This window comes from Monodelphis domestica, chromosome 2, assembly GCF_027887165.1.
Source record: "Monodelphis domestica isolate mMonDom1 chromosome 2, mMonDom1.pri, whole genome shotgun sequence".
Classification (NCBI taxonomy): Eukaryota; Metazoa; Chordata; class Mammalia; order Didelphimorphia; family Didelphidae; genus Monodelphis; species Monodelphis domestica.
The window spans coordinates 260,509,041-260,653,219 of NC_077228.1; the positions used below are offsets into that span (position 1 = coordinate 260,509,041).

At 39.8% G+C, this 144,179-nt stretch overlaps 2 protein-coding genes across 2 annotated transcripts in view; both read right to left on the bottom strand.

The window, feature by feature from the left end:
- Window positions 1-2,138, bottom strand: part of SERPINE1 (serpin family E member 1) — a 13,108-nt gene extending 10,970 nt beyond the window's left edge. Inside the window, exons 1-3 of the mRNA XM_001371290.5 lie at window positions 1,982-2,138; window positions 781-1,046; window positions 3-236 (exon numbers count right to left, since the gene is read on the bottom strand). Coding sequence (XP_001371327.2) covers window positions 3-236; window positions 781-1,045 — 499 coding nt within the window. The 5' untranslated portion in view covers window position 1,046; window positions 1,982-2,138. The remainder of the gene's footprint in view (window positions 1-2; window positions 237-780; window positions 1,047-1,981) is intronic.
- Window positions 2,139-41,628: 39,490 nt separating this feature from the next.
- Window positions 41,629-112,117, bottom strand: LOC103104304 (mucin-2-like). The gene is made up of 14 exons (XM_007483275.3): window positions 112,100-112,117; window positions 75,673-75,796; window positions 68,454-68,555; window positions 60,641-66,091; window positions 59,771-59,959; window positions 59,447-59,577; window positions 49,235-49,293; window positions 48,029-48,183; window positions 46,148-46,210; window positions 45,865-46,030; window positions 43,537-43,698; window positions 43,198-43,295; window positions 42,857-42,936; window positions 41,629-42,014 (listed from the first exon to the last, which is right to left on the bottom strand). Exons 1-14 carry the CDS (start codon window positions 112,115-112,117, stop codon window positions 41,973-41,975), a joined length of 6,840 nt encoding a protein of 2,279 aa, XP_007483337.2. The 3' UTR covers window positions 41,629-41,972.
- Between the last annotated feature and the right edge of the window lie 32,062 nt (window positions 112,118-144,179).

Below are 144,179 nucleotides of genomic sequence, written 5' to 3' on the forward strand. Positions count from 1 at the left end.
ACCTTTTGTATGCCTCTGTACCCAATCATTCATGATGAACCGGGCCCTCTCCCCTTCAGTGAAGTCTACCTGCTTGATCATGCTTCGGAATACTTTGAAGAAGTAGGGCATGAAGCCCTGGACAAGCTCCATATCACGCTGGATGAAGATGGCGTTGGCTGTACTGAATTCATCTTTGTTCCAAGGTGCCATGAGCTCTTTATAGAGCTTTCGGAGTGCAGGGGCCAGACCTTTCTCTATACAGTAGCAGAAAAGAGAAGACACATCAAGCTTATAGAATCAGAGGCTCTTAGGATGGCTGGATCCTGCCACAGACAGACTGACCTCCAACCCCTTTCAGATCAAACATATCTCTTCTCATACATCTCCAGGGAAGAGAATTCTCTATCTTCCCTTTCTCCCTGCCTTGCTTCATCAAACCCTTTTGTAATTTCCATGGTTGGCCTCGGGATCTCATGGGGTTCTTTTTCTTTTTGTTTATGTTGTAAAGCCTCAAATTTGCCCTGAAACTCATCAAAGTTCAAGTTCTGGTAGATGTGGTCAGAAAAACTCCCTGTATCTTAGCAACATGTGAGTTTATCCTGGTCAGCTGAGTCTTCCCTCAGCCTAGGTGAATAATAGTATATAATAGCATCCAGGACACTTTTTTTCCCTAATTCAGCCACATCATTTTACCAATGAGGAGATGGAGGTTCCGTTAATTTAAATCACTTGCTCAAAGACACAAAGCTCACCTTCCCCCTCCTTTCCCTCCCACTCCTTCCCAGGAAGGTCTCCTACCTTCAATGCTGTATTCCATTGCAGCTTGGATCTGCTCCCTGGTGTTCCCTCCAGTTGTCAGTTGCAGCATGGCCAACACTGAGGCTATTCCATAGGGTGAAAAGACCACATTGCCATCCCCAGAGGTCTGGACCACTTCCCGAAACACCTTCATCCCAAAGTCTGTGACCATTTGGGATACCTGAGGGTTGTGCTGAGGTAATGAATCCCCTACACCAATTATAAGGAGCAAGGAGAGACAGGCAAAAACCCTGGAGAGCTTCATCCTAGAGCAGGAAAAGGGACAAGATGAAAAATCTCAGGAAATCTCTGCAAAAAAAGAAGAGACTTGACAGAACTATGTATGTCACTGAGGTCAGGGATGGGGGAGAGAAAGAGACCCTTTTCTCTGTTTTTGGAGAAGGGCAGCAAGGAGAGTGGTAATCTGAACAGAATAAGATAGCCAGAGCTGTGTGGAAAATTGAAGGAATAGACATCTAGCCACTTCTCTTACTCTGATTCTTTTTTTTCTTTCTTTTAAAACCTTACCTTCTGTCTTAGTTTCAATTCTGAGATAGAAGAGTGGCAAGATTAGACAATTGAACTGAAGTGACTTGCCTAAGGTAACATAACTAGGAAGTATCTGAGACCAGTTGGGAATTGAGGTCTTTCCAATTCCAAGCCTTTCTATATCCACTGTGCTACCTAGCTGCCCTTCTCTTGCTGATTCTTGATCCTTCTAAGATCCAAGTTGCTCCTTACTTTACCCTTCTTGACTGACCTTGGTTCTTTGAAAAACTTGGAGAAGAACTTCCATTCCCTCCTCCTTCCCACCTACAGAATAAATTATAGGAGTATCTCTTCATAGTGAATTTCACTTTCTCAAAGTAATTTTCATGAAAAGAAGACTCTTTTTTTCCTTCTTTTGGCCAAGGGAGAGAACAAGCCTTTGAGGACGGTGATAGGGAACTCAGAAAGTGGGAAGGGATCCGCTCATATAGTTTAATGTTTGTCGCTTTGTTCCAGATTCTGGCCACTAATCCTTTCTTCCTCATCAATACTATCCAGGTCATTCTACTGAATGATGTTTTCTACATTTCAGTCCATAAAGCCAAAGGAGAAAATAGCTAACAGTTTTGGTGCCTGGGCCAAGGAGACAGGGATTGTAGTTTCTATCCTGGCTAAAGCAAAGGGAAATGAGAGCACATGGACTCTCCCTTACCTGGTAGTTTTCAAAAATCTCTTCAAGAAATGGATGGTGGCTGCTGTCACTGACTCCCTCAACTTCTTGTTCAGCTGTGGCTGTGGAACCCTGCTAGAACAGGAGCTGATGTGAAGCTCTGGATGGAGCAGCTGTTCAGGAGATGTAGTTGTTCTCCTCAGGCCTGTGGACTCCTCTTTTTATAACCCCTCCAGGCAGGAAGTCTGATGAACTCATTCAAGGGCTTCCCCACCCACTTTCCTAAGGTTCTGGAAATCTGCCCAGACACCAAGAGTCTGGCACTTCCCCACTCCAGACTGAGAGGGAGTATATGTGTAAGTCTGCATGCTTGTAAGCACATGTATGTCTCAGGCTATGTGCACGTTCACATGTGTCTATGAGGTTATAAGAAGGAAATGCTCCCTAGCTTAATAGAACTTCAGTAACCCCCACCCCAACCCCTCACACAGACACATTTTGTCTCTCAGTTCTCTCTCCTTTGGCCCCTTGCCACTCTGTCCCTAGCAGTGCCAACACTAATAGTTAGGGATGACTGACATTCTTGGTAATCTTATTAAGTTAAACATGGAAAAGGCAATTCAGGCTTTTTCTTTTTTTCCAAGGAGGAGAGGGCTGGCAATGAATTTGGGGAAAAAAAAAAAAGCTAGGGTCATTGACCCATAGATTTGGAGTTGGAAGGTCATCTGCCCAATTCCCTGATTTTATAAGTGAGAAAATGGGACAAATTTTTCTGTTTTGAATTCCAAATTCTCTCCCTTCTTCTGACCTTCCCTTCTTCCTTTCTTACCCTCCTCCTTCCCCCCAAACACTAATTATTCTAATATAGATTTTACATCATATCATTCTTTATGAATGTAATTAATCTGGGATGTCACTGATGTGGATAATCCCTTCAGTAGTACAGATCACAGCCAATTCATGTCTTTTCATACTGGGCCCATATTCATTCTCTTCCCCTCCTTCCCCTTCACCAAAGTCTTTCCACTATAATTGGAAGCCCTGGTATATTCCAACTACCTTCTTCCCCACTCAGCCTTCAGAGAAGGCATTCATCTTCTCTACCTTTGGAGGGCCTTACTTGTGCTTTAGAAATATCACTACCACCAAAGGGTTTATAGAATGTCCTATATAGTCAGTGGAGGTGCCTAAAAGCCTTTCATAGAGTCCTTCAGGTCAAAACTATTTTCATAATGCTAATATATCATTTGTTTAATTTTTTCCAACTACATATCTATATGAGGTCAGATTTCTTTCATATACTTCAACCTAAACAACATAACACAACAGATTAAATACAGGAACTGATATGAAACTCTGTTGCCTCTTATTAAGCCAGACAAATAGAAGTTTAGAAAAATATGTGAAACAGTGCCAGTCTTCACACTAATTTTTTGGGGGGGAATATAGTTATTTTTCATTTATTTATGTTCATATATAATAAATTTATTATGTAAAATTAATGAATATTTTTAATTTATTAGTTTTAATTTATTATGTGGTAGTTATGAATAAATATGTCATACTCCAAATAAACAAAAGCTCTTTAGGGTCCTCACTAATTTTAAAGAATTTATAATGGTCCTGAAACCATAAGGGAAGGAAATAGAGCTGGCAGCAGTTTTCCCACTAACCTCTATTTCTCTCTCTTTTGCTTGCCTGTCTGCCCATTTGCCAGTCCTCGATGATGCAGGGGTGACTCCTCTGCCCTCCAGGAACCCATTCTCAGAAAGCTGGTGTGTTCAGACTTTGGCGGGGCCCTTTCAGGCTTGGTCTTGTGTCAGCAGCTTTGTCTGGCTAGGGCTTTAGGTGTGTTGCTTGGGGAGGTAAAGTCTGAAAGGGTCTAGAGATTACCATGGTGAATTCCTGGAATGGGACCAAGAATCAAACCCCAAACTTCATTCTTATTTGACTGACTTGCCATTATAATCTGTAGAGAAATAATGTCTCCCTCCAGGGGAGGGAGATAAAGTAGCAGATAGAGAGAGATGGAGAGATGGTTAATTGTGCACTTTAGTAGATTTGTGGAGTATGTATTAGGATTTGGGGAGAAAGGATGATAGATCTGATTCTAAATGTGTGTGTTTGGTATATGTATGTGTCTGTGTGTATAGTAGAGAAGCCTTAAGTCTAATGCTTAGAGAATGGGTATAGGTTGTTTATAGGTTGTAATGCTGATATCTCTTTTTAAAAGTATCCCAAGGTAAGGAGCTCTTGGCTCTTCCAGCTTATATAATAATAGTTGATAGTGTAATAAAATGAACAGAACACCCTGGCTCTTGAATGAGAGGAAATTGGGCTGAAATTAAGCCTTTGATATTTACAACCTATGTGATAATGAGCAACTCACTCCCCACCCCACATACACCCAAGGCCTTAGTTTTCATTTATGGAAAATGAAATGGTTAGACGATATGACTCTAGGTCCATGATACTGTGACATCAACAGAGCACTTTTCACACATTTTCTTTTTTCTTTTTTTTTTTAACTTTTAACAGAACTCTATGAGATGTTATTATCCCTATTTTACAGCCTGAGGAAACTGAGGTTTTGATTGATGAAATGATCTGTGTCTAAGACCCTGGGCAGAGGAGCTGGGACACAAACCCAGGTAAGTGTAGTCATCTTTCTACTGCATGGCAATTGCCTCCAAGTATGTTGTGGAAGGGGCAGCTAGGTGGCATAGTGAATAGGGCACCAGGCCTGGAATTGGTTTTAATTCTTGGGTTCAAACTTGGTTTCAGATAGTTCCTAGTTGTTTGATCCTGGGCATGTCACTTAACCCTGTTTGCCTAGTCCTTGTCCTTCTGTCTTAGAATTGTTACTGAGAAGGAAAGAAGGGATTAAAAAAGATTCAGTCAGACATGGTAGGAAAGGAGCAGAGTGGGGAGGAGGAATCTATGAGAAAGGATGCATCTTTTGGGTATGGGGGGGGGGAGTCTAGATAGCATCTTCCTTGCTTTGTGTAGGTCATGATGTCTTAATTAGGAGTGTCCATAGAGCAGCCAGAAACAAGACAGGAAGTGTCTGGGTGTTTGTGAACAGCTGGTTGTTTGTTTTGGATTTTCTCAGTAAATAGATACCAAGTTCAAACTAACTTCATCCTCAAACTTTCCCCTTTCCATGTTGTCTTACCCATTGTTCTTTCTATAGCCACTGGAGAGAGGTGGAGGAAGGAAACTGGGGGTGTGGGTGGGGAGGGCAAGTTAGGATTACAGACATGTTATGTAACTGCTTTATAGCAGTTACTTTCCATTTTTCAAATCATACATTTCGAGCTGGAAGAGACATTAGCTATCTTCTGAGACCCAGGGTAAGTGGCTTGCTCACAGTTACCTGGGTACTGATTCTATTCAATAAATATGTATCAAATACCTCCTGTGCTCTAGGTTAAAGGCAGCATAGCCTAGTGGGTAGCCTTAAAGCCAGGACGCCTTTAACACCTAGAGGTGTTGTGACTTTGGGCAAGACACAGAGTGCCACTGTGAACTCTCTAAATATAAATCAAGGCATTAATATAATACCTGGGGCCTATGGGATATTCAGAGAGGGCTAGAACCTCTGGTGTGAGGGCTTGCTGAGCCCTTATCTTAGGGCTGCTCATCCATCCACCTTTGGTGTCTACCTTTCACTCAGCTCTTACCTGTGTCTCCAAGAAGTTGTATGTGCACGCCAGCAAACCATCTTGGCAGGCTGACTAAACCAGGTTGAGAGTAACTAATAGGCATCAGACCTCTTGGTGAGTTAGTCAACCCCAGCATGTGAAGACTTCCTCTGGTTAAATGGGCAGATGGGAACAATTTGTTCCAGTGGTTATGAAAGCAATTGAAACAAAGTCTGTGGACACTTAGAGCTTGGGGAGACATGGAAGAAGCCAAAGTTATCTACTGCACCCCAGGCCATTGCCAATTCTCCTGACTTTTGTCTTGACACAGACATTTATTGACCCTAAAAAAGAGAGCAAGGTTGACAACTTTGTGCAACGCTGCCTCACTTAACTTCAGTTCATGCTTGCAGAGATGCCATTGGTCTTCCTCAAAACAAAGGATGAACAACAACACTGTACTGATTTAGGCCAGTGACTTTCATTGTTAGATGTATGTGATATATAATTTGAGATGAGCTGGTAACATTCTAGCAAAATTGGTAAAGTTTTTATAAAGCCAAGTGGATTTGTGTGGTTGCATGTAATTTCTCCTACATGTTAAATTAATGCTATTTTAAAACCTAGAAGATATTTTTGGTATGTCTAGGTTTTGTAAATTCTGTATGGTTACTGAATAGGAGTTAGGACACCTAGCTTTTAGTTCCCAATTTGCCTCTGGAAATATGTACCAGGATTTGGATCCAGGTTTCCTAACTCTTATTCAGTGTACCTCTTCTACTCCATCTTCTACATTTTCTTAATTGTGGTTTGTGTACCCTGCAGGAATGACAGGCATGGTCAGGGAATACAAATCAAAACAGAAAATGAAGGTGAAGGTGAAGGAGGGAAAAAAAGAAGTGTCAGATTATTATGAAGCTTTCTTTTTTCCCTTTCCTATGAGGAAGCAATCAATGTGGCAAAGTCTTGGAAACATGGGCCAGCCAGAACTATAGTTCCCAATCCCAAGTCTCATTCATCTCAGGAGATATTCCGACACCTTACCCTTCAATTCTTCAGCCAGAGCCCCTGATGTCCATGCAGGCCTGACTTAGTCAAATCCTTAAATCCTTACCTAAAAAAACTTCCAGTTTAAAACTGGTTACAAAGTACTCTGGTATTGCCTTCGGGCATTGTGGGGCTGGTCAGGGTAATGACATGAATTCATTATGAGTTCATCATTCTTTGTAATTATATCCCCAGCACTTAGCACATAGGAGGAAATGAAAAAATGTTTGTTGATTAATTGATTATGCTTCTAAGTAGGTATTTATTACTATTATCAATAAGGACAGGAACATGGACTTCTAGGGAATAGAAATAATTACATATATAATAGTATATTTAGAATATAATAGTATAGTATATGTAATACTATGTGATATAATATATACTGACATAATATATACTATAAGTATATTATAAAATAATAGCTATAATATATTATAATAAAAATAACACATTTTGAAAGCAATTAGTGGCAGTTATATAATAAAGTAGATCGAATTCTAGGCCTAGAATCAAGAAGATAAGCTCAAATCTAGTCTTGAGCATTTACCAGCTGTGTGACCATGGGCATGTCATTTAACTTCAGCCTGCTTCAGTTTCTTCAACTGTAAAAATGCAGATAATAGCACCTTGGTTGTTGTGAGTATTTAAGTGACATAATATTTGTAAAGCACTTAGTGTAGCACCTGTTTGTTTCCTTCCTATTCTTCAATAGAAAATTTAGATAAGACATGGTCTCTGATTTTTAAAAGGTGAAAATAGGTAGGAAAAGGCATCAAGGAATAGAAGAGTAGAAAAAATATGATCTGAGGCATTAAAGGAATAAGATCTCAGAGAGTATTGGGGATGGTCAAATTGAAGCATGGAGGAGAATAAAATGCGATAAAGACTGGAAAGTGAATGAGAGAAACTTTGCAGAACTCTGAAGGCTTTTTTCTTGACTAGGGGCTCTGACCCTTTGCTTTGGTGTCATCCTCACAAAGAGGGAGGAAGCCCACTAAGGTTTGTTGTATAGGCAGGAAGTATTAGGAGTGGAGGCTAAAGAGCAGTGCTTAACTGAGGGCTCAGAGCTGGGGTCATTGACTTTTCATTTTACCACCTAGTGAGATGGGACATCCAAAATCCATATCCTAGAGTTTTTTTTTTCCCCTCCCCTATTCTTCTGTGGCCTTGATACCCTTTGTCCCCTTTCCCTATAGCACATGTCTTTTTCATAAATCACTAGGATGTCCAGAGGTATGGGACCTTCGTAGTCCCAGGAAGGTTACTCAATACAGCCTCTCATTGGTCTCCAGTAGGATCACTGCAACAGCCCTTCTTAGAAGTCAGGCCCTGACTCAAGGGACTGTGTCACTGATTTCCCCCCTTTTGTCTTATCCTCTCACCTTAGCAAAGGGTCAGTGGAGGGGGAAAGAAAAAGGCCCATTTGTTGAAATCTTGGTGTCTGGCTCACAGAGTACAGAAGATAAGAGAACCAATTATAGAGACTAGCTTTCTGGGGAACTTCCAGACTCAGCCAACCAGGAAAGGCCTTTCCATTAGGCCCCCTACACAAGTGGCATGTAATGATGCCATTGACTGGTCTAAAAGTCTGCCTTTCCATGACCCCTTCCTCACCCTTACCCATCAAGAAGGAGCCAGTGAATTTCCTTTGACCCTTTCACCTTCATCCCTCAAGTTCCCCTTATGTTCCTTCTGAGCTGTTCCTCTTTTTTCTCTTTCTTCTAATTATTTTTCTGCTCTATTTCCCTCTCTTTCTAAGAGGTCTTACATTCCTTTATACAACTCTCTGATTCTGCCCATTTATGGTCCACTATGATCACACTTTCCTTCCCAGCTTTCTCCCTTTTTGTATTGAAATTCTTTTGCCTCTAATCACTTTCTCTGTACTTTCACTTCTGGCTGCATTCTCTTCTCTCCTCTCCTCTTCCCCTAATCCCTTCATCTCCCTTTTCCAGTCAAAATGTACTCCAATTCTATTCCCTACACGCTCCCATCTCCCTAGGGAGAAAAGAGAGATCTGAAGCCTCTAGCCTATTACATAGCCTCTGGGGAATGTTGGGAAAGACCTCTGGATTTCCAGTGATTTCATTTCACTCCAACTGGGGGTGGAGGAGGAGAGTGTCCTAACAACTCAGTGGATCTATTTCTGGCCTGGTTACTTTCCAAACTACACATCACCCAAAATAGACCCTGTTATGATTTTTCTTTCCCTCTCTTCAGAAGAAGCCTAATAAGAGAACAGTCCTCTCTTTGACCCCAGCTTCTTTCATTCAGTCTCTTGGGCTTGGATCACCCCTGCAAACGGAAGATCTACTAGAAATAACCTCCCAATGATGCCTCACCACCCCCACCCCCCACGCCTGAGTGACCTTTTTCAGTGTCCTAAAATCTTCTCTAACCACTTCCAGGGAGCCTCTGGTTTTGCTTTAACTCCTTAATAGAGTCTGTACTATATAATGTAGTACTTACTTGATGATAGGCTGTCATTTTTTTTCCCTTTAGCATCACAGACTCATAGGAGGTTAGAGAGCTAGAAGGGACCTGAAATATCACCTTGAAGTACTTGTAAGGGAAATTCTTTGTTTTTCTCTGACCCTTCTGGTCTCAATTTTCTTTTTATTAGATTCTAAGTTCTTTGAAAGCAGGATCCATGTCCTCTATATTTGTATCCCCAGTAGTTAATGGGAGGAAACAAACTTGCCCAAGTGGCAGATCTAGGAGTCAAACTCAGATCTTCTGTCCCCCAGACCAGATATCTTTGCACCTTGTACACTGGCATTTTCATAAAACACATCAGATTGCTAAGAAATACTGGTTGAAAGTATGAGTGGAAGGAAGAGATAGAAGACACTCCTACTCCACCCTTTTGCATAGGTGGGAAGACCACAAGTATTAAATGTTGCACATATTTTCAGACTTTTTAAAAACTCTTACCTTTTGTCTTAGCATTGATAATAAGTATCAATTCCAAAGCAGAAGAGTGGTAAGGGTTAGGCAATGGGAATTAAGTGATTTGCTCAGAGTCACACAGTGGGGAAGAGTCTGAGGTCACACTTGAACCTGGAACCTCCCATCTCTAGATCTGGCTCTCAGTCTAGTGAGCTACCTAGTTGCCCTCTGTTTTCAGGCTTTTGGTGAATTGATCAGTTATACTGATTCCCTCCCTCCACCTTTTTTTTTTTCCTTTTGGTCTTTAAAAAAAATACTATTGGGGGCAATTAGGTGACTCAGTGGCTAAAGAATCAGTTCTAGAGGAGTCCTGGGTTCAAATGTGGCCTCAGACACTTCCTAACTGTGTGAACCTGGGCAAGTCACTTAACCCCAATTGCCTTACCCTAGTTTATTCTGTCATCCTAATCTCAGTTCTTATTTTCTTTTTCCCTTCTCTGTCATTCTTTCTGCTTCTGTTATGGTAAATCTCCATTTTTGTTATATTTGTAATTATGACTGGTTTTTATCCAAAGAGTGTAATCTTCAGAAATGATTCCAGTCAAATCTTTCATTTTATAGATCAGATGAGGTATAGAAATGTTCAATGTACGCTCAAGGTCACTGCTCTCCTTCTACTTGAATTGTAAGTTTCTTGAAGGGGAAGACAGAGTACTCCAATAGAGTATAAGATCCTGAGGGAAGGGGTCCATTTCATTTTTGTCTTTGTATCCCCAATGCCAATGTAATGGTATACATTAGGCCATTGATAAATGCTTATTGATTGACTATACTTCTTTTAGATTCCCATAAAACTTTTATGGGCAGCTAGGGGCACAGTGGGTAGAGTACCTGACCTGGAATCAGGAAGACTCAGCTCTCTAAATTCAAATCTGGCTTCAGACACCTATTAACTACATGACTCTGGGCAAGTCACTTAACCCTGTTTGTTTCAATTTTCTCATCTGTCAAATGAGGTGGGGAAGGAAATGATAAATCACACAATATCTTTGCTAAGAAAACCCCAAACGGAGTCATGAAATGAACAACAACAAATAACCAGGATAGTGAACCCTGTGTGATATCAGTTTTGTCATTTTTTTAAAAGTCTTTACTTTCTGTCTTAGAATCAATATTGTGTAAGGTCTAGGCAATGTGCCGTAAAGGCTAGGCAATGGGGTTTAAGTGGTTTGCTCAGGGTCACACATCTGGAAAGTGCTCAATACCAACCAGATTTGAAACCAGAATCTCCCGCCTCTATGCCTGGCTCTCAATCCACTGAGCCACCTAATTGTCCTGATGATGTCTGTTTTAACAAAAAAGTCATAGAGAGTTCTCTGAGGTAAATTACGTTTAAGTGAATTGCCCAGGACCACATATCTAGTAAGTTTCAGAGGTAGAATTTGAATCCAGGTCTTTTTGACTCTAAGTCCAGAACTCTAGTCACTGTGAAAGGCTGCCTCCTTAAGCAGAAAGTAAATGCTAATAAATAATCCCAGGGCACAGGTCTGAGCATGCTTGTACTTAACATGATTGAAAATCTTGTGGTTCCCTATTACCCCTGGGTTAAAGTACATCTAATCCTCAGCCCAGCATTTATGGCTTTTTACAGGCGGTCTTCAAGCTACTTTTTCATCTTTATTTCATATTACTCACCTTTACATACATGTCATTCCACTCAGACTGGATGTTCCCTGAACTTGGTGCTCTCTAAACACACACACACTCACACAATGGCGTTATGGTTGAAATGTACTCTATTCTAATCTTGGTCTATCAGAATTCTTATCTCCTGTAAAAGAAGACTCATTTTACATAAGAAAATAATCTCCTAGAAGCCTTCTTCCCCTAATTGTTATTGTTTTCATTGTTTTCTTTCTATTCAATTTACCACAGTGAGGGGAGGTAGAAAGAGGGCTGACTTTGACAGGAAGAATGACACTAAAGTCTTTTCCCTAGACACATCCTAGCTTTGTGATTTGGGACCAGTCACTTAACTTTCCAGTGTTATAGGCAACTCTCTAAAGACAATATGTAAGTTATGGATGAGTTGTATTTATATCCACAATGGGAATTTCCACTCTGGGAAATTGCTACACTGATGAAATTATAGCTCCAGACCAAAATACTGATCTGTGCACATCTTGTTAGAAAGGCCTGAGTTCAATTCTGACCTCAGATGCTTACTAGCTGTGTGAACTAGGGTTGTTGTGAAGTTTGAATAAGATAATAATGTGAAAAGTCCTTTGCCAACTTTAAATCTCTGTAGAAATGTTAGGTGCTATCATTATTGTTGTTGTCATAGTCCCCCACTCCTAGAAAGCATTTTTTGTAAACTTGGCACCCAGCACATGCCTTAAGGAGTGGATTGTAGACCTTTCCAACTTAGTGTTTTTGGAAAAAAGGCATACAGAGGCAGAGAACCAAAATCTGAAACCAGACATAGGTTTTCTTGATCTATCTCCAGCTTCCAAAAGCCTCAAGCATGCATACACATATGCTACTTCTTTGCATGAATGATAATTTATGCCTCAACTTTTAGAAGAAAGAGAAAGACATATATGCAAGAGTGGCCAGAGAGGGAAAATCCTATGTGTGAGAAAAGGGCTGTGTTGCCTAGTACTAGGGGACAAAATCTGGGAGTTCAGTGCGTGAAGGACTCTCAAGACCATCCAACATTATTTAAACTTCTTTATCTCATCCAATCTCTCTTACTCTACAGATGAGGAAATTGAGGTAAATGGGGTTAAGTGGCTTGCCCATGGTCACATAGCTAGTAAATATGTAAGGCCAAATTTGAACTCAGGAAGATGAATCTTCCTGACTCCAGACTATCCACCACGTCACCTAACAATTCCAAATGAATTGTAGTCCCTGCCCTCTCGGTAAGATAAGATTAACATCCATGAACCAATAATATGATCTTACAAGATAGTCTCTAATTGAGCCTCAGACTGTGGTTTTGAGGTCATAACCATACTGATGCCAGACAGTGCAGATATCTGATCATCTTTAGCCCTACTGCACCTCAGAACTCCTGAACTCAGCCCCTCTCTCTCCCAGCAACAAGGACTAAAGCCTATAATACCACTATGCCAGGGTAGGCTGGAATTTTCTTTCTTTTTAAAAAACCTTTACCTACCAGCAAGATTTTTGAGTAAGTTTCTAGGCATGCTTAGACCTGTGCCTTAAGAGAGTTATTTATCTTTGTATTTATTTTATTTTGATGTTAAATCAATTCCAAGGCAGAAGAGTGATAAGAACTAGGCAAATGAGGTAAAGGGATTTACCTAGAGTTAGGAAGGGTTAGAGGTCACATTTGAACCCAGAACCTCCCATCTCCAGGCTTGGCTTTCTATCCATTGAGCCTTATCTCTTTTCTTCTAAATGCCCTTATGGGCTGGAATTTTCAAGGATGGCTTTCTTACAGAGGCCATAATTGAACCTCAGCAGACAGTAAAATTCAGTAAAACTGCTATGTGCCAAGGCTCTGTATGTTACACTTTCAGAGATACAGCACATTGCTGCCATCCTTGTGGAATTTATAATCTAGTAGAATTCTAAATTCACTTCTCCCTCCCCAGCTCTGAAGCAATGCTTTCTGTTGCCTCTTCATTGCTTATTTTGTAGACTTCTGCCCTTTTTGGCTCCCATGAGCCAGCTCACTGAAATACTGTATTTTCATTTCAGTCCAGAGCCTAGACCTAGGGCTTAGATCTGTGCTTAATTATGTTACTGAGATCCCACAGAGCTGGATAGAGAGACAGGTGGGCTTTGAGCCCAGTCAGTGAGGGAGGTGTAAGGAAGCTGCAAGGCAGATCTTAGATCCAAATGCCAGAGCCTGAGCTAATACAAATGGAATTTGCCAGTGGGATAAGAGACTTTACAGGCCTACTGACCATCTTCTCCATCCCATAGAAGAAAAATAGCCTCAGTAGCTATACTTCTTCCCCTTGGCATATGTTGGGAAGGCTGCTGTCATTAGTCAGACTCCACTCAACTTGTTAAGCAGTCCTGGAGGCCAAGCAGTCAGACAGCTGACTGTACAGTGGTGATGAGGGGACAGGGAGTAGAAGGGACCTCATACTGACTTTGTCCACGTTCCATTGCTACTTCTCACTCTCCTTCTTGGCTTCCTAGAGCCTTGACTTCATTCTTCTTAGTTAATCTGCAAATATGTATTTGATATGATATGCCTAGCACTGGTGCTGGATATTGTAGGGATCACAGAAAAAATGCAAACTGTCAACCCTAAAGAAGCTTGAAATTTATTTGTTCCTTGCAAATAATCCATTACCACCAACTCAAGGCTTGATGGAAAGAATTTCCTGATGTTCTGTCCATCTGACTCAGCCTTTCTGGCTTCCATGTAGCCTGAGCTCACTTCCTTTTCTAAAGAAGATGACTTCCATTGACCCATCACCCTTATATTGTATTCTTTGGTCCTGCTCTTTGTTCCTCAGTGCCTGATCAGTACCCTAACTCCTCTTCCATATCTACGACGTTCTCAATTTTCTCCATAGTCTATTTCTTTCATGAAGTTACTTTGAGGCAATTAGGTAGTAGTGGATAGATTCAGGAAGCCCTGAGTTCAAATCCAACCTTAGATCCTCACTAGCTAGCTATGTTACACTGGTCAAGTCACTTCTGTTTACTTCAGTTTCCTCAACTGAAAAATAAGGTCATAATAACACTTACCCCCACAGTTGTGGTGAGGATCAAATGAAATAATATTTGTAATATGCTTAGCACAGTGCCTGACACATAGTAGGTACTTAGTAAAGACTTATTTTCTTCCTTCCTAACTAAGTAAGATGGCTAGAGGAGTCTAGCACCCAATTAAAGACAGTGAAAGTACAGTGAAAAGATTGTTGGATTTGAAGACAGAGGACCTGAATCTGAATCTCATTTCTGACTCCTTGGGTAAGTCACTTAACCTTGCTCAACTTCAGTTAACCTATCTGTAAAATGAGGGGACTTAGTCTAGATGGTCTTTAAGACCCCTTCTAGTTCCAAATCTATGAGTCTCTGACACCCCTTCCTCTCTCACACCATTAGTACTACTAAAGATTATTGTTACACCTGTAATTTGCATTTAATATAATTTTTAAGTGGAAAAAATCCCAACCTATTCACTGAGTCATATTCATGAATAGATAATTTCCAGTTGTGTGGGCAACAGCAATGGCTCCCAACATATTATAATGCAAAGTACTGGGGAGTCAGGAGAAGCTGGCTCTGGTAATTATCTGTTTGCTGTGGACAAATCATTTCCCTCCTCTGACCTTACTTTGATCTCTTCCCTGTAAAATGAAGGAGTTGGATTTTATCAAGAGGTGCTTAACCTAGAGTCCATATATTCCCCAAGGGTCCTGTGACTAGATTTCAGAGGGCCCATGAATTTGGAAAGAAAAAAATCACATCTATTTATTTAATAAATAAAGTTCTTAATTTCTCAGTGTTGTTTCTAAGACAGAAGAGCAGCAAGAGCTAGGTATTCAGTGTTAAGTGACTTGCCCAGGGTTATATAGCTAGGAAGTATATATGAGATCAAATTTGAACTCAGGTCTTCCCAATGCCAGGCCTGGCACTCTATCCACTGTGCTATCTAGCTGCCCCTTAATTATTTTATTTTATACATTTAAAAATGTTATTCTAAGAAAGGGTTTCTGGTTTTCAGCAGACTAGCTGTATCCAGAATACAAAAAAATCAAGCAGTCTTGAACTAGATGACCTTGAAGGTATTTTTCAGATATAAAAATCTTTATTTTTAGATCTCTTGAGTTTCTTGGCTCCCTGAAGGTAGGGATGTCATAAGAGAGTTTAGCATAGAGGGTAGACTACTGAATTTGGCAAGAGGAAGACTTGGGTTTAAATGCTCTCTCATCACTTACTAGCTATGTGATCCTAGGCAGGAATTCTATGACTTGTGGTTCCTGGCTAAGAGTACTTAGCAGTGTCCAGGGGAGGATGAGTGCTCAGATCAATAGAAAATCTTTGCAGACTTCTAAATAAGGAAAAATGGGAGCCTAGAAGGTGGTGGCAAGCTAAACTCCATAGAGTTTGAGAGTTAGAAGAGACCTCATTGGCCATCAAGTTCAACCCATACTGAAAGGACAACAAACTCGACAAATGATGATCTATCTACTGCTTGAAGACCTCCAGTGAAGAGAAACTACCCTCCCTAAAACAATCTGTTCCACTTTGGGATAGCTAGGTGGTACAGTGGGTAGATCACTGGACCCAGGGTTAGGAAGACCCAAGTTCAATCCACCTTCAGACACTTATAAGATGTGTGACCCGAAACTTAACCTCATTAGTCACTTAGCCTCTATCTGCCTCAATTTCCTAATCTGTAAAATGGAACTGATAACAAGACCTGCCCCCCAGGCTGTTGTGAGGATCATATCAGATAATTGTAAAGGGCTTAGCCAGCACATAGTAAATGCTATATAAATGTTAGATGATGATGATTAGCTATAATTGTTAGGAAGATTTTCCTGATATCAAACTTAAGGCTGTTTCTTTGCAGCTCTTACCTACAGAAACTAGATCTGCCCTCTGGGGCCAAACAAATATAATCTCTCTCTCTCTCTCTCTCTCTCTCTCTCTCTCTCTCTCTCTCTCTCTCTCTCTCTCTCTCTCTCTCTCTCTCTCCATTCCTTCCTCCCTTCTTTTCTTCTTTCCTATCTTAGAAACGATACTTTGTATTGGTTCCAAGGCAGAAGAGCAGCAAGAGCTAGGTAATGGGGGCTAAATGACTTGCCCAGGGTCATATAGCTAGGAAGTATCCGAGGCCAGATTTGAACCCAAAATTTCCCATCTCTAGACCTGGCTCTCAATCCATTTAACCACTTAGCTATCTCCTCTAATCCCTCTTTCTGTATGATAGTCCTTACAAATACTTAAAGAAAGCCATCATGTCCTCCTTGAATCTTCTCTTCTCCATGCTTAACACCCCTTGTTCTCTTAAGTTGTCTTCTTTTGACATGGGCTTAAGGCCCTTCACCATTCTAGTTATTCTTCTGTGGACTCTCTCCACATTATCAGCATCCTACCTATGCTGTGTTACTTACACTGTGGCACCCTAAATACATGAGTCTACATGTATTTAGGTATTTAGTCTACATGTATTACATGTAAATACAGGCCTAAATACATGAGTCCAGATGGACTGTGTATGACTAGGACAAGATATGAGAGGACTATTACTTCTTTATTCCTGGAAATTATGTCTTTCTTAATGTGTTCTAAGATCACATTCGTTCCTTTGGCTGCCACATCCCATTACTGCCCTATTAATTTTATAGTGTGCTAAAACCCTATATCTTTTTCAGAAAAAAAAAAGAAACCCTACTTTCTAGCCACACCTCCCTCATCCTATATTTGTGAAGTTCCTTTTTTTTTTTTTAACTTAAGCTCAAGACTTTTCATTCCTATTAAATGGAATTGTGTCTTATTAGGTTCAGTCTAATAAAGTCATGCTGGCTCTTTGTCGTCACTGACTGCTTCTTTTGCTAGATGTTCACTAATCATCTCTTTAAAGACATTTTATACTTTCCCAGGAAATGAAAGGCAAACTCCCTGGCATATAGTTCACAGATTCTATTCTAGGCCTCCCCCGCCCCCTCAAATTGGAGCATTTATTCTCCTCCAGGCGTGTGGTACCTCTCCCATTTTCCATAATCATTCACTCATCACTGACAGTATAGATTAACAATCACACCTGCTGCTTCTTTGTCCTATTAAGTAGAAACAGGAGTTGCTGATGGTACTGTTGCATCTTTCCCAGAGAGAACCATTCAGTATCTTTGGTTATTATCTTGATGGAAGCTGTGTAGGTGGAACAGGAGGAGAAAGAACATCACTGTCATATCAAAAGTAAAAATCTAAAGCAGATGCTTGTGACTAGGAATCTCAGCCACTCTGTAGGCAGGAGTCCCTTTGGGGGAAATCAGACCCTTCATCCCTCATCCCCTTTACTCATGCCTCATGTTGAGGATGGTGGTTCTCTCTCAGAGGACCTATTGGTGAGAAAGCATCTCTCACCCTAAGGGCCTTGGGGGCATACTTTCTCTCCCCTCTTCCTACTCAGTTGTTTTGTATAAGTCACTGAAAGGAATGGATGAGTCAGGGCTGACACAGAGATTGGGTAACTTATTCATACAGCAACAGCATCCTGTCTGTGGAGGGGCTGGGATGCAGAGGTGGCTGAGAAGAGATAATACAGCCAACAAGACTCTCCATGGGTCCTTTTGCCTTGTGGTTGGATGGTCATGCAGATCCTGAGTCTCAACCCAGAAAGGAGATGAAAGGGATGGTGTTAGGGGGTCTTTTGGGAGGCTTAGGGAGAAAATGATGCTTGAGTGACCAGAGAGTTGGGACGTGGATATATGGCCATGATATTTGCTTCTTCCCAGTCCCGTGTGTATGTATATGTGTGTGTGTGAGAGAGTTATTGGGAAATGGAATGAATTTTCATTTATTTCCATTTCTTCCCTATGATTAAAAAAAAACTTGGATTTATGAAATATGTTAGTTCTAAGTCCTTTTCTGACTTATCTTATTCTATTTATACTGCTTGCCTCCAAAACCTAGAAGGGCTAGGATCATACATATGGAATAATGGAGGTCCAGAGGTGGGGAGGGACTCTTTCAAGACCATGCAGACTCTAGTCAGAATCTATACTTCCTCATTCTTATCCCTTACCTCACCTCAAAGCAACAGGATTGTCTGACCTAAGGAACGGCTGCCATCTGTCCCTGTTGGAGGGAGTCCTGGTGGCTCTGGGAATTCCCTGATCAAGGAATTCCTGGATTTTCCTCTTTCTGTTTCCATACATGGCTGTCCTTAGCCACAGCTGCCTTTTCCTAGACTAGAGGTGGTAAAACAAGAGGAAACCAGGAATGTCAGGGACTTCAGGGAAGCCCAAAACATTTAAGTCATAAAGACCAAAAATAACACTAACCATGGTGGTACTAGTGGTGGAAGGGTACTGTCAGTCCCTCAGGGAGTGGGTAAGGGAAGAAACAGGCATTCACTAAGACATAAATAGTCCAAACAACAGATGGGTTTCCTTGATGTAAACAGCCTTGGAAGGGACATTTCTTCCCCATCAGCAGAAACCTTCAAAAGGTTCTTCCCACTCAAACATCCTTCCTAGGCATAAGCAGTGCCCATATAGAGGTAGGGAGGCCTTGAGGGCCTGATTCCTCCTCTCATCTGTTTGTTATGTTGACTAACTGAAAGGGAATGGCTCTCTTCTAGAAACTGTTATGTGCTGCTATTAGAGTTAGAACTTCCCTGCCTGGCATTCAAAGGCCTTCCACAACCTGGTGTTGCCTATTGTATTCTTTCCCAGAACATTCTTCTTCTTTTTTAAATTTTATAATTTATTTATTTATTTAGAATATTTTTTTCTAGGGTTACTTGATTCATGTTCTTTCCCTCCCTTCTTCCCTTCCTGCTCCCAGAGCTGACAAACAATTCCACTGGATTATACATGTATGTTTGTTCAAAACCCATTTCCATATTGTTCATATTTTCATTAGAGTGATCTTTTAACACCCAAACCCCAATCATATCACCATTGAAACATGTGATTGATGATGTTTTTCTTCAGCATTTCTACTCCCACAGTTCTTCTCTGGATGTGGAGAATGTTCTTTCTCATAAGTCCCTCAGAATTGTCCTGGATCATTGCATTGCTACTAGTAGAAAAGTCTGTTACATTTGATTGTGCCACAAAGTCTCTGTGTACAATGTTCTCCTGGGTCTGTTTCTTTCACTCTGCATCAATTCCTGGAGGTTGTGATGAGGGGATCTTATCCCCTTCCCCTCCTGAGTAGCTTAACTGGTCCTTCAACATTTTTCAGATACTAGAGTTATTTCTATGAACGTGCTGTATGTCAATATAAGAGAGGGGGCAGGTCTTGTCTGGGCCTTTTTGGATGGACATGGTTCTGGAGAGACAGGTAAAGGGAGCAAAAGGTTAATAGAGACTAGGAAAAAACGTGGTCTGATACCTGAGTAAGGAAAGAGATTTAAATCTGTGCTGATCTACCCACTCTATTAATAAACTTTATGAAAAATAATAACTGTTAGATATATTAATTTTAGATATAAGTGTTGTTCCAGTTCACATAAAAATCCTCCAGTTCATTATTCTTTTCAGCACAATAGTATTCCACCACCATCAGATACCACAATTTGTTCAGCCATTCCCCAATCAATGGATACCCCCTTATTTTCCAGGTTTTTGCCACCACAAAGAGTGTGACTATAAATATTTTTGAACAAGTATTTTTCCTTATTATCTCTTTGGGCTACAAATCCAGCAGTGGAATGGCTAGATCAAAGGGCAGGCAATTTTTAAAAGCCATTTGTACACAGTTCCAGATTGCCCTCCAGAATGGTTGGATTAATAATTCACAACTCCACCAGGAGTGGCCCAATTTTGCCACATCCCCTCCAACATTTATCACTTTCCTTTGCTGCCATATTGTCCAGTCTTTTAGGTGTGAGATGGTACCTCAGAGTTGTTTTTATTTGCATTTCTCTTATCAGGAGGGATTTAGAACACTTTTTTATGTGATTATTGATAGTTTTGATTTCTTCATCTGAGAACTACCTATTCACATCTCTTGACCATTTGTTGATTGGAGAATGACTTGATTTTTTTGTTGTTGTAAATTTGACTTAGTTCCTTATAAATTTGGGGGGAAAGAGAGTTTTGTTATAAAGATTTTCCCTCCAGTTTGTTGCTTTCCTTCTAATTTTGGTTACAATAGTTCCCCCGGAACATTCTTGTACCTCACCCAACATAGTCCTCACCAGGAATACTAACTCTATCCAAACTAAACTGCTTACCTACCCTTCTGTCCCTGAAGCAAGAAGATAGCTAATAGCAATAAGTAACCCACTACTACCCTGTTTTTCCCCTCCTTTAGTTTCTGCAGAGTTAGTCAAGACCCCCTTAGGTGTCAATGGTGGGTCTTTGGACCAGATTCATCTACATTCCAAAGGAATTCTCAGATTCATATATTTTCTATAAGTCTAACTACAAGTGTTAGGGTAGGGAATCTGGAGTAAAGATCAAGAGGGGGCCTTTGGAAAGGAAGAGGGAGTGGCAAGTAGATGGGAGAGAGATTGAGCATGCTTCCCACGAAAACCATGGTGCTAGGGGAATATCACTGGCTGGGGAGAATGGAGGAGCAATGGGGGTTTAATCCCAGATAAACTTGAGGTAACACTGACCCCTTCTTCCCCTTCCCTCTTACCATCTTCTACCATAAACCCTACCTTAGAGATGAGGACTAGGAAGAGGTGAAAAACAAGGATCAAGGTTGGAGCAAGGAGAGTAGTACTGTCTGCAACAATAAGGTGGGAGAAAGGGGAAGGGAACAAGCTGGGGAAATCCTAAGCAGTGGTAACTAAGAGGGAATGAGTTCCTGTGACTCTCTGGCTGGAGTGAATGAATGTTTCTGGGTTTTTAAAAAACCCTTACTTTATGTCTTAGTAACAACTCTAAGACAGAAAGAAGGTCAAGGACTAGACACATGGGGTTAAGTGACTTGCTCAGGGACACACAGCTTGGAAGTGTTTGAGGCCAGATTGTAACCTAGGTCCTCCTGACTCCAGGCCTGGTGCTCTATCCACTGTGCCACTTAACTGCCCCTGCCCATTTTTAATGTAACGAAGTGTGATGAAGTGGAGAAAGTGCTGGACTTGGTAACTAGAGAACCCAGGTTTGAATACTGCCTCAAGAGACTGGCTTAATCTCTTAAAAGGGTTCTAATAATAGAATTTACCTTAAAGGTATCTGTGGGTCTGAGGATTAAACAAGATAATTATGTAAATTGCTTTGAAAAGCTTAAAGCACATGTAAATGTCAGCTATTAATATCATAAATCAAGGACTTGGTGATTAGAAACAGATTCTGAGATAGGCTGAGAATTCTGATATGTCAAACCAAATAACAATAAATAATATTTATGTAGCATAATGCTTTAAGGCTTGCAAACATCTCATTTAATCCTCACAACAATGCTGTAGAGTAACTGCTATTATTGTTCTCATTTTACAGATGAAGAAATTGAGGTAGAAGAGGTTAAGTGGTTTGCTGAAGATCACATGGACACACAGTAAATGTCTGAGGCCCTTTCATTACCAAGTAAATCACTATTGCACTGAAGTGGGCTGGGTAACAATAGAATCCCAGAATAATGAGTCCAATCTGAACCCAAAGAAGATTCTCTCTACCACTCTCCCAGCAAGTGACTATTCAGCCTCCATTCAAAGAACTCTACCATCCAGAGCAGCCTCTTCCACTCTTGGACAACTCTAATCATTAGGAGGTTTTACTTTATATACAGCTTAGAGACACAGTTTAAAGCATTCCTCTCCTATTTCTGCCTTTTGGGGACTAGAATAGCAACAATAGTTCCCCTTTATAGAAGCAAAGCTTTAACTGCTTTCCTTCTAAAGCACTATGAGGTAAGCAGGGCAAACGTCACCCACATTTTATAGATGAAGAAATCAAGACTTATCAAAGTCAAGAGCCTTGCCCAGAGGCAAACTAGATGGCAGAGTGGATGGAGAACTTGGCCTGAAGTTGTTGGGAAGACTCATTTTCCTGAGTTAAGATCCAGTCTCAGACACTAGCTGCAAGTCACTTCAACTGTTTGCCTCAGTTTCCTCAACTATAAAATGAACTAGAGAAGGAAACAGCAAATCATTTCTGTATCTGTGCCAAGAAAACCCCAAATAGGGTCACAGAGAATCAGACACAACTGAAAACCAATAGTTATACCATATTATTAAATTAAATTCAAGTCAGAAGAAAATTCAGGTCAGAAGACCTGAAGGCCAGAACTCTTTCCACTTTACCATACTGCCTCTTGTGGTTAGTTAAATATCAAACCCAGATAGAGTTAGGTAAGGAAAATGAACTAGATTTGTATGGAATGTGATAGCTAAATCAATAAGGTAGGATTTAAAAAAAAAAATCTGTGTTCTGAAAATGTACCTGTGCCTATATTTTTTAGTTTGTTTTCTTTTCCTTTGGTATTTCAACAAAACATTTAATAAGTGCTTTCCATGTGCCAAACTTTGTTTTTTTGTTTTGTTTTTAATCCGTATTAAAGGGGGAAAGGAATTTGTGTGCTACCAAGACAGGATGGCTGAAAGGATCTGAATAACCTCAAAGGCTAAAGCGACAACTCTTGATCCAGCCCAGTTCCCAGGTAGAGGGCCTGGGTAGCCAGAGCTGAGGAAGAGGTAAAAATGCTGGAGGGGTTCAGTCATGACTTTTGAAGACTAATGATGAAGCATGTCTCTTGCCTTTTGGCAGAGAAGTGATGATCTAGAGGTGTGGAATGAGACATACATTTTCATACTTGGCCATTCTATTTTCTATCTCACATATGTTTTATTCCCTCCTTGCTACATAAACATTTTTAAAGTACATAGAAGAAATAAAAAAGAAACTAATAAGGAGGCATGAAGAAACAAGACAATCGTATTACTATCATATTACATTTAATAGACATTTACAGCCAAACCAAGTAAAAGAAATTCACAGGTGCAGCTATAATCTTTTTGTTCTTTGAATATTGAAATCATGTTTGTTATTGTTTATTAAGTTCATAATGAAAAGATATCATTTTAAACAATACTGTAGAAGCAAAATTGGGGAAAGAAGGCAGAGGTGTCTCATTGCTCCCAGGCTAAAACTGAGCCAAATTGTGCATCATAGAAGAGAAATTGGCATAGATGATGCAGCACTTTGCTTTTCACATATCTTGATTACTCAATGTGCTGAACACTTTCTTACCTAAGCAGGATTTCTTTACCTTTTTTGTGTCATAGACTCCTTTGGTAGTCTGGTGAAGCTCGGTGTTTGTTGTTTATATTCATAATTGAAGGAAATGCTAAATTTTAGTTAGAAGTTAGTGAAAATTAATATGTAGGGTTCCCCAACCCCTCCACCAACCTCAAGGTTAAAAACCCTGTACATCCTTTTCTAGAGTCTTTGGGGCTTGGGCTGGCCCTAGGCAAATCTATGAATTGTTAGGTTAGGACATGAAACTTTCAAAGCAAGACAAGATAGATACCTTCAAGTTTTGGAATGGCTGCCTTGGGTAAGAGAATTAGATATGTTTTGCCTGGTCCTGGAAGTCCAAACAAGGAACAATAGGAAAAACTTTCTTAGAGCTATCCAAAACTGGAATGGGCTGTAGAAGTAGTGAAGGTTGTGCATTGCCCCTCACTGGAAATATTTAAGAGGAGTCTTAATGGCTACTGCTTGGCAGGATTCAATCAGTCTTCAATTCAATTCAATCTATTTTGTTCTTGTTATTATTCAGTCATTAACAATACTCTTTATGATCCCATTTGGTTTGTTTGTTTGTTTTGTGTGTGGGTGTTTTGTTTTTTTGTGTGCAAAGATATTAGAATAGTTTGCCATTTCCTTCTCCAGCTCATTTGACAGATGAGGAAACTGAGGCAGACAGGGTTAAATGACTTGTCATATAGCTAGTTGGTGTCTGAGGGCATGCCTGAATTCAAGAAAATAAGTCTTTCTGACTGCAGGCCAGCCCTCTATTCACTGTGCCACCTACCTGCCAAGCATGTATTAAACACCTATTGTATTCTAGGTACTGTCCTAGGGGCTGGGAATGAAGGAAAGTGAGATAGTCCCTTCCCTAAAGGAGCTTTCATTCTACCATAGAGAGTTTTTAAGCTGGGGTGCATGAATTTGCCTAAAAAAATACATATATATTATAGATAGATAGATAGATATTTATAACTATATTCCAATGTAATTGGTTTCCTTTGTAATTCTTTGCTTTATTCTAATACATTTTATTTAATTTTATTTATTTATTAAAACCCTTATCTTAGATAATCAATACTGTGTATTGGTTCCAAGGCAGAAGAGTGGTAAGGGCTAGGCAATGGGGGTTAAGTGACTTGACCAGGGTCACACAACTAGGAAGTGTCTGAGGTCAAATTTGAACCCAGGACTTCCCATCTCTAGGCTTGGTTTTCAATCCAATGAGCTACCCAGCTGCCCCCTATTCTAATACATTAAAAAAAAACAACCCTTACTTTCTGTTTTAGAATCAATACTAAGTGTCCGTGCCTAGGCAGAAGAGCAATAAGGACTAGGCAATGGGGGTTAAGTGACTTGCCTAAATTATACTGTTAGGAAGTATCTGAGATCAGATTTAAACCCAGGACCTCCCATCTCCAGACTTGGCTTTCAATTCACTGAGCCACCTAGCTGCCCCTAGACTATACATTTTAAGACATTATTCTCAGAAGAGATTCATAGGCTTTACTGAACTTGCAAAGGGGTGCAGGTCCCTTCCTAACATGAGATTTTGTGATTCTTAATTTGCTTTCAACATTCTTATATATCCCTTCTGTACTATATTTGTTTTTTCATTGAATCCTGCCATTGGCAGGATCCAGTGCCCTCAGGTCATCCCTGGCTACTTAAGAACTCTCTCCTTCATCTTGAATTGCTGAGACCTGTCTTTTCTTTCACCTGGACTGTGTTCAGTCCTTTCAGGATCCTATTCTCCACTAATCTGGTAGAATAGTCCTCATTCAAATGTTAATTCTGTTATTCTTTTTAGATTATATTCACATTTTAACCTGGGCTTTGAATTCCTTAGGCCAGAAGAGTTTGTGAGAATTTCAAGAACCTTGGCTGAAGAAATTTATGGAGAAAGGATCCCTTAAGTCACATTGCTCTATCCAGCTTGTGACCTATTTCAGGGGAATGAGTGGACAGACTCTTGCCCTTGACTTTCTGATTTGGGTTGTGGTCTTCCCATTTTATACTGTATCCCATTACTGGGCATCCATCTTTATATTTTGAGCTCCCATAGGGCACCTGGCTTTGCTAGTGAAGAAAGGCTATATAGCAAATAAGTTAGTACTGTTGGTCTGGGAGGTCCAAGAAAAGGAGAGTCTCCTCACCCTCAAGCATTTCGCATAATTCAATTTATTAAATGTGGAAGATGGAAGACTAGTGTGAAAGAGTTTGGGCTGGGGCAGCTAAGTAGCACAGTGGATAGAGCACCACCTCTGGAGTCAGGAGGACTCGGGTTCAAATTTGGCCTCAGACACTTCCTTAGTGGGCACATCACTTAAATCCATTTGCCTACCCTTGCCAGGCTTCTGTCTTGGAACCAAACCTAAGACAGTAGATGAGAGTTTAAAAAAAAAAAAGTTTGGGCTTGTGAGTTTGATGATGTAACCTGATTATTTGATAGACTTTACTTCAGGTAAAGTTATGTAATATGTACTATGTTTGATTCTGACACAAAGACCTCTCCTCCCTAACTCTGACTTTCAGTGTCCCTCTAGAGACTATTCTGAGTCTTATTTCCACAGAGCATTGCTCATGACTGTCCATTAATCTCCTCTAAGTTATTCATTGATAAAGTTGTAGGTATCACACTTATATGGCCAGTTCTGTCTCCTGATGTTATCCTATCCCAGTTTCTGTGTTCAGACCCACCAGCATTTTTCCTAACCAATTCAGGCAAGGGCTTTCTTGTGCCAAAACATTTCAAGAAGAAATCTCATCTTTCTTCATTTCTCCATTCTGAATGTGTCTAATTCTGAACTCCCAATTTCCCTTCAAGAAACCCAAACACCATAATCTTCATTACCATTGACAAGAATATCTTGATTGCCTACTCTAGAAAAGGTATTATCTTAATTAAATACTGTGAAAAGATTATAATCTAATTGTAGACATAGGACCTGTACTAAAATGGTTGCTGAATGAACAAGGGAGGGAGTGGCATCTAGTGGAAAGAGCCTTGGACTTGGAGTCAGATGGACTCCATCTGGGCTCCATACTTGATTTTAATCATTCCCTCCTCTCATTATCTTTGTACCCTCTCCCCCCCCCCAAAAAAAGAAGCTCTCTCAATTTCTAAACTTCTGTCGAAGGCACTGGCATCCTTCCAGTCACCCATTCACGACCTTGGTGTTACCTCTATTCATTCCACATATTCAGTCTGATGCCAGCCAGGTCTTGTCATTTATACCTTCACAACATCTTTCCACTCCCACAATCCACACAATTATAGCCATTCTTCAGGCCCTCATCATCTTTTGCCTAGTCTCTCTTCTTTCTAATCCTTTCTCTTCTCAGCTGCCAAAGTGACTTTTCTAAAGTATAGCCTGCCAGTCCTAGAGACAGGAGGTCCTGAGTTCACATGTGATCCCAGACACTTCCTAGCTGTGTGACCCTGGGCAAGTCACTTAACCCTAATTGCTAGCCCTGATTGCTCTTCTGCCTTGAAATGGATACTTAATATTGATTCTAAGACAGAAGATACTGGTTTTAATATATGAATGAGTGAATGAATAAATAAGTATAGGTTTGACCCCACTTTCCCCATGCCGGTGCCTGAATCATGAGGTCCAATAGCTGGTTAACTCCAGAATCAAATGCAAACTCCTCTGCTTGGCATTTCAAGGTATTCATAACCTGGACCATTTGTAATTTTCTAGGATCTTACACTTGACTCCCTTCTGTGATCCAGGTTCCCAGGCTTACTTGTAGTTCCTTGAACAGGACCATCTGTCTTTTCACTGGCTGTTTCCCCCCACCCCAACACACACACACACACACACACACACACCTAGAATGTTCTATCTCTTCACTTTCACTTTTTTGGTTTCCATGGCTTACAAAGACTTCAAGACTCAGTTCAAGTCCCTTCTATAGGTATATGTTGTTGTTTAGCCAGTTTTTTCAGTCAGGTCTGATTCTTTGTGACCCCATTTGGGGTTTTCTTAGCAAAGATACTGGAGTGGTTTGCCATTTCCTTCTCCAGCTCATTTGATTGATGAGAAAACTGAGGCAAACTGGTTTAAGCAACTTGCCTAGAGTCACAGAGCTAGTAAATATCTGAGGCTAGGGTTGAACTCAAGAAAATGAATCTTCCTGATTTTAGGTCCCAACTCTGCCCTGTGCCACTTAGCTGCCCTAATAGGCACATAGTAGATGCTTAATAAAGCATGGTTGATTGACTGAGGAACAATTAGTATATGGATAACATTAATCTTAATAACAGGCAAGGGTCGAAGTGGCAAGAGTGGGGAGAGACATAAAGCATTTTAGTTGGGACAGGATCAAATTTCTCTGGAAGCAATCAGGTTCAAGTGTTGAGATTATGGCTCACTCAGAGACAAAATTTCCATGCCCTAAACTTGTCAACCTAGTTATTTTGCTTTATTGTGGACTTTTCCCTTAGGTATTAGTAAAATCTCTTTTGAAAAGCCTTGCCTTAGCAGGAGCTAAGGAGTTGAAGGACATATTCTTAAGCCTAAGCCTATTATATCTATTGATCATATCTATTGATCTGGCAAGAGCAAAGAGCTAACTAGGACTTGGGGAACAGTTGCAGGGGAATATTACCCTGTTTAAAATATGGGTCCATTAGAAAGAAAGAAAAGTTTTGATGAGGAAGTTGACCTGGGGTTCATCTGCCAGGACTGTCCTTCTTTTTGCCTGGGGCATTTTTTAAAAGAGGAGAAAAAACAAGAGAGGCAAAGAACAAACAAAAAGATTAGAGGTGGGAATGTGCATGGTGGGGACAGTGAGGAAGTCAGACTATATTCTCTAGCTCAGTGCTTCAGTGATTTGAGGATGACGAAGCCCCTGGCTGCTTCCAACTGGCCACGTATGACTCAGAGGCTTGTGGGCTTTGGGTATGATGAAGCAATACCTTTATTGGTCACTGAACAGAAATATCTAGTGACTCGTAGATAACGAGAGATAAAACATTTTTAATGCTTACTTATGTCTGAGGCACTGGGCTAAGCTGGAAATATAACTGCAAGCACAAAACAGTTCTACCCTTGAGGAGTTTATATTCTAATAATACTTGAGAGGGAACTTGAGAAGGGAGGGAACATGTTGTGGAGATGGCCAAAGAATGACATGGAGTCCTGGTGAAAGGTCATCTTTTAGATTCCCAAGACACTTAGAAGGTGATTCTGGTCTTTGCTCTTCTCCTCCCTTTGTGATAAGTAGTATATGAGGGGTGTAAAGAGGTGCCACATTTCTCACTCCAGCAAAAATAGATATGGATATGCATATGGCAACTAGAACACATGTCCTATCTAGGGAAGCCTGAACCTGGGTTCTAGGCTGCCTCTTCTGTATTTCTTCTCTCCAGAGTACAGGTTACTGAACAGTGATCCTAAGACATATATTGAAGTCTTGGAGGCAGCCTCATAAGTTCAAGGGGTTGAAAATCCAGAGTCCAGTGGTCAGAATTGACTGGTGGCAAGCAGAGTGTCAAGCTGGGACAGCAAGATGGTACAGTGGACAGAGTACTGGACTTGCAATCAGGAAGACTCATGTTCAGGAGTTCAAATTTGTCCTTAGAAACTTACTAGATGTATGACCCTGGGCAAGTCACTTACCTCAGTTAGTCTCAGTTTCCTCATCTATAAAATGAGCTGGAGAAGGAAATGGCAAACCACTCCAGTATCTTTGCCAAGAAAACCCCAAAAGGGATTACAAAGGTTTGGACATGACTGAAATGAATGAACGACAAGCAGTCACTCCCTCCTTCAAGGTCCATAGAGTTACTTGTTTTTCTTGCTTTGGGGACTCTAAAAAATTGTTTTGTCACCCCAAAGTGATTAGAAGCAAGCAAGACCACTCTGGAATATAGTTCACATTGACGAGTAGAATAGAGGCAGCTAAAGATCAGAAGATATTTTGAAAATAGATTGTGGGGATCTTTGAATGTCAGGGTTAGGAGTCTGAACCTATTTCTGTGGGCAGAGGGAAGCCACCCTTTTTCCTGCTTAGCTTTTCCTCTTCAGACCTGTTCCTTTAGTCATTACTGGCTCTTCTTCCTCATCTCTCTTAGCACTCTGGAGTGAGTGATGAGATCTCCATGAATACATAGCTACTCCTCTTCTTACTTTGTCCTATTCCTAGGACACAGTCTGGCTGCCAGCTCACCACCCTTAGGGGGTTCTGGCTCCAAATCCAGACAGTTTTAACCCTGTTAGAGATTTCAGGAGCCATGTACCCCAGGATATGGAGGGGCTCCTTTCTCCCTGAACATGTGAACAGTTCGGGGTTTGAATAATGGACTACTCTTTTATTTTTTTTAAAAAACATTATTTTATTTGGTCATTTCCAAACATTATTCATTGGAGACAAAGATAATTTTCTTTTCCTCTCCCCCCCCCCCACCTCTCCCATAGCCGATGCATGATTCCACTGGGTATCACATGTGTTCTTGATTCGAACCCATTTCCATGTTGTTGGTATTTTCATTAGAGTGTTCATTTAGAGTCTTTCCTCAGACATGTCCCCTCAACCCCTGTAGTCAAGCAGTTGCCAATTCTATCCAGAACATACAAAAGATGCCTTACTTTCCTCCCTGCCCCTTTCTCCAACTCCTGCAATCTTTAATCTCTTCTCCAACATGGTTCCTGTAGATTCTACTTCCCAGCCTCTCCGATTGGTGCTGCTGTTCCTCCCAATCCTTATCCAAACTGTGTCTTTGAGTCTGTGCCAAGGGAGCAAGGAAGTGTTTAGAGTATATGTTGTTGGGGTTCAGTTGAAATAGAAAGCCCCTGACTTGGGAATTCCCTAACTATTCTGAGAATTCCGAGGGGAGTATGAAGCATAGGGGTGAGGGGAAGAAGGGTCATTTTGTGTCTAGGAAGCTTATCTAGTTTCCAGACTGAATCAAGGATAACTCTGTGTCATCTGTTCCTGAAGTAGGTTCAGGAGCAGAGAATCCAACATGCTTCCTCTCCTATCCCCTTTTGGTCCAGACCTGGGAGATATCATTTCCTGCCCTATCCTGACAGGATAGGTTTCTGATAGCTAGCTAGATAGGAGAGTATGTTTGTGTATGTGGAGTTGAGGGGAGGGGTGGAGCCTCTGTAGCTCATAAACAGAGGCACTCTGGGGCCAAAGGTTCTGATTGTACAAGGTAGATAAGACTATTCCAGCTCACACCATGTTCTCAGTTCTCTGAATCACCATGGTGCCTACACATAACTGACTAAAGTTTAACACTTAATTGTTTCATGTATATTTTGTTTCATAACTGAGATGTAAGTGCATTAAGGGCAGGAATTATACTTTATTAATTATACACCAAAGGAGTTCATGAAATAATTGGGGAAACCTCCACTTTTCCTATTGTATATAATGCTAGCTTTTGGTTTTAGATATATACTTCTTATCATATTAATATGGCCCTTGTATACATTGTAGGTTTATTTTTTTTTTTTAGCATGAATAAATATTGTATTTTGTGAAAGGATTTTTGTGCATCTGTTGATATAATTGTGTGGTTTGGGATTTGTTTATATTTTTAATACGATTGGTTAACTTGTTTTCCTAAAGTTGAAATATCCTTGTTATAAAGTCAACTTGAATATTTTACTGTAGTCTCCAAGAAACAATTAAAATTTCTGGACTATTAAAGATAGAAGGGATAGCACCATTGAGGTAGCTAGGTGACCTATGATTGAAAGCCACTACAGATGGGAGGTTGTAGGTTCAAATTCAGACACGGATACTTTCTAGCTGTGTGACCCTGAGCAAATTACTAAACTGCTATTGCTTATCCCTTATTGCTCTTCTGCCTTGGAACCAATACACAGTATGGATTCTAAAATGGAAGATAAGGATTTTAAAAGGGGGTGGGGGGGGACCCTAGAACTCAACCTCTTTAATTTGGCACACTAGGAAAAAGCTCCATATGGTAACATAAAACTAGTTTAATGGCACAGTCAGAACTAGAATGCAAGACTTCAGATTCCCAGGCAAATAACGTTCTTTCCAACACAGCATGGCTTCTGATTTATTGATTGGTGAAAAGGACAATAGAAAAGAGTTGGGGAAAAAATAAAAGACTTGTGTTTGTGCAGAATACAAAGCAAGGCAACCCAGACTAGTTGGTTCTCACTTGGGAAATGAGGGGAGATGGTAAGAATTTGACACAAATTCCAAGGGATGAAGGGAGGAAAAAGCTGGGAACCTTAGCTAGGAATTTGGGGCTAATTCTGCTCCTAGGGAAGTTTCCTAAAGCCTAGTTGGTAGTGAAAGACAACCTTCTATATTCCTCAAGACTCTTCCTTAGCTTTAATCCTCAGGGTCAAAATGGTAGTGGTAAAAAGAGTGGGGACAGGATTTATAGGGAGAAGGAGAAGTAACTAAGTTTCCTCATCTCTCTTCTGACTGCAGATCCCCACCTCATGGGGAATTTGATTGTATTGTTGAAGAGTACTAGATGGGAAGCTGTCTGCTATCCATCAGAGCCTGAAAAGAGCATATGGAGGGTTAAGGAGATTGGAAGCCAGAGATAAAATCCCCAGTTGAGGATTAAACATAGGAAATGAGCTTTGGGGAAATTCCAGTCTTGGGTTGACTAGCTGCCTGAGCACACTCTCCAACAAACTCCCCCCCTCTCACTCTCCCTGCTACTCCCCCCCCACACACACACACAAATAAACATACTCCATTCTCATACATAAATACCCTCTGATGTCTCTCTCCCTAGCTACATGCAGAGACATATAGAGCTCTCTTCTCTACAAACTCACTGCCTGTTCATACACTCCCCCACACTTAACAACGGTCAAATAAACATACCCTTTGCTTACACATAGACACAGACACAACTGTCTCTCTTCTGCTACAAAGAGAACTTTCCATTACCCACTGCCTCTGCAAACACTTAGATTGCTGTACTGGAACACATATGTCTGGTTGCAAACATTCACAGCTACCCCCTGTCCCACCCCCTCTTGTGTCCTGTACTCTTTTCTAGATTCAGGCATGCTATTCAAATATATACAACAGCTTTCCCCTGCTATCAGACTGACTTAAACACATTATCTTGCTTTCCCTTTATGTAGTCAGACATAACAGCTCCTGCTTTTCCCCTCATTATTCTCATTTTTTTGGCTGACCTAATATTTGTTCCCTTTTCTTGTATGAGGATGAGGGAGGTCAGCATCTTCACTCTGTGACTATTGGGTTTAGAGCTTGCTTTTTTACAGTCCCTGCCTGTTCCTTAGCACATCTGGAAGAATCCCACAGACAAAGTCTTAAAATGCCAGCTCCCTAACAGTGGGAACTATTTTAGTCCAGTCTTTTTCTTCCTATAAAATAGATTGTCTAAAATATTTCAGAACTTTATAGCAGTTCCTCTGGGTTCATTTTCCCAATTCCCAATTAATTGGCAAAGGGGAGAATACTCTTCTGGCTTAGTGTTTCAACTTCAGAATTTAGTTCAAAGGCACAAAGCCTTTCTCTGTCATTTCAGCTACTAGCACTTTCCCCTACCCTTCAAATGACTTTGCATTATTTTGTATGTGTGTGTGTATGTTGTTGTTGTTTAGTCCTGTCTGACTCTTTGTGAGCCCATTTGGGGTTTTCTTAGCAAAAATTCTAGGGTGGTTTGCCATTTTCTTCTCCAGCTCATTTGACAGGTAAGGGTTAAGGTGACTTGCCTAGGGTCAGTCACATAGCTAGGGGTTGAGCTTGGATTTGAACCCATGTTTTATGTGTGTGTGCATGTATGTATATATGCATGAATTTTCATATGTATGTATATATATATGTATAAGTTGTCTCCCCAGATAAAATATAAGCTCTCTGAGGACAGGAATTTTTTTCCCCTTTATATTTCTTTTATTTCACTGTTTTTGTTCCCTTGGCCCAGTTCCTGACACATTAGTAGGAACTTAAAACATTATTGTTGTATTGATTGATTGATTGATTGGTTCTTGAATTGGCCTCCAGAGCAGCTTTCTTTTCCTTTCCTGCCCCTGGAAGCTTGTGCTACTTGGCTAATGTCCTTGGAAGCTAGCTTGTCTTAGACATAAGGGTGTGAGACTTACTGGGCCCCATAGCTCTAGGCTATTTTGAATAGTCTTATTCAGCCCTTTCCTGACTCATTGACTCCTTTCCTTGGCTCCATCTTCTTCTCTGGTCTCCTCAATTTCCTGGCTTCCCTCTAAGAAAACTTACTAGGAAACTCTACCCAGCCTTGGAGCAGAATGGAATGGGCAGGAGAGGGAAACAGAGTGCCTCAGGAGGGAAATTCAAATCCATTGGCAAGGCCCAAGGAGTATATTCTTGAGGGAATGTATTCCCTGGGCCACAAAATTCTGTTAGCTCTTCCTGATCTTTTCTGCAAGGAAAAGAGCCAAACTCTACTGTTCAAACTCTGGCCCCCAACCCCAATAAAATTGCCTTCTTCCAACTATGTTCTCATCCAATGGGAAGATTTAATATTTATTATATTTTTTAGCCATTGTATCATAGACTGTACATTCAGGTCCTACTCTGCCAATGAGACCTTGAAGGTAGCCTCCTCTCCATTTTCTCCTTAGCTCTCATGATGCCTTCTTTGAGGCCAAAAAGCCAAGAGATCCTAGTCACTTAACAGATTTTTCCAGCATTTTTCTAGTCTATGCCAAGCTAGTATAGGGTAAAGAAACAGATACTGATTTGGAAAAATGTGGAAGATTCAGGACACTAGGGTTCAATAAAATAATGACAATTTTCTCCTTCCTTTTTTTAGTCCCAGGAGAAGCAAGAAAGGATGACTTTGTCTATTCTATAATCTGTCTGTCTGCTAGGAGGATTCTGCCCAGTAGGTTTTTTGCTTGCCCCCTCTTTCTCATTTGGTACACAGTATATTTTTCTGGAGGAAGAGAGGACCTAGGTGGGGGAACAGGGGACACATTTAGGGGGCAAGAAGGATGAAAGGGAAATCTTTGCCAATGATAAAGTCTGTAGGGAATGGAGGTAGGTGTGGCTTTTGGAACCATGATGCTAGGGAAATTTGAAGGCCCAGACCTTTCATGCGGCCACATGGCTGGGAACCTGATGGTATCACATGTATCAGACCACAAAAACCATAAGTGCACCCTGGGGTTCTAGGATTGAGAACAACCCGTTCTCACCATAACAACACCTCACATGGACTGAGTGCAGCAGTCTTATAACCACTCCCTCCCTCAGCTTCTGAGTCATGCTTCCTCAAGCCTGGGATCCTGAACAAAAACAGCAGGGCTGTTGAGTCATAGCACCATCTAGAAATGGACACATTCTTGTCCAGTCTGTCAGTGAAGCTGAGGAGGCCATAGAAAGTCCCCCCACGCTGTTCCCTCAGTTATTCAGAATATCTCCACCACCTTAACTTCTCACAACCATCCACTCCTTCCTCTGGATCATTAGCCACTTCAGAGGTAGGATTGGAGACTGGGAGTATGTGGTCTTTGACCTTTACACCTTCTGATGGTTCTTAACTTTTTTTGTGCCATAGACCCTTTTGTGAATCCAGGGAAACTTGTGGTTCCTTTCTCAGAATATTTTCAACAGCACAAAACATAATACATAGGAAACGGATTATGTGAAACAATTATTAAAATATTGTTTAAAAATAAGTTCCTAATTCAATGTGAACTAGAACGACCTCCAGGAATTGATGCAGAGTGAAAGGAGCAGAACCAGGAGAACATTTTACACAGAGACTGATACATTGTGGTACAACTAAATGTAATGGACTTCTCTATTAGCAGCAATGCAATGATCCAGGACAATTCTGAGAGATTTATAAGAACACTATCCACATTCATAGAAAGAACTGTGGGAGTAGAAACACAGAAGAAAAACAACTGCTTGATCACATGGGTTGATGGGAATATATGATTGGGGATCTAGACTCTAAATGATCACCCTAGTGTAAATATCAATAATATGGAAATAGGTCTTGATCACTGTCAAGGTAGGAATTGCTTGTTGGCTACTGGAGGGGGTGGAAGGAGGAGAGGGAAAGAACATTAGTCATGAAACCAGGAACAATTTTCTTAATTAATTAATTAAAATTTTAAAAAATAAATAAAAACAAGTTCCTAGGGCTCAGGTAAAGAACCCCTGCTATAGGTCTTATATTAGAATTGGTGGAGGCAAGAGACCTAAATGCCAAGAAAGGAGAGATTTATAAACTCCTTGAAAACAGCAAATATCTTTTCCTTTTTTTGTGTGTGTCCCCAGCCTCTATAGGGCCTGGCACATAGTAGGCACTTAATATGTGTTGATTGATAAGCCTTGAACCAGAAATAAAGTCCCTAAAAGCAGTTCCCCTTTTCTCTTCAAGTTTAAATATGGATCAAAGAGATCTTCATAGGAGACTTTAGAAGAATAGTTTTGTGAGGGAATTCCTCTAAGAAGGAATCAACAACTAAATCAGGTCATTTCTTCTTCCTAGCCTGAGTTATTTTATTTTATTATTTTTTTTTTAAATGTTACATCTATTCTAGAGACTCTCATTCCAACTGTAAGATCTGGCCTCTAGGCGGGGCTGCTGAGCCAAAGGTAGATTGTTTTTTTCCCTCCCAAAAAATGGAATGTAAAATGAAGGAAATAAAATTTTTTAAAGAAGCATGAAAATCAAGAAGCTCCAAAAGCACATAAGTTTTAATTTAATTTAGCTAAAATTTAGCAGTCAAAGGCTTGAGAGATTAAGTGGTATGTTGTCCTGGTCTGAAGAAGACTGGTGGGGAATAGTACTTCATTGTCTGAGATCCCGACATTCTTATCCTGAAGTCACAACCATCTTCCCTCCCCAGGGGGTCTCAGTAGCTACTGCCCCTCCAGGAGTCCTAATTTCAACACAACTCACTTCATGTTGTCTAGATAATTTTGCTTAAAGCATATTCATTTGCTCTTTCATGAAGCTTAACTGCGTTTTCCTCTATCTCTTGTTCTAAGTTAACATCTAATTCTAGCATCATGAGTCTTCAGATGAAGATATGTAGCTTCAGTAGTAAGTTGCTAGCATTCCCTGGAGATTCTTTCCTTCACACCCAGTGAAGGCAGGCTTCCTTTTCTGTTCAAAACCATGTTCCCCGTTATACTGTTAGCTAACAAAATATATTTATAGAGCACTTAAAGGGCTGCAAAGTGCTTCATAAATGTTATCTCATCTTTTCCCCACAACAACTCTGGGAGGCAGATCTTATTCTTATCCATATTTTTAGAGATGAAGAAACTGAGGTAGACAGAGGCTAAATGATTTGTCCAAGGTCCCACAGCTCCATTTCATTGGTTATGATTCTGGCCTAACCAGTGAACTGATTTAATCAATTAACTGACATTATTCAATCTCTTGAAATCATTTAAACTGTAAAAGTGTGCACAACCACACAAGTTGGATTATAGGACAAAATCTTGGCTAGGGGAAAGATCCTACAAAGGCAGACAGACCTCTTTGAGGGGTCAGGAGCCTATGACCTGGGACAAAAATGGCATCATAAAGAAAGCTATCCTTTCCCCTCCTTATTAAAAGGGTTAACAGCAGAAGAAGGTAAACCCCAGGCTACTCTCCATGAGGTTGTGCATATTTTAGAGCTATTGGAGGAAGGATATGTCACTTGTCCTGGCATGACTTAGGACAATAGAACATTGTTAACTCTAGATCTTTTGACCCAGATATGGGCAGATATTTATTCTTGAGTTTACAGAGGTAGGGTTTTTCAAAAAAGACTTGGACAACAACTAATAGGAAAAGAATAAACTATAGAAAACAGAATTGCTGAGTTTACTTTGCATGGAAGTCTTCTATTAAGATCTTCATAATGTATTTATAGAAGACATTATAGCTGTCAGGGCTACTTTTCTCTATACAGAACTAGTCCCTATCTAGTCTTTCTCATCCTTTCTTCACAGCCGATCATTTTTCCTGTTAGAGAGGCCTAATGCCAGCATTCTCTTAGTTCAGATTCATTGTTAGGACAAAATAAATTCAATGAATCACAAGTTATTAAACAATTAACAAAGGGGGAGGAAGTTATTTTGCTCAAAGACAGCAAAAATATACAGCAGGGATACAATGGTACTTAGCATTCATGGACATGTTATGTATATGGAAATGGATCTGGTCAACAAGGTTGTTTCATACTCAGAGAACAAGAAAGTGATGTCAACAGCCTGAGCCTTTGGACGTTAGCCCCTATGTGACCTTGGGTATTTACTAGCCATTCTGAGCCTTATTTTCTCCATCTATAAAATGAGGTTGAAATAGTTGACTTATAACCATAAGGTGAACCTATGGCACATGTGCTAGAGTGTGCCAGAGAGGGCTGCTCCCTTCCCCCTTTCTAGGTGCATCTGAGGACATTTCTTATGTCACCTGCCCCTCTGCCCAGCAACCCAATGTGGTGCTTCCTTCCTCTCCTGTCTGGGGTAAGGTGGGAGTCTCATATGTGATGTGAGGGTTGCAGTTTGGTCATTCAGTCTCTAAAAAGTTCACCATCACTGACCTATATAGTCTTTTTTAAATCTATGAGTCCTGTTGAATAAGATCCCAGAATAAAAGGAGGCAGTTGCTATAGCTCCCTTCTAGGTCATGCCAAGATAGTGGTTTTCAATGCTAGGAATTCCTAAGGGTTCCCTTTGTCTTGTCTCTGCTGCCTCTTCACCAAGAATATATTCTTGCACCTGAGCTCTTCAGTCTTGAAAAAGGAAGAGAAAATGATAGTGTTTGTCTCATTTGGTGAATTACTGAGTTTATCAGTTTCTCTAAGGTTGAAGAGAGGCAAGACTGGTGTAAAACAAGAAGATCCTGTAGTCTTAATGCATTTTCAGACTTGTGTTAGTACTTGGTCTTGGGGCTATTGTTTTTCCAGTAAGGGAAAAGGAGAGAATTATATTGGAGTCTACATTTTTCCACACACCTACGTCATAAGGTTGTTGTGAGGATCAAATGAGGTAATATTTGTAAAGAGCTTAGTATAGTGCCTGGTACATAGTAGACATTTATGTTTATTACCTTCCAACCCATCCATGTTCAGTAGATGTTTCCGGCCATTACTTCTTGCTTCTCCACAAAGAGAAAAGAGGCACTGATTGAGATAAGAGCTGACTCTTTGCAAGTAATCTTGATCTATGGATCTTCCCCAGAACACAAAGTAACTGGTGATAAAAAGCCTTTTACTTGTTATAAATGTGATTATGTAGAGTGAGTATAAATAAAGCTGGAAACTCTGAGACTCACTGCTTTATTTAAAGAGTAACATCATGTCTAGCCCGAAAGACTCAGAGTCCAGGTCATGACAGCAGGTGATGAGGTAGGGGTAGGTAAATGGAAAGAAGGAAGGAGAAGAAGATAGTATTGAGGGGTTAATATGGTTGAAGAGAGAATTGTTAATAAATAGTAATGAATCCTGCTGGGTCTCAGTAACTCCCTTAGAACTGGCCCAATATCATATATTCCTAGCTTCCCAGTTTAGCCTTTGGAATAGAGGAAAGTAGACGTCACCATGGACTTGGCCCAATTCTAGAAGCTGAAGGTTTGGGAGGCAAATGAAATAATGAATGGGAATGAAGCCAAAAGGGATCTTTGGGGCTGGAGACCTAGTAGGGGCCCCAGAGGAACTATACAGGGAGCTGTCCAAGAGAACCGGGCCATCTGAGATGGGCAGGGTGAATGTTCTTTGTGTGTGTGTGATGATTCCAAGGAGACCACTGGGGAGCAGCAGAGTAAAGTTTTGGTTTGGTTTGGTTTTGAAGTTAAGGTTTCAGTGGGAGTGTTCTGTGAGGGAGAAACTTGGGAAATGGATCTATCTGTTAGCATGGTGTGTGGTAAAACGTGACTGACATATCCATTGTAAGAGAAGTAATAGTATATAATAGTTGAGAAGAAAAACATTAGCCCTGAAGTTAGAAGACAACTAGCTTGAGTCCTGTCTCTGCCTCTGATGAACTATGTAACTTTAGATTTTATTTCTCTAGATAAACTGAAATATGTCCTCACAAGGGTATTATATAACTCAATCTATATTAACAGTTGTGAAAGAACTTTGTAACCATAAACACCAATTACTGTTTTGATGATTCAATAAATCCCTTGACACCAATTCTATTAGAAATGATAAGAATGGGAAAGCAATAACAAAAATAACGTAGAAACCTCAGGGCACCATTGGGTCTCTCTCAAAGAGCAAAGATTGTATTCTCCAGTGGTCTGGAGTCTCTAAGTATATTTGTGAGGAGAGTCAAGGGAATATGTGTGCTTTGGTTCCTAAGGAATTCTTGGTGGCCAGAATATTTTGAATGGAAAAGTTCAATGAGTGGGGCTGTTCTTTAAAATATTAGGCTTATTTTCTAGTCCCCAAATCCTATAATGCAGAGGTGGTTCCTAAGGAATTCTTGGTGGCCAGAATATTTTGAATGGAAAAGTTCAATGAGTGGGGCTGTTCTTTAAAATATTAGGCTTATTTTCTAGTCCCCAAATCCTATAATGCAGAGGTGGAGAGGGAGGAGAACCTAGCAGATAAGCTGTCACCTGAGAGAAGATAGGAGGGGAGGAGAACCACAGATGGGTCTGTTTCACTGGAATATGGGAGGTGATGATGAGCATATTGATCATGGAAGTAAGGGGGCTACAATGTCCTATAAAGGGGAGACCAGATATCTAGCTCTGGGACTGCTTTGACTGTGACTTAGCAGAAGGAAGTAAGTTGCTCTAATCCTAAGGTAAGGACATCTTTTCCCCAGTTTTTAGGAGGCATCAAGAAGTCAGGAGGGTGAAGTTTGAATTTTGGTCTTGCCATTCTATGTGGTTTTGGGCAGATGGTCCTGGGTTCTAGAAGAGATACTAGTGTAAACCTTAAAATTTCTTAGACTTAAGAATGTTGGAAATTTCCCCATTGGGAAATTTCATACTTTCCTACAATAGTAAGAACTCTATTAGAATGTGAAACTCCTTGGCATGGGAGGATCCTTCTCCTCCCTACTTAAGACTACTTTAAGACAGAAACCTTTTGCTAAACAATGGAAAGGGCTTTGACCTATGCTTAAGCATAGAACAGGAAGTTCTTTGAGTCATGATTGATTTTAGAATTGATACAATAGAGATACTTGGAATGACAGAACCAGGTCTTGGAAACTACAATCTCCACCCTACTCAGAGTAACAGGATTTAGGAAGGGCTGCAGCAAAGGATCAAGATTTAATTATTTGAGAAAATGACCTTCAACAGACATGTGCAAAGGAAACAGACATCTGGGCGGTCCTGGGTTAAGCTAGAGCCACCATTGGCACAGGGGAGACATCGACAGTGATTGGTAGATGTGAGAACTGAGGGGAGGGGACTTAGATGGTTTCCTTAAAGATAGCGGGGTCTGAGGAGAGGGGGAGGAGGTTTTGCTCTGAGAGGTTTTGCTCTGAAGGAGTCTGAGAGGAGAGAGGTCCTGGAGGGAGAGCTCTTGGAGAGGTCTGAGAGGAGGGCTTGCTCTGAAGGAGGCTGGAGGTGGAGGCCCCTGAGACTGTTTCTCCATTTTGGTCACGTGAGTTATAGGGACTGATCTCTTTTCTTTGCCTCAGCCATCTAAGGGCTTGGAACTTTGGCCCAGCCTAAGCAGAGGGGGTATTTAAGCCCTATTCCCTTCTCTCCCCTTTCTCTCTCACTCTCTCTCTCTCTTTCTCTCTCTAATACCTTTCTTCCTCCTGTTTGTAATTAAAAACTCCATAAAAGGTTGACTGCTGACTTGAGTTTTCATTTAGGAATTACATAGCTGAATTCCTTGGCAACCTTAAATTAATATATATCAGTCTTTTAAAGTGATTTCCATGTCACACTAGATTCTGTCATTACTGACCAGACTGATTCTGTATCAACTTTACTTCCAAGGCCCCTACCTGAAAGATAAGAACTCAAGCAGTTATTTAGCCAGCTGCCTAATGTACTCCATGTTTCCAAGGGGTCTTGGGTCAAACCAAAAGAAATGGGGTCCCCTTTTGTAGTCAAATGCTTCCTATAGTTCAGGACTATCTTATAGCATTAATCCCCCGATCCTGTGTATAGTGTATATGCTTGTTCATATGTAGAGAAAGATTTAAGTACATGTCTGATTTATGTGTGTTAGTTTATGTGAATTGTCTGTTTTGCTAAAACTGGGTAGGTAAGAAAAGCTTCACCCTGTGAGAACCAGCCCCTTAGTGTCAGAAGTCAGCCATGAGTATAATGATGTCTTTACTTCAGAGCTTTCTCCTCTGTATGCCATCGGAGGCTCCTGTCATCATTGGAGGTCAAGAATACCATAATAATAACAAACAATAATAACAGTAGTAGTAGTAATAATAATAATAACAACAGATCAAATTTCTATAGCACTTGTGATTTACAAAGCAATTTGCATACAAAATCTCACATCAGCAAAGCCTAGGCCTCTGTTTCTCCACTTGCTAACTGAGAATTTGGCACTTCTGGTTTCCTTGGCAGTTACAGCTGAAGCCACTCTTGTCTCCATGCAGGGTTGCACCTTCAGGTATTCTTCAGCTTTAGCTTTCCTCCCTGTGCTGACGTGTTATTGCTCAGACTGAGGTCATTACAACCTGTGGCCTTTGGATATGGATCTAGAAAAAGAAGGTATCTATGTGGGTGCAAAGCTACTGGAAGATGTTGAGAGTAGAGAGAAGTGAGGGCAATAGAAATGCTAGAAATTAGGGGTGACCCTTCTCATAGACTCTAGGGTGGAAATTTAAGTAGTGGTAAGATCTGAACCAGTGAACTAATCAGATCTGCCTTAAAATAACTAGGCATTTTTGGCCCATCCACCTAGCTGAATATCAGAATTTCTTTGTCAAAATATCAGAATTTCTTTTTTATTTAACCTTAACCCAGGGGCCTACCTTAGGAGAATGGGAAGCATATCATATGCTTTCTTTCCTATGTTCTCCACTATCATCCTCCCTCCATTTTTTCCTCCTCTCTCCCAGAAACTTCCCTCAACTTCTTATGCTAGTCCTTCCAGTGACTTGCCTCCTATCTGGTGCCTTTTTAAGGAAAGATGTGACCAGGGGTGTTGTGAGGCTCAGATGAGTTAATAGGTTAAATATCATAACAATAATGACAAAAGCAACCTTGAAGGGACAGATACCTAAAGATAGGCCAAGATGCAATCTGAGTAAATTTGTACATTGGGGTGGGAATGGGGAAAAGGCAGTCCTTCCTCTTAATCTTGGTGATATGAGGGTATCATGAGATAATGGTGTATGTCAGATCTTGGGGTTCCTGAGGGCCACCTTCTCTCCAAAATCCACCTTTTCTGAGTAATTGTCAAATGCCAGAAGCATGGGGGTCCCTTAGTGATCAGGGTCTAGAGTTGCTGCCCCAATTTGCCATAACCTAGGGACTGTCCTGCTTGGCCTGAAAAGTCTGTCAGGGAATTTAGGCCTAGAGAAATGTTCCTTGTTACCTTCTTTTCAGGATCAACGTGACCCAAGGAGGGCTGGAAATTACTGTAGATGGAATCCATTTGAAGGGAATTCTCTTGTTCTAGAGGGAGGGAAAGTAGGGAGAAAGATAGCATGGTTGGGAAGATAGATTTTTCTCTTATATTTCTCTCCCCCATCTTGCCAAGTGCTTTACTCTCCCACCCTCTTGATGGCAATACAATCTCAGAAGCTGTATGGGGCCCAGAGTTTTAGAATTGGGAATTTCATTCCCTCCCTCATACCCTGAGACCTCAGAGCCTTCCCATGTTCCTCACAAGTGCCTCCCTCCAGTCACTATGAACCCAAGGAGAGTTGCTGATACCGTCATAGATGTCAAAGCCTATGTTCTGGAAGCTCCCGGGGGCTGGTCCTCCATCCTCTTCATGCCATTTATATGCTTGATCCAGCTTGGCCTTTTGCCTATTGACAAAAATACTTGAATGACTCCCACCCCCATCAGAACTAGGGGCTCAGCACAGTGCCTATAGTATTCAGAGAAATGGTCCATTGGGGAAATGGCCTGAGGAACATCCAATCTAGCTATGACTTTCTTCAGAGCATCTTTCCTCCTAATCCTCAATGGCCACCCTGAGGATATAAAGAATTACAAGGCCAAAGGTGAGTCTGGGACATAGATATAATAGAAATAGAGATGGTTTACCTTTGGGTCTTCTTCTGGGAACGGTACATGAAGGCAGTGAGGGTGACAATGGTGACCAACACCACTACACCTAAGGCTCCCACCAGCCCATACACCAGGTTCTTACTGGTGCTGAGGGTACAGGTTTCTCCTCTGTACCAATGTGTGTCTGTGTTGAAACAGCTGTTGGATGATAGTAAAGGGAGAAGAAAAAGATTTCAATTAAGATCATGGACTCTTTCTTCTAACTCTACTCAGTCTTCAGAACTGACTCTTTCATCTAATGGAGAAAGGACTACGAAGAAATTAAGATGTGTGTTGGTTCTATGAGCTAGGATAGAGAAGATAAGGGACTGGTCAAGGAGCTCCAGGAAAGATGAAGGAGACAATGAGCTAGAGTAGGGATGGAATTTAGCTTCAAAGAAAATGGGCCTAGGACTATCTGGGTGTCTTGTTTTAGAGTCTGACTTCTTCTGATACAGGAAGGGTTCTAAAGATAATGCAATTGGCATGACAGAATCCTCAGGGCCTAAATCCCTTGGTGTTTTCTGTATCCAATACCTCAAATGATTTACAGGATAACTCAATGCCCAGGACTTATTGATCATAAAATCTAGAACTAGAAGTCACCCTGGAGGCAAGGTCATATAGTCCATTCATCTTATTATACAGACAAGAAAACTGAGACTTAGACAAATTAAATGACTATACAGAGTTGCTCAAAAAGATAATAGAAGAACCAATAGCTGAAATCATGTAATCTGTTTCCAACTACAAGGGTATATTTCTGCTCCCACAGGGACACCCATGATAAGGGAAAACACTTAGGAATGACTCAACAATGCTAGTTGCATTGCTCTGCCTCAAAGAGGTCTCATGTGACTTCTTGCCCTCCCTCCAGTGAATAAAATTAGCTCAGTAATCATAGCATAAAGCCCAGTTTTGGAACACTAGCCTAGAGGCTTTGCATCTTTCTGATTTAATCTATAGTCTGTAGACTACGGGAGAGTGGGAGAGAAAGGAGTGCCTTTGTTCTCACACACAATAGCTGCTTCCTCAGGTGAACTCTCCTGCCTCTCTTAGAGTTCTGATAGTCTCTTGCTCCCAAGAGGCTATTCCTCAGCAGCCTTGTAAGAAAAGGTTAGGGTAGAGAATTAGTCTACTTATGGGGTGCCTATAGTTTTCATCACATATTAAAAATCCACCACTAATTGCTCCCCCAACCTGAACTCCTCTCTGGATACTCCAGCACACTACACAAACAAAACAAAACACTTTTTCATTTTCCCTATTTATTTCCAATCCACCACCACATAAAGGACACCCTCCCCAACTTTCTATGTCAGATCCTGCTCTTCCCCTCTTCAGATTTACTCAATGCTCCTCTCTCCCAGAAACCTCCCTCAACTACTCATGCTAGTCCTTCCAGTGACTTGCCTCCTATCTGGTGCCTTTTTTAGGAAAGATGTGACCAGGGGTGTTGTGAGGCTCAGATGAGATAATAGATATGAAACACTTCATTATTAGTCTCCATTCATCATGACTTCATTCCCTGAAGTCCACTGGGGTATACTGGGAAATGTTTAACAACTTGGCTTTCTGGGGGGAAAATGTCTGCATACATAGTTGGTTGGTTGGTTTTTTAAACCCTTACCTCCTGCCCTAGTAACAGCTCTAAGACAGAAAGGCAAAGGCTAAGCAGACGGGGTTAAGGGACTTGCCCAGGGTCTCGCAGCTAGGGATGGCCTGAAGTCAGATTTGAACAGTTTTCTTGGCTCCAGACTTGGCATTCTATCTACTGTGTCAACTAGCTGCCTGCACATAGTTTTAAGTTAAATCTGCATTCTTTTCATTTTCTTAAGTCTAGAGAATCCGCAAAACAGTAAACCAAACCCCGATTTGTATGTAGCATTGCCATTTCTAAGGTACAAATGCTCATACTGAAAATTTAACCATTGGTTCTCCCAAGGAGTTAAAGCTGGCTCATGGCACATCGCTGGCAGCAGCTGATAATGTCTTCGCTTTTATGTTAGGGTGATTTGGGTTTTGTGCTCTTTTCTTCTTTGTGAGCATGTGTCCTTTACATTTGACTGGTGGCTGCCCCTTCTATTCTGAATGGGATCACTCCAAGAAAGTGAACTCTTTTTAACAGCTCCCTGCAGGCAAGTTAGGAAGGCAGGCAGGCAGGCAGGCAGAGGGCGCTTTCACCAGTAAGAGGTGAGGATCTCAGATTTTAGCCTACCTAGATGTTCCTTAAAGGGATAGAGAGAAAACTAGTTCAGGAATCCAGGCCAAGGGGGGTTCAGACAGGGAGGGCTAGAAGTTGGGAGGCTATTAGGAGGGACTCACAAGCATCGAGGCCCAGTCCAAGGCTCCAGCTGACACTTTCCCTGGTGGCAGTCTATTGAGGACTTGAAGTTAGGCATGCATTTGCTAATGCATTGTGGTTCCCCATTCTGGTAGTCAATGAAGAAGAATTTCTTAAATTCATCTCTAACTTTGTTTTTGCATTCCACTAAGGGTAAAAGAAATTCAAGGCAATAAATAATCATGAAGAGGAATTCTTCCCCAAGGGTGGGCTCCATATCCCATCCTAACCCCAGCCTCTTCTTTATTCTTTAGGCTTACTTACCTTCAGGATCGTACAGAAATACTGGGTCACTCACTGTTGTCCTATTGGGATTGAAACAGAATCCTGTGAAAGTAAAATCAAGAATAAATCTTTCCTTGTCTCAGGGCTCCTCTCCTAAAGTGGGGAATGTGGGCTTCCTACTCTTGCTCTTTAGAACCTATAGTCTCAGCCCTCAGAAATTCTCTCCTTCTTGGGCTTTTTACATAATTTAATTCCATTAATTATGCTTAGAACCATTTTCTCCTACTTTGTTAGCTCCACCAGGCCTTTCCCACAATTCCTCCTCTTATCTGGACACTGGCTACTAGTGACCTGGAAAATGCTTATGTCCTGATTCAAGTCAGGCTATAATATCTCTACAGCAGGATGGTACAGCAGATAGAGTGCCAGGGTGGGGTCAGGAAGGTCTTTCTGAGTTCAAGTCTGGCCTCAGACTTTCACTAGATAGGTGACCCTGGGTAAGTCACTTAACCCTCTTTGCCTCAGTTTTCTTCCTCACCAGTAAAATGAACTGGAGAAGGAAATGACAAACCATTCTAGTATCTTTGCCAAGAAAACCCTAAAAGGAGTCTCAAGGAGCAAGACATGACTGAAAAATGACTAAACAACAATATCTTTAATTTGCACCTACTATCTCTTCTTTTTAGAAGCAGCTTAGCATAGAGTCTTAGACCTGAAGTTAGGAAGATCTGGGTTCAGCTCTAGACTCGGACTTCCTAGCTATCTGACTGTGAGCAAGTCCCTTATTTTCTGCCTCAATTTCCTCATCTGTAAAATGGGGATAATAATAGTACCTACCTTCCAGGGTTATTGCGAAGACCAAATGAGATGCAAAGTGCTTAGCACAATGCCAGGCACATAGTATGTACTTAAAAAATGTTCTTTCCTTCCCATATTTCTGATTCCAGTTCCTCAAAGTCAACAACCCTAGTTAGAACTTAATGACTGTCCAGTTGGGACTACATCTTGCCTTCTTCCACTCTGTCTGAAATAGTAGGGACCATAGGAAAGTACAAAAGGCTTCCTGTAGGATCTCCTCCTTTCTACCTCAGGAGATTCAATTAAAATTATTTATTTATAGTTTAAACCCTTTCCTTCTCTCTTAGTATCAGTTCTAAGACAAAAGAGTGGCAAGTGCTAGGGAGGTAGGGTTAAGTGCTTTGTCTAGCAGGTGTCTATTTGGTCAAATTTAAACCCAGGTTCTCCCTATTCTAGTTTTGGTGCTCTATCCCCTAAGCCACCTAGCTGCCCTGATTCAATACCATTTAATAGATATTTATTAATTGCCTACTGAGTGCAAAAGATTGAATGAAACAATACATATGAAACCATGGGGAGTCACAACTTCTCGGGGACCCAAGGGCCTCTCTAAGACCACTTCACAAAGGTGATGAGAATCTGCGTCGGGAGAAGGGGTTTCTACACTGGGAGTTCCCTCCACTGATGAAATCACAGGTCTGGATCCAAAAGATCCAGGATCCAAAAGGAAATGTAAAGAACTCTGGGCTTAAGTGCTGGAGAAGATGGTAGCCTCCTAGAATTTAAAGTGCTAGGGAAGTAAAAACACATAGAGAAATAGCAAATACTTGAAATTGTTCATTATTTAAAAAGTCTTACATCTTTGAGGTCTGAGGTAGGGGATAAGTTTGGTAGGAATGGAGAACCCAATGTCAGGATTTTCTGGGGGAAGAGGCTCTTGAATTGGCTTTTAAAAGAGGGGTAAAAATTCACTCAATACAAAGGGAAATGGAGGCCCTTTCAGACGTAAATACTAACCCAATTGGGCACAAAGGCAGGAATAGAGGCAGTTGGTACATCATATATAGAAGGGAGCAATAAGAAGCAAAATTGGGTAAGTGGGGGGTGAGATGGGGCACTTACCACTGCAGTTTGTGCTGCCATTGTCTACTTGCTCCGTAGTTACTTTTTTAATTGTTTCCTGTACCTTCTGTGTGACAGCCTCCAATTCAGTTTTGAAATTTGGAGTAAAATTGGTCGACAAGATCACCTCATGTTCCACCACTATACTGCCTTCACTGAGAAAAGAAGTGACAAGATCATCATCTCCTCAATGCCTGGGGGTAGGGGCGTGGGATGAGTAATGGGAACCCGCCAAGTCTCCTCCCTGGAGGGAACTTCCCCTAATGGAGATCAGGTACAACCTGGATCACCAGCTACCCAGGTGTCATCCAGAATTCAGACTCATAGCCACCCTTTCTTTAGACGTAGCAATCCTCCTTCTCACTCACTCCAGTTGCCAAATCTTGTTTTGTTTTCTGTCTCTGATACACTCTCTTCTGTCCACTTACAGGGCCACTTCCCACCAGCTCAGACCTTCATCATCTCTAGTCTAGATTTCTAATAGGCTTCTAATTGTTCTCTGTGCCTTAAATCTTTTCCAATTCATCCTCTACAGAACTATCAAAATAATTTGCCTCAAGTTGAATTCTGTCCATGTCATCTCCCTACTCAATAAATTTTAGTAACTCCCTATTTACTCTCCAAAATAAAATAATAAACTCCTTTTTGGCACTTAAAGATCTTTACAACTGGTCCTTATTTTTCCAGTCTTTTTACATGTTACTCCTTACCATGTACTATACAGCCCACCTATACTGACCTTTTTGCTATTCCTTAAACACAATATTCCATTTCCTATCAATGGGTCTTTGCTCTACTGTCCCCAATGCTCTCTGATTTCACCTCTGTCTCTTAGAGCCCTAGCTTCCTTCAAAACTCAAACACTACCTTCTGCAGGAAGGAGTCCCCTGATCTCCCTGGCCTCCTACCCATCTCCAGCTGCTAGTGATTTCTTTTCTAAAGTTACCTTACTCCCACTCTTATATTTACCTATTGCTTTACATATTGTATCCCTTATAAGAAGAATGTTAGCTAGTTCTAGGCAGGAACAATTTTTGTTTTTTCCTCATATCTTCAGCAAGCAAAGTATGGCCTTGTTGACTGATTGATTCATCCTTAAAGGATGCTGAGGTGAGGAGGGAAGAACACTACAGACTAATAAGGGGCCCATACCATGGAACTTCCCACCCTTCAGGCTCTGCATCTCAGATGGTTACAAATACTTACAAAATGTTCGTGATCTTCACACCAACATAGTTTGGGATGTTTTTGTAAATTTCAGCCATCTGAAAGGCAAAGAGACCACTGGATTATCTAAATAGTCAAAATTATTTTTTTTAACACTTTTAACACTCCTTCTCCTTCTATCCCTCCCTAAAATAGCCTCTCCTTTCAGCAGAGGCCTGTGAGAATGGACCCATGTGAGTCAACTCTGGACAGAAAGGGTTTTAAAGCACAGGAGGATCCTCTCAGACCCTGACGATGTGGGGAAATTTGTTCTATCCTTTTTGAAAAGCAATGTCTCCATGGAAGGGTTAGGCAGATATTGCCAATACCTGATCCAAGATCTACACTTTAGTCTTGTGATGTCTTCATTTCAGCTCTCAAGGGCCATCATCTATCTGTCTGACTGTCTATTTCTTCTTATAACCCTTACTTTGTTTTAGAAACAACTCCAAGACAGAAGGGCAAGGGCTAGGCAACCAAGGTTAAATGACTTGCCTAAGATCACACAGCTAAGAAGTGTCTGAGGCCAGATTTGAAACCAAATCCTTCCAACTCCAGGCTTGGCTCTCTATCCACTGTGACACCTAGCTGTCCCTATCTGTATCTTTCAAGGAAGGATCTCTCAGCACTAAGGAGGCCCAAAGGATGGATTCAGGAAAACCCAAATAAGCCAGGTCTAGTTTGGTATTCCAAAATCCAGATTTTTTCACAGGGTAAGAATACAGGTCTCATCCAGAAGAATACAATTTGGCTTCACTCAAATTACAATTCACTTTATACGTTATCAGCTGGGCCCTCCTATAACAAGCAGTCCTTTTTTCCCCTCCCTAATTAATGCCCTCTCTCATTCTTCACAGAAACTATTCCAAACATTCTCTTTCCTTCTCAAGCCTTCCACACTTACCCTTCTCAACAGTCTTAGCTGAGTTTTTATGAAGAAAATTGAGGGCATTCTATTTGAGCTCCTTTTCCTATGCTCTTCATCTCAAAACTCCTTTACTTTCTGCTCTCTCCTCCTTTTTCTAGGCTCTGACACAGAGAGGTGTTGTTTCTCCTGGTCAAGGTCAACCTCTCTATGTATGTACCCGATTCTATCCCCTCTCAGTTTTTCCAGCAAATTATATCCTGAATCATCTATCTCCTCACCCTCATGCAAATTTCCAACCTCTCCCTATTTATTCATTTCTTCTTTCCTTCAATCTGTGTTTTTTTCTAAAGCCTTCTCCTTTTTAATTTATCTGCTGCATTTGACACATTGAGACACTGGAATGTTCTCTCTATGGGTTTTCATTACATTGCTCTCTCTTGCTTCTACCGTCCAACTATCTCTTTAATTTCCATTGCTTGCCATCCTTCTTCCAAACTTCCCTATATCTGTTAAAGATACTACCCATTCTTCTAGTCTACTGGGTTAACAACTTTGGTATTATCCTCAACCTCTCACTTTCCCTCAACCCACACAGGCAACCAGTTTCCAAATCTTGTTTTTATAATCCACAACATCTTTTGCATCTGACCCTTTCCTTGTATTTACACAGCTACTTCTTTAGTTCAGGCTTTTCTCATCTCTTGCTTAGATTATGGTAACAACCTTGCTAAAATGGTATCCTTGCATAAAGTTTCTCACAACTGCAATATGTCCTAGTAATTATTGCCTAAATAATTTTCCTTGAGTAGATCTGACTAGGTGACCTTTCAGTTCAATAAACTCCATTGGTTTATTATTGCCTCTAGGAAAAATATAAACTCTTCTGTTTAGCTTTTAAAGCCCTTCACAATCTTGTTCCAACACATCTTTCAGCAGCTTTAGACATTATTTCCCTTTCTACACTCTGTTATTTAACCAAATGGATTTTATCTGTTTCTCATACCTCACACTTTATCTAGTTACCTTTGCTTTCCCCAAGGCCTGCAAAACAGTTCTCCTCACATTCACCTTATTCAGTCTCTTTCTTTAAGCTGTGGCTCAAGCACTGACTTCTTCATGAAGTCTTTTTTTTTTTAACCCTTACCTTCTATCTTAGAATCACCATTAAGTATGGATTCCAAGACAGAAGAGAAGTAAGGCCTAGGTAATTAGGGTTAAGTGAGTTGCCTGGGGTCACACAAGAAGTCTGAGGTCAGATTTAAACCTGGGTCCACCTAACTCCAAGCCTGACCTTTGACACTTTATGGACTGATATGCCTAGCTGCCCCTCTGGAATCTTCTCTGATCACTCTCCCCCAACTGCCAATTCTCTTACTTCTTCCAAACTACCTGGTAGTTAATTAGCATATTGATTGATTGGGAAAATTAAGCTAATTTGGAGGAGTCTTGTTTTTTAAAAGTTAAGAGGGAAAAGATAGATTATAGGCACTTGCATGCTGGGAGCTAAGATGGCAAAGTAAAGGATGCTCTGCTCCCCTGGTCCCTACACACACACACACACACACACACACACACACACACACACACACACGAAAATAAATTGCCTCAAAACAAAGGAAAGCAAGAGGAACATGTTTCACTCTGTAAGAAGAGAGAGTAGTGTAGCATCTGCAAGAACTGGCAGAACTTGGACCAGTTCAACATTGCAACTCTGGCAGAGGCAATGAAGCTACAGAACAGGAACAAGCCCAGCCCAAACCACATGGCATAGATATAGAAGACAAAGAAGGCAGGAAAACTACTCATTTCCATGTGACAGTAGAGTACCTGAGGCAGCAAGGTAGCAGAGTCGGGGATTGCTATACTGTAGGAAACTATTCATGCTCCCACATGATAGCACAATGCTTAAGGTAGCAGAGCCCAGAGCAGAGAACCTGCCCAGCTCAAGCCATCTAGCAGGGGCAAGGAAGCAGCAGAATGGGGACCAGCCTAACCCATGAAACAACAGGGGAACTGGTAATATGGGGTACTAAATCTAGTTGAACATAACAGCTACAAGTCTCTCCAGAGCAAGCCAGTAGGGCTACTCTCTTGACAGACACATTGTGGGAAACAAAGGCAGCTAGGCTGTACCAGAAAAGTACCAGAGAAGAATACTCTGCAAGCTTGGAGCAATGCTTCCTCTACTCTAGGAACAGAGAAGAACCTCAACAGATAGATATAGTTACAAGAAAAAAAAACTTGAAAAATGAGCAAATACAAACTCAGAAGAGGACAATAATGCCAAAAAGCAAATATGTGAAACCTCAAAGGAACGTGTGAAAGGATGTCAAGCCCCAAAAGAACCTGTGGAAGGGAAAGTTAAAGAAGTAAAAAAAAATAATAATAAGAGAATTGACAGAAAAACCAACAGCTGGGGGGGGGGGAGGGGAGAATTCACTAAAGAAACAAGCTCCCTAAAAACTAGAAAAGGACAAAAGAAAACAGAAGCACAAAAATACATAGAAGAAAACAACTCTCTAAGGAATGGACCAAATGGAACTGGAGGCAAAAAATAAGGGAAAAAAACCTGAAGAAAACAGCCCTTTAAAGAATAGGATTGGCTAAATGGAAAAAGGAAACACAAAAACTCAAGGAAGAAAACAATCTCTGAAAAAAAAGAATTGGACAAATGGAAGCTAATGAATCCACAAGACATCAGGAAACAAAAGTCAAAATCACAAGAATGAAAAAATAGAAAAAAAATCTAAAATACCTTACTGGAAAAATGACAGACCTAGAAAATAGATTGAGGAAGAAGAATCTAAAAATCATCAGAATACCTGAAAGGCACAATCATAAAAAGAGCCTGGATACCACATTACAAGAAATCATCAGGGAAAACTCCCCTGATATCCTCCAGCAAGAGGGAAAAGTAAAAATTGAGAGAATCCATCAATCACCTCCTGAAAGAGATCCCAAAATAAAATACTTCAAAACTACTCTACCCAAATTCCAGAACTCTCAGGCCAAGGAAAAAGTACAAACATCCAGAAGGCAACAATTCAAATATTGTAGAGCCAGTTCTATTCTATTCTATAGGACCTAGCAATTTTTACGTTAAAGGTCCAGGAGGCATGAAATATGATATTCTGAAAGGCAAAGGGTCTAGGACTATGATTAGGAATTACATATCTAGCAAAGCAAAGCATAATCCTTTAGGAGGAAAAACATTTAATGCAATCGAGGAATTTCAGGCCTTCCTGACCAATAAAACAAAGCTGAAAAGAAAATTTGATGAGCAAATTCAATGCTCAAGAGAGCATAAAAAAGTAAAGTGAAAACTTAAGGGCTTTTATAAGGTTGAATTGAGAACATTCAGGCCTGGGAAGATGATAATAGAAATAATTAATATAGCTATGATATTTGAGACACATAAGGTACATAAGGTATGCAATGAAAAGGAGAATACATAGAAAAAAGGAAGGAAGCTAAGTAAGATGGACTGATATCCAAAAGATACCCAAGGAATGTGAAAGAGGAACACATAGGGATAAGAAAAAAGAGAGAGAGAAGGGGAAAAACTGTCTCATTAAGAGACACATCAGGGGCAAATACAGTGGAGGAGAAGATGAGGGGAGGGGTGGCAGGCTATATTTGAAACTTACTCTTTTCAGAATTAGCTCAAAGTGGGATTAACACCCATACTCAGCTATGGAAACCTACCTTAACCCAAAGGGAAGTAGGAGGGTAGAGAGAATAAGGGGTGGGATAGACAAAAAGGAGGATGAATTGGGGAAGGTTGCTCTTGAATACAAATAAATATGTGAACAGGGAAAGGCTAAAAGGAGAAAGAGGGAGAGGGAGAGAAAAGAGTGAATGGAAAAAAATTCAGATGGAGGGAAACATACAATTAGTAATCCCAACTGTGAATGTGAATGGGATGAAATGGAAAGGACAGTGGAGTGTGTTAAAAAAAAACATAATCCTCTATCTATGCTGTCTATAAGAAACACATTTAAAGCAAGGAGACACACAGAAAGAAAAAGTAAAGACTGGATAAGGTTCTCCTTACTTTGCCTCAGCTAAAGTAAAAGTGGTGATAGTAATCATGATGTCAGATTAAGTAAAACTAAAAATCAATCTAAAGAGATAAGGGGGACATCTGGGTGGCTCAGTGGATTGAGAGTCAGACCTAGAGACAGGAGGTCCTAGGTTTAAATCTGGCCTCAGACACTTCCCAGCTGTGTGTCCCTGGACAATGAAACACTGTCAATGTTAAACATATATGCACCAAATAGCATAGCATCCAGATTGCTAAAGGAAAAGTTATATGAATTTCAAGAGGAAATAGATAGTGAAACATTACTAGTGGGGGACATCAAAATTCTCCTCTCAGAAATAGGTAAGTCCAACCAAAAATAAACAAGAAAGAAGTTAAGGAGGTAAAAAGAACTTTAGGAAAGTTTAATATATTAGACTTCTTGAGAAAACTAAATGGGAATAATTTTCCTCAGTAGTACATGACACCTTCAGAAAAGTTGACTATTTTAAGGCACAAAAACCTCACAACCAGATGTAGAAAAGAAAAAAATATTAAATGCATACTTTTCAGACCATAATACAATAAAAATTACATGCAACAGATGGCACCAGAAAGACTAAAAATTAATTGGGAAATGAAATGTTCTTGTCCTAAAGAATGAATAGGTCAAAGAACAAATCATAAAAACAATCAACTGTTCCATTAAAGAAAATGACAATGAGGAAACAATATATCAAAATTTATGGGATGCAGACAAAATGCTACTTTGGGGAAAACTCATATCTCTAAATGTATGCATCAATAAAATGGAGAAAGAGTAGATTGATGAATTTGGGCATGCAACTACAAAAAAAAACCTAGAGAAAAAAAACAAGTTACAAATCCCCAATTAAACACCAAATTGGAAATCCAAAAATCTGGGGAGAGATTAATAAAATTGAAAAATAAGAAAATCATTGAACAAATAAATAAGACATGGAGTTGGTTTTATGAAAAAATAAATAAGTCATTAGTTAACTGGATTAAAAAAAGAAAGAAAAAAGAAAACCAAATTGTCAGTATCAAAAATTAAAAAGGTGACATCATAACCAATGAAGAAGAAATTAAAGCAATTATTGGAAATTATTTTGACCAACAATATGACAATAAATTTAACAATCTAAATGAAATAGATGTATACTAATAAATTAGAAACTACCCAGATTAATAAAAGAGGAAATAGAATACTTAACCCTATCACAGGAAAATAAAGTGAACACCAAGTAAAAAGCCCCATGACTAGATGGATTCATTCAAACAACTAACTCCAATACTACATAAGCCATTTGGAAAAACTGGGGAAGGGGGAATGTTTCCAAATTCTTTATGACACAAACATGTGCTGATACCTAAGCCAGGAAGAGCTAGAAAACTATAGACCAATCTCCTTAATGAACATTGATGCAAAACTTTTAAATAAAATACTAGCAAGGAAATTCAATCATAGTATTTGTGTAACAAGAATCATACAGCACAATCAAATGAGTTTTATATCAGGAATTCAGTGATGGTTCATTATTAGGAAAATCATCAGTATAAATTGACCATTTCAAAAACAAAACCAACAGAAACCCTATGATTATTTCAATAAGTGCCGAAAAAGCATTTGATAAAACTTTTATTCCTTATAAAAACATTAGAAAACAATGGAATAAATGGAACCTTATTTAAAGTGATAAGTGCCCTATCTTTAAAAACCCTTATCAAGCATTATCTGTAATGGACATAAACTAAAATTATTCCCAGTAAGGTCAAGGGTAAACCAAGGATACCCATTATCAACACTATTATTTAATATTGTACTAGAAATTATAGATATCACAATAAGAGAAGAAAAAGAAATGGAAGGAATTTGAATAGGTAATGAAGAAACTAAGTTTTCACTCTTTGCAGATAATATGATGGCATATCTAAAGGATTCTTTAGATGGATTCATCAAAAACCAAATAGAAATAATTAACAACTTTAGCAAAGTCACAGGATACAAAATAAACCCAGATAAATCATTAGCATTTTCATTTACCACTAACAAAGTACAAGCAAGAGATAGAAAAGGAAATTCAATTCAAAATAACTTTAGACAGTATAAAATACCTGGAGATATACCTACCAAAACAAACCCAGCAACTATATGAACATAACTACAAAAAACACTCTTCATACAAATGAAGTCAGATCTGAACAACTGGAAAAACATTAATTTCTCATGGATAGACCAAACCAATATAGTGAAAATGACAATCCTAACTAAATTATTTTACTTATTCAGTGCCATGCAGATCAAACTACCAAAAATTATTTTATAGATTTAGAAAAAATAACGATAGGGGGCAGTTGGGTGGCTCAGTGGATTGAGAGCCAGGCTTAGAGTCTTAGGTTCAAATCTGGCATCAGATACTTCCCAGTTGTGTGACCCTGGGCAAGTCACTTAACCCCCATTGCCTAGCCCTTTCCACTCTTCTGCCTTGGAACCAATACACAGTATTGATTCTAAAATGGAAGGTAAGGGTTTAAAAAAAAAAAGAACAAAGTTTATCTGGAATTAATGAAAAACAATAAAAGGAAGGAGGCCTGCTATACTAGATCTCAAATTTTACTACAAACTGGTAATCATCAAAATAATCTGGGACTAAGAAATAGTGTAGTAGATTGATAGAATAGATTAGGTAATCAACATGAGATGGTTAACATTCATAGCAATTTAGTGTTGGATAAAACTCAAAGATCTAAGCTTTTGGGGGAAGAACTCTCTATTTAACACAAACTGCTAGAAAACTGGAAAGCAGAATGGCAGAAACTAGCATGGACCAACATCTCAAACCATATACCAGGATAAAGTCAAAATGGATACTTTATCTAGAAATAAAGAATGACACCATAAATAAATTAGGGGAACATGGAAAAGTTTACCTGTCAGACTTATGGATCAGGGAGGAATTTATGACTAAGCAAGACATAGGGAATATTTTTTAAAATTAAATGGATAATTTTGATTATGTGAAATTTTTAAAGTTTTATACAAACAAAAGCAATGCAACCAAGATTAGAAGGGAAATATCAATTTTGGGGGGGAAATTTTATGGCAAGTATCTTTGACAAGAGCTTCATTTCTTAAATGTAGAGAATCAAATTAAATTTATAAAAATGTGAAGTATTCTCCAATTGAAAAATGATCAAAGGATATGAATAGCAGTTCTTAGAGGAAAAAATTAAAACAATCCATAGTCATAAGAAAAAATGCTCCAAATAACTACTGATTAGAGAAATGCAAATTAAAACAATTCTGAGATACCAGGTCACACCTCTCAGATTGGCTAACATGACCAAAAAGGAAAATGATAACAGTTGGCAAAGATATGGGAAAATAGGGGCATTAATACACTGTTGGTGGAACTATGAATTGATACAACCATTCTAGAAAGCAATAAGGAACTAGGTTCAAAGGGCCACAAATTATACATACTCTTTGACCCAGTAATACACACATTGGGTTTTTTTTTCCAAAGACACCAGAGATAAGGAGAAAGGAACTACCTGTACCAAAATATTTGTAGCAACTCTTTTTGTAGTGACAAAGAATTGGAAACTGTGGGAGTATCCATCACATGGGGAATGGATGAACAAATCATGGTATATATGGTAATGGAATACTGTTGCACATAAGAAATGATAACAAGATGGGTTCAGAAAAACCTGGAAAGACTTAAATGAACTGATGCAAAGTGATGTGAGTAAAATCAGGAGAATGATGTATATAGTAACAGAAATATTATACAATGATCAGTTGTGAAAGACTAAAGCATTATCGGCAAAGGAAATGTCCAAGATAACCACAAGGAACTCATGATGAAAATGCTATCTACAGCCAAAGAAGGAACTGATCAAATCAAATCAAATCAAATCAAAGCATGCCATCTTCCACTTTATTTCCTTCATGAGATTTTTGTTGTATGTGTGATATGTGTCTTCTATCATGACATGCACAATATGGAAACATGTATTGTATGAAAGTTCAGGTAAAACTTTTATCAGACTATTTACTGCTTCAGGGAGAAAGGGAGGGGAGAGAAATTCTAAATTCTGAATTCTAAAATGTCAGAAACCAATTGTCAAAAATTCCTTATATAAGTAACTGGGGAGAAGATGATGACATATGAGGAAAGGCATCAAGATATAAAGTGAGGAACAGCTGCTAAGCTTGAACTGAGTGTGCACTCTCCAAGGAAGGGTGTCTCCGTCATCTGCCTGACTTCCTCTCCACTACCCCAACTTGCACCAGTACTCCCCCATGCCTAGCACATACAAACTGCTTAACACATATGAATTGACTGAGAAAGTTCAGATAATTTAGAAGAGTCTTGTTTTCTAAATAAAAGGGAAAGATAGTTTGTTTAAGGAAAAGCAACAAGAAATACTAGAATTATTCATTATTAATAATAAATTACAATGATTTGTTTTTATATTACATATTATATTATTATATTACAGATTCTAATTCTACATCACTATGATTATTATAATAAATGTCTTCAATAATTCATTAGACTTTAATAATTAAATAGATTGTTATATGCCACTTTACTATAACAAGGAAGTTTTGTATACATTATCTTATTTGACCTTCCAAATAACCTTGTATGGGATAATAATAATAATTGTAATAAATAGCTAAGATTTATATAACACTTCAGTGCTTTACAAAGTACTTTACAAATATCTTATTTGAACTTCACAAGAACGTTGGAAGCAAGTCCTTTTTTATTATCTTCATTTTACAGAAAAGGAAAACAGAAGCTGAGATGGGTTAAGTGATTTGCTCAGATTCACACAACTAGCAAGTGTCTGAGGTCAGATTTAAATCCAAGACTTCCTAACTGGATCCAAGTACAAACTGAAATGCAGGAAAGGAAAGTGATTTTTCTAGGTAAAATAGCTTATTATTAGTCAGGAAAGTACTCATCTAAATCATCTAACTCCTGCTGCAGATCTCCTCTAACTAACTCTGTTTTCTCTGAGATGGTGAAATTGAGAACCAAAACTAGAGAAAATGACATCAAGAACTGAAGGCAAAGAGTAGTGGATAAAGCACTGACCTGTGAGTTGTGGGAGGCCTGGGTCGAATTTTTTGTTTCTGCCATTTACTGATTGTGTTACTTAAAAACAATTATTTAAATTATTTAAGTAAGTTGCTTAACTTCTCTATATTCCCATTGAAAATGTATCAGATGTTCCCTAGGGTTCCTGCCAAATCCAGTTCTATTGCAATCCATTGATTCTTTACCTTGTTTTTGAAATCTTCAATGAAATTCTTATAGACCTCAGAGGATTCATTTTTTAGATCCTCTGTAAACTCCATATTGGTCACGGACACTGTCACTTCCACAGTAGCATTGACCTTTTCTGGAGGAGGCTCTGTTGGAAATGGAGTTATTATGAGACTGCCAATCATTCACAATAAACACTCCCCATCCCTTCTGCTTTGTGACCCTCCACTCTATTCCTAAGGAATGGGATGGCCTTTGGTCCCTTTTCATTTCCTTGGACCCAGGTCACCTATTAGTATAGCCAGACCCAGAGCTCTGGCACCCAAAGATGCTTGACTTACCGATTGTAATGCTTTCTGAAATCATTTCACATTTAGGGCCATAGTAAGGGTCAGGGCAGATGCATTTGATCTCATCCCAAAAGCCTCCATTTTGGCAGATGATGTTCTCTTTCTCACACCACTTTCCACTGTAACCAGTGGGACAGTTACAGATGTTTCCATCCGGTGTACCTCCATTTAAGCAAAATACTGAAAGGAAGAAGATATTTAGCTCAATTCAGCATGGATATGGGGAGAATAGAGGGAAGGGAGTAAGTAGTAAAAGGGTAAAGCAAGGGGTAAAGGAGAGAAAAGGCGAAAGCACTTATAAGCCACTGGGGGAATGGAAGATAGAAGCAAACACAATTATTAATAAAGTTAAAAGGTTTCATAAAAAAAAAAGGTTTCATAGACAAAGGCACCAGGGTTACAGGAGGCTGATATGGTGTTTTCAAAAGAGGCCCTTTCTAGGCTCATGGAGGGGAAAATGGAATTTGATGAAAACTATATGGTGAGAATTAGGAGTAATCACTAGAGAGAGAAAGAAGTGGTAAATAGAAATTAAATGGGAGAGGCAGTGAGGTAGCACAGAAGATAGAGAGCCAGATTTGGAGTTGGTAGAACGTGGGTCCAAATCTGGTCTCAGACACTTCCTAGGTGTGACCCTGGAACTCACTTAACCCGAATTGCAGAGCCATACCCACTCTTCTGTCATACAATGAATTCTAAAATGGAAGGTAAGGTTCAAAGCAAAAAGGCAGAGGAGATGGCTGCTCAAATGAATTTTCAGGCTCCAAGAAGTAAGGGGAATATAGAAAGAGTGCTTTAATAGAGGAAAGAAGAGAGGAAAAACAGGAAGATGTAAAGGAAGGGTTCAAAAGAGGAACTTACGTGCTGTAGTAGCTGGTTTATTGGTGGTTGGAATGGTTGTGATAGAAACCGTGGTTGAAGATTTTGTGGTTCCTGACTCTGTGGCATTGATCCATGTGGTGCTAGGCTGCATGGTACTCACTAGTGTGGGGGTGGAAACTTTGGTAGTGGGAGAACTCATTGTGCCTGAGGTTCCAGAGGAAGAGGTACTTATTTCTGCTGTTCCCTGGGGAGTAGTGCCAGACTCTGTGGAGTTGGGAGAAGTTGGGATTATATCTGAGATGCCAGGAGAAGTAGTACTGGGTCCTGTTGTTTCCAGGATAACAGTACTAGTCTCAGGAGTGCTGGTACTGGCTTCTGTGGTACTCTCCTCTGTGGAGGTGGTCTCTGTCATGGTAGAGAAAGTTGTAAAGGAAGAAGTGATTGTTTCTGTTGTTGCCTGTGCAGTGGTGGCAGTCTCTGTGCTGCTGTCCTTAGTGGTACTCTCCTCTGTGGAAGTGCTCTCTGTTGTACTAGAGAAAGTTGGAATTGTGTCTGAGGTTGTGGAGGAAGGAGTGATTGTTTCTGTTGTTGCCTGTGCAGTGGTGCCAGTTTCTGTGGACGTGGGAGAAGTTGTTATGGTGTCTGAAGTGCCAGGATAAGAGGTGCTTGTTTCTGTTGTTCCTAGGGTACTGGAGCTGGTACTGGTCTCCGTGGTACTCTCCTCTGTGGAGGTGGTCTCTGTCATGGTAGAGAAAGTTGTAAAGGAAGAAGTGATTGTTTCTGTTGTTGCCTGTGCAGTGGTGGCAGTCTCTGTGCTGCTGTCCTTAGTGGTACTCTCCTCTGTGGAAGTGCTCTCTGTTGTACTAGAGAAAGTTGGAATTGTGTCTGAGGTTGTGGAGGAAGGAGTGATTGTTTCTGTTGTTGCCTCTGCAGTGGTGGCAGTCTCTGTGCTGCTGTCCTTAGTGGTACTCTCCTCTGTGGAAGTGCTCTCTGTTGTACTAGAGAAAGTTGGAATTGTGTCTGAGGTTGTGGAGGAAGGAGTGATTGTTTCTGTTGTTGCCTGTGCAGTGGTGCCAGTTTCTGTGGACGTGGGAGAAGTTGTTATGGTGTCTGAAGTGCCAGGATAAGAGGTGCTTGTTTCTGTTGTTCCTAGGGTACTGGAGCTGGTACTGGTCTCAGTGGTACTCTCTTCTGTGCAGGTGGTCTCTGTCATGGTAGAGAAAGTTGGAGAGGAAGAAGTGATTGTTTCTGTTGTTGCCTGTGCAGTGGTGCCAGTTTCTGTGGACGTGGGAGAAGTTGTGATTGTGTTTGTGGTTCCAGGATAAGAGGTGCTTGTTTCTGTTGTTCCTAGGGTACTGTAGCTGGTACTGGTCTGAGTGGTACTCTCCTCTGTGGAGGTGGTCTCTGTCATGGTAGAGAAAGTTGTAAAGGAAGAAGTGATTGTTTCTGTTGTTGCCTGTGCAGTGGTGGCAGTCTCTGTGCTGCTGTCCTTAGTGGTACTCTCCTCTGTGGAAGTGCTCTCTGTTGTACTAGAGAAAGTTGGAATTGTGTCTGAGGTTGTGGAGGAAGGAGTGATTGTTTCTGTTGTTGCCTGTGCAGTGGTGCCAGTTTCTGTGGACGTGGGAGAAGTTGTTATGGTGTCTGAAGTGCCAGGATAAGAGGTGCTTGTTTCTGTTGTTCCTAGGGTACTGGAGCTGGTACTGGTCTGAGTGGTACTCTCCTCTGTGGAGGTGGTCTCTGTCATGGTAGAGAAAGTTGTAAAGGAAGAAGTGATTGTTTCTGTTGTTGCCTGTGCAGTGGTGGCAGTCTCTGTGCTGCTGTCCTTAGTGGTACTCTCCTCTGTGGAAGTGCTCTCTGTTGTACTAGAGAAAGTTGGAATTGTCTCTGAGGTTGTGGAGGAAGGAGTGATTGTTTCTGTTGTTGCCTGTGCAGTGGTGCCAGTTTCTGTGGAGGTGGGAGAAGTTGTTATGGTGTCTGAAGTGCCAGGATAAGAGGTGCTTGTTTCTGTTGTTCCTAGGGTACTGGAGCTGGTACTGGTCTCAGTGGTACTCTCCTCTGTGGAGGTGGTCTCTGTCATGGTAGAGAAAGTTGGAGAGGAAGAAGTGATTGTTTCTGTTGTTGCCTGTGCAGTGGTGCCAGTTTCTGTGGAGGTGGGAGAAGTTGTTATGGTGTCTGAAGTGCCAGGATAAGAGGTGCTTGTTTCTGTTGTTCCTAGGGTACTGGAGCTGGTACTGGTCTCAGTGGTACTCTCCTCTGTGGAGGTGGTCTCTGTCATGGTAGAGAAAGTTGGAGAGGAAGAAGTGATTGTTTCTGTTGTTGCCTGTGCAGTGGTGCCAGTTTCTGTGGACGTGGGAGAAGTTGTTATGGTGTCTGAAGTGTCAGGATAAGAGGTGCTTGTTTCTGTTGTTCCTAGGGTACTGTAGCTGGTACTGGTCTGAGTGGTACTCTCCTCTGTGGAGGTGGTCTCTGTCATGGTAGAGAAAGTTGTAAAGGAAGAAGTGATTGTTTCTGTTGTTGCCTGTGCAGTGGTGGCAGTCTCTGTGCTGCTGTCCTTAGTGGTACTCTCCTCTGTGGAAGTGCTCTCTGTTGTACTAGAGAAAGTTGGAATTGTGTCTGAGGTTGTGGAGGAAGGAGTGATTGTTTCTGTTGTTGCCTCTGCAGTGGTGGCAGTCTCTGTGCTGCTGTCCTTAGTGGTACTCTCCTCTGTGGAAGTGCTCTCTGTTGTACTAGAGAAAGTTGGAATTGTGTCTGAGGTTGTGGAGGAAGGAGTGATTGTTTCTGTTGTTGCCTGTGCAGTGGTGGCAGTTTCTGTGGAGGTGGGAGAAGTTGTTATGGTGTCTGAAGTGCCAGGATAAGAGGTGCTTGTTTCTGTTGTTCCTAGGGTACTGTAGCTGGTACTGGTCTGAGTGGTACTCTCCTCTGTGGAGGTGGTCTCTGTCATGGTAGAGAAAGTTGTAAAGGAAGAAGTGATTGTTTCTGTTGTTGCCTGTGCAGTGGTGGCAGTCTCTGTGCTGCTGTCCTTAGTGGTACTCTCCTCTGTGGAAGTGCTCTCTGTTGTACTAGAGAAAGTTGGAATTGTGTCTGAGGTTGTGGAGGAAGGAGTGATTGTTTCTGTTGTTGCCTGTGCAGTGGTGCCAGTTTCTGTGGACGTGGGAGAAGTTGTTATGGTGTCTGAAGTGCCAGGATAAGAGGTGCTTGTTTCTGTTGTTCCTAGGGTACTTGAGCTGGTACTGGTCTGAGTGGTACTCTCCTCTGTGGAGGTGGTCTCTGTCATGGTAGAGAAAGTTGTAAAGGAAGAAGTGATTGTTTCTGTTGTTGCCTGTGCAGTGGTGGCAGTCTCTGTGCTGCTGTCCTTAGTGGTACTCTCCTCTGTGGAAGTGCTCTCTGTTGTACTAGAGAAAGTTGGAATTGTGTCTGAGGTTGTGGAGGAAGGAGTGATTGTTTCTGTTGTTGCCTGTGCAGTGGTGCCAGTTTCTGTGGACGTGGGAGAAGTTGTTATGGTGTCTGAAGTGCCAGGATAAGAGGTGCTTGTTTCTGTTGTTCCTAGGGTACTGGAGCTGGTACTGGTCTCAGTGGTACTCTCCTCTGTGGAGGTGGTCTCTGTCATGGTAGAGAAAGTTGGAGAGGAAGAAGTGATTGTTTCTGTTGTTGCCTGTGCAGTGGTGCCAGTTTCTGTGGACGTGGGAGAAGTTGTGATTGTGTTTGTGGTTCCAGGATAAGAGGTGCTTGTTTCTGTTGTTCCTAGGGTACTGGAGCTGGTACTGGTCTGAGTGGTACTCTCCTCTGTGGAGGTGGTCTCTGTCATGGTAGAGAAAGTTGTAAAGGAAGAAGTGATTGTTTCTGTTGTTGCCTGTGCAGTGGTGGCAGTCTCTGTGCTGCTGTCCTTAGTGGTACTCTCCTCTGTGGAAGTGCTCTCTGTTGTACTAGAGAAAGTTGGAATTGTGTCTGAGGTTGTGGAGGAAGGAGTGATTGTTTCTGTTGTTGCCTGTGCAGTGGTGGCAGTCTCTGTGCTGCTGTCCTTAGTGGTACTCTCCTCTGTGGAAGTGCTCTCTGTTGTACTAGAGAAAGTTGGAATTGTGTCTGAGGTTGTGGAGGAAGGAGTGATTGTTTCTGTTGTTGCCTGTGCAGTGGTGCCAGTTTCTGTGGAGGTGGGAGAAGTTGTTATGGTGTCTGAAGTGCCAGGATAAGAGGTGCTTGTTTCTGTTGTTCCTAGGGTACTGGAGCTGGTACTGGTCTCCGTGGTACTCTCCTCTGTGGAGGTGGTCTCTGTCATGGTAGAGAAAGTTGTAGAGGAAGAAGTGATTGTTTCTGTTGTTGCCTGTGGAATAGTGGCAGTCTCTGTGCTGCTGCCCTTAGTGGTACTCTCCTCTGTGGAAGTGCTCTCTGTTGTACTAGAGAAAGTTGGAATTGTTTCTGATGTCGTGGAGGAAGGAGTGATTGTTTCTGTTGTTACCTGTGCAGTGGTGGCAGTTTCTGTGGACATGGGAGAAGTTGTGATTGTGTTTGTGGTTCCAGGATAAGTGGTGCTTGTTTCTGTTGTTCCTAGGGTACTGGAGCTGGTACTGGTCTGAGTGGTACTCTCCTCTGTGGAGGTGGTCTCTGTCACGGTAGAGAAAGTTGGAGAGGAAGAAGTGATTGTTTCTGTTGTTGCCTGTGGAATGGTGGCAGTCTCTGTGCTGCTGCCCTTAGTGGTACTCTCCTCTGTGGAAGTGCTCTCTGTTGTACTAGAGAAAGTTGGAACTGTGTCTGAGGTTGTGGAGGAAGGAGTGATTGTTTCTGTTGTTGCCTGTGCAGTGGTGGCAGTTTCTGTGGAAGTGGGAGAAGTTGTGATTGTGTTTGTGGTTCCAGGATAAGTGGTGCTTGTTTCTGTTGTTCCTAGGGTACTAGAGCTGGTACTGGTCTCAGTGGTACTCTCCTCTGTGGAGGTGGTCTCTGTCATGGTAGAGAAAGTTGGAGAGGAAGAAGTGATTGTTTCTGTTGTTGCCTGTGCAGTGGTGGCAGTCTCTGTGCTGCTGCCCTTAGTGGTACTCTCCTCTGTGGAAGTGCTCTCTGTTGTACTAGAGAAAGTTGGAACTGTGTCTGAGGTTGTGGAGGAAGGAGTGATTGTTTCTGTTGTTGCCTGTGCAGTGGTGCCAGTTTCTGTGGACGTGGGAGAAGTTGTGATTGTGTTTGTGGTTCCAGGATAAGTGGTGCTTGTTTCTGTTGTTCCTAGGGTACTAGAGCTGGTACTGGTCTGAGTGGTACTCTCCTCTGTGGAGGTGGTCTCTGTCATGGTAGAGAAAGTTGGAGAGGAAGAAGGGATTGTTTCTGTTGTTGCCTGTGTAGTGGTGACTGTCTCTGTGGTGTTGCCCTTAGTGGTACTCTTCTCTTTGGAGGTAGTGTCTATAGTCCTGAGGGAAGTTGGATGTATCCCTCTGTTTTGAGGATAAGGGTAGATTTTTTCTGGTGTGTTCTTGGATGTGTTGCCAGTATCATCTCTGAAGTGTATATCTGTGGGACCAACAAAGTCCAAATTAGCCTTTCTATCTTTTATCCTCGTCCCTTTTTGTCTTTATCTCAGTTTTACTTTCCTTTTTCCCTTTATTCTCCCCTTGCCAACATCAGTCCAGTACTGTTCCATTCTTTGTCTTTTCCTTCCTCTGAACTGCTCACCCCTGATTTACAGGCTTTATAAGTGCCAATCGCTTTATTAATTATCTGGACTAATGTTAAGTAAAGGCCAGGATGACATTTTTATTGATTCACACATTCAACACATAAAATGATATAAGCACTTGGGTAATACTAAAAAGCTTTCCTATGTCCAAATTAAGAGAATAACAGTAACTAGAGAGTTTTGTGGATAGAGGCAGGTCTAGAGATTGGATGTCTTAAATTCAAATCATGGCTATATGTCCTTGGGCAAATCATTTAACCTCAATGTTCTAGCTTTAATCTTTCTTCTGTCATAGAAACAGTATTCATCATGACTCTAAGACAGGTGGTGAGGGATTCATAAAAAATTTAAAAAAGAATTCAGGTAATTGGGGCAATTGGGTGTCATACCCAGACTTTGAGTCAAGAAGACCTGAGTTCAAATGTAACTTTAGATAATTCCTAGCTATATGACCATAAATTACTTGATCCCAATTGCCTGCCCCTTAACTGTTCTTGTGCTTTAGAACTAATACTTAGTATTAATACTAGGGCAGAAGGTAAGAGTTTTTAAAAATAGAATGAAGTGAATTAACTTTAAAAAGATACATATGTTAAATGACCCTCCTTGACTCCTCCTTGAGAATTAGGAAAGCATGCAAAGGAAAGAATCAAATAGGAGTTCTATTGAATGCTGTTTAGAGAGGGTCATAATGTAGCTTCACACTTCAGCTTTGTGTGGAGCATGGAGGCTTCAAGAATATATGCTCCCATCAAAATAGTTTTGCCCTTATGTGGAAATGGCTTATTCCTCTCTATAAAAAGTAATAAGGGAAAAAAAAAGTAATAAGGGGCACAGCTGGGTGGATCAATGGATTGAGAGCCAGGCCTAGAGATTGGAGGTCCTAGGTTCAAATCTGGCCTCAGACACTTCCCAGCTGTGTGACCCTGGGCAAGTCACTTGACCCCCATTGCCTAGCCTTTACCACTCTTCTGCCTTGGAACCAATACACAGTACTGATTCTAAGATGGAAGGTGAGAGTTTAGAAAAAGAAAAAAAGGTAATAAGGGCATAGCTCAAATCAAACCCAGTCCACCCAATGCTTGTTGCCTTAGTGAGTTGAATAAAATCCTTTAACTTTTTCTTTCTGAGTTTGCCTTATTGACCAGTGCAAAGCTGGAAAAAAAAAGTTGTTTTTTATTTTTTTCTGTAAGACAAGAATGCTTGGGCTGCATTCAGAGGTCAGTCCATTTTGGCTAGACTCTAAAGCCCATATTGGAGAGTTATATGAAATAAGAGGGAAAAGGGTGGTGGAGGGCAACAAATGCCAGAAAAAGGAACTTGTGTTTTATTCTTAGGACAATAGGGAGCCACTGAAGGACTTTGACCTGAGGAGTAACAGTGTGACCATACTTATACATAAGGAAAATTAATTGAGCACTGGTTTTAGAGAAGGATCAAAGAGGGAGAAAGTAGAGAAGGAAGATCATTTGGAAGGATCTTAAAATAGTCTGACCAAGTAATAGGCAAGACCTATGCTGAGAGACATCTAGTATAGTGAACAGAGGGCCAGCTTTGGAACCTGATTCTCAGTGAAATCCTACTTTCAACACTGTGTGACCATGACTAAATTATTTAACTTCATGGTTCTCCAGGCAGCTCTCTAAGGAAATAAATTATTGATGATTATTGTTCTGCTTCTCTAGAGGGATTTTCCTCACCAGGAGTTCCCCTCACTGAGGAGATCTCAAGTTCTGACACTGCCCCCTCAAAAAAAAAATCAATTAGGAGACCAGGGTATCTCTCCTGACTGAAATGTAATTGATATAAAGAAGGCTGAGATCAGAGCAGCTAGGTGGCACAGTAAATAGACTAAAGCTGAAAGGACCTGCATTTAAATCTGGCCTCAGATACTTCCTAGCTGTGTGACCCTGGAAAAGTTACTTAACCCCATTTGCCTAGTCCTTGCCCTTCTATCTTTGAGTTGTTACTAAAACAAAAAGTAAAGGTTTAAAACAAAAAGGTGAAAAAAAAAATTTTTAATGGCGGCTGAGATCCAATTAATTACACTAAAACATGTCCAGGGCTAAAGGCAACTTAGTGACTAGAAGGCTGACCTCTGCCTCAAGAAGACCAAAGGGAAGTCCCATTTCTGAGGACTGAATCTTGGTTTTTCTGGGTTCCCAACCCTTTCCTGGAGAGAGCCCCAGTCCTCACCTGAATCATAGAGAGCCTTCTGCCACTGGCACTCTGGGGCACTAAGGTTCTTAGAAAAGGCACACCCTCCTGAGTCCCAGATGGTCCCATTCTGATTGAGCCCTGAAAGAGAGAGCAGAAACGTTCACTTACTTCTGGGGGATAGATGGTGGTGGATTGGAACTGTAGGTACACTATACCTAGTGACATTCCCAAGTTTGGGGCTTTGGGGAAACATTTTCTTGATTCTAGAGCTAGCAATTCTAGGACCAAGGACCAGTATCCAGAAGGAAATGGTCAAGCCAGTTTTTTGAGGCAAATCCAGTGGAATGACAGGGAAAACTGTCTTAGGACACAGTCTTGTGGAGAGGAATCTAAGACCTTGGGCTGCTGGAGAGGAAGTGGAACAGACTATCTAAGAAAGAGTTCTCCTGGAATAAGGTTTGGGGATAGGGAGAGTGCTGATTCTTTTTGCTATGTGGTAAAATGAGTTTGTTCTTCCTATTAAAAGTATATGCTTGATGCCAGAACCCTCTGAATTTTGACCTTTGTGACAAACCCAAGTTATGGTTCTGTCTGGTTGGGAGAGGCAGTAGAGATGAGCCATGGCCCTGGAGAAGTGAGCCTAGGATGGGTGTATAATGTTTAATTGGACCTTGCTTCTCTTAGGATGGCCCTTGTGTGTCAGTCAGCCAATAAACATTTATTAAGCTACTATTTATAACTTGTGTGACCTTGGGCAAATCATTTCTCCTCTCTTATTTCTTCATAGTGTGTTCTTGAATTGACTCAGGTTAATGTTAATACTCTTTTCATTCAGATCTGTTCTCTTAAACCTTAGGGTATTTTGTTTTGTTTTTTTATCTCATCTCCCTTTATTTGCTAGTAAAATCTAACCTCTGCTTTGGATGACTAAGAGGACAAAAGGAGCACCCACAAAGAAGTTAAAATCTGAAATTAAAGTTAAAAATAGCAGGGACAGGCAACCAGGTGGGGCCAAGATGGGTGGGAGAAGCCAGGGACAAGAGAATGAAGCAAGACAGCTTTTGCATTTCCTCTACTTCTTCAAGAGAGCTTTCTCATTTGTCATCTCAATTACTCCTCACAAGACCCCCTCTAGGATGAAGAGAGAGAAGTCATAATAATTCCTACCTCTTGGAAAGGGGAATTGAAGCTGAGAACTACTCCTCTCCTACTTTCTTCCTAGATAGCTGCCCATCCAGGAGAAGGATTGCTAGATGAATAGAGAAATGCAGGGGAACCTCTGTAGGCAAAATTGATACCTAATATTGAACTTTTCTAGAGTTTCACATGGGATTTTCCTAGTGTCTCTAGCTCCCCCAAATCCTGAATGGGAATATGGAAGATCTGTGTGTCACTGGGTAGTAAATCCATGTCAACTGTGATTAGATCCTGACTGATATCTGTACCCTCACTTTTGGAATTTCATCCAAGGAAATCTAAGACTTTTGATAGGATCTAGACTTGGGGTCCTAGAGTCTGATTGAGGCCTAGCCAGAATCATTAGCCATGTCCTAAACACCTCACCTTATCAGAAGCACTGGACTAAACTGTCCTCCTGTCCTGGCAAGTGGTAAAGCCAAAGACTTCTGGCCATTGGGCTCTGACCCTATCTTCCCCATACCGTTTTCTGCTTCTGGGACCTTTCCTTTTTTCCCTTTCCTTTCTAGTGGGGTGGAGTTGGGGCTGGAAGCTGTAGGGAGAGGTCAGCTACAATTGTTAAGTTTCTTTTGTATTTGACCTGGGTTGTGATTCCTTGCCTTCCTTCCTCCCTATACCTGTTCTGATACTAAAGTCTCAAAAGGCTTGTCTGGGGTCACTCAGAGATTAAGGATATGGCTGAGTTGAGACTTGAATCCAGATCTTGCTGATTCCAAGGCCAGCTCTCTATCCACCTTAAAAGATGGGCACCTTTGTCCCAAAGGCCAGCTTCAAGTACTCTCAGGATCAGTAGAATGATTAATTTATCAGCTACAGAAACTTTTTTTTTTAATCCTTATCTTCTATCTTGCGATAGATACTAAGTATTGGCTTCAAGGCAGGAGAACAGTAAGGGCTAGGCAATTGGGTGTTAAGTGACTTGCCCAGGGTCACATAATATCTGACTATCTGAAGTGTTTGAGGCCAAATTTGAACCAAGGATTTCCTGTTTCTAGGTTTGACTCTCTATCCACTGAGCCACTTAACTGCCCCAGCTGCAGAAGCTTTTGAAGACTCTCTGCAAAGTCACAGGGGAGTTTTGATCTGGGCTAAAGTGGGTAGTAGCTGCCCTAAGAAAATCTCAGATCTCTTCAGTATACTCTGGCATAGGAAAAAGGGTGTTGCCTTGCAGTAAGTCCTGAGTATGAGTCTCAACTTTGAAACTTAATATCTGTAATCTTGGGCATTCTAATAAAACCTCTTTATGCCTCAGTTTCCTTGTCTATAAAATGCTTAAACTGCCGAAATCATGGGGTGGTGGTTGTCAAGCTCAAGATTTATAAGCTGTAAATGCCACATAGCCTATTTTTTATGAAACACTTGAGACTTGCCCAAGGTCACACACAACTGGTTTAATGGAAAAGTAAGTAAGACACTAGTAAGACAGTCAGAATTCACTGAGGTCAAGGTGAGGGAGGCATTGTGCTTTCTGTCAAGGAGGCAGGCAGAAAGAGGCAAGTTTGGGTGAGTAAGCAGTCAGTTCTTTAGCTCCAAGAAAGGGGACAGAGGGAGAGAGATGAGTGTTGAGGGAAACATGAGAATCATGGAAGAAAGTTTGGTTCTATTTCTTTTATCCACTGAGGCCCCTGAGCCCTAGGCCACTAGCTCAGATTATGGGTGCCAAGAGGTCACTCAGCATGGCTTGACTAGATTATAACTGGGTTGGGTAGGAAGACATTGCCCACCCAAGGGAGCACCAGATGTCCCTGAGCCAATCTAGAGAGGACCAGGAAGAACAAAGAACATTTGACTCTGGCCCCCTACATTCTTGTCATATGGGACCAAACTCTTCTATCTTGCTTTGAGATTTTTTTCCTTGAGTTATTGAGCAACACAAAACACACTTCAGTTTCCTTGTCTGTGAAATGAAACTGATAATGCTCACACTTCCTAAAGCACAGGGTTGTTGGGAAAATCCAATGAGATAATTAAAGAGATGCATGTGGGAATGCTTTGTAAAACGTGGAATGCTACCCATGTATGTGTCTGACTCCCCTAAACTCTACCTTCTCTTCCCTGCACACCTTCATTCCTTTCCTACTACCACTCTAAAAAACCCCATCTTCTATAATGAATAGACTCAAGTCAGGAGACCTAGGTTGCTCTAAGTAATTCTGACTATGGCACTTTTTCTTCCTGGTTTTCTTTTTCCCTCTATAAAGTGAAGGTATTGGACTAGATGATATATGCCTTAAAAAAAAAAAAAACTGGCTATAAAATTCTTTGGATCCAGAATTTCTTTTAGGAGGATCTTGGATAAATACCAGGCCAACGATTCCTCTAGGAGAAGATAGAAAAATCATCCTGAGGAATCAGACTAGGTGAATACTGAGTCTTTGGACTAGGAGGGTGAGATGTATGAGAAATTAGGGAGAGGGGTAGCATATCCAGAATTAGCATGAAGTAGCCTGGTCTTTGCCCCATGTGTCAGCATGATGGAAGCTCACTTCTTTTGCATATGAATTGCTTTACTGGATACTCTCTTACTTGGCCAAGGTTGCCTCCTCCTAGAGTTCTTCTGTAACTGTCATTTCCTAGAAGTGGACTGCCCCAGTGTGGTGCTTAGACTAAGGATCCATACCAACTGGAACATCAGAGATCAGCGTGAGAACATCAGTACCTTCTCTCCCATAGTTAAAAGGCTCTCCAGTCTCTATCCTCTTTTCTCCCTTTCAATTATATCCTTTGGAATCCTCTTCTATTAGTAACTAAACTCTCCATTCTTTATTTCATCCTCTCACATTCCTTCTGTGGTAGAGTGGGAAAAGCACTAGGTATGGAATCAGGAGGGCAGCTAGGTGGTGCAGAGGATAGAGTACCAGGTCTGGAGTTAGGAAAATTCATCTTCCTGAGTTCCAATTTGGCCTCAGACACTTATTAGCTCTATGACCCACTTAACCCTGTTTACCTTCATTTTCTCATCTTTAAAATGAGCTAGAGAAGAAAATGGCAAGCCTTTCCAGTATTTTTGTCAAGATAACCCCAAAGGGGTCATCAAAAGTCAGACACTACTGAAATAACTAAACAACCTGGAATCAGAATTTCTGTTGGGTCTTGGAAAAGTCAGTTAACCCTTCCAGCTCTATATCTTTGATCATAACTATAATCCTTCCATCTTCTGGTGTTCACTGAAACCTAGCTTTCTGCATGTTTCCTGGTACTCTTTCCAAAGTATGCCTGTTCCTTTTCTCATAGTCACTAATACATGGGGCCAAAAAGAAGAGTTGGCCTTCTCCTTGCTCCCTAATACTTCTTTCAGACTCTCTCTCTGCCATCATCACTCAGCAGCAATTTATCTTCCTTTAAAGTTTAATCCTTCCTGCCTGGGTCCTTGTTATTATCACTCTTCCCTCACCTCCCCCCCACCCCCCAGTAAGTTTAGCACCTTGCTTATGATCCTCTCCACCTCAGGGGAGGCCCCACATCCTTTGAGCAACTAAGCCTTCCAGTTCCTCAAACTCCTCAGCTTTTGTGATGTCTGCTTGTAGTCTACGGTCAAAAGTTGCCAAACCTGGGACACCTTCTCTTCTCCAACCCCCTGGTCAACTGAATTTGTCTCAGGTGCCAGAATTCCCAGTTATGGCTATGTTGATTATAGATCCCACATGGAATGGAATGGGGAATACTGGCACAGTCCCCTTCTACCTACCAAAATACTCAAAATTCTACCATTTGACACCAATTCCTTTAGGTCTCATAGATTGTTGAAGGATCAATTGCTATTATAGAAATAACTCAAGGAGGGGTACACATTACACTTGTTGGTTGAGACCTAGATGAAGTGGGCCTGAAAAATGAATTGGACTTGAAATCCAGAAGACCCACGTTAGAATTGTAATTCTGCTAATACCTAATCATGTGAATTTGGGCAAGTCACTTACTTACTCTATAAGCTTCAGTTGCTTCAACCCTAAAATGGGGCTAATAATATATACCTTGAAAAATTAGTATCTCATGAGGCAATGTAGATAAGAGTGCTGTGTACATGTAAGTAACTGAGTCCCCTTGGAAGTTTGTCTTTGGTGCCTTGATACTTTTGTTTTTGATAGTTTGTTAAAGTAGGAGGAAAGAGAACCAGTATATGTGTGATGGTCAGTGATCTTCCACTCCAGGGGGTGGAAGCAACATAAATACTAATGGATCAAAAAAACTAGTTCATGCCAAGATTGCCTCACAGTCTCAGGGTCCTGGGTGGATACTGGGAAGGGAGAGAAATGACTTGAGGCACGCCCAACAATTAATTTCATTTCTATCTCACCAGCTGGGCCATAGGCCAGGTAAAACTATAGCTCAGGTCAGGACAAATTCCAGAGAGTTAGAGGACTGATAACAGCTTACATGGAAGTGGCCCTATCTCTAAGAGCTACATTCTTTGCCAGTCTTCACAATTCCATCCTGCTCCTATCATGTGGGGAGGGAGAGGTCAGAGAATTCTATATGGTGGAAAGCTTGGGAATAGAAACTTCCTCTATAGAGGAGTTTATTGAAACCACCTTCTACCTTCCAAAGCCATATCCTGTTTCTCAGATGCCTTCTGATGATGTCATCTGATACCAGCTCTGCTCCCTGTTCCTTCTCTTGCTCCTACCTTTTCAGTTCTTCTGCCTAGAGACAGTTAGGTGATGGTGTGGTGGATTGACCACTGACTTCGGATACCTAATAAGTTTTTTGACTCTGGTCAAGTCATTTAACCTCTTCTTGCCTCAGTATCCTCAACCAAAAATGAAGATAAATAACAGCATTTACCTACAAGGATTGTTGTGAAGATCAAAAGAGACACTATTTATAAAATCACCTAACACAGTGGGTTATATATATATATATATATATATATATATATATAAAATCACCTAGCACACAGTAGGCACTACTATATAAATTCTTATACCCTTCTCCTTTCCTTAAACTGCTAAGGTTGGTGAGCAGAGAGAGGGGATTGAGTTCAAGAAAGTTGGACTATATGGGGTGGGGGGTGAAAGAAGAAACTAAAGACTCAGGGGGCATGGGAAATTATTCCATTCTACCTCATTCTACCCCAATCCTTTCGTGCCCTAGTCTAGATTGGTCCTGAGCTAGAATCCATGGTGTGACCCACTTGAGGTTTCGTTTTTGTTTTTGTTTGTTTTCTAGGAACTATGGCTAGGGGAAGGGTTAGAGTCATCCTAGAAAAAGCAGAGGTCTAACATATCTGTCTTGACTATCAGTTTAGTTTAAGGAGATTTCAGATAAATGGGAGGAGAAAGAAATAAGGATGCTAATTTTATAGCAAAAGGGACCCCAGAGACTGTTCAGTCCATCCCTCTTATTTTGTAGGGGAGGGAAGCAAGGTGGTTAAGTGATCTGCCTGAGGTTAGGTGAATAATAAGCTTCAGAGGCAAGATTTAGCATCAAGACTACAAAAGTAGAACTGGAAGGGGGAACCTTAGAGGTTATCTAGTCCAATCCCCTTATTTTTCAGGAGAAAAAAAATTGTAGATTAGAGGAGCTAAATGCTCTGCTTAAGATCACACAGGTAGGAAGCATTAGAGGTGATTTGAACCACAATCCCTGACTCCAGAGCCACTCTAGCATGAATCCCAGTTCATGGTATCATTCTTTTTACTCCATCATGAGCTCTGGTTCTTTGTTACCAGAGTTAATGCTCATTCCACTGTACCAAAAAGGAACTGGAAGGGGTAGCAAAGAAGGAGACCATGGAGAGAAGAGAGGAGAAATGGGGAAAATGAGGGGCAGCGTGTGCTATAAAGACTTAGAGAAAGAGGAGGTCTGAGAGTGGGAAAGAAGAAAAGAAGATTGAGAGGGGAAAGAGAATGAGGGTACTGAAATATTAAAACGGAGAGAGGGTAATGAAGGAGGGAGAGAAGAGAAAGCGACAGGAAAGGTGGAAAGAGTCCCAAGTACACGTATATTGATTTGAAGGGAGGGGTCTCCAATGTTAATCTCTGCCTCACAAGTGACTCAGTTTGTGGGGACCAAAGACATCTGAGGTTTGGGGATCAAGGAAGGGAGCCCCACTCACCTGTCTTGGCAGTAACAAACTGAGAAATTGGGAGCTGAAGCAGAAGAGGCAGGAGCCAGAGGGTCAGCATCTCCTCTCCAAATAGTTCCAATTCTGTGTGGCCCTTCTGCACTTCAGTCTGGTCCTGCCACCCTCAGAAGTGTCTGAAAAAGTGAGCGCTCCAGGAAAAGAAACCAGGAAATAAAGGGATCCTGTGAGAAACCTTTGACCTCTCTGAAATTTTATGTCAGTCTTGAATCTGAATCAGGACCAACCCAGAGTAGCCATCTCCACTGAGTAGGTTATGGTGAAAGGCCCCCTACTCCTTGACTAAAGGGCAGTGGGAGGGGAATTCCATGTTTGACACCTTTCCCCAGCCCCATTGGCAGACAAATAAGGAGAAAGAAATGAGGAATTACAGATTTATAATCCAAAGAATAATGACACTGGGACTAGGAAGAAGCTGACTGTAATGTGGTGCAGGTGCAAAGCAAAGAACATGAGTGCAAAAGCCTAGAAAATTATAGGGAAAGAAACTGAGGTCCAAAAAGTAGAGACTTTGACCCAAAAAACTGTCCTTTTGGTACATTCCCTCCTATAAGAGAGAGACCAAAGACAGGGTGAGGGCAAAGGGAGCATAAAGGAAAGAAAGAGGTATGGGGAAACAAATATAGAGAAATGGTAATCTATCTTCTTCCAGTCCTAGGATAGGATTCCCAGGCCTCTCTGTTCTCATTTGTACCTTCCTGATAAATATTTTGAGAATAGCTCAAAACTCACAAAGTATATTAATTTTCCAACAAGTACAAATTACTGTCCTAAGCTTGATTGATATTACACAGATTTTGCTTTCAAGGGACTTACAAAAGGGTGAGGGAATAGGGAATTTATTTAGAGGGACACTGAAATTTTTTAAAAATTTTATTTAATTAGTTAATTTAGAATATTTTTTCATAGTTACAAGATTCATGTTCTTTCCTTCCCCTCCCCCCAAACTCCTCACATAGCCCATGTGTAATTCCACTGGGTTTTACATATGTCATTGATCAAGACCTATTTCCATATTACTAATATTTGCACTAGGGTGATCATTTAGAGTCTACATCCCCAAACATATCCCCATCAACCCATGTGATCAAGCAGTTGTTTTTCCTCTGTGTTTCTGCTCCCACAGTTCTTCCTCTGAATGTGGATAGCATTCTTTCTCATAAGTCCCTCAGAATTGTCCTGGACTATTGCATTGCTGCTAGTAGAGAAATTCATTACATTCAATTGTACCACAGTATATCCGTCTATGTATAATGTTCTGGTTCTGCTCCTATTACTCTGCATCAATTCCTGGAGGTTGTTCCATTTCACATGGAATTCCTCCAGTTCATCATTCTTTTCAGCACAATAGTATTCCATCATATACCACAATTTGTTCAGTCATTCCCCAATCGGAGGGCATCCCCTCATTTTCCAATTTTTTGCCACCACAAAGAGCACAACTATAAATATTTTTCTACAAGTCTTTTTCCTTATTATCTCTTTGGGGTACAAGGGACACTGAAATTTAAAGGGCTGGTAGCTACAACTGAGCTCAGTAGTACCAAGTTAGCAAGGATGATTATACCCTGGGTATGCTTCTCTCCAGCCTGCTCCATCCTACTCCTTCCCAAGATGGTAAACCCCTCATTTTCTAGATGCAGCTTAAGGATGTCTCTGTCTCCAAAACACAGAACTATGTCCAAGGTCAAAGGTCTCTTCACCCCACCCCCAACTGACTTTGTTTTCAAAGGTTTATTTGAAGGCACCTTGCAAGCTGCCCAAGTGTTAGAATGGCTCTGGGTGGGAACATGCACACAAATAACTGCAGGATAGGTATCCTGCAGGTGAAGCCCTTGACTAGGAGTCTTTGTTTCTGGGTTGAGGAGGAGACCTTTGATTGCCCTCCATCCCTTTCCTAGTTTGATTCCTGTCTATTGGTATCTCCTTCAGGTTTCCTGGACCATTCCCACCCTTTACATACCATATAGCTGCCAGCAATAACCAGGACTCTAGAAATGAGGGTACATTGTTAGAGGACAGTTAGAGAACAGTCTCCCCCAATTGGGTAAGGTATAACTAGGAGAGGGCTAGTCCCAAGCCCCAGGGCAAGGCATGTAAACCCTGAGGCTGAAAATGGCAGGCTAGAGCAGTGATGGCAAACCTTTTAGAACCTTTCAAGTACCATGTGGTACCCCCTCCCCCAGACTATGTGCAGTGCCCCACCCCCTCAGAAACCAAGTGCCCCACTCCCTGCCTTTGGGGGCAGGGGCTGGCTCCCAGCAGTTCAAGCCTCAGGGAAACTGCCTCCTGCCACCACTGGAAGGGTGGCTACATTCAGCACCACCAAGGGAGGACTGTTGGCTGAGAAGCCTAGCAGGGTCAGGAAAGTGGGGGAAGGAGGGGTTGGAGGGAGGAGGGAAGGGAGGTGACTTCTTATTACAATGCAGGGTACATGTCCTTGTCAAGTCTAATTCAAATGCTGCCTCACCAGGCCTCTATTTGGCCCTGTGCAAAGATGCAACCTCAGTGCCTTTTAGGCTGTGTATATTTGCATAACAATTTGCACCCATGAAGCAATTACCATGCTAGGAGTGGGGCTGCCTACTGGGCTTTAATCCACATTGGGTGGGAGTAGGAGGCAGAGGGAGCACAATTAGCCTTTGTGGGGTGGGGTCACCCTCCAGACTGGGGATTGATTAATGGAGCAAAAGGGAAGATCTTTTAGAGGGTGGAGCCAGGCCCTATGGTGGAAGAGGAGACCCCCCACATCCCCTGCAGCCCCTAGTCCCAGACAGGGGAGGGAGAAAGGGAGGGAGTGCTTTGCTCAGGGGAGGGAGTAAGCAAAGAGGGGCACAGTTTCACCAGAATCCCTCTGCCTTTCTAGTAACTAACTCTGCCTGGGATGGTGCTTGTGCCCCCGGGAGAGGTCTTTGTGTGCCATCTTTGGCACACATGTCATAACTTCACCATCACAGGGCTAGAGGATGAATTGTCTCTGGGAAGAAGCCTCCTGTCTGGAACAAAGACTGGGTCACCTTTCCCAGGAAAGGCTTTGCCAGCTGTTCACATTCAAAGCATTCTTTGCCTTTCTTCATCTTGCCCTGCCAGTGTCAAGAGAGTCAATTAATTGAATAATCTGCCTGGGTCCCCCATCTCACATTAGGTCCTTTTCTTTCCTTTGAGAAGCCACCAAAAGTTCCCAGAATGGGAACCCTATCCTAATCTCTCAGCCCATAAGGAAGGGGAAGGAAAAAGAGAGCAGTCATTTGTGAGTTATCTACTATATGCCAGCCACTGCAATTTTACCATTTGACAATGAAGAAACACAGACAAAATTTTTTACTTCCCCAGGGTCACACACCTAGAAAGTATCTGAGCTCATAATTGAACACAGATTTTCCTGATTCTAGGCCTTTCCCTCTATTCACTTAGTAGCCCATTTTCCTTATTACCTCAGCCTTGCCAAGTATAAGTCAAGGAGGATTTTCTGGGGCTTGGAAGAGGCTAGGGAGACAGCCAGGAGATTTTACAGAAACAAGGGGAAAAAGAAGCTCCTAACACCTCTTAAAATAAGAGAGAGATCAAGGATAACCTTAGGCCAATGTCATTTGGGAGAAGAGTCTGAGCTCCAACTTATTCAGCAATTGAACCTTAGCATGCAATATTTTAGTAAGGTATTACATAATATACAAGTATATAACATAATATAAAAATAAAACTTCATTCTTCCCCTATGACAAGCCCAGATTATAGTGTACTTCTCTTCTACTAAAAAATCTGGCAGATCTTCCCATCCTCCCCTACCTTGTCTTTGTTTGTGTCTCCTCTAATGGACTTGCCAGGCATTATTTTGTTTAGTTGTCTATTAGTGTGTCTCAGTCCTTAACAGTCTTTTAAATTCCCTGAGCTCAAGGAATATATCTTACCTGTTTCTTTTACATTTATTTTTTACATTCTTTTTAAATTCTGAGTTCCAGGTTCTTTCTCTCCCTCCCACCCCTCCTCCACCCATTAAGAAAGGGAATAATAGGCTATAAAATATGTGAATATTCAAATACATGAAATCATGCAAAACTGCCTGTTAATATCTTTGAGCATTTATCAATTGTGGAATGATTTATGTTCTTATAAAATTGACTTTGCTCCCTATATATTTGAGAAATGAGGCCTTTATCAGAAAAACTTCCTATAAAAAGTTTTGAATTTATTTCATTGTCTGTGGTACCTTTTTAGCAAAATGTAGTTTCCCTGATTATCTTTTTTCAATTAAGCCTAATTTTGCTTTTGCTTTATCTGAAATGATGATTTCTATCCCTGCCCTCTCCATTTCAACTGAAACACAATAGATTCTGCACCAGCCCTTCATTTTAACTGTGTGTGTCCTATTTCAAGTGTGTCTCTTCTATACAATATATTGTAGGATTCTAGCTTCTAATCCATTTTGCTATTCCCTTCTTTTTTATAGGTAAACTCATCCCATTCACATTCAAAGTTATGATTACTAACTGTGTATTTCCTTCTATTCTATTTTCTTCTGTTTATCCTTTTCCCTCTCTTTTTTATCCTATATCTCCTCAAAAATCTGTTTATGCTTCTGACCACTGCCTCCCTCAATTTACCCTCCCTTTTATAATTCCCCCAACACAGTATCTCTTATCTCCTTCCCCTCCTATTTCCTCCTATACCCAAATGAGTGTATATTATGTTCTTTCATCTTTGAACAAAATCTTATGAGAGTGAGATTCCAGCATTGCCCACCCCACCCCCCATTTCCCTTGCCCAATTCTAATTTTTAAGAAATTATTTTCTTCAGTGGACTTTTGTAACTTTTTCTACTTGGCCAATTCTGCTTTTTTAGGTAGTTACTTTCTTCAGTGAATTTTTATGTCTCTTTTACAATTAGTTCAGTTCTGTTTTTTAATGTGTTATTTTCTTCAGTATTTTGTGCCTCTTTAATTAAGATGCTAATTCTCTTTTCATAAATTTCTTGCCTCCTCATTTCTTTTCCTGATTTTTCCTTTACCACTCTTAACTTTGTCTTTAATTCTTCCAGGATTTCTTATTGGCCTTAGGTCCAATTATAATTTTTCTTTGATGTTTTGGTTGTAGATCTTTTCACAATGTTTTTTCTTCTAAGTTTATATCTTGATCTTCCCCACCACTTTATAGATTTTTATGGCCAAATTCTTTTTTGTTGTTGTTGTTTTCTCATTTCTCTAGCCTATTTTGTGACTCTGAACTTAATGTTAAAAGTTTGACTCCATTAATCTTGGGGAGGGAGAGGCACTGTGCCAAACTTCAGGGATTTGGTGTGTTCTGCTATTTTTAGAGCTATTTCTAGGTGCCTGCAGGTTTCAGGTGCTTCCAAGGTGGTGTTATCTTGGAAGAGGTATACTCACTGCTCTCCTGGTCTGTGCTCTGGTCTTTACCCAGAAAGGGCCCCTGCACTCCTGCATCAACAGACCCTAGGATTCCTCCTGGCTTTGAAACTGACCAGAGCTTCTGATCTCTTCTGACTAACTACCAGTGATCCTAGAACTACAATCAGGAACTGCATAAGGGCAATAGAGTTGCTCATTATCAACAGCTATACCCAATTATAGCCAAGAATGCCCTGTAATCTCTTTCTGACCATTTGCTGCTGTTAGTGCTATGACTACCTCCAGGGCCCACTGCTAGTGCCCCTTTGCTCACTCTAGTATTATACACCTCTCCCACAGACCTAAATTATCTTAGACTGCAAAAATGTCTCCCTCTGACCTTTTGTTGGCTCTGTCACTCCAAAATTCTATTTGAGGCATTCTTTATTTTTTATTTTATTATTTATTTATTTATTGAACATTTTATTTAGTCAATTTAGAACATTATTCCTTGGTTACAAGAATCATATTTTTTCCCTCCTTCCTTTCCCCTCCCTTCCCATAGCCAACATGCAATTCCACTGGGTTTTACATGTGTCCTTGATCAGAACCTATTTCCATGTTGTTGATGTTTGCACTAGGATGATCATTTAGAGTCTACCTCCCCAGTCATATCCCCCTCGACCCATGTAATCAAGCAGTTGTTTTTCTTCAGTGTTTCTACTCCCACAGTTTTTCCTCTGAATGTGGATAGTGTTCTTTCATGTAGATCTCTCCAAATTGTTCAGTATCACTGCACTGCCACTATGGAGAAGTCCATTACATTCAATTGTACCACAGTGTATTGGTCTCTGTGTACAATGTTCTCCTGGTTCTGCTCCTTTCGCTCTGCATCAATTCCTGGAGGTCATTCCAGTTCCCGTGGAATTCCTCCAGTTTATTTTTCCTTTGAGCACAATAGTATTCCATCACCAACAGATACCACAATTTTTTCAGCCATTCCCCAATTGAAGGGCATCCCCTCATTTTGCAATTTTTTGCCATCACAAAGAATGCAGCTATGAATACTCTTATACAAGTCTTTTTCCTTATTATCTCTTTGGGGTATAAACCCAGCAGTGCTATGGCTGGATCAAAAGGCAGACAGTCTTTTAGCGCCCTTTGGGCATAGTTCTGAATTGCCCTCCAGCAATGCATTAATGTCCCAATTTTGCCACATCATGTCAGCATTCATTACTTTCCTTTGCTGTCATGTCAATCAATCTGCTAGGTGAGGTGATACCTCAGAGTTCTTTTGATTTGCATCTCTCTGATTATAAGAGATTTAGAACACTTTTTTCATGTGCTTATTAATAGTTTTGATTTCTTTATCTGAAAATTGCCTATTCCCTTGCCCATTTATCAATTGGAGAATGGCTTGATTTTTTTGTACAACTGATTTAGCTCTTTATACATTTGAATAATTAAACCTTTGTCAGAGGTTTTTGTTATAAAGATTTTTCCCCAATTTGTTGCTTCCCTTTTCATTTTGGTTGTATTGTGTGAATTTCAAAACTACTCAACCCTATTCAGACCATTCTTTAGAAGATGGGATTTAGCTATTTCCTGATCAATAACAATAGAGATACTTGGAATAACAGAATCAGGTCTTGGAAACTACAATCTCCACCCTACTCAGGGTAACAAGATTAGGAAGGGCTGCAGCAAAACTCAAGATTTAATTATTTGAGAATATGGCCTTCAACACACATGTGCAAAAAGGACAGACCTCTGGGCGGTCCTAGGTCAAGCTAGAGCCACCATTGGCACATGTGAGAGACAGGAAGTGAGGTAGAGGACAGCTCAAGAGTGCTTGGGACTTCCTGTGTGGAGGGAGAGAGGTTGTTGGAGCCTGGTGCTTGGAGTGGAGGAGCCCACAGACTGTTTCTCCATTTTGGTCACGTGAGTGATAGATACTGATCTCTTTTCTTTGCCTTGGCTATCCAGGGCCTTGGGCCTTTGGCTCAGCCTAAGCAGAGTGGGTATTTAAGCCCTATTTCTTTCTCTCCCTTTCCCCCCCCCCTCTCCCTCTAATACTTTTCTTCCTCCTGTTTGTAATTAAAACACCATAAAAAGATTGACAGCTGACTTGAGTTTTCATTTAGGAATTACATAGCTAAATTCCTTGGTGACCTTAAATTAATATATATCAGTCTTTTAAAGTGATTTCCGTATCACAATTGGTTTGTTTGTACAAAACCTTTTTAATTTAATGTAATGAAAATTATTTGTTTTACATTTTTTGATTTTTTTTTCTAACTCTTGCTTGGTCTTAAAATCTTTCCTTTCCCAAAGATCTGGCATGTATACTATTCTGTGTTCACCTAATTTACTTATAGTTTCCTTCTTTATATTCAAGTCTTTCACCCATTCTGAGTTTATCTTGGTGTAGAGTGTGAGATGTTGTTCCAAACCTAATCTCTCCCACACTGTCTTCCAATTTTCCCAGCAGTTTTTATCAAATAGTGGATTCTTGTCCCAAAAGCTGGGGTTTGGGGGTTTGCATAGACTGTCTTGCTGAGATCACTTACCCCAAGTCTATTCCACTGATCCTCCTTTTTGTCTCTTAGCCAATATCATATTGTTTTGATAACTGCTGCTTTATAATATAGTTTGAGATCTGGGACTGCAAGGCCACCTTCCTTCACTTTTTTTTTTCATTCCTTCCCTGGACATCCTTGATCTTTTGTTCTTCCAAATGAACTTTGTTATTTTTTTTTCTAATTCAGTAAAAAATCTTTTTGGAAGTTCAATGGGTATGGTACTAAATAAGTAAATTAATTTGGGTAGGATTGTCATTTTTATTATGTTAGCTTGTCCTACGTATGAGCAATTGATATTTTTCCAATTGTTTAGATCTAGTTTTAATTGTGTGGAGAGTGTTTGAGGTTGTGTTCATATAGTTCCTGTATTTGTCTTGGGAGATAGATTCCTAAGTATTTGATATTGTCTCGGGTGATTTTAAATGGAATTTCTCTTTCTAATTCTTGCTGCTGAGATGTGTTGGAAATATATAGAAATGCTGATGACTTATGTGGATTTATTTTGCATCCTGCAACTTTGCTAAAGTTGTTGATTATTTTGACTAGCTTTTTAGTTGATTCTCTAGGATTCTTTAAGTAGACTATCATATCATCTGCAAAGAGTGATAGCTTGGTCTCCTCATTGCCTATTTTAATACCTTCAATTTCTTTTTCTTTTCTAATTGCTACTGGTAGTGTTTCTAGTTCAATGTTAAATAATAGAGGTGATAATGGGCATCCTTGTTTCACTCCTGATCTTATTGGGAATGCAAATAGTTTATCCCCATTGCAGATGATGTTTGCTGATGGTTTTAGATATATGCGGCTTGTTATTTTTAGGAAAGGCCCTTCTATTCCTTTGCTTTCTAGTGTTTTCAATAGGAATAAATGTTGCATTTTGTCAAAGGCTTTTTCTGCATCTATTGAAATGATCATGTGATTTTTGCCGGTTTGTTTGTTAATATGGTCAATTATGTGGATGGTTTTCCTAATATTGAACCATCCTTGCATTCCTGATGTGAATCCTACCTGGTCATAATGAATAACCCTCTTGATCACTTGCTGGAGTCTTTTTGCTAATATTCTATTTAAGATTTTTGCATCTATGTTCATTAAGGAGATTGGTTTGTAGTTTTCTTTCTCCATTTTTGACCTGCCTGGCTTTGGAATCAGTACCATATTTGTGTCATAAAAGGAATTTGGTAGAACGCCTTCTTTGCTTATTCTGTCAAATAGTTTGTATAATATTGGGATTAGTTGTTCCTTGAATGTTTGATAGAATTCATTTGTGAATCCATCTGGTTCTGGGGATTTTTTCTTAGGGAGTTCTTTGAGGGCTTGTTCAATTTCTTTTTCTGATATGAGGTTGTTTAGGTATTCTATTTCTTCTTCTGTTAATCTCGGCAATTTATATTTTTGTAGATACTCATTCATATCACCTAGATTTCCATATTTATTGCCATATAATTGGATATTGAGGCATTATTTTAAAGATATTTGGGGGGAAATGTTGGGAGAGTTCAGCTGGGTTCTGGACTGTACTTTGCCATCTTAACTCTCCTGCCCTTAACTAAGTTTCATAGAGACGATTTTCTAGTGTTTGCCATAATGCTCTCTGCACCCAGTTAATACTTTATAAATGTTTAACTTGAAGTGTCAGAGATTTCTCCCCACACCCACCCACAATTAATTTCTCAAGGAGCTGAAGTAAAGCTGACTTCATACTCTTGAGTTCTTGTCATCATTTTTTCATTCCTCCAGACCATTTTTTTCTATGAGTGATAAAGGAGTATAGTGGATGGTACACAGAATTTAGAATCAAGAAGACAAGACTTGGGTTCAAATGGAATGCTCATTAGGTATGTGACTCTCAGCAAGTCACCTAACTTCTTTTGGCTTCAGATTCATCTCTAAAATGAGATTATACTCAGTGTTCCTTTCCAACCAACCCTAAATCTATGATCCTTTGATCCTTTTCAATATCTTGACTTTTTTTCCAAAATGTACTTGGATGATCCCAACTCATTGTGGGAGTTGGGGTCAGAATGGGGATAGGATTCTGAGATGTCTCTCCACTTCTTCCCTGGGTCTCAGTTTCCTCATCTCTAAAATGAGATAGTTGACCTAAATGATTCTAAAGCCCTTCTGACTTCTGAAGGAGTCAGAATTCCAGATCATGTGGTTTGCCCATGGTCATAAGGAGTTAGTGGGCCTGAGATACTTATATAAAGTCAAGCCTTGCCAGCTCTTCATCACTTTGTGTCTAGACTTTGAGTGACCTCCCTTCTCCAGCTGCAGAGAGGAATGTGCCTAATAAATACAACCACTAATCTATTTTGCCTGTGGTCACTTCTGGCCCAACCTAGTGAATATGGACTCGATAGGGGCAAGTGACTAAGATGGCTGGAGATGTCCTGCCTCTGATTGGACACCTCCCTAGATTATAGCCCATAATTGTGATGGAGGAATTTGGGGGTAGCATAGGCATGCTCATACTAAAGTCTGGCTAGAGGCTCAGCTACCAGGCAGTGCTCCTCCAAAAAAAATGGACAAGAGAGATTTCTTATCAATTCCTTGAATCACAGTTAACTAACATTAGAAACTGGAGTGTGTGTGTGTGTGTGTGTGTGTGTGTGTGTGTGTGTGTGTAACTGGATGGCTCAGTGGATTGAGAACCAGGCCTAGAGATAGGAGGTTCTGGGTTCGAATTTGACCCCAGGTACTTCTCAGCTGTGTGACCCTGTTCAAGTCAATTAACCCCCATTGCCTAGCCCTTACTGCTCTTCTGCCTTAGAACCAATACACAGTATTAATTCTACAATGGAAAGTAAGAATTAAAAAAAAAAAAGAAAGAAACTGGAAAAGATCTTGGAGATTATATAATATGACCCCCATGGGAAGGGAATACTCTAGAGAGGAAGAATATAATGTTTGGGCTTTGCCTAACCTCAGATTTCTCCTCCACCTCCCCAAGTCTCTAGGGCTACTTTAATCTCTCTGGTCCTTTTGGCTCAAGAGGAGTTTTTTTACCTTTCCTCACTTCACTTCTCATGATCTTCAAGGGCTAATACCTGCACAAGTACCTCATGTTTTCCCTTTGCTACTCCACAGAGAAGCTAAGGCTCAAGGTGCACTTTAGCTCACCTGTTGTCTCTGCCGCTCCAAAATTGTGCTTGAGGCATTATTTTAAAGTTCTTTGGAGGGGAATGTTGGAAGAGTTCAGCTGGGTCCCGGCCATATTTTGCCATTTTAACCCTGCCACCCTTAACTAAGTTTCACAGAGAATATTCTCCAGTGTTTGCCACAATGCTCTCTGCCCCAAACTTTATAAATGTTTAACTGAAGTATCAGAGACTTCTTTCCACACCCACATCCAACGATAATTAATTTCTCAAGGAGCAAAAGGAAAACTGACTTCATATTCTTGAGTTTTCTTCTCCATTTTCCCATTCCTCCAGATCATTTTTTTTCTCAATTAGTCCCTGTTACAATGGGTGGGGAACTTCCCTGACAACTTAGAAGTTATCAGAGAACGTCACAAGAACCTATTGAGCTATAGCTAGGTGTGCACAAAATGCTTTAAAAAACCTCTGCCCTTTTTTATAGCCATGAGTCAGTTAGGCATTCCAATCCTGGGAACTTGGAATTTTACTTGATACTCTTATGATAGAAAGAACACTGGACACAAAACAGCATTATTTATAATTCTGACAAATTGGAAATAATCTAAATGTTCAACAATTGGAGATTGTCTTATTAATATGATGGAAAATGTGATTAAGATCAATTAAGATTAATATGATATAATGTATAATCTGATTTTCTTTTGACTCCATCCAGAGCTGTGTGGTATAGGGAATTCTCAGTTAGGAAACTTTCTTTACAAATGCAAATCAATAAAAAGTTGCCTGGAGGCACAAAGGAATACCTTTCACCACTAATTACTTATGTCACTTTAGGCTTATCACTTAACCTCTTATACATACAGCAGGTATGAAACCTGGCTCTATCCCCTTTCAACCTCTGGGATGCTGCATATTACTTATAGAACATGTCTCCAGATTGGTAGAGAGAAGGTTGAATAATGAGAAGGGAACAAGCCCCTGAGTAAAAGCTTAGGGCTATCTTCCCTCTCTAGGTGATAGTGTATTTTGTTTTGATTTTATTTTGATTAAGTGATTTTATTTTGAATATATTGTGCCCTTAAATCAACAGTATTTTGGGGTAGGGAGTAGATAGTTTTAATTCTAATCTAGTGCCCCTCTAAGAGACTAGAGGAAAGAATATCCAACCTTATTGGCCTTTCTACTACCCCCCCCCCCCCCGCCCCATGGCAGGAATTGTGATCTTCCTTGGAGAATAATGGGCAAAATCCCAGAGATATCTATCATTGCTTTACATGTACAACATTTAGACAACCTATATCTGTGTTGGCGAACCTATGGCACACATGCTGGAGGGAACTGTTCTCTTCCCCCTCTTCACCATACTTGAGAACATTTTTCACTTTACCCACCCCTCTGCCCAGCAGTCCAGTGGGAGAGCTTCCTCCTTCCCCTGTGTGGGGTAAGAGGGTAGCTCACATGCAGTATGAGGGTGCAGTTTGGGCATTCAGTCTCTAAAAGGTTCACCATCACTGGCCTATATGATACCATTTTACATGTAAAAACAAGGGAGTGAATTAAATACCCTCTGAACTCCCTCTCATCTATAGCACTATGGTTCACTATGCATCTTAGTGACTTATTCAGAATCCCTCAGCCAGTATCTGTTAGAAATAGGTCTTGAATATAGTTCTTCCTGATTCAGAGATTGGCTCTTTATTCACTATGTAGTGGTGCTAGTGATAAGAAGCTAAAAAAATGTCACAATTCCTGCCTTCAAGAAGGTTATGTTCTTCTGGGAAAGTGAGAAGGGAAAGGAAGAGAAGAGAGGAGGGGAGGGGAGGAAAGGAGAAGAGAGGAAATTATTCAAAGGTAAAATAGTTATAGGATAATTTTGCCAAAATTTTCAGTTCAGTTGGTAATAATTTAATAAATACATATGGAGAATATTAGGCTGGGAGTCAGGAGGCTTATCCTCTAATGATAGTCCTTTGGTAACTAACTGTGATGTGATTCAATAAATCCTGTCCCTCATGGGACCTCAGTACTGTAAGAGGTAAATTAATGTCCAATACTTGAAGTATTATTTAAAACTCAATTTAAAATGAGGAGATTGGACCAAATGACTTATAAAGACCCATCCAGCACTAAATCTATGACTTCCCCTCTCAGTTTCCTCATTTGTATAAGAAGGTGATCCTTTAGGATCACTTGCTAATGACTTCCTTCTGTTGTGATTCTATGACTACTATGAGTCATTGACAGATAATAAACTATTAAAAATGGAAAGAGAGCCAAGTAATAACTTTCCTGACATCAGTCTCTGTTTTCATTTCTCTGCCAAGAAGATGACAAAGATTTGCCCTTTGTGGCATACCTAGCTAAGGAGGAGAATGGGAGCTATTAATTTGATTTTTACCATTGACCTTCCTGCTTCCTTTTGTAGGTGAGCTTTTCGTATTCAGAGAAATGGGAACCTGATAGTTCCTTTCAGGCAGCTCCAACTCTCAACAAGAGTTGACTGATGAAGGAAATACCTACTTCTACCCTCACCCCACCCCCCACCTCCAACCCCTCATAGGCAGGGATCTAAAAGATTTTAAAGGGAACTCAGACTACCTATCTATCAAAAGTAATCTGAAGAAACTACAGAATGCAAATCCTTGTTTCTCCCTTTCTCCCAGAGTAGCCCCCTCTCAGTTCATTACTAGAAAGGCAGAGGGACTAGGGCAGAGCTGCTCCCTTCCCCCTCTCCACAATACCTGACATTTTTCTTCACATCTCCCACTCCTCTGCCCAACAGCCCAAAGTGCACAGGGGGGTAAGGTGGGTGACTCACAGGGCAAAGCTGGAGGGGAACAGAGAGCTTGGACCACTCTTCTCCTTTACACTCGCTAAGGACAGTTCTCACTTCACTGGCTCTTCTGCCCAGCAGTCCAATGGGAGCACTTCCTCTCTCCCCTGTATGACTCAGCTTTTGCTTGGGGGGAGGCAGTAGGCACTCAGTCTGGGGAGGGGGTGGGAGTGGGACCCAGCACTCTAACAGGTTAGCCATTACTGTTCTAGGGTGAAAAGGCTGTTACAATATAATGAATCACTATAGGAAGATGAGGTAGAGGGAAAAGAGAGGGAGAAGCCATCTTTGGCACCCATGCCATAGGTTTGCCATCACTGCCCCCAAAAGATTCTTCTGTTCCCATGGTCACCTCCATTAATTGGTCAATTCTTTTCAAAACTTCCATTTTAAAGAATTGCCCATATTCCCTCTTTCATTGCCCAGGCTAGAAATGTTCATTCTTTCACTCATCTTTTGACTCTGCTCCACTCTCAGGACTTCATTCTCAACTTTCCCCTATCCCTTGCTTTTCAATTTTCTTTTGTGTGTTTATCTTCCTCCATCAGAATAGAAGTTCCTTGAGGGCAGAGACTATAACTGTCTTTTTGCTTATATTTGTGTTCTCAGTGCTTAGCACTGTGCCAGGTAAGTGCTTCTTGGCTTGACTTGACTAGAGTGCCCAAGAGAGAAGGTCTCCCATTGTCCCAAACCCATCTCAGGGGCAGACTGCAATGAGAACTAGTGAGAAGAGAGAGATGGTAGTGGTGAAGTCCAGTGGGTCAGCTCTAAGGGTTATAATTCTTTCTCTTCATATCTCTCTTCTACTTACACTCATATATTTATATTTATATTTACTTAAATTTTTTTAAATTTTATTTTTAGTTCCAAATTATCTCCCCATCCACTCACCCATTGAAAAGGCAAGAAAAATAAAATCCATTACAAATATATATAGCCATGCAAAATAAATTTCTGCATTAGCCATTTCCCCAAAAAAGAAGAGAAAGAGGAGAAAATATGGTTCGGTCTATACTCTGACTTCATCAGTCTCTAAAGGTGGATAGTATGTTTCATCATGAGTCCTTTCATCAGTCTTAGAGTAATAGAAGTAAACAAAAGTCCTCTTCATATCCCAGTGATCTTTGGAGAGTAGAGCAGGTCACAAAGAAAATAATGAGTTCTATTTTGGACATATTGAATTTGAGAGACCTATATAATATATTGAGGAGGAAATGTCTAGTAGGTGTTTGGTGATGAGAGATTGGAGCTTAGAAGAGAATCCAGGGCTAGTTTTATAGATCTGGGAATTATCTTTACCCTTCCTCAGCCCCACTGCATGCCCTGAATGATGTTGGTGACTGGATATATTCCAACATGTCAGTTCCTCACTATCCCCAATATTTTCCTTATCTTCCCATGTCTTTCTGTACTTAATGCAGAAGCACCATGACCAAGTCTAAAACAAGGGCAATTTCCATCTAAGCCCATAAATCTCCTTCCCCTCCCCACCTTTCTTTCATTTTTTTCTCCCTTATTTCCTCCTCCTCCCCATCAGGAAGAGAGAAAGTAGAAACTAAAGAGTCTTCTCCCCCTGCCTTGGCAGATATTGGGCTTACTTATACAGGTAGCAACATGGACCAGCATCCCCTAATAATTTTTTGTTTACATTCAAGATCTTGGTCTCTATGGTTCTGGTCAAATGTTTAAACACAACCTGGTTTTCAGGGATGTAATTGTCCTTCAGGCTGACCACTAAGGTGTTGCCATTTCTAAGATCAGTAGTCCTAGTTGACCCATTAGGACAGTCAGCAGGAAGAAGTCTGTGGCAGGAGGGGGGTCTCTGAATGACAGGCTGATTTTCTACAAATTCTGGTGTCACCTAAAACTACTTAATAATGATCAGTTTGGGGGCACCTGAGATTCTCTGACTGCAAGTAGAAACACACACACAAAGTAAAATCTTGGACTATAACAAAGCATGCCTTAGTAAATCCCCTTTCTCCATTCCTGTCTCCAGACATAAAGAAGCCCTCAGGAAGGACTGTTTTCATCTACATCTAAGGGGATACCTTTGGCAATTGTAAAGATTGTAAAGGGAAATTGAGGCAGGTAGAAATTAGTTTCTCTCTGCAAGGAGTATTATACTTTTAGAGTTTTATTAAAGGTTGAGAATTTAAGAAAAATACAAGTAAGAAAGGCACGTGCCAGGTGGGCCAAGAGGCCCAATTCAATTTCACTCACATCATGAGACGCGTCTGCTTGCCAGAGGAGACAGGAAGAGAAGAGACCCTGCCTATGGCAAAGACCCTTTAAATCATAATTTGCTCTCTGCCCAGGTGAGAATTCGGTGAGATTACAAAGCATTCTGGGGAAGTGGAGCAAGGACTTCTGGGGATTGAAGTCCTGGATTCAAGTCTTCATTTTTACATTCCTCCATTTGATCCTCTGGGAAGAAGGACTTCCCCAAAGGATCATAAAAACATAATCAATTTAAAGATTACAATAATTTGAGGATAAGAGAAAAAAGAACAAAACCAATAATTGCTGGACGCATTGACAAAAATCCAGTTAGGGGGCAGTCCCCTTTGGCATGAAAGTATACATACAAATAAATGTTCAATCAACTACACCCAAAGTTCATTTTTGTGCATCTTGTGATTTGGAGGCTTCTTCATGGTGTCTTCTCCAACAGTTCAGTTCCTGAATTCAGAGAGGTATCATCTTTCTTTACCTAAAATTCTTCTAAAAAGGAATTTAAACTTTGCAATTTAAATAATGATATTTTTTACATTCCCCCGTTAAGAGGGTGATTGAAAAATACAGGATCACTTAAGGGATGCATGGCTGAGTTATGAGGAATATGAATCAATTGGCAAGAGATATTAAAAAGACATCAGAAAAATCCAAAGAAAAAAAGAAAAATTTCTGGATGAAAATATAGATTATCAAAGTCTTATGTGTAAAAACTCCAAGTAAAAGAAAAATAAATCTATGACAGGTCCTTGAATCAGGGCCCAATTAAAATGATCTAAGCAATGATGCATTTACCCAGTCAATAGCCAGGACTACAGAAAGGTACCACACTATGAAAGGCAGAAAAGGGACCAGATTATAGGAGCCAAGGTTGAGATACTTGGTAGAATGTGGAACAAGGAAGACCTGCCTTTAACACATGTTAAACAACCGCAACCTCGAACCCCAAACACATTTAAGTCCTCTTTGTCTAGGCTCAAAACTAAATCAATCCCACCAGGATTGGTTGATCTCTTTGACCTTGTGCTCGATTGGCACTATGCAGTTTAGCTTTGTGCTTCTTTGGCACTGTGCAATGGCTCTTTTGTGTATATTTTGTCCTGGAATCAGACAGAATCATTAAATAAAGTCCCGTAATTTTTTTTTTAATTTTAATATTATTTTATTTGGTCGTTTTCATACATTATTCACTGGAAACAAAGATCGTTTTCTTTTCCTCCCCTCCCCTCCCCCCCCTCCCCCTGCCTTTCCCTCTCCCATAGCCGACGCATGATTCCACTGGTTATCACATGTGTTCTTGACTCGAACCCATTTCCCTGTTGTTGGAGTTTGCATTATAGTGTTCATTTAGAGTCTCTCCTCAGTCTTATCTCCTCCAACCCTGTAGTCAAGCAGTTGCTTTTCAGCGGTGTTTTTACTCCCACAGTTTATCCTCTGCTTGTGGGTAAGTCCCGTAATTTAAAAAATAATTAGTGGCATCATTTTTATAGTCATGAGCTTTTTAAGTATGCATTAGCAAATGTATTTTAAACTTATAGTACTGAAAAATCAAAAAGTTAAAGAAAATCTTAATTCTGGTAACATTTGCTTCAAATATAAAAAGGAGAGAAAAAATTTAAAAAAACCTGAAAAAAGTATATTGCACATGCAAGAAAAATATAATAACAAAAGATCTTTAAAAATAAAAATGTAGCTTATAATCATTGACACGCTGTGTCAGCTAAGAAAATATAGAATACAAGGCTTTCTCACCAAAAATGAGATCCATTTCCTCTTCATATCTGGCCATGATCCACTGTAAGTATGAGCAAATGAATTGAACAAGGTAACAGGTTTTTTTTTTTTATAAAGAACAGTATTACAAATATGTAGTTATCAAAATCCCCAAAATTCTCAATAGCCGAATTAATTACAATAGCAAACAAACACACTATCATATTTCAAATAAGTTGCTGTATGGCATTTTTTTAAAAAACCTATGAATTGATGGATATTTGTCATAAGTTTTTACAAATGTAGCAAATCTTTCAACCCTGGTAATAAACATATTTTTAAACAAAGTAAAACTCATTTTGGGTTTAGAACATCATCAAGAAATATCATTCTGGTGGAAGTAAAGTAGTGAGCTGAAGAGTATAAATGAGAGGTGCTCCTTTTTTGGAGACTTTTTAGGGGTACAAATGTCCTGAGATTAACTGCCCCAACTTCCATTCACATATTTAGAAATGCGGGAAGGTTGGAGGTTATAAATGTATTTTACTTCAGCTACTAGAATGGGCCTTACACCTTGTGGTAGGGGCAGGCAAAATAACCAGAGATTGTTAAAAAAAATTCCCAAAATCATGTTTAAAAAACCCTTAAAATCAATTGAGATATTTAGCACATTAAATTTTCCAAAGGTTGTTATAGCAATTGTAACCAGTTCTGATGAACTCCATCTATCTTCTATGTGACAATTTACAAAGGCAAAATAGAAAAGCTGTTTTTATATATGGACTTATTCAATAATATTTGTTAAGCACAGTTATAGGGGAAAAGCAACAGAATATAACAGTATTTAAAACTCAGTACATTAAAATGATTCAGTGTAACAGAATAATATTGAATGCAGTAATATATGAATTTAAAATCACAAAGTTAAATCTTAAACCAAAGCAATCAGTAAAATGCAATAGAATACAGAGATTTTTATAAATCATTGGAGTCTGAAATGCCTTAAAATTATAACCTCTAGTCTTTTTAAAGTTCCTTGGGTTATTATCCATTTAGATATCTATTATCAGAAGGCAAAGGGGTAAGGGCTAAGCAATGGGGTCCAAGCAATCTTCTCAGGGCCACACCGCCATGAAGTGTCTCAGGCCAGATTTCAACTCCATCTCTAGGCCTGGCTCTCAGTCCACTGAGACACCCAGATGCCTCCCCAAAGTTAGCTAAAAGGTTGTACAGAGCTGAACCTCCTCCCTGACATGCAGGTGAAGTCAATAAAAGGATCAATGCAATTAAAAGATATCCTTGTAAAATAGCCATGTTTTTAAGTTCCTGCTTGAAAAAAACTTTCTTCTTTCCCTCTTGTCTCCCTCCCCTCCTACCATTCGCCCACGTGGTCAATACCTCCATTTTTTACCAGCTAGTAGAAGTGAGTCTTGAGTGATGAGCGGATCTGCTCCAAGGCTAGAGTTTGTTGGGCAGGCAGGTCACCAGGTGATTGCAATCTAGGTTGAATCAGGTGGGCCAGGGGAATGAGAGAAAGACCAGGAGCAGCAGCCAGAGCAGGAGCAGGCATCCAGGGTGAGCAGGTGAGCTGCAATCTGGATCAAACAGCAAACTGGACTGGAGCAGAGGCGGGAACGCAGGAAAGCAGGGCCGGGAGCTGGAGCGGTCAGCTGGGGTGGGCAGGGCCAGGAAAGAGTGGGCCTTATCAATCAAACAGGTCCAGATTACAGACAACAGTAGCCAGGCCAGAAGGCTGTGACCAGGTGATCGATATTGAATCAAGAAAGTCCGAAGCGGATGGCTGCTGGCAGAAGCTGATCAAAATGGTTTTCTAAAAAAGCATCTTGGAGAAACATGGCTTAAAAAAAATTCTAGGCTAAAAAATTTGAGAAGTTCTCATCCTATGTGGTTGCCATAACTGTAAAGATGAAAATTTAGGGAAACTGAGGCAGGTAGAAATTAGTTTCTCTCTGCAAGGAGTATTATACTTTTAGAGTTTTATTAAAGGTTGAGAATTTAAGAAAAATACAAGTAAGAAAGGCACGTGCCAGGTGGGCCAAGAGGCCCAATTCAATTTCACTCACATCATGAGACGCGTCTGCTTGCCAGAGGAGACAGGAAGAGAAGAGACCCCGCCTAAGGCAAAGACCCTTTAAATCATAATTTGCTCTCTGCCCAGGTGAGAATTCAGTGAGATTACAAAGCATTCTGGGGAAGTGGAGCAAGGACTTCTGGGGATTGAAGTCCTGGATTCAAGTCTCCATTTTTACACAATTTATTCATTAAAAAGACAAAAATCCAGGGGGCAGCTGGGTAGTTCAGTGGATTGAGAGCCAGGCCTAGAGATGGGAGGTCCTAGGTTCAAATCTGGCCTCAGACACTTCCCAGCTGTGTGACCTTGGGCAAGTCACTTGACCCCCATTGCCTAGCCCTTACCACTCTTCTGCCTTGGATCCAATACATAGTATTGACTCCAAGACAGAAGGTAAGGGTTTAAAAAAAAAAGACAAAAATCCAAAGTGATATTTGTATATTTGAGAAACACTAAGAAAGCAGGTTGCAGAGACAAAGCATTTACTCAGGATAAACATGGCCGTCATATTTTATTTCCCAGCATCTAATTTTCATTGTAACTGACAGGAGTACTTTGGAAATGAGAGCTGGGAAATCTTATACTCCAGAACTAGTTGGGATTGTTAGACACATGTAATTGCTTGGTTATAGTTTATCTGGCAGGATGAGGATTTCGTTAATCACCATGAGCTAGATGTGAGATTTTTTTTTAACTGAAAAGTAAAGGGATCCTGTTTTGGACTGGGAAGAGTCTAAGAAAAGATTGGTGGAAAAAACTGACTAGTGGGGAAAAGGCAATTAACTCCCTTTCTTTGTACTGCCACCCACTGCCAGGTAGAGATGATTGGTGCCAGAAAGGCTTTAAAACTACCATAAAAATAGGGTTGCAACCACTCAATTTTTGCTTTAATACCTCAAATAGGTAAAACATTTTAATGGAATCAATTAGAACTGAGTGTGAACAGGACCCCTATACCTCTTTTAATCAGTCAAAGTCATTGTTTAAGAGACTGGACCATTCTCTCAGTAATTTGTATAAATGGAAGAAGCCATCTTAGAAACAGGAAGGAGAGATTCTGAAAGTCTGAGTTGTGAGATTGGAGCGAGTATGGCATTTCCAGAGCATCTTTGAGGAGCAAAAATAAGACTGAACTAAAGCAGAGATGAGAGATATCAGGGAAAATCATTATTAGGACACTTGGAGTGTAGGACCCAGGAAAAATTACCTTTTCCTCCAATTTCCTTTCCAAATGCCTATCTATCCACAGATATTATTATATAATCTGATGTTTTAATTACCCAAACATTTACAGGAAATTGAATTTTTGCCTTAACCACAAAGAGTCTGGGAATGGACTAGGGATAGAGAGTACAAATTTCTGCTTAGAGGTTAGGAATTTTCTTAACTGGGACCTAGACTGTTCACAAAAAATAAACTCATTAAAGCTGAAGACAAGAGAATGAAGCAGACCTTAGGGAACAGTATATTGTCCCATAGGCCTAAAATAAACTATTATTGGAATAGAGAATAATACTACCTTTGTTTGTACTATCTCCTATCTGGAAGCCAGAAACCTCTCAGATCCAAGCCAAAGATGAAGAACTAGGAAAATTTTACAAGACCCAGGCTAAGGGTCTCTTCTCTGAAAGAATTCAGTACCACCTTAGCAGTGGAGAAGTGTACCACTCTGAAAAAGAGCAGAACGGCCACAGAAAAGCAGCTCAACTTGTTAGTACTGATACTGTGTCTCTGTGTAGGTTGCTCCTGAGGAAAAGAAAAGACATCCAGACCGGAAGTTCCAGGGCTGTAGCTGCCCTTCCCACATGGGCTCCATCACTACATTAGTATTTTAATACTATGTCCCCATGGACACACATGCATTATTGGCAAGGAAAGGCTCAGGTTTATGGATGGTATGTTAAGGTTATAGTTATTCTTACTCCACCTTCTGTTTAGTAAATGTTTGTATAACCCCTGTCCCAAAGTCCATTGTTATAAGACTCTTTCCTCATTGGTAGAGATGAATTTTCTGCCATGCAAGGGCTGGGGACAAGGTGAAATTGGCTAGAGGTAAAAGAGCTCCAGCCTTCTTCAAGCCTCGAGTTCTTCAAGTTTCTTTATTTTTAGATCCTTACCTTCCATCTTAAAATAAATACTAAATATTGGTTCCAAGGCAGTAAGGGCTAGGCAATGGGGGTCAAGTGACTTGCTCAGGGTCACACAGCCAGGAAGTATAGTATCTGATGCCAGATTTAAAACCAGGATTTCCTATCTCCAGGCTTGGTTTTTCTATCCACTAAGCCACCTAACTGCCCCCCCCCCAGGGTCTTCAAGTGTATATATATATAGTTCTAGCCAAGGCAATCAGAGTGGTGGTCTCTAGCTCCAGGTGCCCATTCCTCTTCCTGGCAGGAATTAAAGTCTCCCTTGGAGAAAGATGAAGGGAGAAGAGGCTAGATATCTATTTTGCCTCCTTTTGAGCCCTACAACAATCCCCTCATGCTATGGGCCCCCATGCTATGGACCTCACTAGATGTGGAGCTTTCTATATTTGGATTAAGACTTCATGGAGAGAACAAAGTGCTAGAGACAAGGCTGAATTTATTCTAATTGATCCAGGCTCAGGATTCAGAGAACCACTGATAGACTTCTCTGCTGACACTAAGCAGCTCTTATTGTAAGAGAAGAACCTTTTTTAAAGAAGGTGGACCCTTAAAAAAAAGCAAGCAGCTCTTTAAACATCATTTTTAAATGATTAGTCATTTTGAGAATAAAGAAACTCGAAAAGATCACTCAGTAGAGGATCACAATTGAAGATGCTATTCCACCTATGAAATGGCTGAATAAAGATAGTGCCCTGAAGTGGAAGAGGAGACTCCTCTTTGAGGAGAGTGAAAAGAGGGTGAGCACTGTTCCCAGAATCTGAACTGCTCTACAAACCATCATCCCAGGCAAGACCAAAGCTTGCTTCCCTTTGAAAGGGAAGAACCAACTCATCCCTCAGCAGTCCCAAGGGACCAGGCAGTTTCCTTAATAGAAACAGATTGCCAAAGTTGGAGTGGAAGATGATCTGAGAGGAGATTGTCCTTCCTGGTAAGATTCTGAGTCCACAGAGAGCAGGAAACAAAGCAAAAAGATACATTTACTTTCTTGGCAGCCATTCGAATTGGTGTCAGAGTGAATTTGGGGCTGATTCTTGCTGTTTTGATTTTGCATTGAATGAGAAGATGTATGGAAAACAAAAGCTAATAATAATAGCTAATATAGATGCTCTACTATGTGCCCAGATTCTAAAACAAAGGTGATTTGCCCAGTGTCATAGACCTAGTGAGTGTCTGGGGTCACATTTGAATTCAGGTCTTCCAGATTTCAGGTCCACTGTACCTAGCTTCTCCTACTCACACATTCACACACAAAAAGCTGGAGGGAAGGATTAATGGAGTCATTTCACTTATTCATCAATTGGGAAGTAGTGAGGTTCATAAGTTATAAAGTAGTAGGAGAGTAGTACCTCCTCCCCCCCCCCCCCCCAGGGTTTTACCTACAACTCAGAGAGTTAATTACAGTAGCTGTCCTTTCTGGGAATCCCAACTGCCTGTTAGAGTATGAGTGCAGGTTGTATGGGTAAACCAACACAGAAAAAGAATGAGGAGAGAAAAGTTCTCACTTTCACTTCACAGACTGAGGCCAGGAGAGTAGAGGGAATCTGGGGGACCCTTAGAGGCTGTCTGGGACTAATGGCATTTGCTGTCAAAGAAGATTTGGGATAATGGCTAGCTCAAGAGTGAGTTAAATCTCACAGAGAGTTGTCTGAGGCTCAGTTTGGAGAGAGATGTGGAAAAACAGGAATAGAATACTTTCTTTATTTGAGCTTTATACAAGAAAAGAGGGAACCTTTAAACCTCCCCAGAAAACTCACTGATTTTCTTATCTTCAGACTTCTGAACTGTCAGCCTTGGCTCATCTGAAACCAAAGCAAGGAACCTGTATTTCCAGCTGTTTCCCCATACTCTTTGCCCTGTAAAGGATAGTGTTACCTGAAACTAATCAAGAAAATTCTGGAGAATAGCTGTGAGCCAGAAGTCAGGAATGGGTAATGAATCATAGGATCATAGACTCAGACCTGGAAGATTCCTTAGAGGTCATGAAGTCCGACTCTCTCATTTTACATATGAAGAAACTGAGATTGAGATGGATTAAGTGAATTGTCCAGGATCTCATGCTTGGTAAGGGACTAAGGCAGGATTCACTTTACTCCAAGTACAGCCCTTTATCCACTGGGATGGGACAGGAGGACACAGGAACCATTCTTACCTTGAAGACATCATCTAAGAAAATCCATTTTTAGATCTCTCAGAAATCACTGTCTCAGAAAGAGTCCTCAGGTTTGGATCATCACTACTACAATATTCCCTCCTTATCTAAGGTTTTGCTTTCCCCAGTTTCATTTTCCATTTCTGCAGTTTTAGTTACTTGTGGTCTGGGTGGGTGGAGTGAGGAAAAGATTTCCTCTCTCTGCACCGGAAGTCCGCCCATGACAGCTGTCTGCCAGATTTTTTTAGGGTTTTTTGGGAGGAGTGGAATGCCAAGGAGTGTCAGGCCAAGGGGCAGGAGTAGGGAGAAAATACAGTGTAATTAACATATGCATTAAAAGTTAAAGCAAGAACTGTCCATATAGTTGAATACTCTCTTTGGTATTAGACATCCTTTGAGGGTCTTGGGACATATCCCCTTGGATAAGGAGGTAGAGGACTACACAGTACCATATAATAATGTACAATGGACTTTATTAGTACTGTATTTAATGTTGGTAATTAATACTGTGTGCTTACTTTATCAATTAAACTTTGTTATATGTATGTGTGTACAAGAAAATCACATTATGTATGAGGTCAGCAGGCATTTTCTTATATCCTCAATTTTAGCCATCTATGGTAGATCTTTGGAATGTATCCCTGAGGATATATTGCTTTTGTTTGGCCACACCTAGATCTCAGAGCCACATCACTTGAGAGTTGGAAGGGACCTCATGTCAGCAGCCATTAGTCCGACCAGTACACCACAGGAACATCCACAATAACATTCCCTCAAGGAAGGGGATCCCACCACCTCTCATCATTTTGAGACAATTCTAATTGTTAATTAATTGGTTTTTCCTGATGTCAAGACTAAATCTGCTTCTTTGTAACTTACACTCATTACTCTTGGTTCTGGCTTTTAGGGAAAAACAGAAAAAAGACTATCCCCTCCCCATCCCTGTCCCCAACCAAGTCTTCTTATGTCAAGGACTCAAGGCTCTTCTCTATTCTAGTAGCCCCTTCTCTTGATACTCTTCAGCTTATTAATGTCTTTCTTATACTGTAGTGTCCAGAATTGAACATATTGTTTCAGATGAGAATGGTTGAGGGAAGACAGAGCAACTATTATCTTCCATTTCCTGGAAGCTCTGCCCCTATTCATGTCATATTAGCTTCTTTGACTGTCAAATAAAACTGCTGACTCATATTGAACTTTCAATTGTGAAGATTGGATTTAACTATCTCCTGATTGTAACAATGAAGGTACTTAGCTCTTCCTTTATTGGGAAGATTGAATTGTAATCCACAATCTATTTTTAGATTTTAATCTACAAAAAGGTGATAACTCAGTATTTTAAGTACATCTACCCATTTTAACCACAAAAAAAAGGTGTTAAGTAACTACAAAAGGTGAATTTACCCCTAAAGGTATTAAGTAACCCAAAAAGATTTAATCTAACCAAAGAAGGTGAGAACTAAAGAGTGGGCAGTCCTGGAGAAAAGCATCTGCTGTGACTGGTAGACGTGAAAATTTAGGGGAGGTAACACAAGAGAAAAAGATTTTTAAGAGGACCAAAAGGGCAGAAGAAGATTGATTCGAGAGATATTCGATTTGAGTTTCTAGTTGAAGGCGCTGACTTGGAGGAGAGACTAGATGACAAACCCTTGAGGAGCGACCAAAAAACAGACACCCAGACTTCTTTCCATTTAGACTGTCACTGTTGGTGAGTTAAAGGCTGACTTAGTGACCTTGCTTTTCTCTTCCCCTGGCTGGGGCTTAGAAATTCTAACTGATATCAGAAAAAGCCAGAGTTCTCTCTCTCTCTCTCTCTCTCTCTCTCTCTCTCTCTCTCTCTCTCTCTCTCTCTCTCTCTCTCATTCCTTAATATCTTCCTTCTATTATAAATATTGTAAATAAACTACCATAAATTTCATTTACTTTAGTAATTCATTTTGGGATTTAGAAATTAAATCCCTGGCGACCACCTATATAAATATTCAGAGTTCAACCACAATTAATTTTAACACAGTCCACTAAAACCTTTAGCTCTTCTTCAGATCAATGGCTATTACATCCATGCCTCCCCCATGTTATATTTCTGAAGTTGATTTTTTGAACTTCTCTATTAATTTGCATCTTACTAGATTCAGTTGATAGCACTCTAGCCAGTTGAGATCTTGGGTCCTGATTCCATTCGTTGTGTTATTTAGTGTTAACTCTCCCCTCCCTACTAACATTGTGTCATCTATAAATTTGATGAACTTGTCATCTATGCCTTTGACCAAGTCAGTGATAAGAATGTACCCTTCATACAGCTAGTTCTGAATCCCTCTAATTGAATTATTAAATGTTAAGATGTATTTCTCCATCTTCTCCATAGGAAGTAAATTAAATACTCTATCAAAAGCTTAACTAAATTTTAGGCAAGCTATTATTGATAGTAATTTAGTAATCCTGATTTTTTAAGAGGCTAATCTGGCATACCCCATTCTTGATAAAGCCATGGACTAACTCTTTGCAATCCTCTTCCTTTTGTAGATGTTGAACCACAACAATTATCCAGTCTAGAATTTCTCAGAATGGAAGTTATACTCATTGGTTTGTTATTTGCAAACCATTTATTAAGCACCTGTCAGGCAAGATGCCTAAGCACTAGAGATACACACACACACACACACACACACACACTAGGGCTTGCTGTCTAAGACAACATGCAAACAACTATGTACAAACAAGACACATGTGAGGTAAATTGGGGAAAACCAACAGAGGGAAGGCACAAATAAGGAAGATGTGGAAAGGCTTCTTCCAGAAGATGGAATTTTAGCTGGTACAGGAAGCCAGAAAACAAAGATGAGTAGAGAGAAAAAGAGTTAGAGGCATATAAGACAGCTAGTGAAAATACCCAAAATTGGGAGATGATATATCTTGTATAAGAAATAAAAAAGAGACCAGTGTCACTGGATTGCGGTAAAGGATTATACGGGGAAAAGTGGAGAAAGTATAAGAAGATTGGAAAGGTAGGATAAGGGCAGAATATGGAGGGCTTTAAAAGCCAAATAAGAGATTTTTTATTTGGTCCTAGAGGTAATAAGGAACCCCTGGAGTTGGTAGTCTCCTGAAGAATGAACTAGAGTCAGGAGAGACTTGAGGCAGAAAGACTAACAATTATCAGACATAAGGTGATAAAGTCATGTACCAGAGTAGAGGCTGAGTAAGTGGAGATATATATAACTTTGCAATTGATTGAATATGTGGAGTGAATGTGACAGAGGAGTTAAAGATTAATAATAATAATAATTAGCATGTATATAGTATTTTATTGTTTGCAAAGAGATTTACAGATATCTCATTTCGACCTCACAACATCCCTCTGAGATAATAATAATCCCCATTATTATTATCTCCTTTTACAGATGAGGAAATCAAGGCAGATAGAAATTAAGTGCCTTGCCCAGACTCACACAGCTAAAAATGTATCTGAGATTGATTTTGAATTCATATCTTCCTGTTTCTAGGCCCATTGCTATATTCCCTAAAGCCTGGAAGGATGGTGGTTTTCTCTACAGAAATAGAAAAGTTAGTAAAGAAAAAAAAGGTTTTAGGGAAAAGACTATGAGTTCCATTTTAGATCTGTTGAGTTTTACATTTGTCTATGAGATATCTAGGTCAAATATTTGATAGGCAGTTGGAAATGCAAGGTTGGGATACTGAAAGAGATTAGGCCTGGATAAGTAGAGCTGAAAAATCCATCAGATTGTCTTTTGCATTTTTTTGTATCTCTATTGTTTAGCATAGTGCCTAGCCCATAGTAGCTGCTTAATAAATGGTTATTGATTGAAGTAGTATGAAAGTATATTTCAGATAGAAAATAAAAGAATATGGCAGTTCTTTTTGTCATAACAAAGAACTAGAAACAAAGGAGATGGTCATCAACTGGAGATTGGCTGAAAAAATTATAGTGCATAAACTTAATAGAATATTTTTGCACCATCAGAAATTTTAAATATTTCAAATTGGGATAATGTATGAACTGATGCAGAGTAAAGTGAGTAGAACAATTTATATGACAAAAACATCAAAAAGTAGAAGAATTTTGAAAGATTTAAGGATTCTTATCAGTGCAATGACCAGTTATGACTCCAGAGGACTGACAAAGAAGCTATGCTACTAACTTCTTTTTTTAATTAAAAAAATTTTTTCCCTTCATTACATGATTCATGTTGTTTCCCCTCCCATCATCCCTCCCCCCTCCCAAAGCTGACAAGCAGTTCCACTGAATTATACATGTATTATCACTCAAAACATTTTTCCATATCATTTTTGTAATAAAGTAATTTTTAAAAATCAAAACCCCAAATCATATACCCATATGAACAAGTGATAAATCATGTTTTCTTCTGCATTTTTACTCCAAAAGTTCTTTCTCTAGCTATAGATGCATTTTTTCTCATAAATCCCTTGCAATTGCCCTGGATCATTGCATTGCAAAGTCAGTTACATTTGATCATCCCACAATGTTTCAGTTACTGTATATAATGTTCTCCTGGTTTTACTCATTTCACTCCACATCAGTTCATGCAGTTCTTATAGAAATTAAGCAGTTCATCATTTCTTATAGCACAATTGTATTCCATCACCATCATATACTACAATTTGTTCAGCCATTCCCCAAATGAGGGACAATACCCCATTTTCAAATTTTTTGCCACCACGGAAAGTACAGCTATAAATATTTTTGTACAAACAAGTCCATCCCCATTTTTTTTTATCTCTTTGGTGTACAAACCTGGTAGTGGTAATTCCAAATTGCCTTTCAGAATGGTTGGATCAATTCACAACTCCACCAGCAATGCATTAAGTATCCAAGTTTTGCCATATCCCCTCCAACATTTATTATTTTCCTTTTCTGTCATATTGGACAATCTGCTAGGTGTCAGGTGATACCTCAGAGTTGTTTTGATTTGCATTTTTCTAATCAGGAGGAATTTAGAACATTTTTTCATATGATTATTGATAGTTTTGATTTCTTCATCTGAAAACTGCCTGTTCATATCCCTTGACCATTTGTCAATTGGGGAATGACTTGGTTTCTTATAAATTTGACTTAGTTCCTTATATATTTGAGAAATTAGACTTTTGTTATAAATTTTTTCCCAGTTTGTTGCTTTCCTTCTAATTTTGGTTGCATTTGGTTTAGTTTGTACAAAACCTTTTTAATTTAATATAATCAAAATTATTCATTTTCCATCTTATAATGTTTTCTGTCTCTTGCTTGGTCTTAAATTCCTTCCTTTCTCATAGATCTGACAAGTATATTATTCTATGTTCTCCTAATTTATTTATGATTCACTCTTTATATTTAAGTCATTTATCCATTTTGAAGTTATCTTAGTATAGGGTATGAGATGTTGATCTAAACCTAATTTTTCCTATACTATTTTACAATTTTTCCCAGCAGTTTTTGTCAAATAATGGGTTCTTATCCCAAAAGCTGGGATCTTTGGGTTTATTGTACACTACCTTGCTGAGGTTATTTACCCATAGTCTATTCCATTGATCTTCCCTTCTGTCTCTTACCCAGTACTATATTGTTTTGATGATCACTGCTTATAGTATAGTTTAAAATCTGGTACTGCTAGGCCACCATCCTTCACATTTTTTTCATTACTTCCCTTGATATTCTTGCTCTTTTGTTCTTCCAGATAAACTTTATTATAATTTTTTCTAATTCTATAAAAATGTTTCTTGGTAGTTTGATAGGTATGGCACTGAATAAATAAATTAATTTAGATAAGATTGTAATTTTTATTATATTAACTCATCCTACCCATGAGCAATTAATGTTTTCCCTATTATTTAGATCTAGTTTTAATTGTGTGAAGTGTTTTCTAGTTGTGTTCATATAGTTCCTGTGTTTGTCTTGGCAGATAGATTCCTAAGTATTTTATATTGTCTAGGGTGATTTTAAATGAAGTTTCTCTTTTTAACTCTTGCTGCTAATTTTTGTTGGAAATATACAGAAATTATGTTAGGGGAAAGAGTGAAACTATCAATAGTTTTGCCCCAAAAGGGGGGGGAGGGGAGAAGGTCATTGAAACATTATTTTAAAATGCACAAAAGAAAAACAAAGGGAGTTCAGAAAAAGATGCAGACAAGCAAGACATCTTGGAAATATTGAATTTATTATATCCTCTCTACAAAAATCAAGCTGTATAGTAGAAATTCATGGTTTCTCATACAATCTCATTTTCTGTTCCACTTGATATGTTCTCTCTTTTTGGTTTTTATGAAATTCAGAAAAAATTAATTTCATATTTCAAATTCCTTCTTAAAGAACCATTGGTGTCAGGGTAACTGAGTTGGGGCAAAAGGGAAGCATACTGGCAAAGGCTTGAGCTACAGTAGCAAGTAATGGTACATTGCTCATCCCCATCACATACACACATATGAGAGTTAAATCCTGGAACCCGGAGAGTTGTGAGTCTTGGCAGGAGAGAATACCACCCACTCTGGCAATCCCAGACCTGCAGCTTGAGAGTAGATTGGGTAAGGTAGTCCACTCAAAGAAGAAAAACTTCGGGGTAGCATCATTTAGGGTACAGCTATATTTATTCGTAGAGTCCTTCCCCCAAAACGACCCCACACACACAAGCAACCCAGAAAATTCTTCTGTGTACCAGAGAGGAAAGATGCAGCATTAACCTGAAGCACAAGTTGATCAGAGTGGGCTTCCTGTGGAGAAAGCCTGAAAAAAAAACAACCTAAATGGATCTCCAAAGTACTGTGGAGTGGTTCTCAGACTTTTTGGTCTTAAAAATTCTTGAATACCCCCAAATAGCTTTTGTTTGTGTTTATTTACATCAGTATCTATCATTAGAAATGTAAACATTATGGAAAATAGTTTTGACCTCATGGACTCCTTAAAAGGATCTTGGGGATCCTTGAGGGTCTCCAGATCACATTTTGAGAACCAGTGGCCTAACACAAGAAAAGGGCACTGCAGGAGCAGCTTCTCAAATGCACAACTGTTCAGCAAGAGGGCTATGAACGGGCATGCGCCAGCTTTCTTGCAGCCAGGGCTGTAACTGGACAGCTGTGGCATGGAAGGACTTCTAGTGTTGCTCACAAGCTCCCCCTTGTGGTTAGACTCACATCAAGCCTAAATCTTGTTTTTCTTCAACCAAACTCTAATAATCTTCTACCTTCTGGAAGTCACTCAAACTCTATGGATTTTTGCCTCTATAATCAAGGGAAAGGGCTCTGGCTAGAAAGATGTGAGAGTACCTAAACCAGAGAAAACTCTGAATAAAGAGAAATGATAGGAACCCTCCAGAGGACCCTTCTCACTTCCTCTTCTCCATCCTCAATTCAGACAGAAAACTCTCTTGGGTTAGAGGGGGCTCTCAGAGAACTTTCCCAAAGGAGATTAAAGTGGCAAATCTTCAATTCTGAGGCCTCATGGACAGGAAGGAAAGGAAAGCCTCCTCCTTAACTTTCCCAGACTCTGCAGGAATGATCCCATTCTTTGTCTCTCTCTCTAGAATAAGGATGGGGGTAAAATTAGGGGAGAAAAGTATCAGAGGTGTCAGAATGGGCTCACATCAAGATGGGGCAGGTTCCCTAATCACCCTGCATCAAGAGGAGCAAGGACATGGAGCATCTCCAGAATCTCCCAACTTGTGGGTCAGAGAGTACAAGTAGCTGTAGCTTCTATCAGGAGGAACTGGAGAAATATATCCCACAGCAGGGAAAACCCAGCAATAAATGAAATGGGATTTGAAATGGAGTTTCCTGGAGAACTTTGTCCCTAAATGGGACAGTATTTGGTCCTTGGGTAGTAATAGTCGTAGTGATGGTGGGTTGAAGGGGGAAAAGTGACCCACAATCTTGCTTAACACAAGAGACCTTCCCCAAATCCTCCAGCGCCAACCACTCCCAGATACCCTAAGAGAGATGACTGCCATCAGAGACCTTATATATTCACACAGAGAGGGGACAAAGAGTAGAATGGTAGCAGAGAGAAAAAGCATTGTTAGTTAGCTACCTTTTAACTCTAGTTTTTTAATTTTAATAAATCTTATAAATATAATGCTTGAGATATTGAAAATTAATTTTAATTCTCACAGCATATTGTTGTGGGAATGGTTACTCAAAAGCTAGAGGCATCAGGGAAAGTGAAGTCTGTGGAGTGTGTTCACAAAACCCAGGAATGTCAAAGTGCATAGGATTAGGGGCCAGACATGAAATCTTCTCTTTCTTGTCCTCTCTTCCTCAAGGCACTTCCCATGTTAGGTCATCACATCCCACAACTCTTTTTCACTCAGGATTCCTGACCCCTCTCCTACTAGGTGGGGGCAGCCCCACCAATACCACTGTCCTATTCCTACTAGGCGGCAGGTAGGTGACAGTGGATAGATAGGAAGATTTATCTTCCTGAGTTCAAATCTGACCTCAGATGCTTACTAGCTCTGTGACCCTGGGCTAATCACTTTACCCTGTTTGCTTCAGTTCCTCATCTGTAAAACAAGCTGGAGAAGGAAATGGCTGAACCACTCCAGTAAGAAAATCCCAAATGGGGTCATAAAGAGTTGGATATGATTCAAATGGCTAAATGATAATAATAATTCCCACTAGGCAGTGCCACTATTTATTCCATGGTTTTATAGATATTTGTCTGTGTCCACTTCTAACACAGGAGGCATAACTCTGTGTTGGGCCCAGGAAGGTGACTGCTCAACACCCTCCCCTTTACTTCTACTGATAAAGATGCTAAGAAGACTTTTCTTCCCCTTGACTCAGTCTTCTCATATGCCCAGTAGAGGAAGAAGTGATCTGTCCCCTCCTTACAGTCTCCTCACATTTTTAGCTGAGTGGGGACAAGTGACAGCATTGAGATCTGCTGGGGAGGGAGGGAGGAGAGGCAAGTGCTAAGGGAAGGCAATGCTAGACTGAACCTGCTTTCATGGAGGAACAGAGGCAAGTTGGTATAGTAGAAAACATGCTGGGCATGGAATCAGCGTCCCTAGTTTCAAACCATGGATTTATTCCCTATTGGGTGTCAAGTCGCTTAGTGTGATCTATTTCTTATCTTTAAAATGAAAGGATTGGATTATATGATCTGCAATTTTCTAAATATATGATTGCATAATACTGACTTATTTTATTGCGTCGGCATCTGAAATTCTATTGTTAGAGTCTTTTGAGTATTCAAATTCTTTTTCATATAAAAAAACATTTATTTTTATAAAAACTCTTACCTTGTCTTAGACTCAATACTGTGTATTGGTTCTAAGGCAGAAGAGTGGGAAGGGCTAGGCAATGGGGGTCAAATGACTTGTCCAGGGTCACAAAGCTGGGATGTTTCAGAGGCCAGATTTGAAACCAGGACCTCCAGTCTGTAAAAAATAGACTCGAATACAGGACTACAATCCCCATGAGCCTTTGCTCCACTTCCCCAGAATGCCTTGTAATCTCACCTGGGCCGAGATCGAGAAGATATTTAGGTTGATTTAAAGGCTTTTGAGGGGAGCTTTTGGTCTTTTTGGACTTCCGTTTTGGAGCAGGCGGGCTCTTGCGTGATGTGAGGTTATTTTGTCTAGGCCTCTGGCCTAGGCACATGTTTCTTACTTGTATATTTTTTAATCTTTAACCTTTAATAAACCTCTAAAAAATATAATACTCCTTGCAGAGAGAAACTAATTTCTACCTGCCTCAGTCTCCCCATCTCCCCTAAATTTTAATCTTTACAAGTCCCTGGGCCTGGCTGTCAATCCACTGAGTCATCCAATTTCCCCCTTATATACTTATTTCCCTGGGAGGTCTACTTTCTTATCAGCTAGCTCTTCAAATGGGAATTAGTTAGCAATAAACTAGATATGATCCAGCTGGAGAAAAATGGAGGAAGGGGGAAGGAAATGAGACCTAGATGGAAAGAGGAGAGCAGAGATCGGGAGTCAGGAGACCTGAATTCTAACCCCAGTCCTGCCACTAGCTCATTGCTCAAGTGAAGGGTTAGGGCATAAATGCCTTCCCTAACCACTATTCTTGCTCAGAGTACTTGAGGCATATGGAATGGGAGGAGTGAGCAGTCACCCCTACCCATCACCTCTGTTCCCCCTTTCCCACAGATATCCTTTCTAAACCCACCTCAGGTTCCAATGGAAGATTTGTCCAGGAGTCCCTTTCCCACAAGGAGCTCCTTTTCCTAACTCATACAAACCAGGGCTATCCTGAGAGCAGCCTGACCCCAAAGAGGGTAGATCAAGCTTCTTTCTATGGTTCATTCTGGCCTTAGTCTTTCTAAGCAAAGTTTAGGTATGGCTCATGCCTATGGTCTTCCCACAAGATTAAGTGTTCTTTCTGGAAATGTACTCTACCTATGGAAAGCTCCTCCCAGAGAGACTATGAATATTATTCTTGTATGTAGCAATATGTTAGGAATGTAGGCTGGGTTTCCAACCACTCCTGGGACATTTTCTATGAAATTCTCCTAATTTGTGGAAAGAATGTTCATGTGACAGTCCATGCTTGCATAAGAGGAGGAAGAGTTAACTTGAAAGCTTTGCGGAGGAGAAACATTCTTCATGTTTTCTTTGATGGTCATGGTTCTAGCATCTTTTCAAGACAGACTCCAGAGATGAGAAAGAAAAAAATGATCATGCAGACATGTAGTAAAAGTCAGTTCCTTGACATATCCCTGATTTTCAGCTAGCTTCCCTATAGATTTTGGGGAATTTGTCTTGCATGAGATTGGGATCCCTCTTGGATGGCAGAGATCCCATCTCACTTCCACATAAACACTCATGTATTAGCTGGTCTATTCTAAACTGTAAAACTTCTCTATATTCTCTATACTCCTTACTTGGAGAATAAGTTTACTAACTATTCACTGTTTGTGATGATCCTTTGGGGAACTATCCTTGAGGGGAATGGGCCATGTTGATGAGTGTACAAACTAAATCCTACCCTCCCACCACCCTCTCTCCTTAAGAGAGAGTAGCTAAGAAAGAGGTTTGAAGTTCTGGACTAATACCATTTCTAAACTAGCAATATTTGGGATGGGGAAGATAAATAAAATTGTAGTCTAGGATTATGCATAGAGTGATCTGTCTTGGGTCCTCTTCTTCCATCAAGGCAAAATTCAGTTTCCCTTGGAAGAGGATAGGCAAGATTCCAGAGATCTCTCAATGCTTCCCTGGAACTGCCTGTCTACACATTTGGACAACCAAGTGGATATATATAATCAACATGAACTGCCTGAAGATGGAAGTTCCTGGGTTCATATCTGGCTTTAGATACTTCCTAGCTGTGTGACCCTGAGCAAGTCAAGAGAGAGAAAGAGAGAGAGAAAGAGAGAGAGAAAGAGAGAAAGAGAGAAAGAGAGAAAGAAAGAAAGAAAGAAAGAAAGAAAGAAAGAAAGAAAGAAAGAAAGAAAGAAAGAAAGAAAGAAAGAAAGAAAGAAAGAAAGAAAGAAAGAAAGAAAGAAAGAAAGAAAGAAAGAAAGAAAGAAAGAAAGAAAGAAAGAAAGAAAGAAAGAAAGAAAGAAAGAAAGGAAGGAAGAAAGGAAGAAAGGAAGAAAGGAAGAAAGAAAGAAGAAAATGGAAGGAAGGAAGGAGGGAGGGAAGGGAAGGGAAGGGAAAGGAAGGGAAGGGAAGGGAAGGGAAGGGAAGGGAAGGGAAGGGAAGGGAAGGGAAGGGAAGGGAAGGGAAGGGAAGGGAAGGGAAGGGAAGGGAAGGGAAGGGAAGGGAAGGGAAGGGAAGGGAAGGGAAGGGAAGGGAAGGGAAGGGAAGGGAAGGGAAGGGAAGGGAAGGGAAGGGATCTTTGGAGATTGTCACACACCAGAGCTGACCAGACCCATTGGAAACTTGAGGTTCAGAATTAGAACAATTTAGATTAGTCCTCTCAGTTTATCCAGCAGAAAAGGGGTTTACTAAGCCGTAATAGGGGGAGGACATTCAGAGCAGGGGGGTGTTCATTGAGATAGTTGATTTAGTTAAGCATTTCTTTCCTGTGCTGGGTCCACATGGTCCAGTACTGAACAGTCCAGGTCTGACCAGTAGAGTTGGATACCTTAGGTTCTGGAATGAAAAGAAATGAGATGCTCATAGTTTATTTACTTGTTAACAAAAGGAAGTTTACTTAGCCTATATAGGAGAAGGACATTCAGAGCACAGAAGGACTTTCAATAAGGATAAAGGTGATTCAGTTGAACTCACCTTTCCTGTGTAGGTCATGGTGCTTATCTGAAGCCTGAGGAATTAGCCTAGAGGGTCTGTTTGTTTACTCGTTTGACAAGGAAATTATGTTACCCGTCAGAGTTTTAGTATCCTCTGAGTATCCTGCTTTATGACATAAATACTGTGGGAGAACTGTTTAAGCTGTCAGTTCTTAAACAAATGAAGTGTTTAGGTTAGTTGTGATGAGACTGTGAGAAGGCCAAAAGAGAATTTAGCCATTTTTGTCAAGACTGTTTTGTTGTAAGAGAACCTGAAGAGGCTTTGTGAAAGGACTGTCAACCTTTTTTTTTAAATTATTCAAAGATATTTCATTTTCCCAATTACATGTCTTTAATATACATTTTTAGAAATTATAAGATTCAAATTGTCTACCTCCCTCCTTTCCTTTCCCCCTCGCGGAGAAGATTAGCAATTTGAGCTGGGTTTTTAGTGTATTATCATGCGAAACATACTTTCATATTAGTCATGATTGTAAAAGAATGCTCACATAAAACCTAACCCCCCCAAATAAAACCATAGATAAATAAACTAATGTGGAAAAATAGTATGCTTTGATCTGCGTTGTGACTCCAACAGTTTTTTTTTCCTCTGGAGGTGGATAGTATTCTCTGTCATAAGTCCTTTAGAACTTTCCTGGATCATTATATTGCTAAGAGTAGCTAAGTCTTTCACAGTTGATCGATCATCTTACAATATTGTCGCTACAGTGTACAATGAACTCCTGGTTCTGCTTATTTCACTGCATCGATTCATGTAGATATCTCCAACTTTTTCTGAAATCATCCTGCTCATCATTTCTCATGATACACTAATATTCCATCATCAATAAATACCACAATTTGTTCAGCCATTCCCCAATTAATTAATAATTAATTCTTTCAATTTCTAATTCTTTGCCCCCCGTAAAAAGAGCTGCTTTTTATTTTTTTGTACAAGTAGCTCCTTCCCCCCCTTTTTTTTTAACCTCTTTGGTATACAGATCCAATAGTAGTATTCAGGATCAAAGAGTAGGAACAGTTTTATAGTCCTTTGGGCATAGTTCCAAATTGTCCTTCAGAATTGTTGGATCAGTTCACAACTCCACCAACAACACATTAGTGTCTCAATTTAACCACATTCTCTCCAACATCTATCACTTTCCTTTACTGTTGTATTGGCCAATCTGATAGGTGTGAGGTGGTACCCCAGAGTTGTCTTGATTTGCATTTCTCTAATCAAGAGTGATTTAGAACACTTTTTCATATGATTATTGATAGCTTTGATTTCTTTATCTGAAAATTGCTTATTCATAACTGACCATTTTTTGTCAATTGACAAATGATTTGCATTATTATAAATTTGACTTCTTTCTCTATAAATTTGAGAAATTAGATCTTTATCAGAAAAATTTGCAATAAAATCTTTTCCCAGTATGTTATTTCCCTTCTAATCTTGGTTACATTGGTTTTGTTTGTTCAAAAGCTTTTTAAATTAATGTAATCAAAATGATTCATTTTATATCTTATGCTTTCTCTTGTTTAGTTATAAATTCTTCCCTTTTTCATAGATCTGCCAGGTAAACTATTCTGTGTCCCCCTAATTTACTTACTATATCTAATTCTTATACCCATTTTGACCTTATCTTGGTATAGGGTATAAGATATTGATCTATTCTTAATTTCTGCCATACTCTTTTCCAGTTTTTCCAGCAGTTTTTGTCAAATAGTGAATTTTTATCCCCAAAGCTGGAATCTTTGGTTTATCAAACACTAGATTACTGAGGTCATAACCCTAATCTTTTCCATTGATCCACCACTGTATTTTTTTTTAAGTCCTTACCTTCCATCTTAGAATTAATAATACAATGTTCCAAGGCAGAAAAGTGGTAAGGGCTAGGCAATGGGAGTTAAGTGACTTGCCCAGAGTCACACAGCTAGTAAGTGTCTAAGGCCAGATTTGAACCCAAGACCTCCCATCTCTAGGCTTGGATTTCAATCCACTGAGCCACCTAACTGCCCTAACTCTTATTTTTTAAGAGATAGTCTTGACAAGAATTTCTCAGGGTCCTAAATTACTATCTTTGTGTTTTCTTTCTAGAATCAAAGAGGAGTCATGGGCAGCATTGGCGAGAGAATGCTATTTCATGTACCTTTTGAAGAGTGAAGAAGTGACTGAGGCTTTGGATTTTGTTCTGCCAATGCATTGTTAATATTTATTCATGTCTTTGTATTAATATTTGCTACTATAATAAGTAATGTGAGTAGTAACTTCGATTTTATTTAAGCCTAGGGCACCAGGAGGTTGGAGACAGAGAGTAAAGATCAAAAAAATAATAGTAATTAAAATATATATTAAAAAAGGTTATCAACTTGTGTTGGAGTGAGAATAGAGTTAATTTACAATTATTGTCTCCATTTTCTCTCCTCTGTTATCTGGTTTCCAATATCTCCATTCAACTGAAGTTGCTCTCCAAAGTCATCAAAGATCTTGCCCAACCTAATAGCTTTTCCTTAATCTTCATCCTTCTTGACCTGCCTGCAACCTTTAATACTGTTGAACTGAATTCAAATCTAGCCTCAGACACTTATTAATTGTATGATCCAGGACCTATCTGCCTCACTTTCCTCAACTATAAAATAAGGATAATAACAGTATCTACCTCTCAGGGTGGTTGTGAGAATCAAGCAAAATGACTTTTGTCTGTTGTATGGCATAATACTTGGTACACAGTAGGTACTTGATAGATGCTTGTTTCTTTCCTTCCCTCTTTCTTTGATCACCTTCTTCTCTTAGATACTTTCCTGAATACCTCTCTTCTCTCAAGTTTTCATTAAATTACTCTCCTTTGTTGGTTCTTTATCCAGGTCACCCCTACTAACTGGGGGTGTCCCCCAAGGCTCTGGCCTAGATTGTAAACCTTAAAATTTCTTAGACTTGTGAATGTTGGAAATTTCACCATTGGGAAATTTCATACTTGAAAAAAATTCCTACTGATAGTAAGAACTCTATTGGAATGTGAAACTTCTTGGCATGGGAGGATCCTTCTCCTCCCTACTTAAGACTACTTTGGGACAGAAACCTTTTGCTAAACAATGGAAAGGGCTTTGACCTATGCTTAAGCATAGAACAGGAAGTTCTTTGAGTCATGATTGATTTTAGAATTGATACAATAGAGATACTTGGAATGACAGAACCAGGTCTTAGAAACTACAATCTCCCCCCTACTCAGAGTAACAGGATTTAGGAAGGGCTGCAGCAAAGATCAAGATTTAATTATTTGAGAATATGACCTTCAACAGACATGTGCAAAGGGGGCAGACCTCTGGGCGGTCCTGAGTTAAGCTAGAGCCACCATTGGCACAGGGGAGAGATCGACAGTGATTGGTAGATGTGAGAACTAAGGGGAGGGAACTCAGATTGTGGGCTTAAAGATAGCGGGGTCTGAGGACTGGGGGAGGTTTTGTTCTGAGAGGTTTTGCTCTGAGTTTTTTTCTCTGAAGGAGGTCTGAGAGGAGAGAGGTGCTGGAGGGAGAGCTGCTGGAGAGGTCTTGAAGGAGACTGTGGAAGGAGAACTCAGGAGGAGTCAGGAGGAGAATTCTCTGAAGACATTTCTTGAAAGAAGGCTCTCTTGAAGGTGGAGCCTGAGGTTAGCATGAGAAGCCTTACCTAGAGAGATCTTGGGTGAGTGATAAAACCAACTGACTGATTTATCTCTTAGGACTGAGGTCTAGGCCTTATTGGCTTGAGACCTTTCATTCTTATTCCTTTCTTACTTTCTCTCTTTTTCTATTGATTAATCAGTGTATTATAAATTAAATTTCTCTATAAAACCCAGTTGGCTTGGGCATATTCATAAATTGGGAATATATTTCCTGGTGACCATCTTATATTTATATAAACCCAAGACATGGTAGAAAACATATTTTAGTGGTCATAATTGATATATATATATTTCCCTTGCTCCCAAACATTTTAATTATCACAGTTTATGGCTCCCACTCTCTTATCTACAACTATTTAATGCTCAAAACTATTTTAAATCTAACAAATCCTCTTCTTCTATACCATTTTCCTTGATATTATCAGTTCCCAATCATCATCTCTAGGTAGATGATTGCTGGAACTGTATATAGCCCGAATTTCTTTCCTAAGCTCCAATCTCACATTACCAACCAACTCTAGGCCATATGAAATTGGACATACTTAAACATAACAGCTTAAATTCTGAAACAGAATTCAGTCTCTTTCTACCCAAACTCTCCTCTCTTCCAAACTTTGCTTAACTCCCAGTTATCCAGGCTCAAAATCGGTGTCAGACTTTCTACTCTTCTCTCCATATATCCAATCTGTTGCCAGGTCTTGGTTTTGTTTTTTTATTTGTTCGTTGTTACCTTCACATCTCTATTATATGTTCCCTTCTCTTTACTTAGATAGCCAGCACTCTGGTTCAGGTCCTTATCACCTGCCTAGACTTTTGCAATAACATTCTGATTGGTCTGCATGGCTTTTGTCTCTCCACACTCGTCCATCATTCATTCAGCTGCCAATGATTTTCCTAAAGGGCAAGTTTGACCATGGCAACTGCAACCTCCCCTGCCATATTCAGGAAACTTCAGTGACTTCCTATTATCTCCAGGAGTAAATATGAAGTGTTCTTTTTTGGCATTTAAAACCTCAGCCTGGCCCCTTCCCACCTTTCTTACACTGGGCTCCCTCCTACATGCTTTATGATCCAACATTAACCTTCTTTCCTTGCACAGACAATCCATCTCCTGGATTCTATGCCTTTTCACTGGATGTTCCCCTACCTGGAATACTTTCTTCTGGCTTCTTCCTCCTGCCTTGCCTGAGTTCCTCCTAAAATACAGGTCTGTTCATATCAACCTCTTTCCTCAATTCAATAAACTCCAGTAGCTTCCTGTTGCCTGTAGGAACATATACAGAATGTTCTGTTTGGCATTTGAAGCCCTTTATAACCTAGGCCTCTCCTACCTTTCCAGTCATCTTATATTTTACTTCCTAACACTGGCCTCCTAGCTGTTCTGTGAACAAGACGGTCCAATTCTTGGCTCCGAGCATTTTCTCTGGCTGTCTCCCAGGCCTGGATCACTTTCCTTCCTCCTCTCAGACTACTGACCTCTCTAATTTCTTTTAAGTCCCAACTAAAATCCCACTTTCCCCAGGAATCCTAATCCCTTCAAAATCCCTTTAGTTATTTCTATCTTATCCTGCTTTGTAATATATGTTGTCTTTTCCACTTGATTGTAAACTCCTCCAGTCTTTTGTCTCTTTTTGTATCCCCAGCACTTAGCACAGTGCCTGGCACATGGTAGGCACTTAACAAATGTTTAATGAATTGAATTGAAATTGAATTACAGTCTCAGCTCGAATCCTATCTGCTGCAAGAAGCTTTTCCTGTCTGCATATATCTTGTGGGGAGCAACTTGACAGCTCAATATATATAGCACAGTGGGCCTGGAGTCAGGAAGGCATCTTCCCAAGTCCTTATCTAGTGTCAGACACTTACTAGCTCTGTGATCCTGGGTAAGTCATTTAACCCTGTTTACCTCAGTTTCCTTACCTGTCAAATTTGAGAAGGAAATGACAAATAACTCCAGTATCTTTGCCCCCAAAACCCCAAAGGGGGCCACAAAGAGTTGGATATAGCTGAAATGATGGAATAAGAAGTATATATATAATATATATATTATATGCAAATAGATGTTTACATATTCCCCCATTAGACTGTAAGCTCCTCAAGGCCTGGGACTGTATTGTGCCTGATCATGTTAGTGAGGAGCTAAATAAGCACTGACTGCCCTTTACATGCTTGAGGACAGCCATCATTTTCAAACTATTTAAGTCTTCTCCAAGTTAACATACATTGTTCCTTTCACCATTCTTCCTGTGGCAGAGTTTTGATTTCCCACGCAATATTTGTCACCAGCCTCTGGTATATTCCAATTCATCATGATGGCTCCTAAAATATGGTCTTATTAAGGGAGGTAGATCCCAGGACCTGACAGAGATTTGAAAATGCCTACTAGGGAGAAGCCTGACAAAACTCCATCTTAATCTCTTTGCCTGGGGAAAATGGCCTCCAGAGCTCTCTCAGAGATATTATCCAGAGAAATAAGGCTTGCATACTTTCCAGAAGAGCTATCTTCTTCCCCTGCCACCCACCTCTCACACCTCTTGAAGCAGCAATGTTTTTGATTTAATCCAACAAAGGGGATCCCTTTGCACTAATCACTGACAGCTGCCTTTCAGTTTTGAAGACATTATTGCAGTATGATGGTTATGCAAAGATAAAACAAAGCAGGTTTTTTTTTTTAAGTTTAGTCTTTTTTTCATAGTTTTTCACATTCTTTTTTAAAAATCATTTTTGAGTTCAAAATTCCCTCCCTTCCTCCCCATTTTAAGAAAAACATTTATAAGTATACAGTCATCCAAAACTTATTTCCATGTTTCCCACATTGCAGAAGAGAACACAGACCAAAAAAACCCAATCCCGAAACAAAAAGCAAAAAAACCAAAGGACATGAAGGACATCTATTTCAATCTGCATTCAGCATCAGTCGATTCTAAGATGTATAGCATTTTTCAGCTTAAGTCCTTTGGAATTATCTTGGATCACTGTATTGCTGAGTCATTCATAGCTGATCATTGTTTGACAAGAAGCAAAGCAGCTTGGACAGGACTAGCATCCTGAAAAGCTCTGTCCTTGCAGAATCCAACATTCAACCCAACCCTTCCCTCATGGAGTGAATGTGTGTGTGTATCTCAATGTCTTAAGTCCAGGTTCCAGGGAGATGGCTCCTATCTGTGTAGCTAAGGAGAGTACAGTAACCTGGCAGTGTCCCTATTACCTGTGTTGGAGCTCAGCTAATTATTGAGAATGACAACTATTGAGGAGAGCTACCCCATATTAGACTAGGCTTATGTGTCTGAGTCTCAGCCTGACTCTCACTTACTCAAAAATCCTGGTATTTCCACAATCAGACTTCTAGGTTGTTTGTGCAATAATTCAATCAATCAATTAGTCAATCAAGAAGCTCTTGTTAAGATCCACTATACTCCAGGTATTGTGTTGGGTAAGGGGGATACAAAGATAAAAATGTAAGAGTTTCTGCCTTCATGGACCTTACAATCTTATATGGAGAAACAATACAGAATAGATACAAAATCACTTCACAGGAGGGAAGGCTACTGGAGGAGGGAAGGCTATACTGCATATAGATGGCAGCATTTGAGGTGAGCCTTAAGGGAAACTAGAAATTTGAGGCAGTGGTGAGGAAAGAGTTCATTCCAAGGATGGTACAGTCAGTATAAAGGCATATGAGAGAGAGAGTGCTATGTATGAGAAAGAGTAAGGTAACCACTTTAGCTCCACCATCATGTGCAAGAATGAGATTGATGTATATAATAAGGTTGGAAAGGTAAGTTGGGATTATTTTGAAAAGGACTTTAAATGCCAAACAGAAAATTTTATGTTTTTTTCTCCCTGTTGTGTTAACTTTTGGTAGTATTTGTTATAGGGATATTGGGAGATGGGATTAGATGGGATTAACTGGATTACTTTGGGCCAGTATCAAGGTTTTTCCACTGTGGGTAAAAGGGCCTAACGACAGCCTGGTTCAGGTAGAGCCTGGTCTAGGACCAGTACACGGATAACCGAAGTCACAGCAAATGGGAAGTGTATTTTATTTCCAAAGGGAAAGAGGTTAAGAGGGAAAGGGGGAAATCCCTGACACTAATTTTACTAGCTAAATACCCCAAAATATACAGCCTTCTCACAAAGGATCTTCAGAGAGTTGTTTTCCTGCTCTTATCTCCCTGTCCTAGCTAAGCTGTAAAACCTAGTACCTGCACTAAAATCCTCTCTTGGTTGTTACTAGAGATGCTGGTCTATAACAGATCAGGAAGGGATCCAGGGAAAAGGTCCCAAGTCCAGATGGACTCAGACCTCTCCTTACTGACAGCTTGATGTTGATATAGGATAGTGACAGGCTCTCAAGATATTCTTCCAGGAAACACAGCACAAGAACAACAATGCAGACAGCAATAAGGATAGGGACAAACCTTCAGGACTCGGCATCTACACAGACTCCCCTCAATAATCTCGGAGTTTTCAGCTTAACTCCTTCCCTGCAGCATTCCAGAATCTTTGCCTGCTGGTCTCATGCCTCTGTCCTCTGCAAACCTGCATTTTCCTACTAAATTTACCTCTTCCTTATAACAGTCCCCCCCGCCTTTGCACAAAGTCAAAATAGTGTTGAAAACATTGGCAATTGTGCACCAATAAACTTGAATTCCCACCTATCAAAATAATAAACAGCCTACACTCACTTATCTTATACTAACACTACTTTACTCTGGGGATTTAAACAAAGGAAAGGAACAGGAATATATAATAAGCAGTTACAATGATCAAAATACAAAGCAAACATATGCAAAAGCACAACAAGCAAGGAAAAACATTAAAAAATAGAAATATAACCATAAAACATCATGCAAAACAATATGGACATAAAAATATTATACTTATAAACTAATACAGAAAAGAATCCTATCAAAACTACTGCAATATATAATAGAAAACAGAAAACAGAAAAATTACAATAAACACAACATAGCATAAGCTTTTACAAAAAAGTCAAACCAATCCATCAAAACTTACTTATGCAAAATACATTCAAACTAGATGAAAATTCAAAACAATCTTACTCTAAATTATACCTTATTATTACACAAAACTGAAACTGCGACATAAAACTGTGCATTGAACTATCCTGTCTAAAGAACTTAATCAATATAAAATATTAACTACCTACATAATTTTACATATATACATATAATACACACATAAAATATACATGTTACTATACACAGATACATATGCACATACATTATATATCCACACATATTTTATATATACATGCATATACATATATAATTTTCAACCCTGTGATACACATTATTTACATGTATTTAGATTTCTATTTATATGTATGACATGCAGTATGTTTTGTGTAATATGTTGCAATGTAATTCACTACCCTACCTTAACCAGTCAATCCTAAACTCTAATCTAAATGTATCCCTATATGCATCCCGATATCATCAAAATAAAACATCTGAAATCAGATATCTTAATGAGCTCACATGAAAACTAGCCTATCTAAAATCTAAAGAATATCCACTTATCTACATGGACATTCATATATAACTAAATCTTATAACTAGTAGTGAATCAATGTATCCTAACCATGTTTGTGTTTATTTGTATGTTTATGCTGCATGTAAAAATATTTACCAAAACTTCAGATCCTTCATCTTCTCATATTGCCTGATGAAATCTCTTCTTCTCTGTTGAATGCATTCTAATATGAAAATATGTTATTTGACACAAAAAATCTCACAAACAGTTGTCCATGAATCAACTTAACTTCTTTAATTAATAATCTTCTTTAAAGTCTCTATCTGCTTGTCAGCTGCAAATCATCCACTTTCTGCACAATCTCCTCTTTTGTCTCTAGATTGTCCTCTTTCACAGGAATCATCCTCTCCTTACTGAATATTTTGATTGCAAACTCAATTTGACTGATGTAACACTCAGCTTTTTACTTCATAGCTATTCACCAACTCTTTTTTCTTCATCTCCTGCAATTTCTCCTTCTTCTACCTCCACTATTTCCATACTGTCATCATCAATTCTATGAGCTAATTTTACATGAGAACAGTGGAACCCAGAATCTCTTCCTAATACTTTCACTGATGAAGGTGAAATTAACACAATACAATCAGGACCAACCCAACTTTCTTGTGTAGCCAATGTTTTGGCAAAATTTTTCACATATACCAGATCACCTGGTTGAAAATCATTAAGAGAATAATCCAGTGGACCAGATTGGATCAAAACTCCCATATCATGCAATTCTCTAAGTTGCTATAAAGCAACTAAATATGAAGTAATTTGACAAACTCTCCCCAAGAGAGATGTATAAATAGCCTTACAAGCTTTACCCTGCAAAGGAGAATGACCAAATAGCATTTCATAAGATGATACATGCAAATCTGCTCTAGGTCTTATACACAGGAAAAACAAAGCTATGGGAAGGATATCTGGCCATTTTAGATGAGTTTCAGCACAAATCTTCCCCACCATAATCTTGAGTTCCCTGTTCAAACATTCCACCTAACCTAAACTTTGTGGATGATAAGGAACATGAAATTTAGGTGTTATTCCCAGATTCTTATAAACTCTTTTCAAAATATCTTGAGTAAAATGAGACCCTCTGCTTGAGTCTATGGTAATTGGAACACCAAATATAGGAACAATTTCCCTAAGCAACACTTTTGCCACAAAACCAGCTGTATTTGTAGTAGATGGAAATGCTTCAGGCCACTTTGTTAATCGATCAACAGTTACAAGACAAAACTTGTATCTTCTAGCTTTTGGCATGTTTATATAATCTATTTGCAAACTCTCGAATGGACAGTATGCCAAAGGTCTACCACCTAAACCTTTCTTTCTGAATGGACCTTGATTGAACTTTTGGTAAACAGAACAGCTACTACAGATTCTATTTGCAACAGTACTTATTTCTGGTTCTCCTCACACTTTCTTTACAGAATCCACAACAGCATTGTGTACCAAAATGACCTTCTTTGTGTATGGCTTGACACAAATAGGTGTAAAAATCTTTTGGTAAAATCAGTTTCCCAGTGTCTGCAACCCATATGCCATGTTTTTTCCTAGCTCCAAATTTCTCCTTCCATGTTTGAACATCAGAGTCTATATAAGCTTATTGTAAATCAGCAGACTCAATAATGGAGATTCATTACATACAATGGAGCATTTTGGGCTGCATATTTTGCAGTTACATCAGCTTTACGATTCCCTTTAGACACTGAATCTCTATCAAAAGTATGACTTCTGCAATGAATTATAACCAGCTGTTTTGACTTTTGGATAGCAGCCAGCAACTCAGTTATTATTTCTGCATGTGCAATTGGTTTTCCTGATGTAGCAATAAAACCACAGTGTTTCCAGATTTCCCCTGTTACATGACACACTGAAAAAGCATACTGAGAATCTGTATAGATATTTGCAATTTTACCATCAGCTAGAGGACAGGCTTGCTTCAATGCTACTAGCTCTGTTCCCTGAGCACTGATATTTTCAAGTAATGAGTCAAACCACAGAATCTCAAATTCTATGACCACCAGTACAATGAATACCATTACACAAATATTCAATGACCAGGTTACCAGGGAAACTGGACTAATAAGACTAATAATAAGATCCAGCTGGCCCTAGAGAGAGAGAGAGAGACTGACAGCAACAGAAGGTTTCCAAAGAAAAGGCAACCAAATATTCAGAGATATAATTGATCTTGTAAATTTTGAAAGATCAGAAGACCTGGGGGTCTAATTGGTGGTAACATAGATAGAGCATACCCAAAATAGTAAGTGACTGATGGCAGTATCTGCAATGAGAAAAACAAAGGTCAGAAAAATATTTGGGGGACCCTCAATGCCCAGCAAAGGGTAGAATTTCATGAGGACTTCACAAAAGGAGAAAATAGCAAAAAGATTTCCAGCAACCAGGAGCTGGACACAGGGACAGAGGACAATATTCCCCTCCAATAGAAGAAATCTAAAGTCTTGAATATAAATGAGATTCTGAACTGAGAGGTGATTCTTTTTCTACCTTGGCATCACAGAAGATGCTAATGATAGGTATAGAAGAGTCACTGAACTGAAGAGGAAATCAACCCAAGAAGATATAGTATGTGAAGGAAACAGTCGATCCAAAGGAAACATTGAACCAAAAGGAGATGGTCAACCTAGAAGAGACACAGTATTTGACAGTGACAGTCTACCGAAGAGGAGACTCTGAACTCAGAGGAGAAAACCACACAGGGAGAGAGTTTAAGTCTGGCCTGACAAGTGTCAGATTAGCTGTGTGACCTTGGGCAAATATTTTAACTGCTGTTTGCCTCAATTTCCTCACCTGTAAAATAGGAATGATAATAACACCTCTCTCCCAGAGTTGTGAGAATGAAGTAAGAAAATAATTGTAAAGCACTTAGCAATGTCTGGAGCATAGTTGTTTTTGTTTGTCTTTTTTAAACCCTTACCAATACGATGTGTTAGTTCCAAGGCAGAAGAACAGTAAGGGCTAGGAAATGGGTGACTTGCCCAGGGTCACACAGCAGGAAGTGTCTGCAGCCACATTTGAACCCAGGACCTCCCATCACTAGGCCTGACTCTCAATCTACTGAACCACCCAGCTGTCTCCTTTGTCCTTCATTTTTAAAGAGGTCCAGTGATGCCATGAGTTGATGACTTTCTCATGAACTGAATTGAAGTGAGGCAGGGTTGCACAAAGTCTTCAGCCTCACAGACTCTTCCAGAGTCCAGTAGAAAGATAAAAGTCAGGATGACAGATGGCGGCAGGGGATGCAGCAGATGGCCTTGGCATCTTCCATGTCTCACCAAGCTCTAAGAGCTCCATAGTCCCTGCTTTCAGGCACCTCCATGGCCATTGGAACAAATCGTTTGCATCAGCCCATTCCACATGCTTAGGGTGGGCATCCCTACAGCACTGGCAGGCCCAAGACCTCCTGGTTTTCCTCAGTCTGGCTTAGCCTGTCTGCTCAGATAGCTTTACCAGGCTGTCCCAGGTGAGAGAAGGGGGACATGGGAACCCCAAAGAGAACTCCGTAAGTACTCCCTACAGAGGCACTCATCCTCCCAGAATATTCCATACAGCTCCTGGCATAATAGTGAGCACCCTATAAATGCTGGCTCTTGTTATTAAGTCATTAAGTTATTAAGTTATTAAGTTATTAAGGCCCTAAGAGAGCCTCCATGTTGAGCGGGAGGAGGCTCTGAAAGGGTATTTCCAGGAAGCATTGCAGACAGAGAGGGGCTGTAGAAGGCAATTCTCTAAGAGGTCTAAAGGCCCATGTCCTGGCATCCCATAAGCTCTGGATGCATAGGAAGCTGGAATGTGAATCTGGGCGGTAAAACAAAAGTCATTTAAATGAATGAACGCCTGAGACCAACTAGAAGATGCTGATGGGAATCTAAAGGAGCTGTCGTGGCTGCCCTGAGCACCGTCTTCCTGCAGGATGAGCTTGCAGCTGCCTGCTGAGTTTGAGAGTTTCATCATGGCAGAAAGCTGCCAGGGGCCCAAAGAAAGAATAAGAAGCCCAGATGATGCAGATTCTGGATAGGAAGGATGCTGGCACAAAGACGCTAGAAAGAAAACACAGATAAGGTAGCTCAGTGGCACGGGGTTAGCCAGGCCTGGAGTCAGGAGGATTCAGATTCAAATCTGGCCTCAGACACTTCCTAGCTTTGTGACCCTGGGCAAGTCACTTACTTAACCATTTGCCCAGCCCTTGCCTTAGAGTTGTTATTAAGACAGAAAGTAATGGTTAAAAAGAAGAGAAAAGAAAACACAGATTCAAATGAAAGAGGCCCTAAAGTCACTGTAAGCTTTGGCCAGACAGCTATTTATAAAACAGGAGCCTAGAAGACAAGACAAAAATGAAATGAGTCAGTGGAGCAGCGCAGGTAACAGTGGAATAATGATGGCTGCCCTTTATAAAGCCTATATAAATAAATAAATATATATATATATATATATATATAATATAATATAAAAGGTTATTAAAGTAATTCCGAATATTATCTCATTTGAACCTCCCAACCAACCTGTGTAATAAAATGGATGATCTGTGTGGAACTATTTCTGGTTGTGACTGTGAGAGCTGCTACTAGGGGAACCTGAGGGATGCCTATTTGTTATGGAGATAAAAGTATTTCTGAGAGATGGAGAGATAGAGAGAGATGTTGCTAGAGGGGGTACTCTTTGGAGTTTGCCTATTGATTACTAATGGCTAATAAGTCAAGATATTTCCTACCCTTCTTCCCTCAATGCCACCCTTCACCTCCCAGCTTTCCACCCATGCCTCCCTTTCCCCTCCCCTAATCTTAGTCAGCCACCTTCTAAGTAACTCAGGGGAACTATGAGATTTCAGAGAAATATTCTTCACTCTTCCTTTCTCAAGTAAAGGGGTTTATTGGGAACAAACAGGGTGGGGATTGAGGTGAAGGGGATAGGGATGTCCCTAGTCTACAAGGAGAATTATGAAGGTTTTAGGAAATGTCAGTCTAGTCACAATTGTGACACAGAGACAGCCAGAGAGATGGAGGACAAGTATTTTTCTTCTTTTCTTCTTTCTTTAGTCAGATAATCTCTGCTTGAGTAATTCAAGTCCAGACTCTGTCAAAAAACCACAAAGGTCTCTCTCTCTCTGCCTAGATCAGAAAAAGCCAGTCTCTTTTGATCAGGAACCCAGAGAAGAGGTTTCTCCTTTCTTAGTCAGTCACCCCCAGAGAGCCAAAAAGCCAAGTTCCTCTCCTCTAGCCAGGCTCCCAACTGCCTCCTCCTGGGAACATTCCATTTGGAATCTTCATCTTGATTTTGCAGATCAGGTCTCCAGCTTGGTCTGCATGCCTGGCTTGTCCTGCAAATCCCGTTTCTTCATGCCTCTTCCACAATCCCCCTTTTATTCTCCCAAAAAATGCAACTTGCATTTTTCAATGATACTTACCTTTATAATAATTCTATCCATCTATTCTTCACCCTGTGCTATCTTAAATATTCCTTACCCCCCCAAAAAAATAACAAAATCCTAACTTATCTTAGCTATTCTATTTACATAGATGCTAAGCTAAGAATGGGTTATAGGAAAATGGTTTAGGTAAGGGATTCACATGAACATAGTTTTTTACAGCACAACAAATCAAGTAACAAATTTCAAATCATACCAACAATTTCACTAACATGCAGAATATGCAATTATCCTATTTCCTATTATCTATAAATTCACTAAGTAAAATCTTCTAATATTAACAAATGCTAACCCACAAACATAATGCAATCTAACTTTGGTACTTCAGTCTCTACTTTCCTAAGACTTAAACAAATTCACTAGGCTGTCACTATCATTAGTAGTTAGAATATTAATAAACTACACTAATTAAATTAGTTCATTAGTAACTTAGTATTTACATGTATACATAGGATCTACACAACTTTACATATGTACATCCTTCTAAATGTCTGTGCAAACTCATGCAGAAAAGAAATATCTTTATCTGTTTGAATTTTCCACAGAAATTCTTATCAGTGTCTTTTGTTATGCAACTATGCATGTTGTATACTTATCCATTCCATGAGATATCACCCTAAAGTGTGGTCTATGTAGTATGTGCATGCATATATGTGAAGTTACCATGTATGATGCATTCTTACATATTCTCACGATCAAAAGTTCCAAAATTCAAAGTTCCAAAGTCCTTCCATGTCCATTCATGTTGCTTGTATAAACTCTTTCTTCCTCTCTGGTCCTCCATCTGGTCCGCATGCCAGTCGCCATCTTCCAGTCTTTATTGAATCATGTTCTTCCAATCAGGATCCACTGGAATAATCAATCAGGAACTGGGACCACACGAACAAACCACAAACATGTATGCATGTGAGATTTTTATGGGTGTGTGTGCAAGTAAGTGAAATGTACTTTTGCATGGAAGTAAATTGAAATCTTTGTGAATGTCAGAGTTTATCAATCATTCTTCATGTCTGTAAGTAAGATTTCATGCTTTTTCTTCATGCATGAGGGTAAGGTTTGCATATGTCCATCTTCATGCCTGCAAGTAAGCTGAACATGTGTTTGTCGTGGATGAGTGTGAGCATTATGCATAAGAATAGTGATTTCAAGTTAGCTAATTCTTGTTGTTTTCACCTTTCACTAAAAGATTTATTGAATGTTTACTGTAATCATTTCTTGGATAGTTACTGCACTTAGTTCTTGGAGATATATTATTAATTATAATCAGTTATTATGATTGGCCGGCAAAGACTTAGCATAAAATTTATATATATTCTTTGTGGCTGCTACTCTTTCAAATGCACATTTCTCTTTTTTGTCTGTGTTACTGGCTGCATTTCTTCAGGGGTGTTATCCTTTTATCATTACAACATATGCAGTGCTCTCTTTTCTGTATTCTGGTGGCTCTCATGTGCTTTCCTGTAATTTCAGTAGGGACTGTTATTGCTTATTGATTATTTTCCTAGGGCTACTCAATATTATAGGTGTGATGCAGTTTCACATGTGAAGCATGGAACCATGGATCTCTTTGATCAACCTTTATAGATGTTGGGGTTGTCATTACGACCATCGTTGGTCCAATCCATCTTGGTTCTGTAGGAGATTCTCTATTAAAATTCTTGACATAGACCATATCACCTGGTTTTATTTTATGCAATGAAAAATCTAACGGTATTCTTTGCACAAGCAAACCCAGTTTCCTTAGTTCTTCAATCCTATGTTGTATCTGTTTTAAGTATTCATGAAGAACACATTCCCCTCTTAACATGGACAAGTAAGGTGGCTTTACTGTCCTACCATGCCAAAGTGGCTGACCATATAGCATTTGAAAAGGTGATATATGCAGGTCAATCCTAGGCCTGGTTCTAATGTTGAACAAAGCAAGAGGCAAAACATCTGTCCATTTTAAATGTGTTTCTGAACAGAGTTTACCTATTTGTGTTTTTAATTCTTTGTTCATATGCTCGACCTGCCCAGAACTTTGGGGCTGATATACTGAATGGTAATTGCACTTAATCCCCAAGGTCTTGTAGATTTCTTGTAGAACCTGAGAAGTGAAGTGAGACCCCTTATCCGCAGCAATGGTATCAGGAATGCCATGTCTGGGTATAATCTCCTTTAACAGAAATCTCACTACCGTAGCAGTGTCACTTTTCTTGGACAGACATACCTCAACCCATCTAGTCAGTCTATCCACAATCACCAATGCATATTTGTATCCCTTGTCTTTACGCATGTTGATATAATCAATTTGTATATACTGGAAAGCCATATAGCTGAGTGGTCTGCCTCCCAATGGCAACACTTAAAATGTCCCTGATTATATCTCCTGCATGTTTCACATGCCTGACAAGTTCTAATGGCATTTGTAGTTATTCTTGGTGCTGTCCAATATCTCTGTATGGTATCCAGAATCCCTTGCACTCCGTAATGTCCCTTTGCATGAATTACGGTGCATAGATGTTGATATAACTTTTTAGGGAGAATAGGTTTGCCCCCTTGAGCAATCCAGACGCCTTTGATCAGTTTAGCACCTAGCTGCTCTTTCCATGACTGTACCTCTTCTCTGTCGTAGACTTTAGTGAGATTATGCCTTTCTATCAGAGAGAAATTCAGTACACAGTGGGGACCAAACCTAGCAGTATACTTTGATGTTATGTCTGCTCTGTCATTCCCTAGGAATATTCTGTCCTTCCCATGAGTGTGTGCCTTATAATGGATTATGGCCACCTCTTTGGGAAAGTCTACAGCACTTATGATATGATCTATCAAATTTCCATATGCAATTGGTTTCCCAGCTGAAGTTTTATACCCTCTATTTTTCCATATGTATGATGACCAATGTACAGTGGAGAAAATGTAGTGTGAATCCAGAAAAATATTAGCTCTTTTCCTTCTAGCTAATTCCAGGGCCATGAGCAGAGCCATGAGCTCGGCGCCCTGGGCGCTGACATGTCTTGGCAGTGATGCATGCCAAAGCATTTTGTCATTGTCAACTACCGCTGCCCCTGTGAATTTTCTCCCATCATGAACATAGGAGGACCCATCTGTGTATAACTCTATTTCTGGATCGATAAGAGGTGTATCTTTAAGGCATTCATTTGGCCTATGCATGAGTTCCACTATCTGATCACAATCATGCAATACTTCTCCCCCCACTGGCAAATCAGGAATCAGAGTCACTGGGTTCAACGGTGCACATCTATGAAATGTGATGTTATCATTGCCTAACAAAATGACTTCATACTGGGATATTCTTGCACTGGTGAATGAATGCATATTCTGCGACCATAACAGTTTTTCAATTTGGTGTGCAGAATACACATGCAATTACATCCGAGTACTATATCATAAGACTTCTTGACCATTAGAGCTGTAGCTACTACACTCCTGAGACAATGCACCATTCCTTGTACAACTGTGTCAAGGATAGAACTGTAAAGCTGTAAAAAGAAAGAGGGAGGAAGGGAGGAAGAAATCTTGAATAATTCTCAAAGGCTAAGATAAAATCTAAACTTTTTTTTTTAATTATTAACAAAACCTTCCCTTCTGTCTTAGAATCAATACTGTGTATCAGTTCAAGGCAGGAAAACAGTAGGGACTAGGCAATAGGGATTAAGTGACTTGCCTAGTGTTACACAGCTAGAAAGTGTCTGAGGCCAGATTTGAAACCAGGATCTCCCATCTCTGAGCCTGGCATTCTATCCCCTGAGCCACCCAGCTGCTTCTCCATGAACATTTATTTATTTATTATGCACATACTGGGCACTGGGGCTACAAAGACAAAAATGAAAGCATCTTTCCATCAGGAAGCTCACATAATATTGAGGATGCCACAAGAGTACAGACCAGTATGCACAAAATAAGTAAAGGTAATTTGTGGGGCTAGGTAGTAGCAATTGGGGGAAATCAAGACAGACTATGGGTGGGAGATAACATTTAATCTGAGCTTTAAAGGAATCCAGGGGATCCAAGAGGTCAAGATGAAGAAGGAGTACATTCCAGGGAGCTTGATTCTTTAAGAGGGTTTCAGATTATTTTCAAAGTCTACAAGAATCTATCAATGCTGATTTGGCTGATATATCCCTCAGTGTGTTATGACTTCCCCACTCCTTGAACTTCCAGACAGTATGAGACCAAACCAGACTAGGGACTAAACCAAGAAGTGCATGTACAGGGAGATGGTTGAAGAACAACAAAAAAGATGGTTTTTCTCAACTAAACAGTTTGTGAACAGTTCTTTAAAAAAAAAAAACATTATTTTTATTTGGTCAATTTCAAACATTATTCATTGGATACAAAAATCATTTTCTTTTCCTCCCTCCCCTCCTGCCACCCCTCCCATACCCGATGCACGATTCCACTGGGTATCACGTGTCCTTGATCCGAAACCATTTCCATGTTGTTGGTGTTTGCACTAGGATGTTCATTTAGAGTCTACATCCCCAATCATCTCCCCTTGTCCCCTGTAGTTGCCTTTCCTCCATGTTTTTACTCCAAGATTTTCCTCTGCATTTGGATAGACTTTTTTCTCATAGATCCCTACAGATTGTTCAGGGACATTGCATTGACACTAATGGAGAAGTCCATTACGTTCGATTGTACCACAGTATATCAATCTCTATGTACAATGTTCTCCTGGTTCTGCTCCTTTCGCTCTGCATCAATTCCTGGAGGTTGTTCCAGTCCCTATGGAATTCCTCCACTTTATTATTCCTTTGAGCACAATAGTATTCCATCACCAACATATACCACAATTTGTTCAGCCATTCCCCAATCGAAGGGCAACCCCTTGTTTTCCAATTTTTGGACACCACAAAGAGCGCAGCTATGAATATTCTTATACATGTCTTTTTCCTTATTATCTCTTTGGGGTACAAACCCAGCAATGCTATGGCTGGATCAAAGGGCAGGCAGTCTTTTAGCTCCCTTTCAGCATGGTTCCAAATTGCCCTCCAGAATGGTTGGATCAATTCACAATTCCACCAGCAATGAATTAATGCCCCAACTTTGCCACATCCCCTCCAGCATTCATTACTTTCCCTAGCTGTCATGTGAGCCAATCTGCTAGGTGTGAGGTGATACCTCAGAGTTGTTTTGATTTGCATTTCTCTGATTATAAGAGATTTAGGACACTTTTTCATGTGCTTATTAATAGTTTTGATTTAACTGAAAACTGCCTATTCATGTCCCTTGCCTGTTTATCAATTGTAGAATGGCTTGATTTTTTTGTACAATTGATTTATCTCTTTGGAAATTTGAGTAATTAAACCTTTGTCAGAGGTTTTTGTTATGAAGATTGTTTCCCAAATTATTGCTTCCCCTCTGATTTTGGTTACATTGGTTTTATTTGTACAAAAACTTTTTAATTTGATGTAGTCAAAATTATTCTACATTTTGTGACTAAGTCTTGCTTGATTTTAAAATCTTTCCCTTCCCAAAGGTCTGACATGTAAACTATTCTGTGTTTACATAACTTACTTATTGTTTCCTTCTTTACGTTCAAGTCATTCACCCATTCTGAGTTTATATTGGTGTAGGGTGTGAGGTGTTGTTCCAAACCTAATCTCTCCCACACTGTCTTCCAATTTTCCCAGCAGTTTTTATCAAATAGTGGATTTTTGTCCCAAAAGCTGGGGTTTGGGGGTTTGTCATAGACTGTCTTGCTGGGATCACTTACCCCAAGTCTATTCCACTGATCCTCCTTTCTGTCTCTTAGCCAGTACCAAATTGTTTTGATGACCACTGCTTTATAATACAGTTTTAGATCTGGAACTGCAAGGCCACCTTCCTTTGTATTTTTTTTCATTATTTCCCTGGATATACTCGATCTTTTGTTCTCCCAAATGAACTTTGTTATGGTTTTTTCTAATTCAGTAAAAAAGTTTTTTGGAAGTTCAATGGGTATGGCACTAAATAGATAAGTTTGGGTAGGATGGTCATTTTTATTATGTTAGCTCATCCTACCCATGAGCAGTTAATGTTTTTCCAATTGCTCAAATCTAGTTTTAGTTGTGTGGTGTTTTGTAGTTGTGTTCATATAGTTCCTGTGTTTGTCTCAGCAGATAGATTCCTAAGTATTTTATGTTGTCTAAGGTGATTTTGAATGGAATTTCTCTTTCTAATTCCTGCTTCTGAGATGTGTTGGAGATATATAGAAATGCTGATGACTTTATGTGAGTTTACTTTGTATCCTGTAACTTTGCTAAAGTTGTTGATTATTTCCACTAGCTTTTTAGTTGATTCTCTAGGATTCTTTAAGTAGACCATCATGTCATCCGCAAAGAGTGATAGCTTGATCTCCTCATTGCCAATTTTAATACCCTCAATTTCTTTTTCTTCTCTAATTGCTACTGCTAGTGTTTCTAGTACAATGTTGAATAATAGAGGTGATAATGGGCATCCTTGTTTCACTCCTGATCTTATTGGGAATGCATTTAGTTTATCCCCATTGCAGATGATGTTGGCAGATGGTTTTAGATACTGTTTATTATTTTTAGGAAAGACCCTTCTATTCCTATATTTTCTAGTGCTTTCAATAGGAATGAGTGTTGTATTTTGTCAAAAGCTTTTTCTGTGTCTATTGAGATAATCATGTGGTTTTTGTTGGTTTGCTTGTTGATATGGTCAATTATGTGAATGGTTTTCCTGATATTGAACCATCCTTTCATTCCTGGTATAAATCCCATCTGATCATAGTGACTAACCCTCGTGATGACTTGGAGTCTTTTTGCTAGTATCCTGTTTAAGATTTTTGCATCCATGTTTGTTAAGGAGATTGATCTGTAGTTTTCTCTGTTTTTGGCCTGCCTGGCTTTGGCATCAGTACCATATTTGTGTCATAAAAGGAATTTGGTAGAACTCCCTCTTTACTTATTATGTCAAATAGTTTGTACAGTATTGGGATTAGCTGTTCTTTGAATATTTGATAGAATTCACTTGTGAATCCATCAGACCCTGGGGATTTTTTTTTCTTGGGGAGTTCTTTGATGGCCTGTTCAATTTCTTTTTCTGATATGGCATTATTTAAGAATTCTTTTTCTTCTTCTGTTAATCTAGGCAATTTATATTTTTGTAAATATTCATCCATATCACCTAGATGGGCATATTTATTGCCATATACTTGGGCAAAAGTTTTTAATGATTGCTTTAATTTCCTCTTCATTGGAGACAAGTTCTCCCTTTCCATCCATGATACTGTTGATTTTCTTCTTTCCTCTTTATTAGATTGACCAATACTTTGTCTATTTTGTCTTTTTTTAAAATACCAGCTTCTAGTCTTATTTATTAGTGTAATAGTTCTATCACTTTTGATTTTATTAATTTCTCCCTTAATTTTTAGGATCTCTAATTTGGTTTTCTTCTGGGGGGTTTTAATTTGTTCGCTTTCAAGTTTTTTGATTTGCATGTCCAATTCATTGACCTCTGCCCTCCCTAATTTGTTAATATATGAACTCAAGGATATAAATTTTCCCCTGAATACTACTTTGGCTGCATCCCATAGAGTTTGAAAGGATGTCTCATCATTGTCATTTTTCAATTAAATTATTAATTTTTTCTATGATTTGTTCTCTGACTAGCCAATTTTGGAGAATCATATTATTTAATTTCCAATTAATTTTTGATTTGGCTCTCCATGTACCCTTACTGATCATTATTTTTATTGCCGTATGATCTTTAAAGGTTGCATTTATTATTTCTGCTTTTAGGCAGTTTTATGCCATATTTCTATGACATGGTATATAGTTTGTGAATGGTTCTAACATAAATCAGCCTGAAAAGGTTGGTTGTAGCTTGGAGAGGAAGAGCTTTAGAAGTCAAACAAAGAAATTTACATTTGATCCCAGAGGTAACAGGGAGCCACTAGAGTTTATTGAACACAGGAATAATATGATCAAAACTGTGCTTTTAGGAATATCGTTTTGGCAGTTGTGTGATGGGTGGAATAGAGTGGGGAGAGACATGAAGCAAAGAGAATGCCTCCATTGATCCTCCCCATCTAAAATTGAACTACATTCTGATTTGTAATAGATTTTTAATATGCACGTTTGCATATCACCCATGTGACTGAGACTAGAAGAGCAAATTTCAGTCTAGTAGGCCTTCTCAATAACTTTTCTAGTCAAGTTTGATCCCACTTGGAATTTCTTCTGGGAATTGAAAAATATGGCTCATATCTAGCTCTCACCAAGGAGTCTTCTGTTATTTTGCAAGCATCATACCACCAAGAAACTTGGAACAAAGAAGAAGCTTATTACACATAAGAGAGAAAACACACACAAAAAAACCTTTTAAATGAGCCCCTAAGCATTCAACATAACTTCCCTTCTTTTTTTGGTGGCAAAAAATTGGAAACTGAGGGGATGTCCTTCAGTTGGGGAATGACTGAACAAATTATGGTATCTGATGGTGATGGAAAATTATTGTGCTATAAGGAATGATGAACAGGATGATTTCAGAAAGAGCTGGAAAGACCTACAGGAACTGATGCAGAGTGAAATAAGCAGAATCAGGAAACCATTGTACATAGTAACTGAAATATTGTGGGACAATCAAATGTGATAGACTTTGCTATTAATAGCAATTCAATGATCCCAGACAATTCTGAGAGATTTATGAAAAAGAATGCTACCCACCTCTAAAGAAAGAACTGTTGAGTAGAAATGCAGATGAAAATATATGATTTATCACTTGTTTATTTGGATACATGATTTGGGGTTTGGGATTTTAAAAAATTATTCTATTACAAAAATGAACAATATGGAAAGAGGTTTTGAGTGATAATACATGTAAAACCCAGGGGAATTGCTTATCAACTTCAGGATGGGGGAGGGAAGAGGGGAGGGAGACAACATGAATCATGTAAGCTTGGAAAACTCACGTGTAAATTTGTTATTGAATAAAGAAAAAAATATAACTTCCATTCCTTGTCTAGTTGGTCTCTGCCTGCCTTCCCCAGGGAATTAAGTAGTCACTTCAAACTTAGAGGACCACCCTGGGATTAAGCCCCTACCTGTTGGAACAAGGAGAGTCCTTGGAGGTGTATGTAGGGAACCCCCCAGGATCATGTGTTGGGGTCTTACCGGTGTCCTGGTGTACATCATGTAAGGGAGCTCCAGCATGGGTCACAGGACACTGTCAGGACTGGGAAAGGATCAGGTTAGGATCCAGGGGTAAAGGAGAAGATAAAAGAGAGGCTTCAGGAAGTAGTTGAGAAAGAGCCAGGAGAGGAGCACCCATGTGGCTGGTCTGAGAATGGGCTTCAATCTTTGTCTTCTCTTATTCAAGTAAATATTAAGAAATTCTATGGAAATTAAGGACTGGAGTTTTAATGCAGCTTTAACAGAGGCAATGTCAAGTGAAGCAACTTACTCTTGATGAGCCCCACTCTGGCTAGGGACCCATCATTCCCGATTTAGCATGGGCTGAGGCAGAAAGAGAATCCAGAGTCACTAGAGCGCTGACTCACCTTCCCTAAACCTTCCTCAGAGCACATAGGCCTAGAGAAGGCAGGTTCTTCTGCATGGTTCAGCTTCCCCACTTTTTCAGTTCCCAAAACTCTGTTCTTTGTCTGGGTACAGAAACTCCTCACGGCTCTCCCATTCACTCCCTCTATCTCTTGCTGCCAGCCACTGAAAGTTAGCCAGAAAAGTCAGTTAGGTGGCTCAGTGGATAGAGCGGCAGACCTGGAGTGGAGAGAGCCTGGGTTCAAACCTGGCCCCTGACATTTCCTGGGTAAGTCACTTTTTAAGCCCATTTGCCTAGCCCTTGCTGTTCTTAGATACTGATACTAAGACAAAAGATAAGAGTTTGTTTGGGTTTTTATTTTTTAGTGATACAGAAAATGTAGGCAGAGCGGTATAGCAGAAAGAACACTGGACTTGGGTTCATGAGAGTTCTGGACTTGAATCCTATCTCTGAAACTCCCTGTTCCCCCCTACCTGTTCATTGGTAAAAGCAGAACCATCTATAGTACCTACTTCACAGGGTTGTTGGGGGATCAAATGAGAATGTATGTAAGGACTTTATAATCTCCTTAAAGACATTATAGTGTTTTATAATGAGATCTCCAGGGTCCATTTGCCTCTGGTTTGGTTAACATAACCACAACAGCTCTGACCAGCCAGCCTAAAATAGGACACTTAGCATGGTTCAGTCACCCTACAGAGAAGGGCAGTTTGAATTAAGCTTTGAAAGGAAATTAGAAATTCTGAGAGGAGGAGAAACCAAGACTTAAGCAGAAAACCCAAGGGTAATATTGGAGCATGTAATTACCATAGTGAAAGTAGAGTAAAGGATTTGGGCTTTTCACACTTATTCCTTGACAAATATTATAACTGTCAACCACCATGTAAGTCACTATCGGAATGAATAATGAATAATGAATGAAAGAAAAAGTATTTCTTGGATGCTTACTATGTGCCAAGCACTGTGGAAGGACAGGCTACAAATACAAAATCAAAGACTTGCCCTGACCCAAAGGAGCTGACAATTCCAATAGAAGAGGGATAGCCCTGGGGAGGCACTTTGGAAGAGATTATTAGTCTATCCCATTTCTGTTCTTTTTTTTTTTAGAAATTGTTTGAAACGTGATACTGGCCTCTACAGGTGGTCCTTTGGTAATAGAATTCAAGTGATACATTCCTAAAGTCCAGGGAAAGATTATGTGTGTGTGTGTGTGTGTGTGTGTGTGTGTGTGAATAATTGCCCATCAGATAAAAATTCTCTTTAAAATACCAGCCCCACCTTTTCAGTTGAGTCTTTTCCCAGGGTCTGTAGTAGCCCTGAAACTGTGAATAACCCAGCTGCTGACTCCAGGGCAATCCCATGATGCAGAGACCCACATGGGATAGATCAAGTCTTGATTAACTTTCTGACCAGATCTGATTTTAACCTGGGCTTTGTGAAGTAAGTTTGGGGGTTTTTAACATTTTGATTACTGCATTTTAATATAATTTGCTTCCTTTGTATTCTGTATTTTATGCAACTGATAACATTCTGAGAAAGGGTCCATGACACAAAGTATTTAAGAATTCCTTTTAGGAGAGACCAGCCAAGATGGTAGAGTTGGAAAAAGCAGTTACAGACCACACATCAGATCTAGTCCTAATTGAGAAATACAAAGAAAAGTCACAGTGTTCTTTTCCCAGCCCAAATCAACACAGAGAGAAATAATAGCTAATATTTAAATGGAGCTTACTCTGTGCCAGGAACTGTGCTAAGTACTCTACGATTATTATCTTGTTTGATGCTCACAACAACCCTGGGAGGTAGTTGCTATTATTATTCCCATCTTACAGATAAGGAAACTGAAGCAAATTGGGGTGAAGTGACTTGCCCAGGATCATGCAGATAGTAAATGTATGGAGGAGGAGGCAGAGAAGAAAGGAGAAGAGACAGATTTTAACTCAGGTCTTTCCAATTCCATGCCCACAACTTTATTCACTGGGCCACTTAGATGGACAAAGGTCTTTAGACTTTTGGTCTTGCACTTGGAGGGCAAGAGGAGGTTTCCTGCACAGGTGGAGAAGGGAGGAGGGAGCCTGACTGTGTAAGGAACAGGAACAGGAACAGGTGCCAACTTGTAGCTCTGTCATTTATAGCTTGGGGCTTAGTTACTGATCCAGTGTAGACTGGAGAAGAGGCTTCTTTTTAGGGGTGAGGGACCAGGGCAAGGAGCAGCTGCTGGCCTGAATCCATGTAGTGGGCAAGAAAGAAGCAGAAGTGAAGGATGTCTTTGTAGCTTTGCTCCTCTGAGCAGTTTGGGGTCTTTGACCCTGTCACCAATTCATTCTGAAAATTGTAGCAGATGGTTCAAAGTAATCAGACCAAAGGGAACTTTGTGTGCAATTCCAACCCTCTGACCCTGTAGAGCCTTCCAACTGATGTGATGGTTGTTGGGTCCTACAGCAGGCTCCTGAAACTCCAACCAGAGAAAAGCCCACAGTTATAATGCCAAGTTCCAAACCTGGATTTGGAGCTTACAATCTTCAGACTAGGAAGGCAGGACTGAGACCACATGGGAACACCAAAACTTTGCAGGTCCCCCTTGAAAATCATGAAGAACACTGAACTCAAAACCTGGAAAAAGCAGCAACAAGACCCTAAAGAATACAAAATAGGACCAAGCAAGACCCTTCAAAAGTGGTGAAGCTTGGCCCTAAAACAAATACCCAGTTTGGGAAGTGAGGCTTGAGGAATATGTAAACAAAAAATCCAAAACAAAAGATTTTAGTGATAGGGACATCCAAGACAAAAACCTAGAAGACGAGAATAACTTAAATATCTTCACACAAACCTTCAAACGCACAGCCTGGCCCAAAATCAACTAAAATTCCTGAAGAAACTAAGCAAGAGTTAAAGAGGGGTTAAAAATGTTTTAAATAAAATTAGAGAAATAGAAGAAAGAATTGGGAAAGAAATGAGAGCTATGGAAGAAAGATTTAGAACAAGATTATTTCACACAAGAGATATAAAACCTTACTCAAACAACAGACTTCTTGAAAATGAAAATGGTTCAAACAAAAATTACTGACAACATGAAACAACAAGAAATATCAAAAATCAAGCAGAAAGTCTGAATTTTAAAAAAGAAGAAAATGTAAGGTATCTCATTCATAATAAAAAGCAACTGAACTGGTAAGTAGATCATGGAGAGATGAAGTACTATCTGAAAATCATGACCAGGAACAGAGACCAGACATCATATTTCAAGAAAATGTGAAAAGAGTATTGTCCAAATCTCTGAAAACCTGAGAGTAAAAAAAAACCCCAAAACTAAAAGATGATCCCAGCAACATCCAGAGCTTTCAAGTCAAAGGGAAAAAATACTGCAAGCAATCAGAAAGAAAGAATTCAAGAATCAAAGAGCCACGGTCAGGATCATACAAGATTTAGCAGCCATAACCAAAAAGGAAAAATTGGGAATGTGGTGTTATTCCAAAAGGAAAATCATCAAGAATAAACTTATGCTGAATAACTTAATATAATCTTATAAAGGGAAGAAACATACTTTTAATAAAAAGGACTTCTAAGGATTCCTGATGAAAATACCAGTGTTGAGTAGAAACTTTTAAATGCAAACACAGAATCACAAAAAAACAACAAAAAAATTGCTATGAATGAGGAATCATAAGGGAACAAACAAGGATGAAATGGTTACATTCCATGGAGGTGGGGAATGATACAAGTATCTTTTCAGAATAATAATATCATTAGAGGTTATAGAGGAAGTCAAATAGGACTAAATTTTTATTTTGTCTTAATCATCAAATAATAAACGTGACTTTATTGTGTTGTAATGATCTTAAAAGAAGAAAGGCATACTCTAAGTGGGAAAGAGAGAAAAAATAAGGAAGAGGTGAGTGACACTTGAACCTAACTTTCATATGAAATAGTCAAAGTAGGGTAGAATACACATATACTCACCCACATCCCGTTGAGCTGGGTATAGAAATACATTTCACTCAATGGGGAAATAAGGAAAAGAAAGAGGGAAGATGAAATGAAGGGAAGAACTTTTTTATTTTTTTTTTTAGCTCACAATCATGAGTGAAAACAAACTCTAACATCAGAGTTCAGGCAGCAAAGAGGGATTTGAAAGGAAAACAAAAAGATAGAGAAGGAGACAGGGCAGAAGATACTGATAGCATCAAGCACAAAGTACTGGTGTTGAGCAGTGGGGGTGGGAAGCAAAGAGAGAAAAAAAACTGGGAATTTGAATGAGATGAAATTCATCATAAACTGAAAGAGGATAGCAGAATTGGATTAGAAACCAGAATCCAATATGTTGCTTACAAGAAACACACTTAAAATATAAATATACAACAGAGTTAAAATAAGAAGCTGAAGCAAAATCAATTATGCATCAGTTGAAGTTGGTTTTGGTTTTGTTTTGTTTTTTAAGGCAGAGATAATTGTCATTATCTCAGACAAGACAAGGGATAAAAACAGACTTGACAGAAAGATATAGACAGGGAAACTACATTATACTGAAAGGTACCAGATGATGAATTGGGATAAATACTGAACATATATTATGAAATGGCACGATCTTTTCTTTAAAAAAAAAATGAATTACAGAGTGAAATATACAGGCAAATAAGAATAGTGGGGGACCTTGATGTATCCTTTTCAGATCTAGACAAAACACAAAAAGAACTTAAGAACCTGAATAGAATTGTAGAAAAATTAGATATGCTACACCTCTAGTACTTATTGAGTAGGAATAGAAAAGAGTATGTATATTTCTTAGCTGTGCACAGTTCCTTTACAAACATTTGCCATATATTAGGACATTAAAAATCTTACAAATGCAAAAAATAATAAAAATCAAGCACATTCAACAAAATGCAAGAAAAATTACATTCAATAAAGGGTTGTTGAATTTATAATTAGAGACTCCTTATTTGCTGATGATATGTTTACTTTGTAAATTCTAGAAAATCAGCAAAAGATTAAAACAACAGTTTTAGCCCTTGCAAGCTACAAAATAAACTCTCAGAAATAAATATTTCTATATAATAATGATAAAATACAAAAGGTAATAATACAAAAGGAAATATTTCAAATAACTACAAAATACACAAAATATCTGAGGATCAATCTAGCAAAGCACACAAAATACTCCTTAAAGAAATAAATAATTTAAATAGCTGAAAGAATATTCAGTACTCATGTCAAGATAAGAAAAATGATGATGCTCCCAAAGTTGCTTTACATTTTTAATGATGTCTCAATAAAATTATCAAAAGATTATTTTACAGAACTTTGTAAAAATATCAAATTTCATTTTGAAAAATAAAAGAAAAATATCAAGGAAACTAATGAAAAGAGCATTTTCAGACATCAAACTATATTATAAAGCAACAGTCATCAAAACAATCTAGTATTGGTTAAGAAATGGAGACAGATTAGACAAGGGAGAATTAGAAACAATTCAATAAGCGAGTATTCAATGAACTGGAACACATTCCTAAATTACTTATCCATTTGATAAAAAAAAAAATTCTGAGGAAACTGGAAAGCAATCTAGCAGAAACTGGACTTAGATCAAGACTTTACACCATATTTCACAATATATTCTAAATCGACATATGATCTTAATATTAAAGCTCTTAATATAAATATATATGAGAAGCAGACCATATACCTCTCACAGCTAGTGATCAGCAGATGTAATCTTTTTTTTTTTTCAAATCCTTACCTTCTGTCTTAGTATCAGTTCTAAGAAGAGCAGCAAAAACTAGGCTTGCCCAGGATTATACATTTAGGAAGTGTCTGAGGCCAGATATGAACCCAGGTTCTCCCAACTCCAGATCCCAGATCTGGTACACTTTCCATTGTGCTACACCTCACTGCCCCAAGTAGATGCATTCTTAAGTAAAGAAGAGACAAAAGCAATTACAGAAAATAAAACAGATAACTTTGCATGAAAATGAAAAGCTTCTACAAAATCCATGCACCCAAGAAGGTAAATAATCAAATGGGAAAAACCTTTGTATCAAATAAATATCTTTGTATATGATAAGCATATGGTATGTAAGATATATAAATGAATAGTCATATATGTATATGTATATGTGTGTGTGTGTATGACTGAAAGCCATCCCCTAATAGCTAAGTGGTCAAAGCATCCAAATAATTCAAACTGCAAACTATTAATAACCATATAAAGGAATGTTCCAAAACACTAATAAAAGAAATGAGCATCAAAACAACCCTGAGGTTGGCCTGGATGACTAACAATGGGAAAAGTCAATGTTGGACATGTTGTTGGAAGATGGGCACTGTAGTGTATTTTTGGTGGAGCTTTGACCTAGTACTACCAAAGAAAGTAACTCAAATGTACTCTACCCTTTGACCTGGAGATTCTACTATTAAGCTTGTAACCCTCAAGGAAACTACTGATAAGAAAAAAGTCTTCATATTCACCAAAATATTTATAGCCATCTTTTTGTAAAAGCAAAGAATTGGAAACAAAGCAGATGTCCATCAATTGGAGAATGGTACTTGAATGTAATAGAATATTGGTATTCTGTAAGAATGATGAATGTGATGAATAAGGAGAAGCATGGAAAGGTCTAAATGAACTGATGCACAGGGATGCAAGCAGAGCCAAAAAACAAATGTAAATGACAAGAACAACCACACAGAAAAATTGAAAGTGAATTTTGTAATTTATAAAGATGGCGGCTCAAAAAAAGAGATAGAAGATACCTCCCACTCCACTCCTTTGCAGAGGTAGGAAACCCACAAATGCTGAATAATTGCATATGAGACTTTAAAAAATATTGATGAGTTTTGCTGGGGGGAGGGGAGGTTCTTTTTTTTTGCCTTTAAAAATACTATTTGTGATATGGAATAAATTATTCTTTGAAAGAGCAGGAGGGGAAAAGACACTGGGAGAAACCGTGGTGACATAAAAATCAAAAGATGTCAATAAAATTTATTTTAAAAAATCATTAGGGGCAGCTAGGTGTCTCAGTAGATAGAGAGCCAAATATGGAGACAAAAGGCCCTGAGTTCAAATGTGACCTTCCTAGCTGTGGGACCCTGTTGCCTAATCCTTATAGCTCTTCTGCCTTGGAACTGATATTTAGCATGGATTCAAAAACAGAAGGCAAGGTTTTTTTGTTTTTTAATTATTGGAATCTAAATAACAAAACTAAAAAACAGGCAGGCAAAGAATAAATCCCAGAAATATAATTTCCTTAAAGATAATGACCACACAAGGGCAATATACCAAAATTTTGGGAGGACACAGTCAAAACAGTCCTCAGAGGAAAAGTTATATCTCTAAATGTTTTCATCAACAAAAAAAGAGAAAAAAGAATTTGGCAAATGGTTCATATATGCAACTAAAAGAAACAAACTAGAGGATAGCTGTTGGATCAATGGATTGAGAGTCAGGCCCAGAGACAGGAGGTCCTAGGTTCAAATTTGACCTCAGACAACTCCTAGCTGTGTGACCCTGGGCAAGTCACTTAATCCCCATTGTCTAGCCCGTACCACTCTTCTGCCTTAGGACCAATACCCAGTATTGATTCTAAGACAGAAGATAAGGGTCCAAAAAACAAACAAATAAATAAAAGAAACAAACTAAAAAACTAACAAAATTGAAAATCTCGATTATAGAAAACCCAAAAATAGAAATTCTGAAAATCAAAGCAGAGATTTTAAAAATTGAATGAATAAGTAAAACTAAGAGCTAGGATTTTTAAAACAACAAAATAAACTATTGGCTAAACTGTTGTGCAAAAAGGAAGAGAAAAACAAAATTACCAGTAATAAAAACCAGAAAGACAAATAACAAATGAAGAAAAATCATGGGAAATGTTTTTGCCCAAAGATATGTTGGTAAAACTGACAACCTAAATTAAATCAAC

Bases quoted from the DNA above. Each gene is read 5' to 3' on its own strand.
- LOC103104304 (XM_007483275.3), bottom strand. The intron at 59,960-60,640 runs GTAAGTTCCTCT...TCTTCCTTTCAG, and splicing joins TAAACCAGCTACTACAGCAC to TATTTTGCTTAAATGGAGGT. The intron at 49,294-59,446 runs GTAAAGAATCAA...TTTGCCTTTCAG, and splicing joins TTGAAGATTTCAAAAACAAG to ATGGCTGAAATTTACAAAAA.